This window comes from Lygodium microphyllum, chromosome 9 (assembly GCF_053477565.2).
Source record: "Lygodium microphyllum isolate KBCC chromosome 9, Lygodium_microphyllum_v1.1.10, whole genome shotgun sequence".
NCBI classification, from domain to species: domain Eukaryota; kingdom Viridiplantae; phylum Streptophyta; class Polypodiopsida; order Schizaeales; family Lygodiaceae; genus Lygodium; species Lygodium microphyllum.
This window is the reverse complement of record NC_141143.1, coordinates 70,266,536-70,410,714: the sequence shown is the minus strand read 5'-3', so window position 1 is coordinate 70,410,714 and position 144,179 is coordinate 70,266,536. Positions and strand designations below refer to the sequence as shown.

Genomic DNA, 144,179 nt, shown 5'->3' with positions numbered 1-144,179 from the left:
GCACAAAACGTGCTAAAAGTCTCAGAAATGTAATTTTCTTAAAAATTCTTAGTAAGTTCAATAGCAATGTTCATTTTACTGAAATTATCTTCAAAATCTTCTCTAAACTTGTCAAAAAATTAGCTCGACGACTAAAATGTGATAAGGCATAGCTCTTCCCATACAAAATTGCCATCTCGCGTTTCATATGTCAGGAAGGGCTCTACAACTGATTTAAATAGCTCAATCTTATGCTAAGATTGGTTTTAGTAATTAAATGTATTGATTACTATGCTTCTATGTTCAAGAAACAACAAATTTAAAAGATCTTGACAATTTCAATAGCAAAATCATATTCTACTTGCTTACGGACTTATTTTTCAAATTGTTTTCGAATTTGACCAAAATTTTCACCAAAAAAAGGTGACGTATGAAAACGCAAAAAAGCATATGTCTCCCATACCTAGAAGTCCTAGATCGTGTTTCATAAGTCAAAGGGTTGTATTGTTTAATAGAAAGTCGAGTTGGAAGGTTAGCAGAACTTTGATGAATTATTAAAGTTTAATTTTATAATTTGATAAAATAAGTTATTATCAAAGTGTAAATATATTATTGGCTTGGGATTGAAATTTTTTGAGTAGTAGTTGTTTAAGTGATTGCAAATGACATTATATTAGATTTTGGAGATTTTTTCTAATTTTGAGTTGTTTTTTGTTTTATTTGGAGATGTCAGATGGCTAGAACTAAGGCTACTACAAGAAAGCAGAAAGTTGATCCTAGGGGTCTTGCTTCAGTCCTATAAGCCTTCCAAACTTACAAGGAAATCAAAGCCAAGGAGAGTTTTCACAACACGTTAGATGTCTAAAGGAGATTAGAAGTGTAATGAAGGCTCCAGATAATGCAATTCCAAAACACTGCCTTTTTAGAGGCTTGTTAAGAAAATTTGTGACAAGCATAGGCTTGATTGTTTTAGATGGACAAGGGCAGCTCTCAATTGCATTCAAGAGGCTGCAGAAGTTTTTTTGATTGAGTTTTTTCAATATTCCTATATATGTGCTGCTCATGCACATAGGCTTACACTTATGGACAAAGACATGATAATTCTTAGGACGTTGAGATATAGGTTTTCAAAGGTCCTTGAGCTAGTCCCTCTTTCTGATGCGAAGGCTTTCAATATTTTAAATGTGCCTCCATATAGAAAAAAGAATGGTGATCCAGGTCCTAAGGTTGAATATGTCACACATGAAAAAGACAGAAAACTATATGAGAAAGATGAAAAAGCCATAGAAGAGCAAGAAAATAAATGGAGGGAGTATAAAAGAAAGAAGGAAGAAGAAAAGAAATCAGAGCAGCTCCTATCTTTTGAAGAAGAGCTATCTACCCTTCTTGAAAGGGCTGACCCTAAGCGCTTCAATGTCTATTGCTTTTTACCTGATGATATTAATAAAAGATTTGATATGATGTTTTTTTACTCTGATTGTATTCAAATCCTCAAAAATAAAATGAGAGAAGTAAATGACTCTATTCTTCTTGCTGGGATGAGGTATAATATATCAAAATTTGTTTTTACTCACTATATTTTTCTAGCAATAGGCTTTTATGTTGATTCTTACTATGATATCCATTTCTTTGCTAGGTGTGTAATGCATGAGCTCCCCTTTGATATACAACCAAAAGTTGAGGTTCTTGATCCATCTATCTCATACTATATGAGGAGTGAGCTTGATGCAAGTGCATTTGACCATTGGTTCAATTCGTGACTTTGAAATTTTGGAGCTTCTTCTAATTCCATACAATGAAAAGTAAATAATTTGATATTTTGTTAGATTTTATGAGATCTTGTTTTGCTAGATTATTTAAATATTTTTATTTTTAGTACTCATTGGAGCCTAATTGGAATAGACTATGTGGAGAGGCAATGTTTCCTCATCAATTCTATGAAAGGAAGCCATGGAAATGCCAAGTTGTAAGTTATAGAATCCAAGGTCTCATTGATATTTTGATCATTCTTTTTGTAATTACTCTAAATTTTATTGTCTTTTTGGTACAAAGCTATAAAAAGATTGATTGAAGTGCTAGAGAAAAAGCCTCCCATGCCTTCTGATTTACTTGCAACAAAGCAGTATAAACAAGATGTTGTAAGGTCTTGATTTGAATGGTTGGAACATAAATAGAAAATTCATTTTATAACCTACCATAAACAAGTTTCACAGTTTTACTTTATATTGTTGATTGCAGTGTCCTCATTAGGATGATAGTCACTCTTGTGGTTGGAGAGTATTTGAAAATGCCAAAAGATTGGTTAGGTTTATTTTTCTCAATGAAGATAAACTTATAAAGGTAATGTGAAAGATACTAAACTCTAAGAGTGTATGACAGTTTACAAGGGATTGCTATACAAGTGAGCATGTTTGGTATATAAGAGCAAAGGCCATGAAGTACATAATGGGCAATTGTATGCAACCGACAAGAATGGACAATAGTGGGGGTTTGGATATTGAAGGAGAGGAGGTGCATGTAACTGTAGTGGGTGAAGCTATGCCTTCAATACCCAAGGCAACCAAAGCATCACAGAAAGGCAAAAGGACTCCTAAAAAGAATGTCCCTTCTCCTAAGCCAAGTGCTCAAAAAAAGAAGTAGCTTTGCCTCATTGCTTGTAAGCCCATGTGTGTAAAAGTCATAGAGATGACTGATAAAAATGTGCCACAAAATTTGTACATGTATTTTATATTGATAGTAAAGAGATATTTTCATCAATATCCTTGCATTGTATATTCTTCTCTCTCCTTGTTGATATCTGCAAAAAATATATTGCAAATGTTAAATAATCAAGAAGAAGTGGAATCAAATATACACCTAAGTGGATATAATATGATATAAAAACTTATCATTTGTTATTAAGTTGGAACACAAATGAGCATGGTAGTTCAATATCTTCATTTTGTAAATCCATCCTCACATGATGTAGCGTATATGATGATCTAACCTTTAGGATTGCAATAATGTCCTCATTGAACCAAACATCAAGATCCACTATAGGATCTTTGCTAAAATTATCAGGATTTTGGTCTAAAGCAACTAGACTACCACCAACATAATGCCATCTATTATAATAAAAACAAAGGATGAAATTTTGAGTAGCAATCATATATTTACAAGCTTTAGAGTCTTGATCTATCTTACATATAATTTTTCCTTCTGTCTTAGGGTCCCATCCCTTATCAGAAAATTGTATGACATGATCATATAAATGCACTCAAAGCTTGAAAAAAGGGCAAAGAAAGGGGGGGATATTGATTCCCATTGGTTGAACTATATGGGGACAATATAAGAATGATCATAAAAGAATATTTCATTCTCTGCAAGCTCTGTCTTCTCTCTACATTTGTACATTTCTTCTCCAATCGAACCATGCATCACATCAATAACATCAACAATAGACTCGACCGGTTGCCATTCCTCAAGATCAGAGGGATAGACATCTACAAGACAAACAAACAAATATTATAATGGAAAACCTTAAACCAAGTTCAAGAAAAGAAAGACTTTAAGAATCAAATTCTTAAAATTTAGTTTATATATTGGAAGACTTGAAGTTCCAGGTTCCAAATATGTCTCTTTATGCATAAACACATATTGCACCAATACCTCTTTTATACTATTCTTATTTAGTCCAAGCTTGAAATCTCGAATTCTACCCTTCCAAGTAAAAATGAACGAGCTCTCATATCTTTGCCTTTTTTCAAGTTTTACATGTTGCATGGTGATCCAACTACTTTTCCTAATGATTGTAAGAGTCCATCTTCCATCTTTTTGGAATGAGTTAAACATTGATATGGATGTGATTTGGGAGCTTGGATGCCTTGTTGAAGGTCTAATGTCTGTATCCGTAGCACTAGCACACACACACACACAGCTTGGATGCCTTGTTGAAGGTCGAATGTTTGTATCCATAGCACACACACACACACACACACACACACACACACACACACACACACACACACACACACACAGAGAGAGAGAGAGAGAGAGAGAAGACTAGACTACCACAAAGGAGGGAAAAACATGAGAGGAACAAAAGAAAGGAGGAAAAAAAATACGTGTCAAGATTTTTACTAATTTGAATTTAGAGTAAACCTGTCATTATCATTAATCCAGACATATCATTAAATAAAAGTGGATGGGACTATATATCATTAATGCAAAGAATATCATAATCACGAATATAAGAGGATAAAAATAGAAATTGATCATACAAACTCCTAATATTATATATATATATATATATATATATATATATATATATATATATATATATATATATATATATATATATATATATAACATTTTTTAAAATAGAAGTTCCATTACGGAGGCTTTGCTCCTATTGGTCTAGAGCACTCGGTTTCTATATCTTAAAATGCATTTTTGAGACCTCAAAACTCCCTAATAATAGGATATCATAGTCCACTCCTTTCATGATTATAAAGTCAACTGAGAATTGGACTCTTGCGATTTTCAATAGCCAAATTTTTAGCACCCTGAATGGCTTCACTTTCATTTTGTTAGCTAATGTGACATTGAAGCTAGTAGTCTCGACAGGTGGGTTGCCCCAATTTTGGAGAATTGTGTGGCTCAGTACACTAACTCCCGCCCCTGTGTCTACAATCTCTTTCCTTGTTGTGTCACCTAGGGCTAAGAGTGGTAAAAGCACATGCATCTTGATGCCTTACAAAAAAGCATTAACATGAAAGGACTTAGTCACGGAGTGCAACATCAAACTCGGTATATGTGTCTATGCATCATATTCTTGTAGGTCTGCAGCAACTTACTCTCATGATCCTTCAACCCACAACTTCAAGTCTTGGCATAGGGTCGGATGCTGCCTAAGCAGATCTCCCAAGCTTAGCGTCACAAGGGTGGTCACTAGAGTGGTGAGGAGGTTTTTGGCTACTCGTCTTTCTCCTATTCCGGATTGTCCTGACTAATGGTCGTGACCGATTTGCTGGCCCGTAGCGTTAAGGATTTGCCTAAGTGGTACTACTTGTGGCACAGTCGCATCTCTCGATTTTGGTCGAGGGGGTGAGACTGGCGTGCTTATGATGGAGAGATCCTCGATCTCGTCCTCTAAGATGGGCTCAGCATCTTTCAAGTGTTCTTGGGCCTCCTTTACCCACTCCTTCACCTTCTCGATGGCCTCTAGTTGGCACTTTGGGTTGGGGTAATCCCCAACCTTAGTACTTCCCTTTTTAGCCGTCTTTGGGGTTGATGTCTTTGTGTCTCAGCATCAGTGACTTTCTTTCTAGCACATAGCATTGTGGTACTCTTAGTTTTGAGTGTGACTTTAGATTTGGGTCTCTTCTTCCTTTGCCTATGGCTCTTCTTTCCTATTGAGGCTGTGTTAAGATTGCTAGGACCTGGCAGTGATATGCCAGGCTGCTTCATTTGTGCACAGGTCATGACATGCAATGGGATAGGTGTGCCTCCCCATCGAGATTCTTGACACCGAACAGCCCCAATGGGACGGATGGCACGTTAGCCAAACTTGAGGATGGTTTTTGCTTTGGAGAGTCAACAAAGAGATGAGTGATTTTGCACTCAGGGCACCTTAGGTTAGCCTTGTCTCTATTTTGTTGCTCCCTTTCAAGACAGTGCGATGAGACGTGTCCTGGGTGATCACAAGTCCTGGTTCTTGGGTCTACCCTCCTAGGCCTCTACCTCGTCCCCTACCTAACACTATCACATGTAGTGGTTAATATTCCATAAGGACTTTGTTGCCCTCATTAATGTGTGAGACGTAAGGGTATACGTAAGTCTCTTCCTCATTTGGCTCTTCCACGTAGTGGATTGGAGCGTTGCTCGGTGAATGGGTTACATAGGGACCACACAGTCTAGGTATTCTAGTAGGATTTATGTCTATTCTAGGACTAGCTGGCTTAACGTTGTTTGGCGCTGATACCAATGTAAAAGAGAGAATTCTCACAGCAAACAAAATAACTGGAAAATACAAGAATACACCAAATATGCAAAAGAAAACATAGCCAAGGTGGCTAGGCATGAAAATGTATTGCCATGAATGGCTGAGAATCAAAGATGAATGCCGCAACAAGATACTCACCTCTTGCTATGGTGGACATAGGTACACACCCCTATGATAGGTGGGAGGAAGGATCCCTCACTGATGAAAATCCTGCATATCTGCTCACGAAAAGCCTCACTACTGAGTGCTTTTCCTTCCTCAAGAGATTGGGCGTTGGATGAGATGACGTTCTTCCTCATCCTGTTGTACATGTGTACATTGTACTGTCTTTTCTTTTTCTTTTCACTCCTCATCACTGGGGCATATTCACCTTTAAGTGGGAGGTTGTTTGGAAGTAAAGGCGCCTTTGCCTAGCCGCCAGTGTATTACCACACTGACAGTACCCGCCATTGCACACTACAGGTGGCAAGCACCCGTCACCGTCACTTTATTCGTTATTATTTTAGTGATAGTTTAAATAAAGGAAGGCCCGGTCACACATTGTGACTGTTGGAGTTCCCATTTGTGTCTCTCTCTCTCTTCTTGCTCTTGCTCTCCGCCATAGCTCACTTCCAAGCAAGCTTCGATCCTTCTCACCTTTCACTTTGCATAGATGATCAAATTCTTGACTAATTGGATATCACTCATAGAATTCGAACGCAGTGTTACCACATCAATAATAACAAGGTCTCAAGCGTCCTAACCAGAGAACGTTCCATGTTGCAAGTCTTAGTTTTGTTTCAATATACTTGACCTTGTTATTAGAGAGGGATGTGCATTTCTACACCCTAGACATCCAAGAAATAGCACCTCTAGTAAAGGTAAAGACATGGCCAAAGGTCAACTCCCCATTGTTTGCATGTCCTACATAATTAGAGTCAATGTATCCCACAACTTCTACATCCTGGCCACTATAATATATGCACATAACTATTGTGCCCTTCAAGTACCTCATGATACCCTTGACGGCATCCCAATGCCATTTTCCATGTGTATCCATATAGCATGCCACAACTCCCACTGCAATATCTATGTCAAGATGAGTGGCTATCATGGCATACATCAAACTGCCCATGATGAATGCAGAAGGGATCTTGACCACCTCGGCCTTATACCCATCAATCGTCCTAAGACTAACCTTTACATGAGAAGATAGAGGAGATCCAATAGGCTTAACATCTTGCATATGAAACCACTCAAGTACTTTCTAGATATATTCCTTCTTTGACAAATAAAGGAGTCCCTTAGAGCGATCGTGTGTGATGTGCATCACAAGAATATGTAAGGCATATCCCATGTCCTTCATCTCAAAGCTCTTCTTAAGCTGAGTTTTCAAGGCGTCTAGCTCATCATGAGCTCTCCTAGCAACAATGAGCATATCATCCACATAAAGTACCAAAATCATAAGGTTGCCATCACAAGACTTCTTCGTGTATTAAGATGGACTCTTAGTAGTACGGCTATATCCCTATGAATGCATAAAAGCATCATACTTGTGATACCATTCCCGAGGTGCCTACTTAATTAAGTCCATCAAGACTCTTTTTCAACTTGCACACTAAGTGTTCATTTTCTTTTTTGTCAAATCCCTTAGGCTGATGCATATAGATTTCATTATGCAAGTCCCCATGTTACAAAAACCACCTTTACATCCATCCAATAAGGGTCCGAGCAACCAATAATAGTACCAAGGCTCTTTTTCAACTTGCACACTAAGTGTTCATTTTCTTTTTTGTCAAATCCCTTAGGCTGATGCATATAGATTTCATTATGCAAGTCCCCATTTTACAAAAACCAGCTTTACATCCATCCAATAAGGGTCCGAGCAACCAATAATAGTACCAAGTGTAGGATCACCATGTTGACCATAGGAGAAAAGAATTCATCAATTTAAAACCATATTCTTGATTGAAATCCTCAGATACCAATCTAGTCTTATAAGCAAGCTTGGGGCATCCATGGATACTTTTTAGCTTGTATGCCTACTTGCACGGCAATGCCTTCTTGCCACTAGGCAAAGAAACCAAATCCCATATATGGTTAGTCTGTAAGGAGTCAAACTCTAATTGCATAGCCATGTCCCATGAGTGACTATCATCTATTTGCATCATGAGAGAGAGAGGCTCACATGCATCTTACACTAGAACATAATCCATGGAGGGCATAAAGTGATCAATAAAGCATCTCAAAACAAGCTCTAGTAAAGCATCTCAAAACAGGTTGATCCTACACAGCAGGTGGTGAGGCATGGGCCACTAGAGCATCAGCTATTGCAAGTTGTCTACTAACTGGTTGTACGAGAGTAGAGGCTCCTCCTAAAAGATCACCTTGCATACCTCAACCACCTGCTTAGGTTGATTATGCATATTTTCCTCATGGAGAATGACATCATGGATGTGGATAACCTAGCAAGCTTGTAGATCCCATAGGCGATAGCCCATCTCACTTGCGTCCCCATAACCAAGAAAGATGCATTTCACGAACTTAGGATCCAATTTATTGTGCTTGTCCTTAGGAACATGGCAAAATGCCTCATAACCAAAGACGTGCAAATGAGCATATGATGGAGATTTCCTAATCCATACCTCCTCTACAACCTGGCAATCAATAGTAATGCAAGGGGAATTGTTAATCAAGTGTACAACAATAGTAACTACCTCAACCCAAAAGTTGATTGGCTAAGCATACTCTCTGGACTCTCTCTTGAATTATCATGTTCATGCGTCCAACAATACCATTCTAGGGAGGGGCGTAGGGGGCAATCAACTAACACTTAATACCTTGCTAATCATAAACTGCTCAAAATATTTTGAGATATACTCATCCCCATTATCCGAGCTTATGCATTTCAGACTAGTTTTCAATAAGAGTAAGCCAACGTCGAAAGGTAGACAAGACATCTGATTTTTGCTTAATAGGAAAAGTCCAAACCTTATGTGTGTAATCATCAATGAATGTGACAAAGTATTTTGCACCACCTTGTGACTAATAGGGCATGGGACCACATACATTCGAATGAAAAAGAGCCAAAGGCTCACCCATGCGCTTCATGCCAAACTTCTTATGCTACGTACTACATATCTGGCTACCATATAAACAATGATCACAAGACTTAAAACATGTGTAGTCTAGGGGCAAAAGATACTGCAAACTGGTAAGCATTTTCATTCCTTTCAAAGACATGTATCCAAGGCGATGATGCCAAAGATATACATGTAAAATTATAGCCACATCCAAAACATGGTCAATTAACCCAAATACAAGTAAATGATAGAGGGTACTAGACTTAGCACTACGTTTAATGATAAGATTCCCACATGAAATCTTCTATGAGGAATCGCCAAAAGAGAACATAACCTACATCATCCAAGGTGCCAGTAGAGATAAGGCTCTTCGTGAGAGCCAATACACATGACATGCATCATGAAAAGTGAATATGCTACCTAAACCAAAACATAGCTAGACATCACCAATACCAATGATATCCAATGCCAAGTCATTACCCAAATAGATGGATCCAGTCATACTATGATAGGAGTGAAACCACTCTCTATGAGAGGTTACATGAAAGGAAGCCCCTGAATTTATCAACCAACATTGGGAATATCCTGACAAAGCATCAATCAATTGTGAAGTATCCAAAGAAGAAGCTACCAAGATCATACATCAGGTTGTATCACATTAATCTCATCAATCTTGACACTAGACTTACTAAGCACAATGCTACGATCATAATTCTTGTCTTGTACTTTATTCTTTCTCTTTTTCTTACACTTGTCTTTGTGCATTTTATGGGACTGTGGCCCAATATGACCTACTTTCCCATGATAATGACAAGTAAGACCAGACTTACGGCCATGAGACTTACTGTGAGAGTATCCATGTGTCCTAGACTGAGACCTATTAGAGTCTCTACCACAGTCATTTCCATCATGTCAACCTCTCATAGTCAATGCATGGGACATAAGGGAAGCATCCACATTCTTTTTGTTCACGTCTTCTATCACAAGAGAGCACTCTCAACATCCTGAAATTTCAGCTCATCATTAGCACAAAAAGCCATACAAATAGTGTCCCATGACTGAGGTAGAGTACTAAGCAGAAATAATGTATGCAAAGTGTCCTTGAAGTCAATCTCCTATGAAGCTAAATGGATGATGATGGAGTGAAACTTATTCAAGTGTGCAGACATAGAAGTCACTTTCTTCATGCAGAGGTCCATCAACTATTTCAGCCAATAAATTTGAGATGCAGGACTTTGCTTGTTATCATAAAGATTTTTAATCTGTGTCCAAAGCTCATATGTAATCTGATATCCAATTACAACATTTTAGTGAATCTTCTTAGAGGGTGATAAAATGATTATGGAATTGCATAGCTCATTTAGTTCATTCAAATCCTCAACTACAATGTTTTGGGATTTGGCACCCCTATTTTTGAGTGGTCTAACCTATATTTTTTGCACTAAAACTTGCCATGTCTAGGTCTTACAATAACTGTAATTGATCCCATCCAATTTCTCAATATTGAAGATAGCACTATTATTATGAGAACCACTAGCCATAATGAGACCAAGCAAGTACAAAGAAAGGCAAGACAAACTACTCTAATACCCTCCAAATCAAAGTCCAAATCACTACTTAATCAAGAGATGGACTAGAAATACTGCCAAAGTAATGAGATGTCCACAATCTGTAAGCAAAAGATTATCAAGTCCAAGTAACTGCCCTCAAATAGAATGCATAAAATTGAAATGACATATTTCTATAATAAATTGCAGCAATATGCCAACAACCAACTGTGAGCAACCAATAAGAAAGAAGCAAGAACAATTGGCACTAAAGATTATCACAAATGTAGTGTGTCAAAAACCATACATGCAATAGGCACAAACATCATGCATAGGGTAGGTCTTAAAGGTAAATGACGAGAACTGCCAAATGCATAACCAACTAAGCAAAGCAATACATAACCCAAAAGCACGTAAATGACACTGACAATGTCCTAATAGACATAAGTACTAAGACCAAGCCAAGAGATCAAATCAACCCATGATAGGGTAATTGCATCCAATAAACATCAAGGGAGCATGTACATTTCACAATGAGTCCCACTATCTCATTGTAATAAGTTCAAGCTTAACTACATAAACCAAATGCTCTATAGTACATCCAGGTACCAATGTGGCTTAGTACATAAAGACAAGTAACTCCTACTGAAGCAAAATTCAAATTCCAAATGAGCAAGCAAAGCTCAAAACATCATGTGAATGATATGCGAGTATCCAAGATCCATAGAGCATACATCTAGAACCATTAAACCCAAGTAGTTTGCAAGACTTTGACTAGAATGTCCAAGTAGCATCCAAGGACAAGAATGATAGCCAATGTCAAACCATCCAAGCTCCAATCTCAACTTGGGAGCATGTCACAAACATATCCATGGGCATAAATGACAACCAAAGTGTCTGCACATCCAATGTGTGGTACCTAAGTAGTTTCAAAGAATAATAAGCATAATCTTTATCAAGCAACAGCTTGTTGTCCACTATAAACAGCAAGGATATGACTATCAAAACTAAGTGAATGTGATCTCAATCGAAACCCAAAAGCATTCTAAGACACATGTCAAGCATCCCCAAGTGTCAAGTGAGCATTCGCTCATCAATACCAAGCCTCAAGGGCATCAAGTGACAAGAGGCATATGCTTTTTCCAAATAAATGACATTAAACCCTAATATTAGAACAATGAGATCTTTGAGAAATTGAGCCCTTATGTAAAGAAACTAACTCTTAGATATCAATCTTTTTCAAAAAATCTATTGTTTACTACATAACCCTTTGCACCTTATGAGTGTCATCCCTAGCCATAGCATTAGCATGACAAGAAGTCTCATTGCAATCCATAACCATGACATAGTCTAGAGACGAAGTGTGCCTTTCTAAGATGTGTGGTTGTCCACCATCCCATAGCATTCCCACCTTAGTATTTCCTAGTTGTCCAAGCCTTGCATCATGTGGAATAGTCAATAGATCATGCTCATGTGTTGATTTCCTATCCTCATGAACAACTACTATATGATTCTCAACCATTTTAACAAGCTATGTATACATCTTATCCTCATTAAAAATGATATCATGGCTACATATTACCTTCTTATATTCAAGATCTCATAAGTGATAATCCATTTCTTATGAAACTCTGTATCCAAGAAAAGTACTCTTCTTGGACTTGGGATCAATTTTACTCCACTCATTCCAAGGTACATGCATAAATGCCTCATAGCCAAAGATATGCAAGTGAGCATAACTATGTCTCTTGCCAAAAAATAACTCCTCTAGACTGTTGTCATTGACTGGCTTGCTAGGAGGTCTATTGATCAAATGCACTATTGTCTTTACATTTTGGATCCAAAACTCATTAGTGAGCCTAGCATTAGAGAGCATACTGAAAAACCCTTCTTGAATGGTCATGTTCATCTTAGCCACACCATTTTGAGCATGATTCTCAAGAGCTATCAACTCTCTCTTGACAAGTCATAGCTCTTGTACAAAATTCTATAAGTACATTAGAGATATACTCACCAGCATTATCAATCCTTAATCATTTAAGCTTTTTGCTTGACTAATTCTTTGTAAATACCAAGAACTTTTAAACTACATACAAGACATCACATACAAAACATCATTGTCATCATTTTTGTATACATTTATCTCCTCTATATTTGCCTTACTTTCCTCTTTCTTTTTGCTATCATCCTCATTTACCTTTTTGCCTTTTTTCCTTTTTACTTGTTCTTCCACTTGAAGCAATGCTTTTTTATGTGTACCGTATTGTTTACGAAAGGAAGCATTCCACATGTTTTTTGTTGCATAATGTGCTTCTTGATTGGCCTCTCTCATGAGAGTTCCCACTGGCATTTGGTCTTCCTCTCATTACAAGTACACTAGAGCTCATTGACCTTGCATTATTCTTTCTATCCACCTTCTCATTGAGTAGAGTACCCTTAACATTAGAACTCATAACACCATCTATGGATATGAAGATACTAATAGCAGTCTTGAAAGTGTCCCAATAGGGACCCCTACTTTGGGGTTTGAGGGTTGCGGAAGTGGCTTTATGGGAGGAAGGGGGAGGGAATCAAAGGGGATGTTGCATTGGCCCAACAATAAAGGAAGTTTTTCTTGGTTGACTAGGGAAGGTTCATATTATAGTCAAACAGGCCGCCTAGACCACCTCCTTAGCTATGTAAGGGTGACCCCTCCAAAGCAATCAACAATTTGTCTTTCACCCAACCAAAGTTCTTTCAGCTAGCCTTAAGCTATTTACCTATCATTTGTCTAGATCGCCACTAAGCTTCACAATGGAAGTGCACATGTGGATAGAGCCATGTTTGTATCAACTTGTTTAAAGGAGTTTATGTTCTTCTCTTATTTGATGTGTACACTCTATTTCTTACTCAAATTATGTATGCTACATCATGTAATTTTTTATAGCTCCTTGGTTTTCTTTTGTCTGCACAAAGTGTTTATTTGCACATGAAAAGGTGCATGATAATTGCAAAGGATTGTCCTCAAAGGACCACTTAAAATACCATGAATTTGCATAATTATCACGTTTTAAGGTACGTGCAAAGTTGTGCTTCTTCTTTGTGAAATAAATGCAACTCTGAATGTGGGCCTTTTGATTCCTTGTTAATCATGACAATAGACATGCCCGTAAGTTTTTTTTTCAAGTTTAATAAATGCATGAATATGGTTCTCCATGTGTCTAATCCCTTGTAGTGAGGTAATATAAGTATAGGTTGCTTCTTTACTAGATCAACTTATAATTCCACTTCTAAGTGAGAACCAATAGCCTAATCTAGACCTTCTATCTTCTATGTTTCCAACCCAATCAGCGTCAAGACAAGAGTGCAATATCATTGAAGAGTTAGCTTTGTAAATGAGTACATGGTCTATAGCGCCTATGATGTACCTAAGGACTCTCTTGGCTACCAACTCCAATGTTGTTATTCTAAGGTAGATTAGGCACCCGTGTCAAGATTGTGGGAGAGAAGGAAGGAGTCTCACTTGTAGCTTTCTTGCTTGCACAATGGGGGAAGACACACAAGGGTGGAGGCTGAAAACAGTTTTCCTCTTCTTAGTTGTGTAAGCCAAAAGAACTCAAGTACAAAGAAATAGAAGAACCCTATATATGGGTCTCAAACCAAACTCAACTAACTAAGGTGGCATACTAACTGAGCCACGAACTAGAGTAGATAAGGATAGCTATCATGTAGCTATTATTCATGGGCGGTGTACCAACCGCGTCTGCAACTGACAAGTCGGTGACATAAATATACAACGGTCACCCTGGGGTATCACGAGTGGAGCTCGATATCTCAACACTCCCCCTCGAGCTCAATCCCAATTCCTGCACACCAAGCAGGTCTCTGAACTTGCGCAGCTTCTCTGCGCCCAATGCCTTCGTGAATATGTCAGCTACCTGATCCTCTGTGCTGACATAAACTAGATCAATAAGACCTAGTAAAACCCTCTCTCGCACATAGTGATAATGCACCTCAATGTGCTTTGTTCTAGCATGATAGACTGGGTTATTTGCCAAGTGTATACTACTCATGTTGTCACAATAAATGACAACTGGCCCATCTGTAGACTGATGCATATCATAAAGTAGCTTATGCAACCAAGCTACCTCACATGCAGCCATTGCTGCACCCCTGTACTCAGCCTCTGTGCTCGACAAGGCAACTGTAGGCTGTTTCTTGCTGCTCCAAGTGACTGCAGCACTCCCAAAAGAGAATACATATCCACTGGTAGATCGTCTATCAGAAATACTACCAGCCCAATCAGCATCAGTGTATCCATGCAACTGTATCTGGACCCCAGTCTCATAAAATAGTCCATACTGCAATGTGGACTTCACATACCTAAGTATGCGTCTAGCCGCATCCAAATGTGGTTTCCTTGGAGCCTGCATAAACTGACTTACCAATCCAACAGCATAGCTCAAATCTGGCCTGGTAATAGTCATATAAATCAAGCTTCCTACTATGCGTCTGTACATAGTAGGGTCTTCCAGAAGCTCACCTGCATCTGTGCTCAGCTTCACATTCTGCTCCAAAGGAACTGAAATAGGCTTACAGCCTGTCATCCCATATTTGGACAGCATGTCCAATCCATACTGCCTTTGCAAGAGCTGTATCCCACTTGGTGATCTAATCACCTCAATGCCCAAGAAATAACGCAGCTCTCCCAAATCCTTCATCTCAAACTTCTGCTTCAATAGCATTTTCACATGAAGGATATCTTCATCACTGTCACCTGTCATAATCAAATCATCAACATAAATGACAAGTAGCATAATACCTTTCTCTGTTTTTTCTCACATAAAGTGAGAAATCTGCCTTGGAAATCTGAAAGCCAATAGTGACAAGATACTGTCCTATCTTGTCAGACCATGCTCTAGGTGCTTGCTTTAAGCCATACAAGGCTTTCTTCAACCTGCAAACAAACTCAGGATGAACAGCATGCACATAACCTGGTGGCTGCTCCATATAGACCTCTTCTTGCAAATCACCATGCAAGAAGGCATTCTTTACATCCATCTGATGTAAAGACCATCCCTTTGATGCAGCCATAGCAATGACTGCTCTTACAGTTGCCATCCTTGCAACTGGACTGAATGTTTCTTCATAGTCAATGCCATATGTTTGTGCATACCCCTTGACTACTAATCTTGCCTTGTATCTGTTCACAGAACCATCTGCATTGTGCTTCACCTTATAAACCCACTTACAGCCAATTGCATTCTTACCTTTAGGCAAAGGTACTAACTCCCATGTAGCATTTGCTTCCAAGGCATCCATTTCTTCATCCATGGCTTTCTCCCATTTTTCTTTTCCCATGGCTTGCTCAAAAGATGTGGGTTCTGGTTCCTGTATAACTTTCACCATATATGCATAGTGAATGGCTGTAAATCCATCATATTTCAGCCTATCCACAGGATACCTAACTCTGGTAGACCTGCGCAAAGTAGGTTCACTCCCAGGTGCTCTCAAAACATCCCTGGTCTTCCTTACTCCAGGTGTAACAATAGAAGGAATACCCAACTCATCATCAATGCTCTGTTCTGAGCCACTGGATTCACCATCCACATAAGAGTGACCTGCATTCACATCAAACATGGGCTGATCAACCTTCTCTTTTCCTTTTCGTGATACCTGCATACCACTATCTGCATTGCTTTGAGAAGAATCTCCTGATCTCAATCTGCCTGTCCATGGCGAAGAATGTGAACCAGTGCTAGAGGACGCTCCAGGTCCACTAATGTTTTGTGACTGCTGCTGTGAATTCTGTGCAGCATTACCATTTTGTGCATCTACATCATCAATCACATTTACTGGTTTATACCAGCTACTCATCTCATCAAAAACAACATCTCTGCTCACTGTAAACTTACGAGTAGAAGGGTTATAGCATCTATACCCTTTTTGCTGCAGAGAGTAACCAATAAAGATGCACTTCTCAGCTTTTGGATCCAACTTGGATCTCAACTCATCTGGCACATGTACATAGGCAATGCAACCAAAAATTTTCAAATGAGAAATATCTGGTTTCCTACCAGTATACCTCTCCTCTGGAGTCATTCCATGTATTGCTGCAGTGGGAGTCCTGTTCATTATGTAGACTGCTGTAGCAACTGCTTCAGCCCAATAAAAATCTGGCAAGTCTTTTTCATTGAGCATGGCACGAGATACCTCTCCAATATGCCTGTTTTTCCTTTCTGCAATTCCATTTTGTTGTGGAGTATGACTGCATGAATATTGCTGCTTTATGCCATGCTCCTGCAGGAACCTTGCAAACTCATTTGAGAGATACTCTCCCCCTCCATCTGACCTTAGGCATTTTATCTGCAAGCCTGTTTCTTTTTCAACCATAGCTTTAAGAGTTTTGAAATGCCCAAAAACTTCACTTTTCTTTTTCATAAAATACACCCAAACTTTTCTGCTATAGTCATCAATAAAACTGACAAAATAATGACAGCCTCCAAGAGATGCAGCTTTAGTTGTCCACACATCAGAGTGAATTAATTCCAATGGCTTCTCACTCTCTTGAACATGTCTAGGAAATGGTTTCCTTGCCTGTTTTCCAAACTGACAGGCTTCACATACCTTATGCATTTCTGCAACCTTGAATTTGGGCAATCCTGCAACAATATTTTGGGCCTGCATTGATTTAAGTCGCTGTACATTAACATGACCAATGCGTTTATGCCAGATATCAATATCTGCAACTACACCGGTCCCATGTGCAAACATTGCTGCACTCAATTCAGACATGTCTGCATCCAATGTAAACATTCTGCCCTTCTTCTTTCCTTTTGCTATCAAGCGACCTTTATTTTTCATATCCTCAACAAAGCATCCATGAGGATTAAATCTTACCTGCAAGCCCTGTTCAACCATTTGACCAACTGAAACCAGATTCTTGGTGATATTCGGGACATGAAATACATCGGACAGGTATTTCTTTTTCCCACCCTGCATAGACAAGGGAATTTTTCCAATCTGCACAATAGGATGTGCAGTATCATCACCAGTCTCCACAAATCCTGGTTTTTCCATTTTCCTTGCATCCTCCATCCATTCTGCATGACCTGTCATGTGGTTTGATGCACCTGAGTCAACATACCATACATCATTGCTTTCTTCTGCACTTGTCATAGAATTGTTCATGTGCTGCACCATAAACAAGTGCTCATTTCTGTCATCACCCTGTCTACTAGAAGATGCATAATTCCCTTGTTGCAGTTTTCCATTCATGATGTCATTCTGCTTTTTATAGCAGTCTTTAGCCATATGACCCATTTTACCACAGTAGTAGCATTCAACATTACTGTTTGCATTTTGGCCTCTTTGCCATCCACCACGACCTCTTTGGCTCCCCCTGCCTCTAGAGTTACCACGTCCTCCTCCATAGGACTGGTTTTCTTGAGTCTGTTGCATATTCTGATTTCTGCCACGGCCTCCAAATCGGCCTCCTCTACCTCTGCCTCTACCTCTTCCAGCATTTGAGTAGAAGACAGCTTCTTTTGAAGTTCCTCCTGAAGAAGATGCACCACCATTTCTCTGTTCCTCAGAAATTAGAAGAGCAATCAACTCCTCAAAATCAGGAAATCTTTCACGAACTGAAATGGATGTCCGAAACTGTGCATAATCCTTTCCTAGACCATTCAAGGTCACAGAAACTAAATCATCATCTTCCACTGGCGACCCAATGGAAGCAAGTGCATCTGCAATCTTCTTCACCTTCATGTGGTAGTCATTGATACTCATATTTTCTCTTTGCACATTATGCAACTCTTGCTTGAGCTGCATTTTCCTGGCTTGTGTATTTGTGCTATACATCTTTGACAGAGTATCCCATGCCTCCTTTGGCGTACTTGCATCTTGAATATGCACAATCATAGAGTCTGAAATGCTGATTGACAGCCAATACATAACTTTCCTGGCTCTCTCATGCCATGCTTTGAATGCCTGCATTTGCTGTTGATTGGGAACATCAGGAAGAACTGGTTCTTCTTCATTTCCTGCAACAAATTCCCAATATCCTTTTCCCATAAGGAAATTCGTCATTCTAAACTTCCATGCCTGGAAGTTGTTCTTGTCAAGCTTTTCAGTGACAATCTGTGAAAGAGAATCAGACGCCATTACAGAATACTGCAAGAAATTCTGTCACTGCAAAAAACACAGCTTCACCCTCACAAGGGCAAATCTGCAAAACTGGCGAAAGTGGTATTTGACCACACAGTCACTTCCTAGTGACGATTTTGCATAAACAGGAACCAAGGATGATTCTGAAACTCCCAATGTCTCTGCGCACAAGCATACGATGCAATTTCTACAGTAACTTTTCACCGACCTGTAGAACAGTGGTCGCACAGCATAAAACTGAGCCTTTTCTTGAGTGCGTGCAGAAAACTTCCGTCTGCAAAACAGGCCCCGAAATGGCCTCAAATCAAAAAAACAAGGTCGCCGAGGGCTAAAGCCCTCGCCCGCAGCATATACTGCCCTCTTGCTTCACCGCGAAGGGCGTCTCAACCTGAGACAATGCACTCCTGCAATTTCCGGCTGTGCTACCTGCAGAGATCTGCTCCCAAAACAGGAAATGAAAGCAACACTGCTCCTCTTACCAGACCACCGCGAGCTTGGCTTGCTTTCTTGAGCTCCTTACCACAAACAAGGCTCTGATACCATGTCAAGATTGTGGGAGAGAAGGAAGGAGTCTCACTTGTAGCTTTCTTGCTTGCACAATGGGGGAAGACACACAAGGGTGGAGGCTGAAAACAGTTTTCCTCTTCTTAGTTGTGTAAGCCAAAAGAACTCAAGTACAAAGAAATAGAAGAACCCTATATATGGGTCTCAAACCAAACTCAACTAACTAAGGTGGCATACTAACTGAGCCACGAACTAGAGTAGATAAGGATAGCTATCATGTAGCTATTATTCATGGGCGGTGTACCAACCGCGTCTGCAACTGACAAGTCGGTGACATAAATATACAACGGTCACCCTGGGGTATCACGAGTGGAGCTCGATATCTCAACAACCCGCCCATGTGCAAATAACTAGTATCATTAAACAGATTCATACCATTGACCTTGAAAAGCTTCAAATTGGCTTCCATTGGAATATGGGTTGGTTTGCAAGACTCCATGTTTAACATCTTCAAGATATCATGAGCACTTTTTTTCTAGGGGAGAACTAATTTAACCTAAAAAGTGTTGAAGTTATCCACTATCATTTATATCATACTCAACCTTTAAGAGGCATTAAATGCTTGTAACACTTCCCTTAATGGTGTTTGCAATTGAATATTTCCTTGACCTTGTACTACTTGCAAAGCACCATCTCTACTAATGATTGTTGGATCATGTTAGGTGGGTCTAAGTGATTTGAATCATTCTTCTTGATATTTCATGTGATTCTAGAGTCCATGTACTAATCATCTCTGACTTCATTTTGTATGCGTGGCATGCAAGTCATAACAAGAAACATTTTTTGAGAGGTAAAGCCTTGAGATTGAGGATAAATTGATTTTCTTGTAGTATGATTTGAGTTTTTTATATTAGCCAGTCCATTTATAATTTGAGTTATTCTATTTACTCTCATCTTCTTTTTTGCATTCCCTTCTCTAGTGGCTTGGAATGCCCCAATACTAGCATGCTGCTCCAATCTTCTATGTTTATGGCATCTTCCGCTTTGGTATTGTCATCACTATCTTTTGCAAACCTCATTTTCTCCTGAAATTCTTAGTATGTTGTAGTTTTGAGGTTGCCTTCTTTCTCTTCTACTTCTACCTCTAAAGTTGTATCTTCCTTTTCCTTTATAGATTGTCAGGACTGATTCTTGTTTATTTGCTTTTGGTTTGTCTTCTTGGAATCTCTATTGAATGAGGAGGGCTTCAAGGTCTTCAAGAGAGGATATTTCTTTCTCATGGAAATGGAGCTAGCAAAGTACTTGTATTCCTTCTTGACTCCCTTGAGAATTATCTATGCAAGGTTTTCATGTTTGATAATCTCTCACAATGCCATTAGTCCATCTTGAATATATCTAATATTTAAAATATAATCATGGACAATTTCACTTTTGCTTTAACTAGTATTGTTTAGCTTAGCTTTCAATGCATTACTTTTAACACTCGTCCTCTCTAACATATTTTGATAGGATGTCCCATGCCTCCTTTATGTTTGTTTCATTTATTTCTAATATAGCCACCCATGTTATCACACTGACACTAAACTGAATAAGGCCTTGAGCTTGAGTTGATATTGTATCCCTATCAATTCTTTATTCACTTCCATCGGTTAGTTTAATATATTCACAAGTCATAATCTTCTACATATTTTTATTCATTAAAAGAGAGGACTTTTGAACTTTCATGCATGGTAGTTGATCTTCTTAAGATTCCGTACATCACTAAGGGTATAGCACTCGGAACAATTATGAAATGAAGGATATTGTCAATTGGTTTGAGATATTTCTAAGCTTTCTGTGCACATTCAAGATTCTACACAAATTAGGTTGTAAAAGAGTAGCTCTGATATAATGTTTGAAAAGGGATCACATACTATTTGTCACTACAAATAATCACTACTAATGTAGTAAATCAATTATAAACATAGAATTTTTTTCATGGTCTGATCTTAAATTGATCTCTAGTAATGAACATTTTTTATCTTAAATTAATCGACAAAGTAAAGAAAGCTTACATTATTCACAATAAGACTACAATTCGAAAGCACCTTGTGGATATAGGCTTAACAAGAAGGATAATTGAACCAATCATTAATACTTAACGAATGAGAATCCCACCAGTCACTTTTACCTCACTCAAATTGCTCTCATTGTCTTGTTACTTCAATTAGATACATGGATTTACATAGGACGTGGCAGTAGTAGGTAGCCTACCTTAAATTCTTATGTGCTTAGGATTGATTTGAGATATATTATCCTTTTGGTGAGGAATCAATTGGTGATGAGATTTCATAGAGATGATAATAAACTCATGGACTACAACTTTCTAATTCAACTCAATGTCAAATTTTGCACCATTTGGCATATATTAGCTGACCAAAAGTGGGTAATGTTGTTATTGTTATCATGAATCTAAGACTGAATTCAAGATTAGGTAATGTTGTTATTATTATCCCATATCTAGAACAAAAGTGGGTAATGTTGTTGTTATTATCCCATATCTAGAACAAAAGTGGGTAATGTTGTTGTTATTGTTATCCTAAATCTAAGACTGAATTGAGGATTAGGTAATGTTGTTATTATTATCCCATATGTAGGAGTGAATTCAAGATTGTATATAATCTAGCCATTGATTGGGTTTGATTGATGCTTTTGATAAAGTTACAAAATTTGTGAATTTTATGTCATAAATGGTTTTTATCATCCCATGATGATTAGGCATCCACTTAAGGTCACTTATATATGTAATTACTTGTGCTAGTTTGCAATTGAATGTATGTTAGTTAACACTCGTTTGTATGCTAGTTAGGAGTCACTTGTATGTGAGGTAACATGCATAGTTGTATCATCATTATTCTCTTGTATATTCCTTGAATGCTCCTAGCTACCACTTCTCTCTTCAACTATATCATTGCTACCACCATTCCAATCAAGAAAAGGGGAGAAGAGAAAGAGAAAGGGGAATAAGAGAAGAAGAGGCGAACCCTTTCCCAAGTCTCTCTCTCTCTCTCTCTCTCTCTCTCTCTCTCTCTCTCTCTCTCTCTCTCTCTCTCTCTCTCTCTCTCTCTCTCTCTCTCTCTCTCTCTCTCTCTCTCTCTCTCTCATGGAATTAGGAGAGTAAGGGAGAGCAAGAGGAGGATCTCATGTTGCACTTTTTCAAAATTGATTGTTGTTGTGAGATAGTTTTCAGACTCAATATATGAATAGACATACAATTTTAACCGGTGCCATGGCCTTTTAGTATTTTTAAAATTCTTATTGGTGTTTTTCTACTTCTATCTTAGTCTCTTCTTGCTATTCACAATAGATAGTCCTTCACTTGCCATTTTGAAAATTTTCATTTTTAGTACCTATTATTTTTTGTAACTATTATTTTTAAAAGCTGCATCTTACCTTCTTTTTTTCTTGATTTATAGGTTCCTTCTTAGTTTGCTCGCAATTTTACAACTCTTGCTAAAAAAGTTTCATCTTTAACTATTGTTGTTTTTGTAATGGCTTTTGACCAACTTGTGAAACTCATTAATGAAGACCTCCACCATAAATGATTCAAGGTCCTCGATTCTCCGTTTAAGCCCCAAGTTCCCTATGACAATTGAAAATCTTATCTCCCTTATGCCACTTAGGAACTTCCTCTACCTCAAGGCATGGGGTTGTAGAGCCTTGAAGATGTCAATTTGTTCTTATTTACTTTTGTATTTACCTATATTATTCACATTTGGATGCATATAAACTATATATCACATTTACCTATACTATTCACATTCTATATGTCAATAGTATTCACCTATATTATTCACATTCAAATGCATATAACATATCTATAGGGTATTTGTATGTCTTTCTTCAAATGTAATTATACACATTACCTTTATTGGATTATTATATTAGTACTCACCTATGTTGTATTGCTACATCTGGCTTTTTCCCATTATCCAATATTTCCCACTACTACCTCCCAGTGAATCTATGGCTCCAAAAGAAGGAAATTAACGATGATTGCATGGAAGGTAAGCATGCCTAACAAGACATGAACAAGGCTACAAGCAGAGAGGTAGACGAGCTCAAGAAATTGCAAAGAATCATAAATTTTAGGTCATTTATTAAGTAATCACATGTGAATACTTTTAACTTCAATACATGTGTCATTAGTTATATACCTTAATGTGTATATGTTGATATGACATAGTGGACATCATTAAAAACTATAAATATCTTGGTTTCACATTCATATGAGAAGTTTCAATCACTTCTAATGCATTTGAATAGATAAGCATGTGGCAACATCTCTAATTTGTATAAATTGGCAAAGGCATATCCATACCATCACTCTTGACCTCAACAACAAATGTCCAAACATATAGAGGAACACAACCAATAGAGAGCAACATGACCAAATACTAGAAAATTGCAAACAATTTTTCAATCCATTAGAGTAAAAGCGACATTCACTCCCCAAAGCTTCATAAAAGGATAGAAATCCTTTGGTATTATAGTGATGCTATCCATATATTGGTATTATAGTGATGCTATCCATATATTGAACAATGTTGAGCATCTTATGAAGTCTACAATGAAAATTATCAGCAACCTATCGAAAGCATAAAGATATCCCTAGTGAAGTGAATATGCCACTTGGATGAAAAGAGAGTTTCCCATTAGTGGACCCAAAGTTGAGATTGTCACAAATAATGGTTGGGCTACTAGCCCCTTCATTCAAAAGAACATGATGTAGTACCTTGATGATGATCATCTTTGCTCCTTACTTGGTTCTAACCATTTTGCCCTACAAAGCAAAAGATGTTCAACAAAAGTGAGTAAATTAAAGATAAATGGAAAGAAAGAACTACGATTGTAGAACTCATTTATATACACAACCAATGCATGAAATATTTTGGCACGTAAGCTAATGATTCGAGCATTGGATTGCTACCATGCAGCCCACCGCCATGATTTTTCTTCCCTAGTATGCATCCCTTGTTATTTGATATGGAACCTTCATTCTTAGAGTTGATGAAACTACAATGCTTTATTATTATGCAAGTGTCATCCACATGCTTCTATAGAATATGCTTCAAATACACCAAATTGTGCATAGGCACAACTTTAGAAGCACCTAATGTTAGGTTCTAGTAAGTAAGGAACTCAAATGCATTTTTAAACACCCTCTACAATACATGTTACAAAATGGACCATGGAAAATAGGTATATTAACTTTGAAAGCTCAATCAAAATATATGATTCAAGCATAAACCATCTATTTCTCCAATTGATATGATAATGTTTCCATTGTTAAGATTGCTATTAGCATTTCATAGTGAAATTTTGCCATATTTATCCAAACTTTGGTTTGTCATCGTAGTTCTAAAAGCATATATATATATATATATATATATATATATATATATATATATATATATATATATATATATATATATATATATATATATATATATATATATATATATAGAGAGAGAGAGAGAGAGTTGTATTAATGTCTATAAGAAACTAAGTTGACCTATGAGACAAACATCTAAAACTCAAGCAATTATCATGTTTCCTAAGTAGAATTAAGAATGCACAACTAGAAAAAAATTTCTAGCTAGGAAATAATGATAGATGAAAACTAGATATCAAATACATCTACTAATATGGCATCATTGTGATACAAGAAGTTGCAAAGGTATGCTGACCAAAAACATCCCATGACTTCTCTCATGGACATATCTAGTGTAGATGAGTGTCGAGGCATACATACATATATACATGTGTGTGTGTGTGTGGAGAGAGAGAGAGAGAGAGAGAGAGAGAGAGAGAGAGAGAGAGAGAGAGAGAGAGAGAGAGAGAGAGAGAGGAAAGAAAGAAACAAAGCTTTGTTAACATCCTTTAAGATACCTCATAAGCTACAAGACCAACAACATACATCATCACAAGATACAATCAACTTTTAGTAGCTAAAGCACAACAAACGTAAGATTGCATTACAATCAAAATAGTCAAAAACTAACAAAAAAAACCCTCTTCTTGGGGATCTCTTTTGGCTTATCCTTGAGCCCATCTAGTGTGAGCTCATACATAACCCACAAGTTGGTGCCCTTGAGTTGGTTGTCTTGTCTCTTAAAATTGGTTTTTGTATATCAAGCCCACTAAAAAAAAGGTTGGCTTGATGCTACCCTCATTTGTAGATCCTTCATTTTGGATGCATAAGAAGCCATTCTTCAAGACAACATTGACCTAGGTGTTGAGGCAATTAGTTTTGGTATCTTCCTCTTGGAGCTTAGTGTTTGCAAGCTACTCTTCCATTTCCTCATACCATCCTATGAGAAGGCCTCCCATTCAAGCATGTGACTTTATTTGATTCTAAAGCTCATATTCTTAAATCAAAGTGTGCCATGGAAATTGACATCGTTGGAAAGAATGCATACTCCCATGCACTGCTACAGCCATTAAAGGGAGAGAGATGAGTGAGTGCCTTGTCAATAGAAAATTCCTAATAGACTTAGGGAAGGAGCACTCCCCTCACCCTCACCAAGCTTCAAATCGTTTGGATCCAATAGACAAGGGACAAGGGAGAGAGAGAGAGAGAGAGAGAGAGAGAGAGAGAGAGAGAGAGAGAGAGAGAGAGAGAGAGAAGCTATTCTCATGAGGATTTCCTACATAAAATGGCTTTCACACAAGTAGCAGATTTTCATTTAGAGAAGTCATGTTGACAGGTTTCCAAAAACTTTCCGAATTCGATAAAAGGTGCTCTCTATACACTAAATTTTGCTCATTTTATTGATGCAGATTGAAAAAGGGAGAGGTGATGGTTTCCAGTTGGGAACACTACATGGAGTGTGTTGCGATTGAAAACCCTCAACAAACTAAAACTAACCCCCCACCCCCCACCCCAAAAAAAAAAAAAGACTTACAATAGTTTCCCATTTTTAGTGAAAACTTTGGAAACTATTTCTAGAAAATCCCTCAAGGGAGTAGCTCCATAGAGAAAAGAGATTACACAAAAGAGAATATGAAAAGAGAAAAGAGGAAGAGAAACCTCATTTTTTAGAGAGGCTATGTTTTAAAAAGGAAGATATTTCAAAATAAGAGAAAGAAGTTTTGAAATCCATGGACATGTCTGGTGTTTGAAATCCAAGGCAAATAATGCAATATGCAAGGTACCCTATGGTATTTCTATTGATATATGAAGGCCATATATGGTAGTTGCTAAACTTATCCCTTGCTTTGGGAAGCCAAGGATACACGACCTATGTGGTGAGTTAGAAGACAACTTCATTGTCATCAAACAAAGTATATACATGACTTGCCAATGGGATTTAGATCAACTAGTTTTGAGTGTGGGTGGAGTTTGATATATGCCAGAGTTCAAACCTTGAAATGCACTTTTCCAACAACATATTTAAATAATTTTCACATGTAAAAGTGTATTCATGACTTATGACATAGTCACTCCTTTCTTACAAAAACCTATGAATATATAAAAATAGTGCATTCATGACTTATAAAGTATTCACTCCTTTCTTACAAAAAACCTATGAATATATAAAAATATATATTCACATTTAGAAGGGTATTCATGACTTGCAAAGTAGTGACTTCTCTCAAGGTAGAAATCAAAGTATGACTATGTGATGCACAATTAACCAAATGAGGAGTTCATCACACTATTGACTTTCATGTTAGCAAGGTGATACTGGTTAGTATTACTAGTTTCATAGAGTAAGGTGATCAAGAATTACAACATGCGATACATATACCCACATGGCTAGTTGAGAATCATCATGACCAAAATAACATTTATTTTCAAGCTAAGCACACACATTAGGCTACTATGTGTTAATAGATTATGTTATCAAGGTTTTTCATGGAATATTGGTGTTATCAAGTTTTTCTAAGCAAAATATTCCATGGATGTTTTATTGCAATCTATCATTATTATACTTAGTTCATACAAAAATTATTATTTTGATATTTGTGTGTGTGTGTGTGTGTGTGTGTGTGTGTGAAGAAAGAGAGAGAGAGAGAGAGAGAGAGAGAGAGAGAGAGAGAGAGAGGAATGGTGTATAAGGGTATGGGCTTTGTAGCCATACCATGGCAATGGAACCAGAAACATATCTAGAGAGTAATAGTAACTCTAAATTCTGCTTGGTTTCTACTCTACATGTGATTCCCTATACTCAATGGTGGTGAACCCTCACATGTGTGGCGTCACAAGGTTATAGTCCTAAGATGTGCCTCAATGTTGTATCTTTCAATATCATAAATACAAAGGATTCATTGTTGATATACCTTGTGTGCCTTTCCCCTATGCCATTTTTGTGCTTTATGACAAGTTAAGACTTGAAATCACGTGGAGATCTATAATAAGGGAGACACGTGTGTGATTGCATTGACTTCTTTCTACCATTGTAACATGGTATTGCAGAGAGCCCTTTATTGATCAAACAAGGTAAACATGTGATCGATATTATTATAGATAAATTAATATATTTATAAACTGAGTTTCATACTAAGATTTCTTAGACTAGTTATAATGGCTTTATTAGCTTATTTAAAATGAATTATTGAAAACTGTGATTTAATAAAGGTAAAGTTATATATTCATTTTCTCTCACTATAGCTTTCCATGTAGATGCTTTTATCTAAACATAGAAAAAACTCTTCTAATATTTCAAGTGTACTTATGTCTACCCCCTAATATTTAGTGGAGGCGAGGAAAGGGAGGGACTGTGTATGAATGTGTGTGTGTATGTATGTGTATGTGTGCACACATGCGAGTGATATTAACATCAACACCTCAAAGGCACAAATGACAAAACAACATACCTCAGGTTTCATATACAATCCACTTCAAGCTACCTTTGACACAAATGGAAACCAACTACTAAGCATACAAGAGTTAATAAGTGAAAGACCCTAGGTAACGTAAGGCTTAAGCCTTTTAAGCTTTTATGTGGTGGCTTTGTTACCTCCAAAAACTACCTATTTGCCCTCTTTTCTTAGTGCCTTCTTCTTGGCAAGCACATGATCGTGTTCCCAGTCATGTGGGTGTGAGTTTCTCTGTGACCCACACTTTGTTTCCCTTAAGACATTTCGATTCCATAACTACTTCATCTTAATCTTATGTATCTCCACCAAACTCTATTTTAATTTCCTTGTTTGATGATGTGCCATGGTGTCATCCAATTGAACCCTTGTTTTTGCACTATTGACTCAAGTTTGGTTTCTAATTGGTAAGACTCCAAACATTCTTAGTAGTCTTCATCCTCGAGTTTCTCGTGTTTCTTCATGCCACCCATTAGAGTCCCCCTAGTCATGCATGAGATTCAATTCTCTTTTGTAATCTCGCTCCATTAACTTTTAAAAAATAAGCTCTATCATACCTTATGTATCTTCTTGTTTCCTTCTTTACATTTCACTATATACCTCCTCTTGCACTCCTATTGTCATTTCCTTCACGCATGCATGTGTGGTACAACCCTGTTGTGGAAATGCAAGAAAAGCTACTAATTGTGAAAACAAGAAAGAAGCTTTGGATTGGTTAGGATTGTACAATGACGACAATAAACACACACGAACAGTCGTATTAACCTCCCTTCAAACACCTGAAATATGTATAAGGAAGGAACACATCAAGGTTTCAATTACATTGAGAGAGAGAGAGAGAGAGAGAGAGAGAGAGAGAGAGAGAGAGAGAGAGATTGTATTAGTTGTCCTTCAAGATGTCTCAAAGCCATATGGGACACAACACATCCAAATTTTAGTTACAATATAGCCATTGGCACCCACCCACAAAACAAAACCCAAAATTTAAAAAAAACCAACAACACTACAAGGTGCATTAGCACAAAAAGAACCAAGAGCTAAAGCTATAAAAGTTCCTAAACACATCATGAACCTAAAGCAACTCAATGATTAGGCTTATTAAGCTCCTCTATGATGGCTATCACCTCTATAAATTGCCCATTTGCCTTCATTTCTAGCCACCTTCAACTGGGAAATTTAACTTAATTGTGCTTTGAACTATATTGATGTTAGTTCGTCTATGATCCACACCTTGGTTACTAAAGATCTTGATTGCTTTTTTACAAAAAATTTAACTCGCATGTCTCCACGCATGTCAATTACTTGATCATTTCCTTGGTAATTTTTCCTTGGTACCATCAGATTGAACTGTTGTTCATTCATAATCGGCCTTGATTTGGTCATGCAACTTTGCATCATTCTTAATGTAAGGTCTCACGTGTGTGCGCACACATGGTTCTCAACAACCCTACATCATCATTGATACAAGGTTCACACTCGTGCACACACAAGCAAAGAGAGCTCTTTAACCATGCATCAAGGATGATGCAAGGTCATAAACCCCTCTTGTTGAGCCCAAGTTAAAAGAATAGGTGTTCTTTATAGCCTCAATGTTATTTATTCTAGATGATTTTGTACAAGCTCTTTTTTTAAGTTTTTTACCCTCTCAAAATAAAATTGTCGATTTTTTCAATGGTTTGGAGATCACTGGTTGAGCTTTACCTAAAAGCGATGTAGAATATTCATGTAGGTCTATTATCATCATAGCGTGATTAAAGCATCACTAAAGGCTAGTGTTCTTTATTCATCAAACCCTCCACTTAAGAGGATCCAAAGAACAATCAGCTCACTCTAGCACAGCATCCAAACCCTTTGCTTGTATGGAGGGTAACTTGACAGAGCCCTTCATGACCCCATCACTCTGACCTGCTTGGCTTCCCGCCACCTATCCATGCCTACCAAATTACAGATCAAATCTTGATTACATTGATCAGGATGGTGGCATTTTCCCCCGATTTAAAACTTCATCTTGCAGCATCCTAGAGTTCTCATACTGGCGTATAGAGTGCATCTCATGCAAGCCACCTATCTGCAGCAGTAGCTAACAAGAAATGCCATAAGAGTACCAAGAAGTCCTAACCGATGTGGTTACATGTGTTCAGAAAAGCCCATCCACCTACAAGACCCATTTAGAACCATACCCCACACAGGTCAATTAGTTATCACTAGTCTAGCAAATTGGACACATACAGGTTCAGACTATTGACAGACCCCTCATATTGTACCTCTCAAGTGGATAGAGAGCTTTAACTACACCTCAGGAGAGAAAAGACCTGTTGCTGCTCGCCACTGCACCCAATCGATTTCTGCCATGTCATATTAACTTGTTCAGTCAATAGAGTACCCTGAACCATAGTGACATGGAATGGCCATTTTCTAGCATCCTGTCCCAGTTCCAGCCTATCCTCAAACCACCGTCCCAATCTTGTCCCCTTGTTAGAGCCCCCTCTGATGGTGACAGGGAATGGCAATTCTAGCCCGATCCCCATTCCCATTCCTGTTCCCAAAACCTGTCCCATGTCACTATGCCCTGAACAAACCAACCAGTCTCATTTTTGCTAAAAAACTTGGAGAACTATTGGGATCCTCTAACCATCAGTAAAGCATAATCCCTTCTAGCCAATGCAAAGAAAAGCAGCCTACAAAACTAAAGTATACCTAGCATTTAAATGGATAAACATTTTTTCCAGAAACTACCAAGATCTTCTAATCATCATTACAGCATATGCCCTTATGGAGAATGCTACAAAAGCATCAGAGAGTAGTGAATGATATCACAACGATCAAGATTTCATTTCATACACCTGACATGCTCGACTGTGAGCCCCTGCAAATAGACAAAAGGGACTGACTGATGTACTATCAGTACCTCTTTTTTTCGTCTGGCTGCAAAAATATGTTTCAATCTCCTCTTCTTCATAACCTGCACTCACCCCTATACTCAAATTTCAAAATTCATCTTCCAATCATGCAAGCAACGCATGGCAATCTCAGTATGACTAATATGGCCCCTCTACCCTATGTGAATTTTACACTCCTGAGGTTGAGAACAGCAAGCAAAATCCAAAAGAACCCAGTAGAGGCAATGCCAACACAGCAGTCAACAACCTAGATTGGCATTCTCTCTTTAATGAGAATCAAATACTTCTATCTTAACATTAGCGCAAGCAGAATATTCGCTTACAGACTGCTAGAGCTCGGTCCATGGAAGAAGATAAGCTCCTTCAGGTGCAGGGGAAGCCGTTTTGTTAATGAACACCTCTCTAGGCTCCTCCAAACATACTAAGAATGTTAGAATATGCATCAAGGAGAAGTGGCTGAAGATTGAAACAACATCAATCACATGGTCTACATTGACCTGGATATAATTGAATATGTTGTGGATCTTATTGAGACAACATCAATCATATGCCCGCATTGAACTGCTTATAATTGAATAGACTCTGGGTACTACATGGATTCCAGGTATACTGACCTGCATATAATTGAAGAGATTGTGGATCACAATTAGATGTATGACTGAAATTAAGTATACTGGCAAGAGCAATGCACATCTTCATTCTGCTTCAAACATATTACAAAAGCTACAACAAAACATGCAACAGGAAGTGGCTGAAGCTTGAAATGTGAATCATATTGCCTGCATTGACCTGCATATATTTGAATGGACTGTGGGTCTTACAAGATTCATGGGAGTAAGGAACGTTTGACCTGCATATAATTGAATAGATTGTGGGTCTTACGTTGATTCAAAGTAAGGACCCATAACTATTGATGAAAGTATTTGACCATCGGCTGTAAGGTTCTGTGCATTCCTGGGAACATGCTCGTAAAACAGCTATCTTCACTGATCATTGCAACTTCTGTTGATTATACAGGATGTTGTTCCATCTGTCAAGTGTCCAGAACCTGAGCAAACATTGCAAGCTGGGCAAAAATCTCAGAAATATGCAACATATATCTTCAAAAAATGGTAACTCCAGAAGAATACCATGCTAAATTCACTCCATTTGTAAAGCACGTGCAAATAGTGTTGAAGAAGTTAATGGATTCCAAGAAGGGGCGATTGCAAAATAGAACTCAAATACTTCTAGTGTCCGAAACTGGGCTCATCATCATCATCTCTCTTGGCATGTGCCAGAACTCGTTTGGTTGCTTCACTTCTGCATAAACACTTCCAATAAGTTTGTGAACCCCACGTCTCTATTAAAACATAGAAAATGGGTACATTAAAAAAACAGCTTTGCCCCATGACATCATGAATGGCCTAGTCCAAAGAGATATGCTCTTCTTTGATGGCAGATGCCAAGCATTAAACTATGACAGTTATTTTCCAGGAATCTGTGCACATGCTTAACTGCAAGTTGTGCATACACGCGAGAGAGAGAGAGAGAGAGAGAGAGAGAGAGAGAGGGGGGGGGGGGGGGGGGGGGGAAGCAGGGATGCCCCCTTTCTCCAACCCTATTTGGCCTATACATTGATGGGATTGCTGATTATATCTCTCAAGGAGGAGATAGAGGAGATCCACTAGCTGGCACTTGGATACCCCTCCTACTATCTACAGATGACATTGTATTGATAGCTGACTCTCCACAGGGGCTATAGAAACATTTGGATGCATTGCACTCTTATGCACTAGATAGTGGGCTTTTAGTGAACCTTGGTAAGGTTACGGTGTTTAATACTACACCACAGTGGATCAAGAGATCAACAACTAACTTCACATATGGGCAAGGAGTTGGAGTATGTGGATTCCTATACATACTTGGGAGTCTTGTTTGCAAGTCCCACTTTCTCTATGAGAGAGACAGCACACACTAGACTGACACAAGGATACACAACACTAGGAGGTTTGGAAAGGATGTGCTCACGAGTAAAATTTTAAGAACCCCACACTAAGCTATGGCTATTTGATACACTAGTCACATCCACATTGCTCTATGGAGTGCAAGAATGGGAGCCCAATCTTGATCACAACAGCCAATCAAGTTGCACTTATGATGGATGGAGATCGATGAAGAGACCCCTTTTGTATCCATGATTTCCAAGGCGATCAAATGTAAGGCCTCGGTCCCACATGAGATCATCAAAGCTGTGAGTTAGTGGCCACACCGATTGTAGAAGAGACTAATCAATACATGCATACACAGCTTATGGGATCTACCAAGGCATAGACACACTACGTGAGAATAATTCGAAAGTACAATTCCTAAGGTACTAAGTACCACACCCACTAACGGGTGTTCACACAAGGGAAAAACCCTACTCCGCTCAAGGTAAAAAGCACCCATGGATAAGGAAGAGTTCACAATAGAACTTAGGAGGAACACGATAAGTGTAGCAAACCCCCCTTGAATCAATGATGTGAACATATATAGGGAATAGGCAGATCAATCCCCAAATGGTATCAAGCCTAGAGCCTTGTGAAAGGCTTCAAACTTCTCTCTAGAAAGAAAGAAAGAGCTTTTGTAAACACATCTCCCAAGTTGTGATGTGTAGGGACATAAGCCAAGTCAATCTCCCCTACATGGAGCCTCTCTCTAACATAATGATAATGCACCTCAATATGCTTAGTGCAAGCATGAAAAACTAGATTTCTCACAACTGCCATGGCACTGTGACTATCAGTATAGATATGACACTAGACCTCACACAAAAGAGACCATATCTTTCTTGGCATCAAGCAAGGTAGAAACCAATAAAGCGACAGGTCATTACACTTGCAGTAAAGAAGAAGCAAGAATCATTCAAAATATTGCGCTTTGAGAGTGCAAAAGCAAGAGGGAGACCGCCCACCAGCATTTCCCATATTAATATTTTGTATTTGAAGGGGGTTTAATGAAGCCAACCTACCATCACCATGGATTTTGCAGTCTTTCTTATCATTAAAAGAGAAGACCAATTGGCCTGACACTCAATCTTGCTAGAAAAAACTGTTGTGGAAAAACTTGTCCAAGATATCTCCAACAGGCCTCCAGACTCCACAAAACTACTCCAAACAGTCCCAAAGCCACTCAAAAAGCTCCAGAATAGCAACAGCCAGAAGTAGATGTGTCCACTCTACGTCCATCAGCCATCACCCAACAGCCTACAGCCATCAGCACTCATCACCCAGTCCTGAACAACTCCACCCAGTCTTTTGTCAGCAGTCCCGCCTTGCCCTGAACAGCTCTGCCTTTGGCTGGGAACAGCCTCATCCTGCTACAAACTACTTCGGCCAAAATCAGTTTCGCCAGGTCAGGTCAGCAAGAGCAGGACGACAGAGTCCACACAGCCATGCTTGTGTTTACGGTGATTCTCTGAAGATGAAAATCTGTGTTCTTTACCTTTCTTGCCATTTCCATGTTAAAACAGCTTTCCAAAAGAATAATTAAATTCAATATTATAATTTGATTAGTCAGCCTTCAATCCCAAAATTTGGACTATATCCAAATTTAATAAACTTAACATGACTTTGGCTTGCTTTCTTTCTGATTAATTAATGTGTGCATCAAACGTACACATCAATTGATTCCATTTTTAATAATTAACTTAAATATTGGTGGACCTCCCATATCCAGCACAACTCATGCAATTTCCTAGATCTTCCATCAGAGAGTACCACAGATAAATTATATCCCATGACAACAGGAAGTGGGGGGAGACAAGTTGACACCAAGGAAGAGGAAAAGCAAGAGAAAGAGGAAGAGTAAGAGGCAGGGAGGTGACCTGAGACAAGATGGTATGTCACTTTGTGTTAAGACCCCACAGACTTTGCGACCCCGATCTTGCCAACGCCGCCCTCCTCTTGATACAACAGGAAGCTGTTGGACACCCTTCAGAGAAAATAACTGTTGAGCAGCCTTAAGACTCATGTCTGGATAACACACCACAAGATCATCCTCATTATCTTCATCATCTTCCGAAGTGCCATAATTCCCTGAGCATATTGCTGCGACAAGAGTGGTATTTACCTGAAAATCGTTATCAACAAAAAGAAATTTACACAACTTACCAAAAGTTAGCCTATTTTACAAGAAGAACCCTAGGCTCTATCACCAACATATAGCCACATGTATTTAATGTGATTATCTATATGAAATGGTCAAGTGCGCACATTGGCTTTGTATAAAACTTGCAAAGTAATCTGATTTAAAGGTAATGTTTGGCTCCATACTATCATGCTCTGCTGTAATGTCCATTCTAGTCTGTTGATAAGTTTGCAACCCTTTGTAAGCACATGACCAACATAAGTGCACATATGATGATAGAGAATTGATGGAACATGCTTGCATTAATTACAGTCTACATGTGTGATGGCCGAGTGGTGTGTGCCAAAGTGTGAATGAAAAAATATACTATTCCCTAGTAACCCAATTTTAAATCAACCTTCCTGAAATTGACTTTTAAGGGGATGAATCAAATTGGAAAAACATAAATCATTTTGGCTTTGGCTCATTATTGTTTAATTTTGGGGTTGTAGGAATGCACAGATGACTTGGAGAAGAGGCAGCTTAAGAGAGCACAACACAAAGTGTATTGAGTAGTATCAATAGAGAATATTTACAAGGCTGAGCATACCCTAAGGTGAATAGGGATATATATAAGGCCAGCAGGAAAAAAACTCCTAGAGAGGGGGAAAAGTGCCCCACCAGTCCTAAGTGTGTTCACACACATCTTTTTTTTTTGCAAATAAAGTGTGGCTAATTATATTACTTCAGAAAAAAACCTTGAATACAAAGAAGTGCTCATGCTCAACAAACTAGCTAGAGCTGATGTAGAGTCACAGATATATTAGATGTACAAGCCTCTCAAGGCGCTCTAGGGGGGGATGGGGGACAAGAAGCCATGGAAGGGGGGTGTATTGCCATCTGGGGCTGCCTGCCTGCATCACGAAAAAACGGTCCTGGCCGCCCCAAGTGTGCATGAAATGACAATGGAGCTCTTGACAAGCCCTGGACTCGCCCTGCACCTAGTCCCATCGGCCGCAGAGGGAGTGGATGATGGAGGTCCACAACTCTGCTAAGGTCACCTGTATTGACAGTCTCTCTCCGCCAAAAGCCTCCTGACACTACACCTTCCAGATATGCCATCCAATAAGACTCCCTATGATCTCCCATACCTCAGAGTGGTCTGTTGTGGGCTCCAGTACCTGGCAAATGGTAGAGCTTCCAAACCAACCACTGCACACAACCCTGCCTCAATAATGAATATTGTGTCCTGCATCCCGGCCTCATACAGAAGGTGACGGCCCTAGCTGATTGCCTGCCAGCAGAAAGCTCCCCATGAGATACATCCAAGGTTGGGTGCTATACGGCGAAGGATACAGCATGCTCCTCTCCACACAAGCTACGCTACCTCACACAACCAAAGGCAGTGCTTTGGGGTTTCCAAAGGCTGTTGTGTTCAGCACTTACAACCTCCCTCCTGCATCTGGGCTAACCAACTTCCCACTTCCAAGCCTCCATGTACCACCAGCCATAAGAAATACAATACCCTCCTCGACTTCCAGCTATCCCATAGGCAATGCCAGAAGGTCTGTCGAAAAGTCTCCGTGATGTTGTGCACCGCCCAATGCCTGCTATATGACGGTGCCCAATCCATGTCCTCCTACATCAGTACGTGTCTGCCAATCCTAACAGTGTACTCCAAGAACCTCGGTGGCTTCTTGGCGACCGCAATGGCTAGCCATAGCCACTCGTCCGGATCCCACTCCAACTCATCAAGTGGCCTGCCCTCCCAGATCCAGAGGCACCACTCCTTGAGCTCCTTCTAGAAGACATAAGGGTCCAGCCGCCATGTCTTCCCCTGAAATCCAATCACCTAAATCCTCCTCCATGAAAGAACAACTATCCCTTCATCATGATGCCCTCTATCTCAAGGGCCAGACGCCCCCCCCCCCCCCCTTGCACGGTGAAGGTCCCAGATGGAGCGCTGCCCACTCTACCTGCCACCTATAGGGGGATACCTGTTGGTGAGAACCTAGCCACCCATGCCTCCCCAGGCTCTACCGGCTTTCGTATCGAGGGAGCAAGCCACTCCTGAGGTATTACCACGTCTTATCTCCCTTCTCCTCAACTCCACTCCTCTTTGGCAGCCTGATACTCGCTGCAGCACCTCCTCGTCCACCATCCGGTACACCTCCTGCCATGTCCTGATGGTACGAGCCGGACCGGCCTCCCAACCAGCCCACTGGATGTGGGGGCGCTCGCCAATCTGTGTCCCTTCCCGATCTCTGACCTGGGGGTTCCAGATCACCGGCTGACCGTCTATCTCCTCCTGGCACCCTGGGGGGCTTTGGATTAGGGACTTACGGAAACCCTGTCACACACGGAGCAAGCTACGTAAGAAGAGGGATCCGGGGGGGGGAGGGATCTGGGCTGCCGTGAAGATCCATCTCAGGGATGACCTCCACTCACCGCCAAGCCTCTCTCTACAATCCTGAAGACCCTCCTGTAATAGGACCTTCCAGATCTGGCCTCTTGGTGTGAGGCCGTGGACTACTAGCTTGCCCAAGAGGGCCATACTCTGATACTCTGGGTCTATGATCCCAAGCCCTCCCTCTGACCGATGTCGAATGATGGTCGTCCATGCCACCTTGGCTCGAGAATCCTTGGAACCGTCTGACCCAGACCAAAGAAAGTTCCGTACTAGGCGGTGAAGCTGAACAACACAGGATGATAAGCACCAACACGAGGCGATGTACCAGGCCGTCGCTAGGACTTGGTTAACCACCAAGGCTCGGCGTGCTAGGGAGAGGCGAGCAGTACTCCAATAGGTCAGCTTCCTCCAAGTAGAGTCGAGGGCTGGAAGAAACTACTGGGCGGGAGTGATGTCGAGTCCCACCTGGAACCCTAGGTAACAGACGGTCTACCCTCTGCTCACCCATCGAGAACTGGAAGAAACTGCTAGACGGGAGTGATATCGAGTCCCACTTGGAACCCTAGGTAACGGACAGTCTACCCTCTACTCACCCATCTAAATCCCAGGTGAATGCCCCACTCTATGCTAAAGTCCTAGTCTATAAGGAAACCAACCAACTTTCGCCAGTTGATTTTCGCTCCCGCTGCAGTACAAAACACCTCAAGAGCCAGTCTTACTCTCTCCAACATTAACTCATCGTCCTCTATGTAGAGTGTTGTATCATCTGCATACTCTGAGTCTAACAACTCCGTCTCCTCTCTCACTAGAAGTCGGAGGCCGTGTAACCCGCTCACACGTAACCTAAGAAAGTGAGACATCGCCTCTGCAAAGAGTAAGAACAGGTACAGGGCCAGGGGACAGCCTTGCAGGACCATTCTCTCCAACCGAAACTCCTTCCCACGCCTACCACCTATGAAAACTCTACTAGTAGCCGATCTGTAAAGTGCGGAGACCCCGTGGATCCATGCCTATGGGAAGCCCAATCTCACCATGGTGCCCTCTAGGAAATCCAAAGGATCCATACTTGGAGGAAGCCCAACCTCACCATGGTGCCCTCTAGGAAATTCCAGTCCACCCTGTCATAGGCTTTCTCGAAATCCAGGAGTAATACGGCCAGTCCTTGCCCACTATGCTGAGCCCACTCTGTCACCTCCAAGAAGGTGAATACATTGTCTAAGATGCTCCTATCCTGGACAAAGCTTGTCTGTGTGTCATGAATGATGTCTGGAAGCACAAGGCGTAGTCGCCTACCAATCATCTTTGTCAGTGCCTTATAGGCCACTGACAATAAGGTGATTGGTCTCCACTAGGAAAGCTCGAACCGGTCTCCCTCTTTGGGGAGAAGACTGATGAGGCTGCGAAAGCCTCCCTAGCATCTGTCCTGAAGTGAAAATCTCCTGAAAGGCCATCAATAAGGAGTCCTTCACCACCCCCCAGTAGGTAGTGAAGAAAGCCTTAGAAAGGCCATCCTCTCCCGAGCATTTCTGCCCGTCCTGTGTATGGAAAGCCTCCTCTAGTTCCTTCTCTGTGAAGAGGGCTAGGAGGGAGTGTCCCATCTTCTCTATGACGAGGGATGGGATGATCCCAAACCTGCTGTCTACATCGTTGTCCTCTAGCTAAGGCTATCTCCTGTTGGAAAAGGCGTCTGTGGTAGTCGGTGGTAATCTCCATCACCTCGCCTGGCCTAGAACGAGTCCTCCTATACTGATCCCGAAGGCTGCGTATCTACTCTCCTGAGATGCAGGGTTGGTACACCTGAAAAAACTCCTTGCACATTGTGTCCCCCTTCCGCACCCAGAAGGCTGCTGAGGTGTGGAATGAGAACTCCGAGTGCCTGTCCTCTAGGCTGGCGATGGCTGCTTGTGCGCACACCTCCTGTGCGTGGAGGGTGGGATCCCTTGGTGCCTCCTGTAATAATCTATGCGTGGCTGCAAGGTCTCGCCGGAGTGCTCTCTCCTCCTCCCAGATCTGCTGCCTGGCCTGTAGGGCTGCCTCTTGGTAGATACTGCTCGACTCAGCTAGGGCCTCTGCAATCCGGTGCCTCCTACCCCATTCCCTGGTCCAAATCTGCTCAATCTATCTCTTCACCTCCTCCCTCATGTAGATCGAGTCAGGGATCCGACAAGATCGTGTGTCTAGGGCAGATGCTTGGGGATCAAGTATCAGGAGAACTGAGCAATGATCGGACAATGTGGTGCCGCAACCTGGCCTCCACAAGAGCATCCCCACTCTCCCACATAGAACCTGTCCAACCGCTCCAACAGGACTCCACCTAGCTGCCTATATCCCCAAGAGAAGTCCAGCGACCTCTCCCTCCTGTGGAAGGCAGGGTCTCTAAGCATGGCGTGCTCCTACTACCAGTAGAAAGACCTCCCATGCCTCCTGCTCCTCCCGAGCCATGCCCTAGTAGTTTCTGCCTCTGCTCTATTGGTCCTCTAAAGCCTCCAAGTTGTCGAAGTCTGCTCCAACAATCCAGGAGTCCACCTCTGGGAGTCCTGCCACGATCTCCACCCAAAACCTGTTGCGTGCCCTAACCTCAATAGGGGCATAGACATTAAGGACTCCAAGGCACGAGTCTCCAGTATCCAATCTAATCCATAGAACCCTCCCTACCACTATCGTCCCGTGGTCTCGTACACAGGCGGTGAGACTCGGGCCAATAGAGGTGCATACGCCTCCACTCTTGCCATGGGCACCGATGGAGTGCTCCCAGTAAGTGTGTGAATCGCCTGGAAGTACCTTCCCTACCTGCTAGGCTTGGGCAGGAGTGAGCTTATGCTGCTGTAGAAGTAGGATGTCGATCCGTTTGGCAAGGGCAGGCTGCAACTCCTGCCGAACAATCAACTTCTTGGAACCACGTGCCCCACTATAGTGGAGGCTTTTCACATTTGAGGATGCAAGATGCAAACTCATCGGGACACCTGTGATTGACCGAACAAGCATTTGTTCGATGTAGAAGCTACTGACGAAGAAAAGGAACTATGAGGCATGCATATACGCTTCGCTCCCAGCTTGGATGGTGAGCTCCATTCCCCCATGGTAGCCCTCGAGCAGACCATGGGGGTGATGAATGCGCCTGGTGGTACACAATCAACTTCCTTGAACCACGTGTCCCACTATAGTGGAGGCTATTCACATTCCAGGATGCAAGATGTAAACTCATGGGGAAACCTGTGACTGACTGAACAAGCATCTGTTCGATGTAGAAGTTGCTGACGAAGAAAAGGAACTATGAGGCATGTGTATACGCTTCGCTGCCGGCCTGGATGGTGAGCTCCATTCTCCCATGGTAGCCCTCGGGCAGACCATGGGGGTAATGGATGCACTTGGTGGTACCACCAGGGCATCTATCAACCAAGCTGAGAGACAAGACTCCGTACACTGGTAGAAATGGGCCACCTGTGCCACGGGCCACTCGATCACATCCATCGGCGCTCTCCACTGCAGAGGGGCTCGAAAGATAATGCTCAGATGAGGAACCTCGGCCCCAGCCCACCAGTTAATATCCATCATGCAACCTGACCACTGCTGGGAGAAAAGTGCCAGTCCACCTTCTCCCATCGACTGGGAGATGTGGTCTGCCACCTGGCTCTTCTCCTCCTCTATCTAAGTCATCGTCCAGTCTCTTGTGTGAGAGTTCTGAAGAAAGAAGGCATAGTTTGGTCCATCCGGTGGTGCCAATAGATAGACCTTGCCGCTCCTTAACTTGCATACCACGAAGATTCCCACCTACACGGGTAGCGGGAACTCTTTGCGCTCTGCAACTCTCAGGTAAGACCACGGCCCACTGCGAAAGAACTCATGTGGTAGCAGCTACACCTATCTCGGGAAAGTGTGACGGGCAGCATGGACAGAGGAGCTGGTGGCTCTGTGTGTGTGTATGTGTGTGTGTGTGTGTGTGTGTGTGTGTGTGTGTGTGGTGGGGTGTGTGGGTGCTAGACTACTAGTGAGTGGAGGATGTCGATGTATGGGGGTCCTCACCTCCTGTGGGGAGGGGGGGGATGGGTGAGAGGGGGGGTCGCATGTGCTGGTGGGGATCAAAGGTACTAGTCGGTGGAGGGAATGGTGGAGAGGGGGAGGATCGAGGGGTGGTGGGATGGTCGAAGGCATATGGCAGGTGTGGGAGAGGGCCGGTAGCTCTAAAGGGTGGGGGTTGTGGACTAGGGTCGGGAGGGGGGCCGTGGGGAGGGAGGGGTGAGGGGGTGGGGGATGGGAGCCCTCGGGTGAGGTCATCTGTGATGCCTCTATGGGGGTGGGATGTGTAGACCTGTGATCCTGCCGGGTGGGGCGAGGAGGGGGGGGCCATGTGTTCTACCGAGGGGGTGACACTCGCCCTCCTGCTCCCTGCTACTATGGCTATGTCCGAGGGGCTAGCTACGGCCCCCCCTACCGTCTCTCTCTCTGTCGTCTCTGGACCCGTGTGAAGCCATCCGCGTCCACCAGTGGGCCTATCGGTGACGTTGCCTTGGCTCCAAAGCACATGCACTCTGCTGCCAAATGCCCAAAATCATGCAACACAGGCACTGCCCGGGCTGCCCCATCACAATAACCTGCTCCCTAAAGGAGTGAGAACTGCCTCAATCTCTAAAAATTGTGGTATGTTCTTTGTCTCTTTCATTGCCACCCGTACCTTTGGGACTCTTGCGGCTATTACTGCGTTTGCAAAAGAGGCAGAAAGGACAGTGCCGAAGAGCCATCCAAAGTCTTCCACAAGCTGACGATACTCTATCGCCAGTCCGAGGAAGAGTAGGGTGACCGAGTGTCTAAGGAAATTGTTGTGGAGCGCGAATGCCTCCACTATAAAACCACTGTACCAAGGGACCATATAAATGACCCCCTTCATGGAGGCATAGGGTGAACTGGCCACTAACTCCTGGGTTGCGTCTACCGAGGTGAGTCGTACCATGAAGATCCCTTGCTCCATGAGAATCGCCCCCACGATCTCCGTTGTGCCAATGTACAACGTGGAGTGAAGCCAGTCCCGAAGCTGAGCACTAGACAGGGAGTGTCCTACGACCTGACCAAAGATCGTTGTTTCTTTTAGCTCCGGCTTTGTGGCACGAACTGCTAAGAGTTGTTCCTCAGAGAGGACTACACGCAAGGTGTTTGACTGGGGGGCACTTGTAGAATGCACCGACGTCTGACCAGAGGTTTCCATTGCACGTCCCTTCTAAGAACCTACCAAACACAATGTTGTACTGCCGGAGGAGGGGGTGTTGTTGCTACAAGTAGAGGGAGCAACGGGGGGGGAAGTGTGATGGCAAGGATGGGGGGGTTTTATTTTGCCAACGGAGGAGGCATCGGGCCCCACGATTGATTGCATCAGGCTGGAGCCGCACGGTTGGGGAGCCTAGAGCCATAGGGTGAAGGCCAACACGTGCCTGGGGGTCAAAGTGGCTTCGTTGAATGTGGAGGGGCTGGAGCGTCTGCCTGGGGTGGCGGGGGAGAAGAAACCCAAGGCGAGAGGGAAGGGGCAGCGCGGATGGATGCAGGTGGAGCGGGGGTCACCCTACAAATACGCTGCAAGCGGCCCCCAAAAAGGTTATGTTTCACCCAAAAAGGTTCCACTTTTGGGCAAGTCCCAAGCGAAACACCAACTGAAATGGTTGAATAATATATAAGATAGTTTTATTTATAAACAATAAGTCGCAACTTACATATTTATACCATGTGAATTCTTTCATGTCAACAAATGATGTCTATCCTATATGTAGAGTGTCTAAAAACTCTCAAAAAAGCAAGGAAAAACAATTGCTTTCCATTTAAAAACATTATTTCAGGCAGTCATCACTTGGGCATTTCGCGTTTCAATGAAACGTTTTAGACATTTTGTGTTTCTCTGGCATCAAAACATATTTGTGGTTACAAAGAATGTTGTGGAGAGAGAAAAATTAGACTTCCCTCATGGAGAAATGCCTCAAATCTGTTGTTCCCCTGTCCAAACAACCCTTGGACCTGTCGCCTACAACCACAGAGCTCATAAATGTTGTCACCCCCTACTGGAGTGCTCGCACCTACTTGAGCAAGGCCTCCAAAGACTGCCGCATGTTATCTTGACTGCAATGGCTGCTCAGATTCACCTCCTGATGGCTGGCCATGGATGCTACATCCTCACCTCCTATTGGTTGGCCTTCAAAATGACTTTGTCCGTCCTCTCGAAGCCTCCAACAACGTTCTCCACACTTGCATGTTTGAAAGTATGTTTAGAAGTACATGAAACGTTATCCTTATTCTTTGTGGAATAAACGCAACTCTCGATGCCTTGTTAGTCAGAACAATAGACACGCCCGTAATTTTTTTTAAAGTTCAATAGATGCATCAATAATTTCTGGCATCCTACTGCTCCATTTGATGTTGCAAGACACATTTGGAGGCTGCCTTGCTACTTTTTGCAATCTATCGGAGTACAAAACATTCTCAAGCTCATACTCACTGCCTCCGTCCTCCAAACACGAAAGTTTGCACGTTAGTATTCTTCACTGGTAGTGTGTTTACTACATTGAGCATTGTATTGTGTGATAGACCATTTCTTTGCATAGGCCACCTAAGTGCACCTTTTGCAACTTTCTTAAGGAAGAGGGAGTCGCCTCCCTCTAGGTAGACCCCCCGGAAGACCCTTGTCCTCAACAAAGGGCACACTAAGGACCAAGTCACCTCCAAGGGGAACCACGGTGGGAGTTTTACCCACTAAAAATCCTTATCCAACGGTTTCCCACAGAAGGAGTGCCACACCCTGATTGAAGTCGACTCATAGGTGGTGACCGTCCCTCTGAGTTACCCACTAGACCCCCAAGCTAAGGGTAACTCATTTTGGTGAAGCTAACCATCTAGTGATATCACAAGATCATAGTTGTTTAGCACACAGGGAAACTTTCATAAATGTTATAGGATGCAAGGCATTTGTACAGTGTGAAATAAGAGATGTGATTGGTTTATACTATTACATATTGCTTGCATCCCATTTGGCATAATGAGGATTGGTATGTAAATAAGAAGCTTGAAGAGGGGCTATAAGATTACTTCAATGAGTTAGTTGATGGAGATGTTTCCATCATTATGCGTTTTAAGGATTATCTCCTCGAGTTTCGTAATCACACTCTCATTTGCACGCCCCACTGCAAAGTTGTGTAAGACACAGTTTTCGCTTGTGTCTTAGTGAAAGAAGTATGGAAATTGTGCTCCAACTTTGATAAATAAACAATGAACATAAATAAGTATGCTAAATTTCTTCTTGTTCCTTGTTTTAGGGCTTGAATTTAGTTAACACTTCATATATCCTAAATTATGATGCTATTGGAATTTGGCAAAAAAGGATGGCTATCTATGTTCTCTCACAAGATTGTGGTAGCAGTCATATCAAGAGAGATCGATGCTTAGCTAAAGAGATTGGTATTTTGCCATTGTAACTTGTGCTTGCTTGAGAATTCAACTTATATACTTGAGCCAAAGCAAATAAATGTAGACAAGGTTGATATAGAAAAGATGAAGCACATTCCCACCATTTCAAAAAGGAGATGAGACCTCGACAATATGCTTTATGAGGAGATGTCTACACATGCACATTGGACACGGCCTCTATCACGCTCACCTAATACCTCTACAGCTCCAACGACTTCTCAGCCTAAGGATAATGATGATGATGACGATGCCTCTATGAAGATATGCTAGGGTTTGTGCTAAGAAAACAAAGGATGTACAACCATGACTAAAATATAATAACACAATACACACCAAACCTAAACACAAAACCCGAAACTCATACTCAAAACGCAAAAACACAAACATAGATAAAGAAAAAAGAGGTCATTGAAGTGAATGAATCAATGTTGTAAATGAATGGAAGAGTATACAAAATGCTCAAGGGCAGAGCAAAGAGAGTAGACCTCTACCAGAGACAGAAGCTAAGTGCTATAACAACCAATCCAAGCTAAGATAGTACTAAATATGGTAGGACAACACACCGGTCACCAAAATGCAATAGTCTGGAGATCCCAAGGAGACATTATGGACTCGATGAGGAAGACGACGCTTCATCTTCACCTTTTTCTTGGACAAATACACATTTCATGGTAGATGAGGAGTTCCAAGAATGCTTACACATCAAGTACAGTCTACTCTCCGACTCCTGAAATTCTTGCTCCTAATCCATCCAAATCGGTTTGTGAGGCTAGTCACCTCTCCAATCAAGGAGAACATATGGCATTTGGGACAAGTTGCAATCCATCGTCTTCATCATAGCTAGGCCCAATGCCAAGTCCGTCTAACTCTTTTGAGTTATTTGAATCAAAACACTCCCCTATTATTTCTTGTTGGTATGCACAATTTGGATAATTATAGGTTTAAGTATGTAAATGTAAATCAAGGAGACTCTCGAAGCAAACATACTTCCCAAAGTATATCCAACACTTCTATTTCATTCGAGTATTGTATTGGTAGTTCTTTTTCTCTAATTCCTTTCATTCCTCCATCTTCTAGTCAACACATAGATTTTCTTTATTCTGCTTTCAATAATTTAGGATTGCATCCTACGCCTGCATCAAGCAAGCTAGGATTTGAATCATCTATTTCAATTCCTAGTACCTTTTCTTTTTCATCACCAATGTTGGCTATCCATAGCCACTCTGTACCCTGGTACATTGTTAGCAAGAATTCCATCTTTTAAAATTGTGCCTTACACACACTTGCAAGTAAGCACATCTATCTATCCTAGGATGGCTATGATAGGCATCCCCCTCATTGCCCTCGGACATCCACCCCCCCATCTATTAGCCTCTCAAACGCAAAGGATTTTCTCCGCCTATGGTGCACCATCCCTCACTCCATGGGTCACTCTGGCCCAGGGATTTCCATCCTCTGCCTACCGCATCCCCATCCGTCGGCTACCACGCCCATGCCTAGTCTGCCCACACCCGCTTTTGGATCCACTATGCACACATCTCGCTTGCATAGTAGGCCCTCTAGACTTAATCTCCAAGTGTACTCCACTCTTCCGCCCAACCCAACCTATTCCTTACTCCACACTACCAATCCTATTTCTATGACCAAGAAGGCCTTCACGGAGAAGACTCGTTTTAATGGGTCAAATTTCACCACTTGGTCTAACTTTATACAACAAGTGCTTGAATTCCAAGGTCTTTGGGACCTAGTTATTGACCCAAAGCCTATGCTAGACCCTCGATTGACTCACCCTAATCACATCCATAACGGAGAGCTTGAAATGCCAGAGCCCAAATTTAGTTAATGGAAAAATCGCTTCCTAAGTTCCATTTGCAATCGCAGCACTCTCCCCTTGCATTTGAGCGTTGGAGCCATCTTCTTGACTACTATGCAGCAAGAGATTGAACATGTTGTATCAATCTTAACTTTGAGCTTCAAGAGTTTTCTATTAAGAAAGAGGATGACCTAAAAGTCAAGCTAACCAAATATAGGTGGCTACTTGCTAACTTTACCACTACTGGCTCACTGAAGTCAAATGACAATCAGGTTACATTCATTTTAAACAAGCTGCCCAAAAAATACTTTCACTTTATCCAACACATCATTTCATTGCCCTACTTACTAACCTTCTAATGAGTTTAAATGTCAGTTCTACAAGGTTACATGATGAATAAGTACTTCCCAAATTCTTATTCAAAGAGGGGTCTAATTGCCTCTTCTTCACAAGGGAAAACCAGAGGTGGCAAGAACTCTCAATATGCAAAGACAACTCAAAACAAGGGTGACACCTCCAGTGCAGGTGTAACACTTCCCTGATGCTCTCCATTATAGCTCTAACCCCCTTGATGCCCAGAAGTCTTTGTATTTGTATATGAGCCAACAGCTCAAGAAAGGCAAAGAACTTCCCCACTACAGAAGCTAACTGTGAAGAGAACCTCCCTCAGGATAGAAGAGTCCTCTCTCTAATGGCATTTTAAAAAGAAATTATTGCCAAATATTCACACAACCCAGTTGAAACCTTATTGAATAGTCCTTGCAGCCTGGCACAAGTCATTTCATAAATCATGCATATAAAGATATTGAACAACACAACAAGTCTATTCACTATAAGCTACAGGATGATGTATTAATGATATGCAGTATATTAGCATCCTGCAGATAGTAAGAATATATGTTAAAAATAAACTTGGCAATCATTGGAAGATCATGTTAAATGTCAGCTTGAAAAACTCAGCAAGTCCAACTACCAAACTGAAAGGGAGTACGGCTTAGCTTACTAGCTGGTTCATTAATTTTATATGAAAACTCAAAATTAAATACAAAAGGACCGGATAATTGAGCTACAATGACAATTAGGATCATTTGATGAGGCCATATCAGGAACAAAAGCTGAAAAAGAAAAACCAAAAACAGAGAAAGAGAGAAAAAAAAAGTACATTCAAATCAAGGGCTCTACTGGTTTCACAGATTTTAGAATTTAAAGCTTACATCAAACATTGTTGTATCACCCCAAGAAGTTGCCATTGCTGCCCTGAGAACATTCTTCTGAAGATCAGATAAGGTCATAATACCCTCAAGTAAATCATTTTCATCTACCACAAGAACACAATGCTGCCCAGCATCAATCATTAATTTGACTGCTTCCTTCACTGTTGCTGTAGCATGCACCTTCACAAACTTCTTTGACATGGCTTGTTCAACCTGAAATCGTTCATTCACTAACTCATCATTAACAAAATCCCAAGAACATGGATTTGCTACATCATGACAAAGTGGTAGCATGGATTAAGATAAGTCACTGCAGCACAAACTAGTGTAAAGGCCAAGAATAGCTTCATGATTGAGAAAGAAGTGTGGGGTCATCTCTGGCCAAACTGAATTCAAGTCAGGATCAAACACAGTGGAATATATGTAAAGGACAGGTACAAAGGAGACATCAGACCTTCAACTCTTCAAGAAGTCCTTCTTCCGAGACCATATCAGGGCCCACAGTACCATGGATGGTACACAATTCAACACTCGTTTCATCATTCCTCATAATCCATGCCCGTTGGGCATGTTCAGGATGTGAGCTACTTGGAACTCCTGCATACCCCCGAGGGGACAGAAGAGAGCTTGATGAAGAATTTTGAGAACCAGGTTTCTTTGCAACAGCTGGCACCCATATAGCAAGTCCCACTGCACCCTGTAAACAGAATAGTAAAAACCTGGCTAACATCAGTACAACTAGGCAAACTTGTGGCAAACATTAAAACATTTGTTCAAGCCTGGTATTTTGACATGACTACTGGAAGCTACAAGTCAAAACGCACTCCAGTGTTTTTGTTAACAAGGTTATAAAAAGGGAAATTAGAAGACCAAGAAATAGAAACAAGAAAAGTAGCAGCACAATTAGCAACTTCAATATACTAGTCACATCATCTTTTCTAGTCCCCACAGCCTAGAAGCAAGGCACATGTCAAACAAAGACCCAAAAGAAACTCTCAACAGGATGACTGTAGAATCAGTCTGGACCCTGACCCTTGAACTCATGGTTGCTGCAGTCTGCAATAGCCAGAAAGCATCATAGAGAGCTGGAAACATTGCATACAAAAGTCCCAATAGCAACACCAGAATAACTTGCAACCTCCAGAAGTTCATTGAAAATACATAAAATAAAACAAACAATGCCACATAAAGATGAAGCCTCCACTCATAAATGCAGGAACGTGATGGCACTTTTCTGAGAGCCTTTTATGCGAACTTCATTCATGTGGTGTAGAAGCTTGACAAATAACTCTAAACTTTAGCTTGACAAATAACTACAAACTTTAGATACCCACTCATAGCCCTATGTGTCAGCAGACAAATGACCATGAACAAATTCTTTTGAGAATGGTGTGGGACCCACAGCAAACATCAGCTCTACACACTATGGGAGGATGGGAATAGAAGGAACTCTACACAGCCATACATAAGTATCCAATTCCTAGAAGTATGTGACGTCAGAATTTATTGGTGCAAAACCATGGCATTCATGCATAGAAAGCAAGAGCCCAAAAAGGAGATGCTTTTCAATGTTATAGTAACGTGCCTATCAAGCGCTCCCTTGACAACACGATTTTGGTAGCCCATCAAGAGACAAACCTAGGCAACGCCATCTAGAACTCCCGGAAAAGTGAGGGGAAACAATTGAACAGCAAGGAAGCAAGACACAACATAGTGGAGTAAAACAGAACCAAATGTGAAATGGCCATGATGCCCAAGCTAACCCTCTACAAATATGCAATGCGGCCTGCTCTTGATCCGGATCTTCTTTCTATTTTTGCGGGAATTGTAACGTTCCATTCGTAATAACCCCCCCCCCCCCCCCCCCCGGCCGGCCGCCGCTGAACAGGTGGTGAGGGGAAGTGGGACGTCGATGATGTTGAGGTGGGGAGGAAGGACACGATGATGAAAATGATGGACGAGGGAGGCCACGGGTGTCACCAGGTGGTGATACTTATTACAGATGCTTTTCTTATTTACTGATATAAATATTTTATTTTTCTTTTCTTTTGTTGCTGTTGCTTTTTACCCCCAGAGTTCTCTTGGAATAAGCGGAATCTTTGCATGGCCAGAAGAGGCAGCCATTGGGACAAATTGGACTAATGGTTTGTCTGAGCCTTAGGACCAATTTCATATTGAATGGGCACTGAAGAATAGAATGCCAGTGATTTGGGACTGTGTGCTTAGCCACTAGAGATGGTGCTGGACAACGAGCCTGGCCAAGATAGAAGATGCACATGTGAGAATGCTCACGGAATAAAAGTAGCTGTAACTGAGCCACATTACACTTTCGATGTGGTCGCAATGATAAAAGTTGCACAGAACAACTTAAGGAATGCAGGGGTCACCATTCCTAAAATTTAGGAAGTTACTATTTTTGGACCCCAGAATTTTTTCGCGTCATTGTCTTCGTTTTTACACGAGGATTAATTCTCTGGTCTGTGCCGAGATCAAATTTTGCACCGATCATGGAGAATTTTAGACTGGAAGGTTTAAACGGGAAAATTCTTACATGTATGCCATGTGGCACAAATTCCCAAAAGAGAGGGAGAGAGAGAGAGAGAGAGAAAGAGAGAGAGAGAACATTAAAAAAAACGTAATAGGCATAAGGGGCAGAAGGGAGAATGAAGTTAGGAGGAGCTGAGGGCAGATTGCTGCAAGAAAACCAGTCATGGAGAGTACTTCTACATCTCTGACTCAAGCACGAGGTAGAGCTTGCTCCCTCTGATCACCTCTCTCTCTATCCTCTGAAGAAATGCTTTGCATGATGGATTGATTTCATCAAAGGTACAATTCTGTGTTTTCTCTGCACATGCTGAATCGTAAGAATAGTGAACTCTGCACATGCTGAATGGTAAGAACAGTGAACTCTACTCATGCTGAATAAGAACAGAGAACTTTGCACATGCTGAATCGTAAGAACAGTGAACTCTACACATACTGAATCGTAAGAACAGTGAACTCTGTTCATGCTGAATAAGAACAGTGAACTCTGCACATGCTGAATCATAAGAACAGTGAACTCTGCTCATGCTGAATCATAAGCATGCTGAATCGTAAGAACAGTGAACTCTGCTCATGCTGAACAAGAACAGTGAACTCTGCTCAGGCTGAATCGTAAGAACAGTGAACTCTGCTCATGCTGAATAAGAACAGTGAACTCTGCTCGTGCTGAATAAGAACAGTGAACTCTGCACATGCTGAATCGTAAGAACAGTGAACTTTGCTCATGTTGAACAATAAGAACAGTGTGCTGGACAGTAAGAACAGTGAATTCTGCACATGCTGGACAGTAAGGGATGTTGATCTAGACATGCTGTACTCTTACTATACAGCTGGGATTTACTTAGAAGAGATGAAAACCAACTATTCACAGGTTATGTATTTTGGAACATTACCATTTTTGTAATTTTCTATCTTTTAATTGATAAAGAAATACTGAGAGGGGCGCCGGTCTTCGGGACCAATCTAATGTTGAGCGAGGGAGAGAGGTCTCTGTTTATATGTGTATGTAAAGTCCAGGTGTTAATTGAAGGAACTACCGCTTTATGTGATTCATAGACCGGTTGTGTTACATAAATAAGGTAAATTACGCAGGCACGAGGGATGACCGTCCTTTACACAAACTTAAAAATACTCCACCACATCTCCAAGCGCTGGAGGCCAATTTAACTTTGGGGCCAAAGGCGTATAAATGGTAGCAAACTTTAAAGGAGGCAAATAAAATACCTGAAACTTGGGCTCAATTTGAATCTGTCTTTTTGAAAGAATTCCTTCCTCAAAATGAAATGGAAAGAAATTAGGAAGATTGGGATTATGTCAGACAAAAGGGACCCCTGCTGACATATCTAGAGGAATATCGTGAGATAATCCTCAAATTGGAAGGAATTGATGAATTTCAAAAGACAAGAGGATTCATTAGGGAACTAGATAAGGCCTGTAAAAAGGAAGTAAAAAGGAGTTCGCCTAAGACGCTTGAAGAGGCAATTAAATTTGCATTAATCAATGAAGATAGTACACGTCCAGGTACACTCACTAGTCTCACTGATACGGAGCCCAAGACTAAGGAATTGAAAACCTCAAAATTTGTAGGCAAATTTAAAAGGAAAATGCCATTTTTTAAGGGCAAGAAACAACCTTTTGAAAAGAAACAATATGTAAGGCCAAAGTTAAGTCCAGATGACTTTGATAAGGCCAAAAAAGAAAAGTTGTGTTTCAATTGCCTATCCCCTAACCATGCTGCCTGGAATTGCCCTCAAATGAAAAAGGGGGAAGATAAAGGAAAGGATAAGGACAAGGGCAAGGGAAAAGAAAAACAAATCCATGTAGTGCAAACTCTAGAATAAAAGGGGCATGAAAGGCATAAATCTTTAGAGGTTTTGCACAAGGATGTACAACACAGGTGTTGTATGTCAACTTCTATGTGGCAGTCTACCTTTGGGCCACATGATTTAGTTAAAGTGCATGGATTGATAGCTGGAAAGAGGGTTAGAGTCATGATTGATGACTCCGCTACCCACAATTTCATAAATTATGCACTTGTCAAAAAATTGAAACTTCCCCAACAAAAGAGTGGACATCAATATGTTGTTCGTATGATGCAAGATCAAGATAATAAAATATGGGATACAATGGTATCCAATTTGGAAATTGAGATCCAAGGATATAAAGATAAACTTGATTTCCAAATTATGAATATGGAAAGAGCCGATATTGCTTTAGGGAGGGAGTGGCTATGGGGATTGGAACCATCCTTAAAACGTAGTTATCATCATAATACACTGGAATTTGAAAGGGATGGTAATACTTTTGTGATTCAAGGTGAACATGAAGTATCTGATAATCCTTTGTTGTGTTCCACTGAGGTTCAGAAGCTGATAAAGAAGGAAGCTTGTGAGGTATATATGTTATGGTCTCTTTCTGTACAAAACACTTTTACTTTCTGTAATATAAAGCAACAATTTTCTTATGTTTGTGAGTTGAATGTAAATAATAAATTTAAGTGGTTTGTTAGATGACTTTAAAGATGTGTTTCCTTCTGATTTACCAAGTGGCCTTCCAATAGAGAGGGGTGATATAAATCACCCAATTGACACAAATAAGGATACACACCCTATTTCTAAGCCACCTTATAAGTTAAGTGAAACACAGCACCAAGAAGTTGAAAGACAAATTAAGGATTACCTTGATAAAGGGTTTATACAATCCAGTAATTCACCTTGGGCTTCGCCAATTTTATTAGTAAAGAAAAAAGATGGTTCTATGCGACTTTGTGGAAGATCTTTTTGATCAATTACAGGGGGCAAAATTCTTCACAAAGATAGATTTAAGATCAGGCTATCACCAAGTAAGAATTAAGGCACAAGATGTTCCTAAGACAGCATTTCGTACTAGATACGGACATTATGATTTTCTGGTGATGCCTTTTGGCCTCACTAATGCACCAACTACCTTTATGAAGCTGATGAATAGTGTGTTACGGCCCTATCTAGGACATTTTGTAGTAGTCTTCTTGGATGATATCTTGATCTTTAGTAAATTAAGAGAAGAACATTTGGAACACTTACAATCAGTATTCCAACTGTTAAGAACACATTCCCTTTATGCGAAGAAAACTAAATGTGAATTCTTCACACAAGAGGTCAAATATTTGGGGCATATTATCTCAAAAGAGGGAATCAAGATGGATCCAAAAAAAATAAGGGCAATTATTGAATGGCTATCTCCAAGAAACCTGAAAGAGCTGCAGATCTTCCTAGGTTTATCTGGATTTTATCATAGATTCATTCGAGATTATGCCAAAATAGTTGTTCCAATGACAAACCAACTTAAAGGGAAAGGAAAGAGCTTTAATTGGGGAGCAGACCAAAATGAAAGTTTTCAAAAACTTAAGGTAGCTATTGCTACAGCTCCAGTACTATTAATTGTGGATCCCAATAAACCATTTGTGGTTGAAGCCAATGCCAATGATAAGGTGATAGGCGCAGTCTTATTAACAAGAAGGTCGACCAGTTGCTTTTGAAAGCAAGAAATTAGACCGTGCAAAACAGAATTATTATGTTTATGAGAGGGAGCTGTATGCAATAGTACATGCAATGAAGAAATGGAGGTATTATTTGTACGATGCCAAACTGTTGATCTTGTCGGATCATGAAAGCATTAAGTGGCTTAATGACCAACCGGATCTACAAGGGCGTAAAGCCAGATGGACCGAACTCCTCCAAGAGTTCGACTATGAGATAAGGTATAGAAAAGGAAAGTATAATATAGTAGCTGATGCACTCAGCAGAATGCCCATCATAAATGAATTGAGTTTTACTCAGTTCACTTCCGACTTGCTTGAATCTTTAAAAGGGAAATGCCAGGTTGATCCGGCATATTCCAACATATGGGAAGCAATAAAAAATGGGGATCCAAATGGAAGAGGCTCCACTGAGGAAGGAATATCGGAGGGTGTTCAACAAGGAAATGGAGCATTAGGGGTTACTCAAACCGGATTCAAGTGGAAGAATTTTACCATTAATAATGGTTATTTACTCTACAAGGGTAGGGTATGTGTCCGAAAGATAAAGAAATAAGGCGCTAGATACTCTTTGAGTGTCATGATACCCCTAGCGCAGGACATCCAAGAGTTAATAAGACTTATAGTCTTATTAAAAGGCAGTTCTATTGGCCTGGAATGAATAAGGACGTCCTTCACTATGTGGTCAAATGTAATAAATGCCAGGTTAATAAAGCTGAAAGATTGAAAATGGAAGGACTTTTCCATCCATTAGAGATTCCTTCGGGAAAATGGGAGAGTATCTCCATGGATTTTATTGTTGCATTACCCAGAACATGGAGGGGGCACGACTCTGTGTGGGTGATTGTGGATAGGTTAACCAAAATGGCTAGGTTCATTCCAACTTCAACTGATGTTAAAACATCAGAATTGGCTAGATTGTTCGTAGAGAACATATACCGATTGTATGGCCTTCCGGCAAATATAGTTTTTAATCGGGATAGAAAATTTGATAGTCAATTTTGGCGTGCGGTATTTAGGAAGTCGGATACTAAACTTAACATGAGTACGGCGGACCACCTGCAAACAGATGGGCAAACTGAAAGGGTTAACCAAATCCTTGAAGATATGCTCAGGGCATATGTAAGTAAAAGGCAAACTAATTGGGAAGAGTATCTATCGATAGCAGAGTTTGCATATAATAGTGCCAAGCACTCTTCCACTAGATATAGTCCATTTATGTTAATGTATGGATTTCAGCCCAGAGCTCCTCATGCAGTAGGAATGCATAAGGAAAAGGTTCAGGCAGCCAAGGATTTTTTGGAGGATATGAACAGTATGTTAAAATTTGCTCAAGAAAATATTAAGAAAGCTCAAAATCGAGCTAGAGCTTATGCAGATCCTCACCAAAGAGACATCTCCTTTGAAGAAGGAGAATTGGTCTATCTTAAAGTGCCTGAACAAACTAAAACCATGAAAACGGGACAATGTGCAAAAATTTCACCCAGGTATTGTGGTCCTTTCACAATACTTAAAAAAGTGGGAGAACAGGCTTACAGGCTCCAACTGCCTTCTGGTAGTAATACATCCAGATTTTCATGTAAGTAAGTTAAAGAAGAAGCTGGGTGATTTGGATAATCTAATCCTAAATGATAACATTGAGGAGTTAATAGATGACCAATCTAATCCACATGAACCAGAAAGAATATTAAATGTTCGTAACAGACGAACAAGGAATACTATTTATCAAGAATGTTTGGTCAAATGGAAAGATTGTTCAGAAGAAAGCTCAACATAGGAGCGAGTAAGTATCTTAAGGAAAAGGTTTCCCAATTTACAGTTAGACCTTCCAAGTATCGTTTTCGAGGACGAAACCGATTCTTAAAGGGAAGGAAATGTTACATAAATAAGGTAAATTACGGGAAACAAGCACGAGAGATGACCGTCCGGGGGCCTTGGGCGCCCGAATGGGGTTTAGGGGAGCCTAGAATGAAAGAGAGCCCAAGAATAGTAAGACTCACCAAGAATTGACAACTGGCAATCGGATCACGATGGGAGTTGCCAGCAATTAACTAGGCAAGGTTGGGTGGAGAATCGTATCTCGTGCCTCTGTTTTGAATCGAAGTGTGTGGTATTCCTTTGGCCTCATCACTGAATCGCCCATCATGACTCCAACAGGTTGCATACGGGCCTACTACCTCCCCTCCCTCTCAACCAGTCCGCCATGCTTATGACAAGTGGTGGGTGGGGAAAGACCACCACCACCACACCTCTTCCACACACCTCCCCTCCCAAAGCAAGCATAGGGCATCTTGCTGCCGGTTGTGAGAGAGAGAGAGAGAGAGAGAGAGAGAGAGAGAGAGAGAGGTAACAGAGAGGTTGAGAGAGAACGAGGGAGAATAATCTAAGGAGGATTCTTCTTCTTTTCCCCTTGTTAGAGGGTGACCACACATGTTGTAAAGTCTTGCATCCATCCTATGAAGGTTTCGCATTGAGTAATGGTTAAAGAGTTATCTTGTGCTACCAAACCATGAATTGAGTACAACTCACACAATAATTCAGAGATTACTTTGCATTAGAAGATAGTCTTGCATCGTTACAAATTTGTCTCACATTCTTTAGGGGAAAGGAAGATAAAGTCAATTAAAATTCTGCACAATATCGCTCTTTGATCCCCCCGTGACCTTTATCGCATTGTTTGGAAAAAGATAGAATCGGTTGTTGGTTGATCATCGAACAACACCCTAAATGTTTTTACATCCAGCTAATTGTTGGATTGTAGTTTGGATGATTATTCTAAGTGCTTGTGATTGATGGTAAATGCCTGGCACGGATCTATGATGACAAGTTGCCATGGGAATAAAGGAATGTTTTCATGGACAATGACATTAGGACTAAATGCCTTATTTGTGCTTGATTCTTAATTGGATTAATTAAGGAATGATATTTTACACAGGTGGATCATCTCCAAGGTCACACCGTGTTGCAATCCGAGAAGGGCAATGCTCGACTCACGGGCCAAAGGTCGAGTGGTGAAAAGGCCAACCACGGAAGTCGTGTCTCACTCTTAGGTCGCTTAGGGTCAAGTGGAGCTCTAGACACCCCTTGCCAAGTCCAAACCGAAGTTGAAGACTGTCGTAAGCCCAACCTCTGTGGCGTTGAAAGATGTTATTCTAGATAATGGATGGAAATTATGGTACCATGTGATTTTGACCAGATACTTCTGTTGGACAGAAGGAATACATAATTTCTCCTATATGGGTAGGAGACAAAGATTAACTGGAAAATAAGTTAAGGAACTTGTTTGTCAAAAGAACTATTTGAACTGTTTTCGTGTCGGTGCCACAAATTACACGAACGAACCTTGTTCCTATAAGACTTAATTAAGAAAGTTGACTTTGAATGTCACACATAAATGTGATAGGAGCTAATTAGAAAACTAAAACTACCAAGGGAAGCGGGTGGGCAAAATCCCCAATGGGTCCGTTCTACGGTAGGGTGGTCCCAGAGAACTGGGAGGCTTCTCACAAGGTTTTACTATCATGTGACCTTTAGAAATTGTTAGGTAAGAACCTTGGTTCATGCTGTTTTAGGGGACCGGAATGGAACTATGTTCTACGGGCAGAGAGGTTGAGCGGCACATCCCTCTTATTTCCCATTCTCTTTAAACCAAGTGCGGCATGGATCTGCTTCAGATTGGGTATCTCTGCGTAAAGTAGTATGTCTAGGACCCGACGCTAGAATGCTATCAGGAGACCTTGACCACTTGGGACCCAAGTTTCAAGTCGATCCTAGTGGGTTCGGTCGCGAACGTTCCGTTGCGAGGCAGACTCAAAAAACCCTAGGCGACAAACCCCATGGCATTCCATGGAAGTGTCGGGCGGGGTCGCTTAGACTCATTTCTCGGTGAACCGCTAGACGTGCTTGGACACGGGCACGTTACAAGAATGAAGCATGACCAATTCTGTTACTGCATGTACTCGACAAATATCAAAGAAGTACATCGCCTCAATTGCATGGCTGGAGCTAAAGTCTACGAGAGATGAATATAATGCATCTCATAGCAGTCCAGGGGGAATGGGGCCCCCACCAAGGCTTGCAATCCTGTAGTGTGAAATACAAGCTATGATAATTCAAAATGTGGAGAAACAAGGACCATATCTCCTGTCGAGTGCCCACAAAGAGAGTAGATGACGAATGACCAAAGCTCCACCAAGGTGGTGTACCTTAAAGGGATCCATTTGCTAAAGACTACTTGGCACACCTTCCAAATGTGCCACCCCAAGCTCCTGTACCTCCAATCGTGATGGCAGCCCTCTACAAATGTTAATGCACTACTATCACATCTTCTATCTATAAACTTAGCAAACTCATCTATGTACAATCAAAAAGCTATAGGAGAGTGGGCAGAGATTGTGCCATTAGAATGAGAAATAAACTTTAATGATTTAATTGAACCTCACCTAAGATTTTTAATTAAAATGATCTTAATTCTAGTAGTCCTAGCTCTTGGCATGGTGACTATTACACAAGCAATGAAGCATTTGACACTCAGCATGCAATGGACAAGTGCATGGGTTATGTATTGCAAGGGCAAGGCAAAAGGAACTTGAGACATGTACAATTTCCAAAGAACCATAGAAATTCTGTGATTTTTAAGGTTTAGTGACCATTTCAAGGTTTTGCCTAATAAACAACTTAGTTCAAATGTGCAGTAGACCCAAAGCTTAAGTTTGGCCCAATGAACAGCTTACTTATTAATAATTATTAATCAGCCAAGGATTAGCAAGCTCTTAATCATATCCAAATTTTCATTAAGAAGTGGATGCTTACTCATGTAAAAATTTGATCTTGGCTATTTCAGGCCTCTTTATCTTTCATTTGTGGGTCATAAGTTTGGAGACAACATTCTTTTCTTCTTTGCTATAGAAATTAAATAATTCATATATGAAAAACGAGAGCCAAAGGCATGTATGGAGTCAGGGTAGTAGCAAATTTTATCCTCCTAGCATGGGGATGTAAAGAAATACTCGAACACAGAACACAAATATAATTGCAAACTGATAATAAAACTCCCTTGGGTCAAGGTAACTAAAAGACAATTAACATTGAAGATGAATCAATTTAATAGATACAATGCTGAGATGCTCAATGCAGTAAACACACTATGCAGAGTGAATATAAAACCTCAAGCCCCTGTGCGTTCGAAGGACCAATGCAAAGAGTATGAGCTACACAGAGTGTTGTATTTTGTATGCATCCAAAAACACAACAGACAATCTCCAAATGTGATCAGCAAGCACAAACACAGATCTGTAGCATCTTAATCAAGCTTTAAAAATAGTACTAAGTAGTAGCTCTGAACATTGAATAGCAAGCTGGAGATGATCCAAAAAACCAAGGCAACAAGCAACTAGCTGCAAAACACAACTATCAATTGCCCATAGAGATGACAACAACTACTATAGGCAGCCAACACACACTACAAGCATCCCACTTCAAAGCAACCAAAGCATCCGGCCAATAACCCAAGGACCTACCAAGACTATAGAGGCGATGGTTATCTTACCAAGGGAGCCCAAAGGGTCACCCCGGAGAGGCAAAGGTATTAGATAAAGGGTGCTCATCGCCTGCCCAATGGCCTACAACATACTGCAAAGGTGATAAAACCAACTTGAACTTTTTTTGTTTTTTTGGTTTGCCTTTTTTTTCCACTTTGGTTTGATCCTATTAACTATGTGTACCTTAACAAGAAGTAAAAGGATTGGTCACATCCAACACATCACAAAACAAAAATTAAACCTATCCACCCATATGTGTTACTAAAGAAGAACATATGGAGGATATGTGCAAGATGTTGCTAGAGAGACTACCCTAAGAGACTGCCATGTGAGCTACTATGGTGGGTCCAAGGCGACTACTCTCTCACTAAAAAGAGATAAATATGCACAAATGCATGTTTACCAAAGCAAAATGCTAATACAAATGCATGGGGTAATGCAAAGGGAACTGCCAAATGTCATGCTTAAGCAAAATACTATGCAACAGTTCCGCTTAGACAACGCCCTCACAAGGGAATTGTTCACTTACCCAAGCGCCCTTTTACAATCATGATCATCTAGATTGCGAACAAATGATGATACAATGGTATGAAAAACCAAGACCTTGTAAGCACAAAGAGAAGAACCCCCCCAAAAAACGCACCACAAGATGGTGGAAGGAGAAGCACCCCTTCTCTCCCCAAGATACCAATGTGGATGGTGTTAGAGCTGGACATTTCCTAGACTGGCAGGGGGAGCAGAAGCAGCTTGTGCAGCAAGCGACAGGGGCAGGTTGTGTGCCACATGGCAGACAGCTGCTGTCTGGTCAGCTGCCGACCTGTATATTCTGGCCATTATTTTCAGCCTATAAATAGGTTTTTTATTCAGCAGCCTTCGTCAGTTGTGCCTCACAGATTTTAGACTGCAGACCACGGAGATTGCTCTCGAGGCTGACGGAGACCGAGATCTTCGAGATGGAGACATACACAGATATTCTCTCTGCACCTGTGTATAATTCTGTATCCTTATACAACATTCTTCACTGCAGATTTTCTGTGTTTCACTGTCTCTCTCTCTCTCTCTCTCTCTCTCTCTCTCTCTCTCTCTCTCTCTCTCTATTCACTCTATCTTGGTCATTCGCTTCCACATTGCACTCTCACAAATGGGAGAAAAGACAAGCATACAAAGAAGTGAGATGCATGTCCAACTTAAAGCCCATGAAATGAATGGCCGTGTACCCTAAGTGAATTGTTCTTTCTCAACTAAGAGATGTTGGGAATAAACGCCCTCGTGCCTTTTAAATGTGCTCGGGTGTGAACACACCCTTAGCACTTATACTTTCATATATATATATATATATAAACCTAAAGTGGTACACTCGTCATTGTACCCAAAAATCGTATTCACTCTCTCCACTACTACTCTCTCTCTCTCTCTCTCTCTCTCTCTCTCTCACACACACACTACTGCTAACACCCACTGAGTGTCTTGATCCTCGTGCTTGCCCCTCACTGCAAACAAGTATCAGAGCTGTGACAAGGAGTCCACGCTTCTCGAGATGAAGCAGACGGCAGGTGTTGCAAGAGTCACAAGCAGGCTCATAAGCAAGAGAGGCAGTCAACAAGTACAGAAGAGGCAATCGACTGGTGCAGAAGCATGACACAGACTTGATTGGACTCGTGGACAATCAACGACCAATTGAGCGGGGGAGCAGGCCACTGCAGCTGACGAACGACCAGCTAGTAACTAGTGGGCGAGCAGGATGCGGTGATGAACGACCAAGCGGCAACCACACAATTGTCAGCACGTGACAGAACGGACAAGCGATGAGGCGGCAACCTACACACCAGGTCAACGGACCCGTCATCCAACATTTTTTCTCTTCAAAATCTTTTTTTTTTAAATTCCCCTACCTAGGGTTCACGCGTGGAGGCACAACTTCAACTTTTTGTGCAATCTAAGCCCAGAAATTTGGCGCTTCTCCAGATTGCGCACTGTTCATGCAAAATTTAGGCATCCGTGTCAGAATTTGCAGACATTGTGCGCATTTGAATTGGGAATTTCACCAAAATTATTGAAATTTTGCTCATCTGAGTGAAATTTCTCAACATTGGACCCATAAAATTTGGGGCTTTTACTATATTGGTGAAATTCTGTTCAACTGAGTCAGATTGGCTGACATTGGTGAACATTTGGACATGAGAAATTTGGGGCTTTTGCAAAATCTTGTGAAATTTTGCTAATTTTGCCCGTTTTATGCTTTCGGGAACATGTACTAATGCAATTGGGACAGAATGGTCAGTGAAATTTGGGGGTTTCGCTGAAATTGCCCTATATGGCAAAACTAGCATATTCTATGCATGTCAAAGACAGTGCAAATGTATGGTTAATGCTTTGAGCAGAAAATTTTTGGGGCTTTTGACCATGCAAGTCAAATTTTATGCCCGTGGGTACATGTACAACAGAAATTGCAGCTCAAATTTGTGACTTCTCATGTAATGTGATGTATTTGTCCCTCGAACAGCTGTAATCAGTTGTGGAGTACTATAGCACAAGGTTTGATGCTTCTGAAAATTTATTTGCAGATCTGAAAATTCTGCTTTTACGTGGTTAATTATTGCTGGTTGGTACTTGTATGTACCTTGGTCACTTGTGTGACAGTTTGGGCCTGCATTTGCTGAATTTTCTGATCACATTTGGACTGAAAATCATGGCTGGCAGCAGTGATAGCAGTCATCTCATGCACATTAAGAGGCTTGAAGGAGCACATAACTTTGCAGTCTAGCAAAAACAGTGCTATAATATCCTGTTGCAAAAGAAGCAAGCAAGGCCGATTAAGACCAAAGGGGCAAAGCCCGCAGATATGGAACAGGAAGATTGGGATGAGTCAAATGAGCTTGTACGCTCAACCATTGAGCTATCGATTTTTTATGCCTTGCTGTTTAACATTGAAGGTTTGGATTTTGCCTATGCTATTTGGACTCGACTGGAAGAACTATATGCCCAGAAGACAGCCGCAAGCAAAGTTTACTAGCTGAAAAAGCTTATGGATTTGCGTATGGAGGGTACAGCAATGTCTACTCACTTGAGTAAGTTCAACTCCATTTTCAGTCAGTTGGTTGCCTTGAAGTTCTTGATTGATGAAGAATTTAAGGCTACGTTCTTGCTTTGCACTCTTCCAAAGAGTTGGAATACATTCAGGACGACTATGAGCAATTCTAATGTGATTCTTTTGTATGCTGATGTAGAGAGTGCTCTACTCATGAAAGAAATGAATCGGCATAACAATGCATCCAATAAGTCTTGTAGTGCTTTGCATACTAGGGGCAGATCACAGAAGAAAGGCAAATCTGACAGCAAGGGATGCAGTAAATCACGTGGCAAAGATGTTAAATGCCATCATTGTGGCAAGAAGGGTCACTTTAAACGTGACTACTACAAATGGACAAAAGAGAAAGGAAAGGGCAAGAAAACAGATGATAGCAAGGAAGAGAAGAAAGAGAGTCATCCTAAGAAGAGCAGTGTCAAAATTGAAGAGGTGAATGTAGTCACTCATGACAGTGACAGTGGGAATGACGTACTCTTGGTCTCTTCACCCTTTGGAGCACATGCTTTACTTGCACAGATACAGATGATGGCATGCATACCTGGATTCTTGATTCAGGTGCTTCCTTTCATGTCACCCCTCATCATGAGTGGTTCTCTGCCTATACAAGGGGTCGACATGGTGTTGTCCATCTTGGGGACAACTATGCATGTGACATTGCAGGTATTGGCAGTGTGCAGTTACAGATTCAGCATGGTTCTGTCTTCACACTTCAGCATGTACGGCATGTACCTCAGCTCAAGAAGAGCTTGACTAGCACGGGGCAGCTAGATGATGATGGTTTTCATACCACCTTTGGTGATGGGAAATGGAAGATCTATAAGGGATCTAGAGCTATTTCCAAAGGTTGCAAGAGTGATACTTTGTATCCACTTCATGTATCTAGTGTGCCTGAGTGACATTGCAAGTATTGGCAATGTGCAGTTGCAGATTCAGCATGGTTCTGTCTTCACACTTCAGTATGTACGGCATGTACCTCAGCTCAAGAAGAGCTTGACTAGCACGGGGCAGCTAGATGATGATGGTTTTCATACCACCTTTGGTGATGGGAAACGGAAGATCTATAAGGGATCTAGAGCTATTTCCAAAGGTTGCAAGAGTGATACTTTGTATCCACTTCATGTATCTAGTGTGCGTGACCCCCTTGTTGCCATGACCGAGCAGCCAAGTGTTTCCTTGTGGCATGCCCGGTTGGGACACATGAGTCAAACAGGAATGAAAGTGCTTTCTCGTTTGGGTTACTTGCTTTGTCTTCATTATGCTCATTTTGAGAATTGTGATCATTGTGTTTATGGTAAACATGCACAGACGTCTCATAAAAATTCTCTTTCATTGAAATCTTCTCCTCTAGAGTTAGTACATTCAGATGTATGTCACATACCAAGATTATCTTTAGGGAGAAAGAAATATTTTGTCACCTTTGTCGATGATGCTACATAGGAGGTATGGGTTTACCCTATTCATAGCAAGGATAATGTGCTTAATAAGTTTAAACAATTCTTGGCATTGGCTGAAAATCAGACACGTAAGACACTTAAGTGTCTTCGCTTTGACAATGGTGGGGAATATGTGTCCAAAGCCTTTTTTCAGGCATTTTGTGACAGCAAAGAAATCAAGAGGGAGCTCACTGCCCCCCATAATCCACCCCAAAATGGAGTTGCAAAGCGTATGAATCCGACCATACAAGATAAGGTCCGTACGATGCTGTCTCATGCTACATTACCCATGGTTTTTGGGCAGAGGCTGTTATGACAGCCATACACTTAATTAATCGGTCACCAAACAGATCTTTCGGAGGGAGTTCCCCAAGAAGCGTGGTGGGGCAAGCCACCTTTATATGCTCACCTGAAAGTGTTTGGCTGCGAGGCTTTTGTACACATTTGTAAAGAAAAATGCAGCAAACTTGAGCCAAAGTCCTGTAAATGCATTTTTCTAGGATATAGTGACGAGGGTGAAATGGGGTATAGATTATGGGATCCCGAGAAAAGGAAAGTAATATGCAGCAATGATGTTATCTTCCAAGAAGATTGCATGCATAAACAGGCTGAAAAGACTAAGAAGGTCCGTAGGGTTGTATTCCGGGAAAAAATACCTTTTGGATAGTAAAATGTACCCGTTGTACAGCAACAAATACCTGCTGTAAATGAACCTCTAAATGCATACATAATACTGGAAATGATCAGCCAACTATTGCCCATCATAATGACCCACTACATGTGTGAGAACAGCCAGGACAGCAAGCCGTTAATGCTGATTTCCAGGTTGAAATGCCAAGACAGCAAGCTGAAAATGCTCAACAGCTAGCAAACAATGATCATTGGGTTAGGAGATCTTCTAGGGCTACTAGACAACCTGGTAGATTCATTCCTGGCGCAAACAATGTGGCTGATTATATCATGTTAACAGATTGTATTGAACCGTTTGCTTCAAGGAAGCAATGGACAGACAAGATAGCAAGAAATGGTATAAAGCCATGTTGTCAAAAATAGAATCTCTTGAAAAAAATGGCACTTGGGACTTGGTGCAGTTGCCTAAAGGGCAGAAAACACTTCCATGCAAACGGGTTTACAAGAAGAAGGTCACTTCTGGTTCCTCACCAAAATACAAAGCAAGATTGGTTGCAAAGGGGTACAAGTAGGAAGACGGAATTGACTTTGATGAGATCTTCTCTCCTGTAGTCAAGATGACTACATTGAGAACCATTTTGGGCTTGGTTGCAACTGAAGATATGGAGCTCATACAGATGGATGTAAAGATTGCATTCTTACATGGTGATCTGCATGAAGACATATATATGCAGCAGCCTAAAGGGTTTGTGAAAAAAGGAAAAGAAAAGATGGTATATAAACTCAAAAGGAGTTTGTATGGACTGAAATAAGCACCAAGAGAATGGTATCATAAGTTTGATACATTTATGTAGTCTCAAGGTTTCCATAGAAGTCAAGTGGATCACTCCTTGTACACCAAGAAGGCAGCAAATGGCAGCTTGATTATCTTGATTCTGTATGTTGATGACATGTTGATTAGTGGCAAGGATACTCATGCCTTGGACTCACTGAAGCAAAGTCTTCATGGCAGCTTTGACATGAAGGATCTCAGTGGTGCAAATCACATTCTTAGCATGCGAGTACTCAGAGATAGGTCAAAAGGATTACTCTATCTATTTCAACAGGAATATATCTCCAAGGTTTTGCAGGGTTTAAAAATGAAGGGGGCAAAACAATTGGGGTTTCATTGCCTCCACATGTGAAACTCAGTGCAGAGGACAGCCCTACGTCTGATGATGAGAAGGCTGAAATGGCCAAGATACCATATGCTTCAGCTGTTGGCAGTTTGATGTGTGCTATGGTTGCTACACGTCCTGACATTGCCTTTGCAATTGAAGTGGTTAGCAGATACATAGCAAACCCTGGCAAGAAGCATTGGGAAGCAATGAAAGGTATTATGAGATACCTCAAAGGCACAAAGGAGTTGTGCATCTGCTTTGGAAAGCAGAAGGCATCTGTCGTTGGCTTTACGGATGCAGACTATGCTAGTCATGCAGATTGCAAAAAGTTCACTTCTGGGTATGTGTTTACCTTCACAGGAGGAGCAATCTCTTGGATCTCCACGCTACAAAAGTGTGTTGCATTGTCTACTACAAAGACAGAGTATGTGGCTGCCACTGAGGCATGCAAGGAGGCTTTAAGGCTTTCACGTCTGGTGGGAGAGCTTGGCATTACAAAGTTACCTGTTCTCCATTGTGATAGTCAAAGTGCTATCATGCTTGCATGCAATCCCGTCTTTCATGCAAAGACAAAGCATATACAGGTGAAGTACCACTTCATTAGAGATGTACTTGACAACAAGAGCATTGAGCTTGTTAAAATGCATACAGATGATAATCCTGCAATCCTTCTCACGAAGGGTCTTCCAACACACCGGTTTGCTCATTGCAAACTGATGATGGGAGTTGGATAGATACATGTATTTCAGCTTTGTACATACCTAGACTTAGTTGATTCTTTTCTCCTCTTAAGGCACATTGTCTTAAGGTAGGAGATTGTTGGAAATAAAGGTCCTCATGTCTTTTAAATGTGCTCGGGTGTGAACACACCCTTAGCACTTGTATTTTCATATATATATATATATATATATATATATATATATATATATATAAACCTAAAGTGGTACACTCGTCATTGTACCCAAAAATCGTATTCACTCTCTCCACTACTCTGCTCTCTCTCACTCTCACTCTCACTGCTGCTAACAGCCACTGAGTGTCTCGATCCTCGCGCTCGCCCGTCACTACAAGAGATGATCGATCTTGTCGGTTGAGTACTCCAATTAGAAAGCACCTTGTGAAGAAAGAATGTGAAAAGAGATGAGTTGGGCTTTGATGGATGGTCCCTAGATGAAATACAAGTCAAAGATAATAAGGTATTGTCCTTGACATCAAGACCATAATAATGTCTCATCAAGGTCTCTATGGAAGGAGTAACCTAAAAAGACACCAAAGGACCCAAAGATGAAGGAGTCCAAGCCATTATGAGGTAGATTCATGTTGCTCATGCAAAACAAGATTTCATAATAGACACAAGATACTCTTAGAAGAGCACTTGCTCTAATACCATGTGAAGATATACTAGGTTTGCATAGAGAAAGCACTCCAGAGTGGATGAACACAACTAAAACACAAAGAGCTCAAACAAGAACAGCACAAGGAAAGAACAAGAGAGTAATGAATGAATGATTAAAGAGAACGTATTACATGTGTAGGGAGCTTAGCGAGCAAAGTCTGTCCAATAGTTGATGTCTCTCATGTGAGCAAACTAAGGAGAGTATTGAAAAGTGATGTATTCCATGAACAAATGTTGGGTGCAACAAATCCACCACTAATAATATCTAAGCAATAGATTGGATTTGCGGGTAATGAATGAAAGCACTCAAGGGCCAATCAATGCAATAGATGAACAGGCTGGCGGCAGCCCAAGCAGCTACAGTGACATGCTGGCAGCAAGGGTGGCACCTGCAAAGGTGCCTGGTAGCAACACAAAGGCAAGGTGGACAACCAGTGATGAAGATCGAGAGGTGGCAGCTAAATGAAATGGGCACAAGGGATTGCAAAGTGGTGTGCACACTGAGTCCCTTTTATAGAACACGAGCCAAAAAAAGTTTTATGTCACAAAAACATCTAGAGTGTCACACAAAAAAGAAAAATGTCTTTTTTGAGGCCATTTAATAAGCCAAAAAAAGGCCATAAAGATATAATAATTTACAAGGCAAAACTCAGTAGCTCAAAACTACTCTCTCATACAATGCAATTATCCCCCATATCATCTGTGAGATGATATCAAGCATCTATAGTCTTTGAAGAAGCTGATCATGTGGCATTGTATCAATGAATTGTGGAAACCCAATTAGCATGTAGTCTATGGGCTTGTGCCTGTTAGCGGTCATGTTTGCCATGCACTATCGTCTCCTTCCTATGAGCCTCAGTCTCAAACAGACAGGGACATTAGGAGCTCTAACATGTCTGTCATGTGCTTTGACAGAGAAGGCAGCTCTATTCAAAACATGAATTTCTTTTCTCAATTAACTTAGATATACATTTCTTAGTTTTGCTAGGCACCCATCAGCTTGTGCAGCCTTGCCAAGCTGCAATCTGCCACATGTGCCATGTTGGCCACTTCTAGTGTTGGAAGCGATAGGGACGTAGCTCAAGCAGGAGTGAACAAGTGAGTCTGGCGGCTTGAGAGAGTGTGAGCAGAGTGAAAGTACAAGACGATAAGAGTGTACCAACAATGTGTTGGTACACAAAGAATAAAATGTATTTATACTTAGGGCACGTAAAGGGTGCGTTCACATGTACAATGTGCGTGTACTATACATGGAGGTTACCGGGCCTTTATATCCCAACAACCTCCCATCTACAAGGTTATCTTGTGTTTTAATTTTGGTCAATGTGATTTGACCATCTTCCAGAATCTATCTGATGAAGTGATATCGCACATCTATATGCTTTGTGCGTGAATGATACATGGCATTCTTAGCCAGATACACAGCACTCTGGCTATCACATCCCAAAATTGCAGTACCCATAGACATGCCGAGATCATCTACAAGTCTGCTCAACCATACAGCTTCCTTAGAAGCTTCAATAGCTGATATGTATTCAGCTTCAGTGGTACTCAATGCAACAATATTCTGCAACCTAGAACACCAAGAAACAGCCCCACCAGCAACTATAAAGACATACCCATTGGTGGACCTATTTGTGTCCAAGTCACCTGCCATGTCTGCATCACAATAACCCTGCAAACTAAGTGCATCCTGCCCATAGCAAATACTTTTTCTTTGTGTACCCTTAAGGTATCGAAGAATACACTTGAGAGCCTCCCAATGTGCTTTGCCAAGATTTAACATAAACCTACTAACAACTCCCACTGCATGAGCAATGTCTGGACAAGTAGCAACCATAGCATACATAAGAGAGCCACAAGCTGATGCATAAGAAACTCCCTTCATAGCATTTGCTTCCACGTCATCTTTTGGGCTGTTGGCTTTGCTAAGCTTGAGATAAGGAGGTAAGGGTACCCCAAAAGACTTAGCTTCAGCCATGTTAAATCTGTCCAGTATCTTTCCAATGTACTTTTCTTGAGATAAAAACAGCAATTTCTGCATTCTATCTCTACAAATCCTCATGCCCAAAATATGCTCTACATTTCCCAAATCTTTCATGGAAAAAGCTGATTTCAGCTGATTTTTGAGAGCATCCAAGCTAGTCTTTCTTTTCCCAGCTAGTAACATATCATCCACATACAAAACAAGTATGATGGAGCTGCCATCTATATCCTTTTTCATGTACAAGCAATGATCTGCATGGTTGCATGTAAACTCATGAGATAGCATAAAAGTATCAAACTTTTTGTACCACTACCGTGGTGCTTGCTTCAGCCCATACAGACTGCATTTTAGCTTACACACCATCTGCTCTTTTCCAGGAACTCCAAAGCCCTCGGGCTATTTCATGTAGATGTCCTCATCAATGTCACCATGCAAGAAAGCTGTTTTTACATCCATTTGATACAGATCTAAATCCAAAACAGCAATAAGAGCAAAAAACACACATAAAGTGGTCATCTTCACAACAGGTAAGAAGACTTCTTGGAAGTCAATCCCTTCCTTTTGTGCATAGCCTTTGGCAACTAGCCTTGCCTTGTACTTGGGTTTCCCATCAACTATCTTGACTTTGTACACCCATTTGTTTGGAAGTGGCTTCCTTTCCTTTGGCAATGACACAAGATCCCAAGTATCATTTGCATATAGAGATTTAATCTCTTCCTGCATAGCTAGCTCCCACTTACTGTTGAACTCACATGACTTGGCCTCTTTGTATGTAAGAGGCTCACCCTCATCTATAAGCATCACATAATGCAAGGAGGGGTCAAACCTATGTGGTTGCCTTCTTACGCATATAGACCTGCATACCCAATGATCAACATTTTCAGGAATTGGGTATACATCAGGAGGTATATTATTTTCAGTATTCATTTGCTGCTGTAAACCATTTTCAGCATGCTGTTCATGCTGTACAACACCTTCATTTTCATTTCCAGCACCTGCATTTTCATAATCAGCAAGCCTATCTAGCTATCCATGACCTCCTTGTGCTTCTATTTGCTGTCCATCATCATCTGCCTCAAAAGTAACCGGCTGATCATCAGTTTCAGCCTATGGTATAGTACCTTGAGGCTCATATTTTGTTTCATTAAACACAACATTAGGGCTGCGAATAATTTTCTTGGACTAAGGTAACCACACTCTGTAGCCAAATTCACCCTCATCACCATAGCCCATGAAAATGCCTTTGATGGATTTTGGGTCAAGTTTATTCCTCAGCTCATCCCTAACATGCACAAAAGCATCACAACCAAATATGTGTAAATGGTCATATAAGGCCGATTTGCCAGACCAAACCTCCTCAGGGATGCCATTATTTAAGGACCTGTTTGGAGAGCGGTTGCAAATGTGAACCGCAGTTTTGAGTGCCTCTCCCCAAAATGCATGAGGGAGATTAGCAGTGGACAGCATGCACCGCACTCTTTCACATAAAGTCCTGTTATATCTTTCAGCCACCCCATTTGAAGAAGGGTTGTAAGGGGTTGTAAGCTTCCTCTTAATACCATGCAAGTCACAAAGGGACTTGAATTCAGTCGATGTGAACTCACCCCCATTATCAATTCTCAAGCATTTTAGCTTTCTACCTGTCTGACTGGTCACAAATGCATGAAAAGTTTTAAAAACAGCAAACACTTCACTTTTCTTTTTCAGCAAATACACCCATATCTTCTTGGAACAGTCATCAATAAAGGAGATAAAATATGCAGCACCACCCAACAATTTCATGGGCATACTACATACATCAGAATGCACTAAGTCCAAGACATTGGACTTACGTGAGACACCAGAGTAAAATGAATTTTTTATTTGCTTTCCAAACTGACACTCATTACAAAAATCAAGAGCCTTTTCCATCAACCCTCTTCAGAGAGGTAAGGACATCAAGTCCTTTTTGGCTCATATGGCCTAATCTCTTATGTCATAACTCCAAGTGGCTGCAAATTTCAGCAACTACAAGAAACTTGCCATTCAAGGCTTTATAGTGTAAACAATACAATGTGCCCTTCTTGGTTCCTTTTGCAATCAGCATGGAACCCTTTTTCACTTTCCACAAACCACCACCAAACAGTGTGGTGTAGCCATGCAAGTCAAGCTGACCAACAAACAATAAACTCTTTTTAATGCCAGGCACATATCTGACATCTTTCAACACAAGCTCTTGACCATTGTCTAAAGACAAGTGTACGGTGCCAATCCCATCAATGCTACAAGCATGATTATTTCCAAGGTACACCTTTCCATAACTGCCTACATTCAACATAGCAAAACACTCCAAGCAAGGAGTTACATGGAAAGAGGCACCAGAGTCTACAATCCAAGTCTGAGTAACACCATCTTCAACTAACAAGAGTGCATCAACCGCATCAACCTTGGTAATCTGCATATCCTCCATGTGACATAAAAGGGCATCATAATCAACTGCACATAATACATCAGTCTCTGTATCTGAAAGCTCTTCTATGACCATGCTAGAGGCCACATTGGCCTTCTCTTTGCCTTCAGTTGTCTTCGATGCATCTGTCTTTTCTTCCTCCTCCTTTTTATCTCCTACATTCTTCTTTCTCTCTTGTTCCTTCTTATAATATCTGCAATCAGGTTTCTTGTGGCCCTTCCAACCACAGTGATAGCAAGTAATGTCACTATTATCCTTTCCTTTGCTCTTGCTCCTATTTCTATATCCTGCATTTGCATTTTTCTTTTCAGCCCTGCCTCTTACATTATAAGCTTAGTTGTTGCCTTCTCCACTAGACATACATCTAATTTCTTCATTCAAGATAGAACCCCTCACCCCATCATATGAGAGATTGGGGTTATTGTTGAGTGAAACCACCAAAGTTTCCCAAGAGTCAACCAGTGTCATGATCAAAAAGATCGCCCTCAACTTATCATCAAAGTCCAAGTTTGCATCTTTGAGCTGATTTAGAATACCTGTAAATGCACTCAAGTGCTCAGCTACAGGCTTTGACTCATCTAGTCATATATTCACCAACTTGTGCATTAAATGCACCTGATTAACAGGTGTGGTGATCTCATAAGTAGTTTTCGGCTTCTCCCATATTGCATAACCTGTGTCTAAACTCTTAATGTCTGTCAGAATGTCATCAATGACACCCATCTTTATGTAAGCCACAGCCTTCTTATTCACTCTGGCCCAATCTGCATTAGACATTAGTGTGGGTTTATCTTCCTACAAAGCATCCTTGCAATCCTTCAGGAACAAAATGCCCTACATACGGTCTTTCCAAAGGTCAAATCCATGACCATCAAACCATTTAATCTCCATCAAACTCTTGATGTTTCAATTGGAAGAAATTGCAGCCATTTTATCATGAACACAAGAGTAAATGCACTAATCTGCGGAAGCACAAGCTGAACCACAAAATACTCTGTTGTTTTTCTCAACCAGAAGTAAATTTCTGCTGTTTATACATGAACCAGTCAACGAATGGGCAAAAGATGCAGAAATTTACCAAATTCTACGCAAATCCTAAAAATTTCAAGTCCAAATTTGCATTAATGTCAATCAATCTGACCCAGCTGAGTAAAGCTTTGCCAATACATGAAAAGCCCCAAATTTTTGGAATCCAATGTCAGGAAATTTTACCCAAAAAATGCAAAATTTTGACAAAATTGGCAAAATCCCCAATTTAATTGAGGTCACCGCTCACGACATCTATAATTTTTGACCCAAAAGTCACTGACAAGCATGAATGATGCCAAATCTGGGAAAAGCCTCAAATTTTAGGCTCAATTTTGCACAGAATTGAGACCTATGCCTCCTATGTGTGAACTACCTCTAAGAAGTAAATGGTGATTGAAAAAAAATTATTTTTAACCCAAAAAAAAAACTGACGTGGGTTGTCAAGGGGTCAAGCGGATCGCATAGCTGTTGCGTAGCGTTGGCTCCTGCCTGGTCCCTGCGTGCGTGTCGCGCCCGTTGTTGCCAGCGACTAGCATCAACTCCTGCCTGCTCGCGCTGGTCGCTGCTGGACACGGCACCTGTCGTCTAGTACCTGCCTGCTAAATCGTCGTGCCCGCTGACTCTGCCTACTCCACGCTACGACTACTGCCTGCTGGTCGACACACGCTCAGCACCTCGCCTGATCCTAGTCCACCCTGGTCCTTCACTTCGACCTGCAGTCGCCTAGCTGTCAGGTCTTCTGCCTGCCGTCAGCTGTTGCACGCCTGCTACTGCAAGCCCAGCAATTGTCGCTTGAATCTTGGGAAGGGTGCAGAGTCTTGGCTCTGATACCAGTTGTTGGAAGCGATAGGGACGCAGCTCGAGCAGGAGTGAACGAGTGAGTGACGGCTTGAGAGACAGTGAACAGAGTGAAAGTACGAGATGATAAGAGTGTACCAACAATTTGTTGGTACACAAAGAATAAAATGTATTTATACTTAGGGCACATAAAGGGTGCGTTCACATGTACAATGTGCGTGTACTATACACGGAGGTTACCGGGCCTTTATATCCCAACATCTAGTGCTATGTCAGCATTTATCCGCCCCTATTGGTGCTGGTCGATCAGATTTGGCTGGCTGACTGCTAGATTTAGTGACATTTTTGGCTGATTGTCCAGATTTAGGTGTTTTACCTATATATAGCCATTCCCCACTTTGGGGCAGATCATTCTTTTCCTTCTTCTACAAGTGCGCACTCCAGCTTTAGCATTCTTCTTCATCTCTGGCAACACAGTCTCCAGCCCCACTGCTGTCATCATTTTCCAGCCTGATCCAGTGCCCTCAATGACACTTTGGGCTGCGTGCAGGGACTGATCAGTCAATCATTGTATTCAGCATTCTTTCCAGATTCAGTGCAGATTTCTTCAGCCTACTGTTTTTGCTGCAGAAGCTGCATATTTTTTTGTGTTTTACGGGTGCTTTCAACAAAGGTGGGACATCTACAACTATTTTCTTTGGAGTGTAGCTGATTATTCTCTCCATTCTAGCTCTTCTACAACCAAATGCAATGGATCTTGTGTGTTTACAGATCTCTAGAGACATCGAACATCATCAGTTTTAAGGCTTTGACAACTCAAATGAGGCATCTATTCATACTCCCTCTCAGTAATATTCAAAAGGAAACATTAAATACCACTTTAGAGCAAGGATAAAAGTAGCAAGCATGAATAGAATTGTAGAACTAACAAGTCTCAAGCCTCATGAACCTTGTCAAGTATTCAATACATAAATGGATCGTGGAAACTACTAAAATTCAATCCCAAGTCCTAGAGAATGTTTATGAGTCATGGCTCATGCTAAATGTCCTCACTGTACTCAATCTCCTCATTCTCTTTCTCATCACTCTCATTGATAGAGTTGGAGCTCTCAAGTAAATCCTCATCCATAGCTGCAACGGTACTTATGCTAGTTGCATTACCAATATGAGTTGCTAATCTTATAGCTAAACGTCCATCAGAAGTCCCTCGTAAGTTCGTAAAATGAAGACTATCACGAAGGAACTCGAAAGGTCGTAGCTTGCCATGATTCATGGATCCCAAGTTTCACGTACAAGGCATGATTTCAAGGGGAAAAAACGCCACTTTCAAGCACTTTCACAAGAGAAAAATGTGCTTTCATGATAGGACATTCTTTTTTGGGCCAACACATCAATTTCCAACCACTAATCTTTTGTTAAATGTATAACAAATGCCTTGAAAAGGTAAGAAACGTTTCTTGCCCGTTTAATATGTATCCTACCTTGGGAAATGTGTTTCCATGCTCAAGAGATATGGTTGGAATAGGATCAATTGTACAATCGGATGATTGTTATGAAGCAGGTGTCTCTACAGGTATAGATGTAGATGTTAAACCCGTCCAAGTCTGCTTCCATGTGCAAGCATGTCAATAAGCTTCAGCAATTGCAAGTGCAAGCATGTCAATAAGCTTCAGCAATTGCAAGTGCAAGTACATAATATAAGGAAGGTGATTACCTTAGAGGACATGGCAATAACTCTTCTCTCACAGTTAGCGCCCCAATTTAGTGCATTTATTCCACCTTGATTGCTTTGGGGCAAACAAATACCCTTAAGTGGGACGAGTTGGCTCCAATGGTCATGGATCGAGAGGAACAACTCAAAGGTCAAAACACTCCCACGATAAGACGTTGACAGGACAACCTTCTTAGTAGAAGGGGAGGAAAACAAGAAGAAGAAGAAAGACAACAAGACCAAGGACTCGGGAGCACCTACTCCTCCATCAGCCCGCTTTCTCCATTTGAGGGCGATTAAGGATTCGACCCTGGCAGATACTGATGCAACAATGATGGCCCCACATCTTCATGAGTGGATTGTAGATAGTGGCAATTCTTGCACATGACTCCTCCTATAGATGGTATTGCTTGTATGCATCTGATGCATGGGAAAATTTTCATTAGTGACAATCGTCCAATCCCTATCAAAGGCAAAGATCATATGTAGCTAATTCCACATGAACAAAGTGGTGTTTACACATTGGAGGTTCTCTATGTGCCGCGTTTGGGATATCATCTTCTTTCAATGAGCAAGATTTGTACTCTTGGCCTTATGGTCAAGTTTAATAAGGATTGCTTCCGAGTTCTTGATGGAGATTCTCGACAAGTTCTTTGCATTGGTCACAAGGAGAACGGAGTCTACAAGATGCAAACTTCATCAACCTTTACTTCTCTACTTGTTTCTTCACAGACTCAACCCTAGCTATGACATGCTTGGTTCAACCATCTCAACTACAAGTACCTTAGGAAGGCAACTCGTGGTCACTTTATGGGTGGATTGCCAGAGATTGGAGTGAGCCACGTGCCATGTGTGTCTTGCATTCATAGCAAGTAACATACATATGTGATTCCCAACATGGCTTCGTATAGGGCGAAGAAGCCCTTGGAGCTTATTTCAATGAGCTGATGTAGACCAATTAGAACAGAATCCCTTAAGGGGAGTTTAGAGTTTGTGCTAATTGTTGATAATTTTAGCAAAATGACATCAGTATATTTCTTGGAGTTAAAGTCTGAAGCATTCTCATACTTCAAAGATTCGTTGATCTTCGAGGACAAGAAAGCTTGAAGTCCCTAGGATACGAGCTTTATGCTTGTTTCACAGGAGGTATACACGAGTTGAGAAGTTCGATTCATGGAGTTTCCAACTATAGAGAGAGGTGTTGACCATCCCATCCTTGGAGATTCAAGTTTTAGTTGGACACTTGAGCCACTGCCTATGCCTCTTGAGGCTCCACCATTACTCGTGGATGAGATTAATTCACCACTAGATTCACCCATTGAGTCGGTACCTATGGATACTCCAAAGACTTCAGCATCAGAGGTTGAGCAGCAAGGGGAGTATCAACCTCCTTCTCCTTGGGCACATGATACACTCTATGATTCAGGGATCAAGGGCACTCCTAAGGAGTGGTAAGCATAAGATGGCCCATGGCGATCTCAAAGCAAAAGACGCATTCCACTGAGCTTGATTCTACTAACTATTGTTTGATACCTTGTGCCATACAAGACAGGGAGTACACCTCCATGAAGGTGGCTTTGCAGTCACAACATTGGAAGAAGACTACAAAGTAGGAGGTCAATGCTTTTGAGCAAAATGGCACTTGGGATCTTGTGCCATGGCCTGTTCATAGGAGGGTGATTGGAGTCAAGTGGGCCTTTAAGACCAAGAACCATAGTGATGCCACTTTGGATAAGCACAGGACGCAACTCGTCGCTAAAGAATTTGTGCAATAACCAAGACTAGATTTCCATGATACCTTTGCACCTACAGCTCGAATGGCTACCATTGTTGCCTTAGCCAATCGGTTTATCACTTTGATGTAAAATCTATCTTTCTTAATGGTGATTTGAAGGAGGAGATCTATGTTCAGCAGCCTCTTGGCTTCTTCTCAACCAATGGCAAAGTTTACAACTTGAAGAAGGCCTTTTATGGTCTCAAACACGCTCCATGTGCCTGAAACGAGAAGATAGACACGTTCCTTCAAGGAAAGTTAGAGTATCGATATTTATCTACTAATCCCCAATTGTATGTCCACACCTCAACTAGCGGACACACGTTGTTCATGCTTTATTTGGATGATCTCATTTTGACAGGTGACCATGCCCAAAAGGTCAAGCAGACAAGGGAGGCACTACATGATATGTTCAAGATAATGGATATGGGTCTTCTCCACTTCTTTCTAAGTCATAAGACTTGGCAGACTCCAAGGGCAATTCTCATCTCCCAACAGCAGTATTTGCAAGAGATATTGATGACTTTTGAGATGGAGGGTTATAAAACTCTCTACTCCAATGGATCCCAACCAGAAAGCTATGGCCCATGTAGATTCACCAACGGCAAATGCTACCCGCTATAAGCAATTGATTGGGTCGTTGATATGGCTCCTAAATCCTCAGATTGATTTGTGTTTTCATGTAGATTTTCTTGTATGGATTCGTGAGTCAAATCATATTGATTCAAGAGGGGACCACCGACCTAAGTATTTATTATCCAGCAAGTACAAGAGATTTCACCTTTGGTCTACATGACTAAACGAACTCACCTAGGCTATAGATGTTGACCACAAGTGATCAACAAGGGAATATTGCTTCACTTTGGGTGCTAGTGCTATCTCTTCAAGTAGTAAGAAGCATCCCGCAATTGCCCAATCATATGCAAAGGCAAAGTACAGAGCGGCGTCTTCTACCACCTGTGAGATAGTGTAGCTTTGAAGGTTGTTAAGAGGGCTTGGTTGTCCTTAGACAAGTCCTACTATACCTCATTGCAACAATGAGAGTTACATTGCTTTGGCACGCACCCTGTATTCCACGCTAGGTTGAAGCACATTGAGATATAGTAACATTTCATTCCGAAGAAGATCTTGGATTAGACTATTCATGTAGGGTATTACAAGACGGAGAACAACTTGGAGAATTTGTTTACAAAGGCTCTTCCTTAGACCTTTCTTCGACAACACTCCAGATCCTTGAGCCTTATATTGCATCCAAGATCTAAGAAGAAATGTTAGAGATCCAATCATCCCCTAGACATGCAAAGTAAGTATACTATTGTTCATTTAGTACTCGCTGGCATATTTTTACATTTCCTGGATTGGGTGGGACAATTCCATGAAGTCGCCAATTCATTTCCAGCTATTCCCCGCATTCAAGCAAACCATACAGGTTGTATAGGATGCCACGTGGCATACAAATCATTTTCACAGTATTATTTATTATTATTTTATTGCTACGATCAATTCTTGCAACAATCAGTCATCTTTTATTGGCCAACTTGACCATTTAAATTTTTTTTATTACCTATTTATTTGCAAATCTGCCTTGGTCATTCTCACTTGTCTTTTTAGGTGGAGAGATCATTCGGCAGAGATACACTCAACAGCTCGTTATACATACCTACTTCCTTCGTTTCAACCTTCATTCACTGCAAATTTCTTTTTTTTTTCGTAATCACTGCAAATTTCTATGTTCTATTCTCTCTCTCTCTCTCTCTCTCTCTCTCTCTCTCTCTCTCTCTCTCTCTCCTCTTTGTGTTCATTTTATTTCAATCTCGTCATATGCTTCTGCATTTGCTGCATTTTGACACTGACATGCCTATCATGTGCTTTGACGATGGAGGCAACTCTATTCAGAGCATGGATTTCTCTCTCAGTCAACTTAGATGTGCATTTCTTAGTTTTGCTAGGCACTTATAGGCTTGTGCAGCTTGCCGATCTGCCCACATGCCCCTATCAGTCACTTTCGGTGCCATGTCAACATTTATCAATCCCTGTTGGTGCTAGTCAATCAGATTTGGACAGCCAACTACCACATTTAGTGGCATTTCTAGCTGGTTGGTCAAATTTAGGGCATTTTGCCTATATATATCCATTCTTGAAACCAACCTTCTTCCTTGGAGAGGGTGGTAATTCCCCGATTAAGCACTCAACTACAGCAATCAGCAAATTAATATAACTTGAAATGTACAAATTACCTTAATAATCTTGGACATTGAATACCCTATTGGCCCCAAAACTAGCGCCCCTTTTGGTATTTCTTTAACTTAATTGCTAATGGAATGAGTACAAGCTGAGATTCACAATCTCCTTTGCTGTTCCAAAAAGCCTCTTTGCTGTAGCAACAATCAACAATCAATTTGGGCCAATTTCCCCTTGATTTTTCACCCAAGCCTTGCACAAATGGAACCACCAACTAGCGAAATGCTACCCTAAATTACAATGAATGGGCTAGCATCTAAATTCCCTAACAATTACACAAATTTTAAATGCTGAACTTAGTGTACAATGCCGACACCAATTGGCACGGGTCTCAACGTGGCTATCAAACACTAATTTCTGTAGAAATTTAGGGTTTAGAGGAGAGATCTCTCTGCTGTCCACAAAATTTGATAGCATCTACTCAAAATGGTTGAGAAATGCTGAGATCTCCTAAGAATGGGTTGGAAAAGGTGAGAGAAAGCCAAGATGAGAGAGAAATCTCATTTTCTTCGCAAAAACCCTAAACTCTTACCTGCTGCCTGCTCCAGACTGCATTTAATGCAGTCACCTACTACCAAGCACCGCCAAAATACTGTCACCTGATCAGCAATGCTAATGCCAGCCCTTGGAAGGTGACTCCTTGCTGTCCCCTGCCTATTGAGGCCCCTAGATGGCTGTCTTCTACAGCAAATTGTTGTTCTTTGATCAAAAAATGGACCAACACCTCTCTCTCTCTACCTCTCCTAAGCTGATTAGTCCATCATTGTATTCAGCATTCTTTCCAGATTCAGTGCAGATTTCTATAACATTCTTGCTGTCTTTTTTCTTATCCTTTCACACCATCTTTGTGTTCTTCTTCTATTCCGCACTCTCATAGTGCCTTAGCTTGCTTAGTCAAGCTCCTCAAGGTGAAAATGTGATAAGTCTGCAGATATAGTTGCAAAACCTAGCCAATCTAGCTGCTTCGTCAGCAAGCTCCAGTCCACTTGTTGATCCTATATCTTAGCTAAGATATGCCCAGCCATGATCATCTTGTAATTCCATGGATCCACAGAGTCACAGGATCAGTGAATGGGGTAATGGTGTGCAGGCACGTTCCACATGTGCGGAAAACCCTGTACTAGTTCCATGTTGAAGAGATATGTTAGAAATGGAGCTATAAGGGTAGAAGTGCAAGAGAAATGCTCCCCTCAGGTCCCTAAGTAATGTGCAAATTCCTATGGGTGTAGGTCATTGTGGCTCACAAAGCTGGCTCACAGTTTTTTCTTCCTTTGTTTAAGTTTGAGACTGTGAAGGTCTACATATACCTTGCTAATACTCAAGGTTCACATAAAGATTTGTAAATGGCAACAGGCACTTGCATACATGAACATACATTTCTTTCAGTGTTTTGCCAGATGTCAACCATTAGACTAGTTATATTTTACTTTCCCCCTAGTATTTTGAACTTCCTTAAGCTTTCCATTTAAAACCCAACGCTAACTAATTCACACTAGTTTGAGCCAAAAACGTAATTGTAATCTGCAAGCTCAAAAGAAACCTTCTGGTTTTGTAATAGAACAGGTTTGAAATCTTACCATTAGTGGAAGCAGTATGTGATAATCTTTTGTCAACTCAAAAAGCAGTAAAACAGATGTCAGAGGTACAGAACATACAGACGCTAGAGTGGCTGCCATCCCAACCTGAAAAAACTCTACGTGATTAATTATGTTCTCAAAACATTGGACATCTGCAATCAGAAAGATGCAATGAGCAAGATCACCCACCAAAGCGTAGGCCTGAGGGTGTGCCACTGCAGCATGGCCTGGAATAGCTGCATTAATGGCTCTACCTGCTAAATCTCCAAAAACTGAGCCAACTGCTGATCCTATCATCAAACTTGGAGCATAAATCCCACCTACCAGTCCAGAACCTTTGCACAAAGCTGTTGCCACTACTTTAGCAGTGATCAGCTGAGCTAGCAGCCCTTTTCCAGGCGCAGATGCAGTCTTTCCAGAATGCAAAATCTCTTCAACATTTGTAAAGCCCCAATACAAGATTCCAGGGTACTTTAATGCAATCAATCCCACTCCCAAGCCACCCAAGGCTGGAGTGACAGTTGCAGGAATACCAACTCGTTCTTTGATAAAGCTAAAGACACTAGTGAACCATTCTACCAGCCAAGTGAAGATAACACTGACAACTCCACAGAGCATTCCCAGCATTAAATATAGTGGAAGCTCTGCACAGCATTATCAGAGAAGAGTCGACATTAGTGAGTAAGAAGAAAACAAGAAAGGGCAGTTAATGAGCAAGAGTTTTAAAAAAAGTTATAAGGTCCAAAATTCAAACTTGATCATCATACATTGGCACGTGTTGTGCTATTTTTGATAAGAAAGACCCACCAGCAGCAGACTTTAACTCATAGGGTGGCACAGTAAAGGCAGGCCTTTCTCCCAGGATCCCATTTGAGACTGTAGCAGACAGTACCGATGCTAGAATAATCATTGCAGTGGTTAAAGGGGGTGAGTTCTCGGCATGCAGAGGCCTGAGAACAGTCTCAATTGCAAAGAAACAACCAGAGACGGCAGCATTGAAACCTGTGACATCAAATTAACTATGTTTAAATTGAGCATTAACAGGGACTTGATTCAACTTGATTTGGCTACAATCTGAGAATGCAAGCAGAAACTTATTAATAATCAATAAGTTCGAGTATTTTAGATGTGTCAAATAATGTAAGCTTAAGGACAAAACCAGGGGATTTTTTGATAGGTTTTTTCTGTTTACTCTTCCAGACTTGCCTAGCATGCATGTATTGAGTGCCTCCAATCAGCATCGAGCATGTGACCTTCAAATTTACAGCAATTCACCATACCATTCAACCCCCCTACCTTCATCAGAAACCTAAGGGAAAACTTACACCATACACAGGAATGAGCATGAAAATTTGTATGTACAGAAAACTTCCTGACGCCCCACAGGAACATCTATACTTCGGATGGGTAGCTCCACTGGGAAAATGAGGACAGGCAGCACTGTAGAGTGTTTATGTCAGTCACTGCTGCAGGGTAGAGCTCTGCACTCACAGAATCATTGGGAAAGCTAAATACGAGGTAAAGAAGACAAGGTGTGTGCATTAAAACAGGCTGAGTTGCAGATCAGGCAACTTCTGGATGGATCGGAATTTCCTAACATGTGGCCGCCAGAGGATAGCTGTAGGGTGCATTGTGCAGGAGTGGAGTTCCCAGCAACACAGGAACATGGGGTAAAGTAGTGGCACTTGGCCCATGAGCTGGATATGTGCCAACAGATTTCAGCACTCCAAGTTGTGGATAGGTAGGTAAAGGTGTTGAGAATGGAATGCACCAAAACATGCTCATGTGAAGTAGAATGTAACTTTGAGATATACATTATTGCAATCTTCTACTTCCAGAGCCTCTTCTTTTAGATTTTACATACAGCTACAGGTCAAGGTCCACCGAACAACTAACAGCCTTAACCTGTACGTCAAGAGGAGCAACAAAGAAAGCACATGGCTTATAAAATCAAAGGGCATCAAAATCATAAGGTATCGCGAACCAGCCACTATGCCTGGCTGAGATGAAGAGGTAGGATTACAATCATGCCAAAAGTGGTCTTCTTGGGATATGTTCTCAAAGGGCAACACTCTCCGTCACTTTCCCTCAGCTTGCTCCCACAAGAGATGGTGGCCATTGGACAGCCTCCACTCCTTAAGTGCCCTTAGTTGTATCTCTTTCCTTCATTATTCATTCATTCAGAATTTGTTCATTATTCAGATTCTTCTTCTTTTGTGTTATCGCACTCTCCATCACTTTTCCTCAGCTTGCTCCCACAAGAGATGGTGGCCGTTGGACAGCCTCCACTCCTTAAGTGCCCTTAGTTGTATCTCTTTCCTTCATTATTCATTCATTCAGAATTTGTTTATTATTCAGATTCTTCTTATTTTGTGTTCTCAGTCTAATGTGTTAGCCGTGTTCATACACTCTTAATGTTTTCTTTGCAAACCATAGTGTATCTTCACGTAAAGGCTCAAAGCAAAGAACCGCAATAGAACTACACAAGGGTCCATGGGAACCGAAAGGAGGTGACTGCAGGTAGACTCAAGAGTTTGACGTGGCAAGGGTCCATGGGAACCCAAAGGAGGTGATCAAGCATTTATGCTACTGCAGGTAGACTCTAGAGTTTGACGTGGCAATCAATAGGCAGACAGTGTCATCAATCCTAATGCCAAATGTGAGCAACCAATCAACCTCCACGTAGGGTACTAATTACATCCTTCAACGTCTAGATGGATGCTAAAAGCATTGGTCACATTGGTCACTTTGGTCACAAAGTGATATAGTGACTACGCTAGGGGCATGGGCACCTCAAGGTTGAGTCATATTTATAGGATTGAAGGCCTTGTTGTGCACGTCATTGTGTAATCACCACTGTTGGACTCTTAGCCTATAGCTTGACACATCTATACGCTAGGACAATGAGGGCTGGCGCTTTGGGACACCAACTGTTGGGACGTCGTCATGACCTAGTAACTTGGTAGCTCCCAAGCTCCAGTCTACGGTTCAAAAGGAGAGATTGCAAGATAACGGGAAGGGAGAAGGTGAGCTTGACTTCACAAGAGAAAAGAAGTCGATAAGAAAGGTAGACAGCTATAGAAACTTGCACAGAGAGAGAGAGAGAGAGAGTGTGTGTGTGTGTGTGTGAGATTGTGTGTGTGTGTGTGTGTGTGTGTGTGTGTGTGTGTGTGTGTAGTCTGCTGATCGAGTTGCAAACAAGAGGGTATGGTGGATGACCTATCAATTGGAGGGTAAGTGAAGCGTTGAAGTGGTAGTTGGACATCTCGGCAATCAATGGCAACACTTCTCATAATAGACGGCTAGGGTCATGACATGTCAAAGCAATTGGGGAAAGGTTCTTGCCAAGTTTTAGTGGTGACACTAGGAAATTGGCATTAATTAATTAATTAATTAATGCCAATTCCAAACTATTGAGTGCTCGGGATCACTTGGGTAATAAACTTGTCTAGCCAGTTTAATTGTTGGCCAATCAAAATATTTTTATGAGCCATAAATAATTATTCAATTAATTTTCAGATTCTTCAAAAAATTTAATAAAAATAGATATTGCTGGAAAATGTTTTGGAAGGCCGCCGCTTGACAAAACTTGCCCATGAAAGATTTGAGGTTGGAAGGGGCGGACAGGGTCCCTCTTTGGACCAGGAAGCCCCTTGGCAGGATTGGTTGATTAATGGCCAGTTGCTTTTGGGTTATGCTTCTGCAAATCAAATATATCATTTGCTTATTCGTGATAAGAACTAGCTTGTCCAGAAAGGTAATACCACCTGGGTCTCCAAAAAGGCCAAGCGTAGAAATCTAAGGTAATGGCAAACTGGATTAACAAAATTCATTACCAATGGAAGGTTTTCATTAGAGAGAGAGAGAGACAGACAGACAAACAAGGTCCCTCTTTGGACCAGGAGGCCCCTTGGGAGGGTTGGTTGATTAATGGTCAGCTGCTTTTGGGTTATGCTTCTACAAATCAAATATATCATTTGCTTATTCGTGATAAGAACTAGCTTGTCCAGAAAGGCAATACCACCTGGGGTCTCCAAAAAGGCCAAGCGTGGTGGAAATCTGAGGTAATGACAAATTGGATTAACAAAATATCTTACCAATGGAAGGTTTTCAGTAGATGAATGTTGATCAGTGCGCTTCCTCTTGCCTTGATGCTCTCCAAGCCAAGGATTTCCAATGGTTGCTGATTTTTTTGTTAAGTCAATTGAAAAACCCCACCATCGGTTCCTTACTTGCCGAGTCGCGAGAAAGGTTTGATCACTACTATCAGCCATTTGGTTCCGAGCGGTTGGGCTATCGATGCTTCCAAAGGATTGAGTCCTTGGACATCCCGAGTTTGTGGACCCCTTGCAAGCTTAGATAAAAGTGCTCTTTTCTTTCTTATACTTCTAGGGTTATTGGTATATATGACCAAGACCAATGCATTCAACTTTGATGCTTCATCGAGCGTGCAAAGTCATATTGCCTGCTTGGAAGGGCTTCCTCATTGATAGCTAGACTTGATTGAGTTGAAATATATTCTCCCTAGATAGGATGTGCTTGCTTGGCACACTGCAGTTTCTTCTACCCCCTTTAGTCACCCTACTTTCTTTGTACCTTCACTGTGATATCTCGAATTTTAAACACAATGGCCTAGAGCCATCCTGTATCTTGTAACCATGTAAGGTTGCACTTTTTTTCATAACTAATACAATTATCTTTTATGAAAAAGAGAGAGAGAAAGAGAGAAAGGGTCATTCCAGTCTCGAAGCTAGTGATATGCCCAAAAGAGTGATTTCTTCCATTTTCTCGCAATGCAAGTCTAAATTTTCTCTCTATTCAGCATTCTCTCTCATCCTCCAATCTATTATCATTCTTCCTCAATAATTTCTTGCAAAATCAACCATTGGATCTCTCATTTACAGCAAAAGTTAGGTTTTGACAGCCACCTCGAGAAGCATGCTGAAAAATTTAAGGCCTAGAGACTTGAATTTCAATCACTGGAATTGGGGCAATTTCAAGAGATTCAAGTGGCCATTCAGCCAGCAAACTTTGGGGCTAAATTTGTCACCTAAGGAGCACAATTGAAGGCCAATCCCTAAGCAAACCAGGGGGCAAATTTTTTTGTAGGCTTCCTGGTCATTTATGACTGCAAGAGGCAATTGGAGAGCAAAGGTGATTTAGGGAATCTCATAGTATTCCATTTAGATTGCAATTCAAGATAAAGAAATACCGCAAGGGGTACCAGTTTTGGGACCAACACATTGTCCATTGTCCAAGATTAAGTGATAACATTTGCATTTTCAATTTATGTGAATTTTATGCTTATTGTAATTGTTGATTAGTCGCATTATTACCATACTCTCCAAGATGGAAGGTTGGTTACATGGTGAAAAGAAACAAGAGAGGAGGAAGGTGAAGCACTCAAGATTGCGCGCGCGTATACACACACAATCAATGGAGACTTCAAAACACAGAGAGATAGGGCTGAAATCTTCATCTTCTTTCACACAAAAGAACTAAGTCTACAACATAATAAAAGACTAATATAAAAGTGCCACATTATATATACATATGGTTACTAAGTGTGAAAATGCTAGGAAGGAAGAGGTGGCACAATAAATGTGCCATAACCAAGGATGGACTACGTGGGTGTAGTCTAGCTATAGAATCATTGGCATATCCTCATATCAGTCACCTAACATGCTAGTGAATAATATCGCGCCACATCACCAAGGCACGAAGTGGATGCTAGCTCATGTAAAGCTCAACATCTCAACACTCCCCCTCAAGCCAAGCATGAGCTCATGAACTCCAAGCATAGTCCTAAAGCGTCAAAGCTTTTCAACTCCCAAGGCCTCGGTAAAAATGTCAACAGTTTGATCCTCTGTGCTGACATAAACCAAGTCAATATCACCTGTTAAAACCCGCTCCTGAAGGAAATAATAATGGACCTCTATGTGTTTGGTCCGTGCATGATAGACTGGGTTCCTAGCCAATTGAATACTACTAACGTTATCATAATAGATAATAACCTTCTTATCCACCTACATCCCTAAATCACCAAGTAGCTTGTGTAACCAAGCTACCTTATATGCTGCAATTGCAACATCTCTATACACTGCCTCTGTACTAGACAAGGCAACGTCAGCGGTTTCTTACTGCTCCAAGTAACAGCACCACTACCAAGGAAAAACATAAAACCACTAGTGGATCTCCTATCTAAAATACTACCAACCCAATCTGCATCTATGTAACCATGCAAGTCTAATGATACACCTACACCATAGAATAAGACATAGTTCAATGTGGACTTGACATAGTACAATGAGCACTGCACTACATTCAAATGTGGCTTGTATGGAAGCTGCATAAACTAACTCTCCAAACCAACCGTGTAGCTTAGGTATAGCCTAGTAATCGTCAAATAGATAAGACTGCCCACAATCTTCCGATACATAGTGACATCCTCAATCAAGTCACCCTCATGTGCACCAAGCTTAGTATTAACATCCAAAGGTATAGAGATAGGCTTGCAATCAGCCATACCATACTTCTTCAACATATCCAATGTGTATTGTCTCTGTGACAACTATATACCCTTTGGAGTCCTGATAATCTCTATAGCAAGAAAATAGCACAGCTCTCCTAAATCCTTCATATCAAATTCAGCCTTGGGAAGACCCTTCACATTCTCAATCTCTGTCTCAATATCATCCACAATGATCATGTCATCTACATATATAGTAATAAACACAAGACATGCCTCACTCTCACATACATAGAGTGAGTGATTAGCTTATGTTGTACAAAATCCAATGCTGACAAGATATTCTGCAATCGTATCATACCATGCTCTAAGTTCTTGCTTCAGCCTATACAAGGCCTTACAAAGCCTGCATACATAATCTAGATGATTCTCATTCACATAACCATGTGGCTGCTCCACATAAACTTCCTCTTGCAACTCCCCCTACAAGAAGGCATTCTTAACATCCATTTGATGCATGATCCAACCTTTTCATACAACCACTGCTATGATAACCCTTAGCCACTGGAGCAAAGGTCTCCTCATAATCAAAACCATGAGTCTGCGCATACCCTTTAGCAACCAATCATGGCTTGTAGCCCTCAATAGATCTATCACCTGGATCACTACCAGATACCTTAGCATCCTCTTGTGCCTTCCGCACACCAGGTGTTTTAATAGATGGAATTCCAAACTCCTCATCCAAGCTTTTCTAAAGGCCTTTTGGATCAGCATCAACATGAGAGAAACCTGATAATACATCTGTCATAACAAGTGAGTCCCCAACCTTCTCTTTATCTTTTCTTGGCATCTGTGATGTACTTGGTCAAGTAACTTGTGACAATCTGCTACTCCAAGGTCTATCAACAGAACCATGACTAGGAGACTCTTGTGGTCCACTCAATGTCTATGACTGTTGACCTATTTTCTCCATAGCCACACTCTCATGCTTATCAGCCTCCCTAATTGCAATCTGTACATTACTATAGTAGCTACTCATTTCATCAAAAACAACATCCCTACTAACTGTCAACTCACATGTAATAGGGTTCTAAAATCTATATCCTTTTTACTCAAGAAAATATCCTTTTTTTTTCTTTTCTTTTTTGTTTTGGGATCCCCTTTACTGTGCAAGTCATTAGGAATATACATATAAGCAATACATCCAAATACCTTCAAATGGGACAAATTTTGCTTTCTACTTGTAAACTTCTCTTCTGGTGTCATACCATATACAACAACGTGTGTCATGTTTATAATATATACAGTAGTAGTAACTACTTCAGCCCAATAGTAATGGGCAAGTTTTTTTCTGCATCAATACACGAGCCACCTTTGCAATATGCATGTTTTTCCGTTCAACAACTCCATTTTGTTGTGGAGTATATCTATATGTATATTGCCTCTGTATACCATTTCTCTGCAAAAAATCAAAAAACTCATTGGAGAGATATTCTCCCCCTCCATCCGACCTTAGGCATTTAATACGCAACCCTATCTCCTTCTCAACTAAAGCCTTAAAGCTTTTAAAGTGAGTGAACATCTCACTTTTCTCACACATGAAGTAAACCCATACTTTGCAAGTATGATCATCAATGAAGGAAACATAATAATTCCAAACACTCAAAGTCGCAGTCCTTGTAGAATCACATACATCAGAATGTATCAATTCAAGTAGCTTCTTGCATACATGCTTTTCATGTGGGAACGTATGCCTTGCTTGCTTTCCAAGTTGACATGCTTCACATACTTTGTGCATCCCATCACCTCTACACTAAGGTAAGCCATTCACAATCTGTTTTGACTACATGTCTTCCAGTCATTGCACATTCGCATGACCAATTCTCTTATGCCGATTTTCAATATCAGCCACAACATCTGAACCTTGTACAAACAAGGCAGTATCCATTTTAAACAAATTTACATCAAGAGTAAATAATCTACCAATACGTTTTCCTTTTACAGTCAACCTACAATCACTTTTTAGATCTACATAACAACCATCAAACATAAACCAAACCTCCAATCCCTGTTCTACCATCTAATCAACCAAAATCAAATTTTTTGAAATATTTAATATTTGCAGCATATCAGGCAAGTACTTAGTTTTGCCATATTCCATACTCAAAGGAATATTTGCAACATGAGTAATGGGGTGAGTTGTATCATTCCTTGTCTCCACATAGCCCGGAGACTCTAAATTGCACATCTCTCTAAACCACTCTCCATGAGAAGTCATGTGGCTCTTGAACCTGCATACCATACATCATTCTTTGACGAACCATCAGCACTTATATATAATATTCATAAACTGCTATATAACAAACAATTGTTCACTTCTATCATCATTGTTTCTACTACTAATTGATGCATAGTTACCTTGTTGTTTTTTTCCATTTCTAATTCCATTCTTGTTTTTAAAGCAATCTTTAAAAATATGGCCTTTTTTACCACAATGTTAGCACTCTCTATTATCACCAAAATTTTGCAGCCTATTAAAATCTGCAACTTATCCTCTTTGACTCCCCCTTGCTCAAGATTATTCTCCTCTATTTTATTGTACATCATAACCTTAACCATGACCACCACCTTGGCCTCTGCCACAATCTTTATCTTTGCTAGTAGAGTAAAACACATATTCAAACTTGTTCTTGCTTTGAGAAAAAGAGGAATCCAAGTCAAGCTTCTTCTCCTCAAGAATCAACATAGAAATCAAGTCTGCAAAATCAAGGATATTATCCCTCGTATTCATAGATAACCTGAAGCTCTTGTATTCATCTCCAAGTCTATCTAAGCATGCATATACAACATTATCATCACCAACTACCACATTGATAGATCCAAGAGCTTCTACAATACTCTTGATCTTCAAGGCATAATCATTAATAGACAAGTTTCCTCTTTTCACTTGGTTCAGCTTTGACTTAAGCCGCAATTTTTTGGCCTTTGTGTTTACTTCAAATAGTCTTGCCAAATTCTTTGATGCAATAGCGAGCGTTTCTAATTCTTGCAAATAGCCCATCATGCTATCTATAACACTGATAGACAACTAATATATGACTTTACTCTGTGTCTACTCCCAATCTTTCTTAGCCTTTCACTATTCTGCAATAGCATTTCGTGCAAGAACTTCAAGTGCTACTGCCATGTCTCTTTCAATGTAATTTCAAACACCTTTGCCCTTCAAGACATTTGTCATCCTAAACTTCCATACGAGGTAATTGTTCTTATCGAGCTTTTCACTAACAATATGGTTGAAGTTATCAGACATTTTGACAAAATAGAGAACCTTATCAAAACCTACAATGCAAGCAAGTTGATACCAAATACACCACAACTAAACACAGCCTTTTTCAATAATTGCACAACAATAACTGCAATCTGCAATCTGTATACAAATGCGTTTTGTGTCTACAACCCACCAAATACCTGAAACCTTACAAATTCAAAATATTTAATATATGCACCTCTAAATGGCAAACACAACCAAAATTACAATATACCCAGAAACCATTGTTAAGACTATTTGCAGGTCCAAAACGGAGGTTGAAATGACCTCAGATGCCAAAAATCACAGCAGACAACCCCTAGAGACCTTATCGGCAGTATATACATCATTCTTCTTGCTCACAAAGTTTCATTGCAATCGGAGACTGCAGCCTTGCACCTCAGAAGCCGCCTATGGCTATAACCTAAGGCAAATCGAGCAAGGTGGCAGAGCTTCTTACACGTCGCTTGCTTGCTTGCTTTCATGCTCCTATATCTTCACCTCAACCTTCAATGGAGCTCTATGCAGCCATGAAATGACTCTGGTACCATGAAAAAAAACAAGATAGAAGAGAGATGAAGCACTCAAAAGCGCACACACACACACACAATCAATGGAGACTTGAGAATACAGAGAGATACTGAAATCTTCTTTTTCTTTCACACAAAAGAACTAAGTCTACAACATGATAAAAGGCTAATATGAAAGTACCACAACATATGTACACATGGTTACTAAGTATGAACATGTTAGGAAGGAAATGGTGGCACAATAAATGTGCCATAACCAAGGATGGACTACGTGGGTACAGTCTAGATGTAGAATCACTATTGTATCCTCATGTTGGTCACCTAACACGCAGTGAATAATATCATGCCACATCAAGCACGTAGTGGATTCCAGCTCATGTAAAGCTCAACATCTCAATACATGGTTCCATCGCCAATATACCATCAATTCCCTTGACTTAGTATCCCAAGGCACTTGATTGAAGATCAGACACTTTGCTTTAATGCTGAAATTGTATTCAGCTGAGTATTACAGCAAGAATGTCTTCAAATAATGAGATGGGATCAAGCAAGGATGATGTCTCTCAATCTAAAAAATTTACAAAGTATTGAAAGAAATGCAATGCTTGATTTTGGACAAGGCACGCAACATGGGCAACAAGCTAATAATGTTGGTTTAGACCAAAATGCGAGACCTTCTAGGCCTTTAGAAACTAATGACTTGCAAGAGGGATGGGAATTTGATAACTAGTTTATACAATTGGCAAAAGATCCTCAATTTATGCACTTTTTATACCCCTTAAAAAGAGGGCAGCAAAGGCAATGAGAGAAAATCATCGTCAAAGAGATTTGGGATAGCAAGATGCACCGAAGGAAGAGCCAATACAATAGCATGATGTTCCAAATGTGGGTAGTGAACATAAGCAAATTATGCCAGTGGGGCAATTGATGCATACGCAAGGCCAACTTGCAAGTGCAAATTTTATGCATTTTCGATAGCAAGGCATGCATGCTAATGTGGGTTACCCAAGGTACTTTGGTGGTGGTTCAGTTTTCCAAGAAATGGCTGGTAATGCTTCAGCTATGGGAATGCAAGGACCAAATGTATTTGGTATGCAGCCACCTATGCATGGTATGCAAGGCCCAATGTATCCGGGTATGGCAAGTAGAGTGGAAAAACTCAATATATAGCAATATTGGTATGATGATGGGGCACAAAGTGGCAAGTTTGATAATGCATATATGCAACCCATCGTGTTTGGGAGTCATGGTATTAATGTTGGTCGTGCAAATGCTCCATATAGTGTTGGTCATAAGGAAAAATGTAGATAGTAATACATACAAGGGATGGGGAAATCTTGGTACGGCTACTAGTATGCAAATTCCCATGCACAATCAATTAACTTAGAATTGCAGCCACAATTAGTTAACTTGGTATGCAACCACCTATACATGGTATGCAAGGCCCAATGTATTTGAGTATGGCAACAAGTGGAATGAAAATACTCAATGTATAGCAATATTGGCATGATGTTGGGGCACAAAGTGACAAGTTTAATAATGTGTGTATGCAACCCACTCTGTTTGGGACTCATGGTGTTAATGTTAGTCATGCAAATGCTCCATATAGTGTTGGTCCTAAGGAAAAATATAGCCAATAACACATGCAATGGATGGGAAAATGTATCTTGGTATAGCTGCTAGTATACAAATTCCCATGCACAATTAGTTAACTTGGAATTGCAGCAATGTGAAAGTATAAAGCATCACAATACTTAAGAGGGAAAAAGGCCTAAAACATAGTGCAAATTTTGGGGCATAAAGAGTTAGAGGTAAAGTAACCATCAGCTTCTTGGTGAAGTCTTAGTGTTGTTTCACCTATTGATGGATGCTAAGTAGATGGAAGAGAGTGACTTAGCAGACCACTCTCAATTGTTGCAACTTTACCTCAAGGATTTTCACTTAAAGCTGACTTTGGATTGGGCTCAATCAGGTTCAGCAAAGCAAGGGTCCAGAGCATTGCCTAATGCTCAAAGGGGAGGTAGCACTTCCACTTCTCAATGATAGACAACTATTTTGTATAATGAATCTCAGATCTATTCACCATACATCCAACGTATTGTGCTAACAGTATGTCTACCATGAGATCACTATTTAATGTACTAGTCATTGCAATTTGATATACATATGGTATGGTTTTTCACCTACAGCTCTGAAACTCTATGTTATGACAGAGAGCGCGAGCATTGAGACACACAATGCTTTCTCACAGCACAGAGAGAAAGAGAGAGAGTACAGAGTAGAGAGTGAGCACGATACACTAGGTATTCGGTACAATGATGAGTGTACCTCTTTAAGTTTTAGATAGATATATATGAAAGTACAAATGTACTAAGGGTGTGTTCACACTTGAGCACATATAAAAGGCACAACGGTCCTTTATTCCCAACAACCTCCCACCTAAAGGCAATGTGCCTTAAGAGGAGAAAAGAATCAGTTAAGCCTAGGTATGTACAAAGCTGAAATACACATATCTATCCAACTCCCATCATCCATCGGCAATGAGCAAACCGCTCTGCTAGAAGACCCTTCGTGAGAAGATCTGTAGGATTATCATCTGTATACACTTTGACAAGCTCAATGCTCTTGCTGTCAAGTACATCTCTAATGAAGTGATACTTCACCTGTATGTGCTTTGTCTTTGCATGAAAGACGGGATTCCGTGCTAGCATGATAGCACTCTGACTATCACAATGGAACACGTAAATTTGTAATTCCAAGCTCTCCCGCCAGACGTAAAAGCCATAAAGCCTCCTTGTATGTCTCAATGGCAACCACATACTCTGCCTTCATAGTAGACAATGCAACATACTTTTGTAGCTTGGAGATCCAAGAGACTGCTTCTCCTGTGAAGGTAAACACATACCCAGAAGTGGACTTTCTGCAATCCGCATGACCAGCATAGTCTACATCCGTAAAGCCAACGACAGATGCCTTCTGCTTTCCAAAGCAGATGCACAAATCCTTTGTGCCTTTGAGGTATCTCATAATACCTTTCACTGCTTCCCAATGCTTTTTACCAGGGTTTGCCATGTATCTACTAACCACTTCCACTGCAAAGGCAATGTTAGGACGTGTAGCAGCCATAGCACACATCAAGTTGCCAACAACTGAAGCATATGGTATCTTGGCCATTTCAGCCTTCTCATCATCAAAAATAGGGCTGTCCTTTGCACTGAGTTTCACATATGGAGGCAATGAAACCCCAATTGTTTTACCTCCCTCCATATTGAAATGCTGCAAAACCTTGGAGATATACTTCCTGTTGAGATAGATAGAGTAATCCTTTTGACCTATCTCTAAGTATTTGCATGCCAAGAATGTGATTTGCATAACCAAAATCCTTCATGTCAAAGCTGCCATGAAGACTTTGCTCAATGAGTCCAAAGCATGAGTATCCCTGCCAACAATCAACATGTCATCAACATATAGAACCAAGATAATCAGGCTGCCATCTACTGGCTTCTTGGTGTACAAGCAGTGATCCACTTGACTTCTATGAAAACCTTAAGACTGCATAAATGTATCAAACTTATGATACCATTCTCTTAGTGCTTGTTTTAGCCCATACAAACTCCTTTTGAGTTTACATGCCATCTTCTCTTTCCCTTTTGCCACGAACCCTTCAGGCTACCACATATATATATCTTCATGCAGATCACCATGTAAGAATGCAGTCTTTACATCCATCTGTATGAGCTCCATATCTTCAGCTACAACCAAGCCCAAAATGATTCTCAATGTAGTCATATTGACTACAGAAGAGAAGATCTCATCAAAGTCAATTCCATGTTCCTGCTTGTACCCCTTCACAACCAATTGTGCTTTGTATTTTGGCGAGGAACTAGAATTGACCTTCTTCTTGTAAATCCATTTGCATGGAAGGGTTTTCTGCCCTTTAGGCAATTGCACCAAGTCCCAAGTGTCATTTTTTTCAAGAGATTCCATCTCTGACAACATGGCTTTATACCATTTCCTGTTGTCATGTCTATCCATTGCTTCCTTGAAGCAAGACGGTTCACCACAGTCTGTCAATATGACATAATCAGCCACATTGTTTGCACCAGGAACAAATCTATCAGGTTGTCTAGTAGCCCTAGACGATCTCCTAACCCAATGTTCATTATTTGTTGGCTGTTGAGAGTGCAAATTTCCATTTCCAACTTGTTGTCCTAGCATTTCAGCCTGCAAATCAGCATTAACAGATTGTTGTCCTGGCTGTTCTTGCATATCCAGTGGCTCATCATTATGGGCAATGGTTAGCTTATCATTTCCAACATTATTTTCTGCATTTGCAGGTTCATTTACAACAGGTATTTGCTGCTGTACAATGGGCATATTTTGGTGTCCAAAAGGTATTTCTTCCAAGAATACGACCCTACGGACTTCCTTTGTTCTTTCGGGCTATTTGTGCATGTGATTTTCCCGGAAGATAGCATCATTGCTGCATATTACTTTTCTTTTCTTAGGATCCCATAATCTATACCCCATTTCACCTTCATCGCCATATCCTAGGAAATATATTTATAGGACTTTGACTCAAGTTTGTTGTGTTTTTCCTTACGTATGTGAACAAATGCTTCGCAACCAAACACTTTTAAGCGTGCATATGAAGGTGGCTTTGCCCTACCATGCTTCTTGGGGAACTCCCCCTCCCCAAAGACCTGTTTGGTGACCGATTAATCACATGTACGGCTGTCATAATAGCCTCTGCCCAAAAACCATAGGGTAATGCAACATGAGACAGCATCGTACGGACCTTATCCTGTATGGTCCGATTCATACGCTCTGCAACTCCATTTTGGGGTGGATTATGAGGAGCAGTGAACTCCCTCTTTATCCCTTTGTTTTCACAAAATGCCTGAAAGGCCTTGGATGCATATTCCCCACCATTGTCAAAGTGAAGACACTTAAGTGTCTTATCAATCTAATTTTCAACCAATGCCAAGAATTTTTGAAACTTGTCAAGCACTTCGTCCTTGCTACGACTAGGGTAAACCTATATCTTCCGTGTAGCATCATCAACAAAGGTGACAAAAAATCTCTTTCCCCCTAAAGATAACCTTGGCATTTGACATACATCAGAATGTACTAACTCTAGAGGAGAAGATTTCAGCGAAGAGACTTTTTATGAGACGTCTGTGCATGTTTACCATAAACACAATGATCACAATTCTCAAAATCAGCATAATGAAGACAAAGCAAGTAACCCAAACGAGAAAGCACTTTCATTCCTGTTTGACTCATGTGTCCCAACCGGGCATGCCACAAGGAAACACTTGGCTGCTCGGTCATGGCAACAAGAGGGTCACGCACACTAGATACATGGAGTGGATACAAAGTATCACTCTTGCAACCTTTGGAAATAGCTCTAGATCCCTTATAGATCTTCCATTTCCCATCACCAAAGGTGGTATGAAAACCATCATCATCTAGCTGCCCCATGCTAGTCAAGCTCTTCTTTAGCTGAGGTACATGCCGTACATGCTGAAGTGTGAAGACAGAACCATGCTGAATCTACAACTGCACACTACCAATACCTGCAATGTCACATGCATAGTTGTCCCCAAGATGGACAACACCATATCGACCCCTTGTATAGGCAGAGAACCACTCATGATGAGGGGTGACATGAAAGGAAGCACCTGAATCAAGAATCCAGGTATGCATGCCATCATCTGTATCTGTGCAAGTAAAGCATGTGCTCCAAAGGGTGAAGAGACCAAGAGTACGTCATTCCCACTGTCACTGTCATGAGTGACTACATTCACCTCTTCAATTTTGACACTGCTCTTCTTAGGATGACTCTCTTTCTTCTCTTCCTTGCTATCATCTGTTTTCTTGCCCTTTCCTTTCTCTTTTGTCCATTTGTAGCAGTCACGTTTAAAGTGACCCTTCTTGCCACAATGATGGTATTCAACATCTTTGCCACGTGATTTACTGCATCCCTTGCTGTCAGATTTGCCTTTCTGTTGTGATCTGCCCCTAGTATGCAAAGCACTACAAGACTTATTGGATGCATTGTTATGCCGATTCATTTATTCCATGAGTAGAGCACTCTCTACATCAGCATACAAAAGAATCACATTAGAATTGCTCATAGTCGTCCTGAATATATTCCAACTCTTTGGAAGAGTGCAAAGCAAGAACGTAGCCTTAAATTCTTCATCAATAAAGAACTTCAAGGCAACAAGCTGGCTGAAAATGTAGTTAAACTCACTCACGTGAGTAGACATTGTTGTACCCTCCTCCATACGCAAATCCATAAGGTTTTTCAGCTAGTAAACTTTGCTTGCTGCACTCTTCTGGGCATATAGTTCTTCCAGTTGAGTCCAAATAGCATAGGCAAAATCCAAACCTTCAATGTTAAACAGCAAGGCATCAAAAATTGATAGCTCAATGGTTGAGCGTACAAGCTCATTTAACTCATCCCAATCTTCATGTTCCATATCTACGGGCTTTGCCTCTTTGGTCCTAATCGGCCTTGCTTGCTTCTTCTGCAACAGGATATTATAGCATGAGATGACTGCTGTCACTGCTGCCAGCCATGATTTTCAGTCCAAATGTGATCAAAAAATTCAGCAAATGCAAGCCCAAACTGTCACACAAGTGACCAAGGTACAAACAAGTATCAACCAGCAATAAATAACCACGTAAAAGCAGAAATTTCAGATTTGCAAATAAATTTTTAGAAGCACCAAACCTTGTGCTACAACACTCCACAACTGATTACAGCTGTTCCAAGGACAAGTACATCACATTACATGAGAAGTCCCAAATGTTAGCTGCAATTTCTGTTGTACATGTACCCACAGGCATAAAATTTGACACGCACGGTCAAAAGCCCCAAAATTTTTGTGCTCAAAGCATCAACCGTACATCTGCACTGTCTCTGGCATGCATAGAATATGCCACTTTTGCCAAAATAGAGCAGTTTCAGCAAAACCCCCAAATTTTCCTAGTGTTAGACATCCAAATTGCATGGAAACATAAAATGACCAGATTGCGCACAAATTTCACCCAAACAGCAAAAGCCCCAAATTGCACGAGGTCGAATGTGCATCAATGTCGAGAAATTGGGTAAAGTTCAGCCCAATTCTCGCATATACATGAAAAGCCCCAAATGTCAGAGGCAAAATGTCACAAATTCCTGCAATTTCTGAGACAAATATCCACTATTGTGTCTTGCTCACATCAAATCTGGACAAATCCCCAAATTTTTCGAGTCCCATGTGCACAAATTTTAGTGAAATAGAAAAGAAATTACTAAAATGTGAAAATCCCCAAAATTCCCGAGCAAATGTGCACCGATTTTGGAATTTCCGAGTCAAATTGTCCAGCTCTGCATTAAAGTCCCCAAATCCGGAAAAAGCCCAAATTTTTCAAGAGCAAATGTGCATAGATTTGTATTATGTGCTTATACACGTGAACATCCGGTAGGGAAAAGGAAGGAAACCTCCTTTTTTCTTTTCTTTTAGATTACAGGGGAAAAAAAAAAACAAACATTGACGACGACCCGCCTAGCCACACCCTCACGTGTGACCTATCGAACAGGTCACGGCCTTCCCGTCAGAGCGCCCGATGAAGCCCATCCTGTCGCCGTGCATCAACTGCTTGACCCATCCGCCTGGCAGTCAGTTACCTGACCCACCTGTCAACCTGTAGCATGCCCTACGACACCTACAACTCCTGCTCGCCTCCTATGATACTTCCTGCTCTCTTGCGACACCTGCAACTTCCTCCTCGCCTACAACACCCGCAACTTCCTCCTCGCCTGCGACACTTCCTACTCTGATACCAGTTCGTTATGGCAGAGAGCGCGAGGATCGAGACACGCAATGCTTTCTCACAGCACACACAGAGAGAGAGAGAGAGAGAGAGAGAGAGAGAGAGTGTGTGTGTGTGTGTGTGTGTGTGTGTGTGTGTGCGTGCAAAGTAGAGAGTGAGCATGACACTGGGTATTCGGTACAATGACGAGTGTACCTCTTTAGGTTTTAGATAGATATATACGAAAGTACAAATGTGCTAAGGGTGTGTTCACACCCATGCACATATAAAAGGCACGATGGCCCTTCATTCCCAACACTCTACGTGTGTATGTGTGCATCAGCATACATCAATCTGCATCAGTGTATAATGATTAGGGATTGATTATCAATTGCTAGTTTTCAGTGAATGATCATCAATTCTAAGTGGTATTCAGCCAGTTTTGTGGACAGCAGCATTTTTTATGAATGTCATTGATAGTTTAGCTATGGTTTATGCTCAATTTAGGCTTTGTTATGGTTGTTAGGAAAAAACACTTGAGATATGCTTATGAGAAATGCATTCTATGGGTTTTTGGTAGATATTTTGGATTCTTTATGAGTCTTGTGTTTTATTTATGCTGGCTGGAAATTTTCAGCAAGTTTCGTCTTTAGCATGTGAATTTTATGCTTGCTATAATTGGTGATTAATCAAGTTATTACCACCCTCTTCAAGAAGGAAGGCTGGTTGCACATATCTTCCTTCTTCATTTCAGTGTTCATTCACTGCAGATTTTTGTGTTCTCTACTATCTCTTTTTCTCTCCTTCTTCTCTCCGTATTCATTTTCTTTTAGTCCAGTCATAGACTTCTATATTCGTTGCACTCTGACATGGCATCAAACTCATGTTGAAGGGCTAATTGATCGTGGGAAGACCTGAAACAGAGATTTCAAAGTGAAAAAGTTTGCGTTTTCACTGTTCGAGGGCAAGGGAGAGGGCTGCGCATCAACACAAGGTTGAGATGAACGAGTGAAGCATAGGAAAGGAGCAAAGTTTATGTTGTTTGCAGGTTTTTGTTGTTCGTGAAAAAGAAAAGGCTGAATAGGTGGGGGAAGCCTCCATAGCACATTGCAGCAGTCTCAAGGAGGTTGTGGCATGTGATGATCCTCCTTTTGCTCGGAAGGACATAGTGTACATCAATGAGCATAACACTTCAATAGCTGATGCACAACAATCTCTGTGGCCCACAAGGGAGATGTGGTACAAAGAGTGTTGTTGGGTGGCAGACGCAAATACTCCCATGGTGTAGGGAGCAAAGGTTGAAGTCAACAGTCTTTGGTGGCATGACCATTCTTGCCGCAATAATAGCACCCAGTGGATTGTCCGTTAGGAGAAGCCATAGCACCAAAGTGTCAATTGTAAAAGAGGAGGGTGGGAGGAGAAGAAGAGAAGGGTATCTCCAAATGATGCAGCGGAAATAAAGGGAGAAATAAGAAGATGATGCCAAACCCACAAACTATCTTTGCCTTCTCCGATGCAAAGAATCTTTGCGGCACTCTGAGCACTTCTACTCTGATACCATGTCAAGAAATTGTTAGCTTGCCTGTTTTAGCCAAGTCAATCTATCATCTCTTGGTTGTGAGCTCCTATCAAAGTCTGACAAAGACATGGGAACTCTCGCATTTTAGTGTGCATTTCTTCTATTTTAGGCACATTTCTTGTGCATTTCCTGAATCTATCTATTGGTTTACACCCCCTACCAGGGTCTGTCTATACCGCACGACTGCCCATGATGTTGTATCACCATTTCCCCCATTTTACTGAGCATTTAGACTGCATTTATTGCAGCTGTAGTCATTTTAGTACAAGTCACCCATATTTTTGGCCTATTTCGACAATTGGCCAGATTTGGTGCTATATATAGCAACCACTTCTCACTTGGCCTAGACATTTTTCTACAAGTTGTGCACACTTCGTCTCCAACACTCACTGACTTTGGTGCTGCCATCTTCATTAGCTTGATCTAGTGCCCTCACTCACGCTATGGACTGCATGCACGGACTGATCAGTCCCCCCTTTGTATTCAGCATTCAATTTCAATCAGTGCAAATTTCTTCCTTCTTCTGCGCTCTCTCTCTCTCTCTGTGTGCCAGCTCGAGCCGAAGACAGAAAAACACTACATATGCAGGTGCCCAGCATACTACGAGATCCAGGGACACTTCCACTACCTGTTCAGAGAAGGATTCGGGCCACTCTCCAGAGTGATGGATTTCAAGGACCAGAGACGCCTTGGGCTCTTCCTGCTCGAAATACGGTGCCACAGAGACCATCTCCTCCTGACCTCGGAGCAGAGACAAGGAGCTGCCCAACGCCTGCTCAGAATTCTACCGAGAGCCAACTACCATCCCCACCCTTGAGCCCCCACCAGCCCCACTGACCTCTCGGCCGCGGGGGACCACCCTAGCCATAGCAACGGCAAGAAGCATAAGCCCGACGCAAACGCCCAACCCGCCCCCACCCCCGCAGGAGGCACATGTTGAGGATACAAGGGATACTACGCCATCACTGGAGGGCCCTACCCCGCCGATTCAGCCTCTCGATGTTAGATAGACCCATGCGGAACATTTTAGGATGACCAAGCTCCATGAGCATCCACACCATACTTGGAACACATATGAATTGTACCCAACCTATATACCATTTTGTACCTACCCAATTAGTTTATCATAGCATTAGATGGTAGCTTTACTAGGACCTGGAAAGTTTCCCAAACATTTTGTATGTAACGTTTTGGTCTCATAGGCCAACTTGGCCTTTCGTAGACGTTAATATAACTCTCTCTCTCTCTCTCTCTCTCTCTCTCTCTCTCTCTCTCTCTCTCTCTCTCTCTCTCTCTCTCTCTGTGGCATGACCTGGGCGTGCGTGACACTAGCGTGCGTCACTCTAGCGTGACACTGGCGCGACGTGACGGGCGTCACTCTGGCGTGACACAGGGGTGCGTGACGGGACAGGCCTGGAGTGACTCTAGCGTGACACTGCGATCGCTGACGAGGATGTTGTGATGGGATTGCTTGAGCTATCGTGATCGCTGACGAAATGCTGACGAAATACTAACGGGGATGCTGACATGACTGGTGCGAGTGACAAGAGCTAACGTGACTATCACGTCCGTCCTACAAGAGGTGGCAATCTGGTGGGAGCAACAACAGTGATAGTAGTCTGGCGGAATTCGCATAAGTGCTGACCCGAAGGAGCTGCTCTCCAAGTGACTGTAAACAGTGTGAAGGCATTTGGGCTCGTACAAGATTACTTGGCTTGCAAAAATTTAGTGAGGGGTTCCCCTAATTTGTAGAAATCACAGAATTTGCTCTGATTTTAACAATACAAAGTACAAGCTGAGTGGCTTTGCACACAGTGTGTGAGAGATGGATAATGTAGACAAATGCAAGCATCAAACCGTGGAAAATGAATATCTGGGAGACAAATCTAATCAAGAACTAACACAACCGTCCATGGAAGCAATGTTCAACACCCCTTCTAAGAACACACGCTACAAGACGTATGGCCGTAGGGTCCATGATTAGACCGTCTCCCCAGCATCTAACAGGCATGGAAAGACCTCACGCACCATGAATGAAAAGAAATACGAAGAAATTCATCTCATGATTCGCTCTGAACTACGAAGTATGAGACAAGAATTGGAGAAAGAAATACGAGAGCACGTCAAAGCCGAACTCATAGTAAATCACAGGGCAGAATTGCAAGACATGTAGAGAAAGATTAAGAATGACTTACAAGCACAAATGTTCTCCGAAATGCATACGCTGAAAACTGAAATGTTGAAAGTGGTAGATGCCTACAAATCTGAAATCTTAGAACTAGGGAAAGAATTGAATACATTTAAGAAAAAAGAAATGAATGTGCAAGAAGAACTACAAAAAGAGAAAGAGGCTTTGAAGGCATGTGAAAGGGAGGCTCACTCATGGGCAGAAGTGGCAAAGACAACACAGAAGCAAATAGAAGAAGCCAGCCCATGGATTGAGGTAGTAAAAAAGAATAAGGGAACATCCGTGAACAAGATTGAAGTAATGAATGCTACCTTGGAAGAAGAGGCTAGGAGACGGGCTAGGGTTTTACACGTACGGGTAGTAGGATGGGAGGAGAAGAGCAGCCCACAGGAAGATGCTAAGACATTTGCTGACAAAATTGGGGCTTTAGACGTACCTATCGTTAGTGCTTGGAGAGTGGAGAAAGAGGACTCTAAGTCTAAGGCTCTAATTCTTCGCTTTGGGGACATAGAGAAAAAAAAAGGCCTTCCTCTCCAAGAGGAGAGCCCTCAAGGGTGAGAAGATCTATTTGGATGAGGACCTTACCCCAGCACAAATAGCGCATCGCAGAGAACACATGCCCAAGGTATTCGAGGCTCGCAAAGAGGGAAAGTGGGCTGTTTTTAGGGATGAACGAGTCATCATCATGACAAAAGGACTTCATGACGGTACAAGGCCTATGAGACACTTCAAATGTCAATATGGAATTGTAATGGAGCCCTACGCTTGGATGTTGGTTACTTTGAAGATAGCTTCCGAAACATAGATATAGCAATGTACACAAAAACACACCAATGTAAAGGTAGTCAACTACCAGACGTGCGGGGACACAAGTGGGAAAGTGCATTTCGCCCAGCAGCTAGAAAACCAGGAAGCACTAGGGGTTCTGGAGGTATGGCCATACTATACCGGGAAGACCTCAAAGGGATAGTGCAAGTAATGAAAAGAGATGATGATGCACGATACTTATGGATTAGGATACATGCAGGAAGACCATGGCATATATTCATCGCAATATGCTACTTCCCTCCTACAAATTCTACCTATGCCACACAAGATGGACCTCCCTTTGACGTAATCTATGAGGATATCATGAGATATGCTAGCATTGGGGACATATTATTAGTAGGAGATTTCAATGCACTCACTAGAGATAGACAGAGTGACTTTTATATGCATGATAATACCATGTTCAAAGAGATCGACATAGATGAAATAGGCCTACGCAAGAGAGCCCAGGATAAAGAAGTGAGTACCTATGGGACACACCTATTGCCTTTGGGAAGTACACAGACTAGCCATCTTTAATGGTCTGCCACAATGGCCAGGATCTGACAATTTGACATGCTAGAATCACAAAGGAGGGGCAAGTATAGTGGACTACTTGATGGGCTCACCAGCATTGATACCAAACATCCAAAACTTTAAGATATCTAATAGACCAATTGGCATAGCAGCAAATCATGCTATTTTGACATTCATGCTCTCTTGTGTATATATGAAACATGAAACACCATGCCTCCCTAGACATCCCAAATACTACTTTACAGAAGACACCTCACATATCTACAGTGGTTCTCTGTAGACCAGTTTACATACATTGGACTTGAGTAGATCGTTGGAAGAATGTACAAGGGATTTAGCAGAGGCCATACATGGATCAACCATGTACGCATTCCCACACACCTTGCCCCAATGTAGACCCACATGATATACTACTCCCCAAAATAGTTGGTATGATGATGAGTGTAGAGTCACCCGAGCTCGCTTACAGAAAGAATGGAGCTAGGCACTCAAACACATCGCCAAGCAAAGGTATTCTTCAAACGCCTTGTGCGGAAGAAGAAATGAGACTACTTAGCGAAAGCAAAAGCAGAGATATATCACCTATTTTTGGGGCGAGATAGCAAGAGTGCATGGAAGATGTTTCATGAAAGAAAGTCCCCCATACAGATTGCATCACCAGATACTTGGCTTGACTATGGGAGACAGTTGTATGACCTGCCAGGACAGCCACCTATGCAGCCCCCACAAGCTTGTAGGCCAACACAGTGGTCTTTCTTCACATGGAAAATGGTTAAGGATGCAATTTATAGATTACAAAATGGGAGGGCACGGAATGAGGATGGACTGGTAGCAGAACATTCCTCACATGCTTGTGGCATATTAGCACCCATATCAACACATATGTTCAATAGAGTAGTATGTGAAGGTTTTCCTATGAGTTGGTCAGACAATACTATAATCCCGCTATTTAAAAGTGGTGATCCCCTGATTCCTAGCAACTACAGGACTATCATGATCGGTCATACTTTGGCCAAGATATATGGATCTATATTGGAGCATGAACTCAGTGAGTGGGCTGAAATGCAAGGCAAGAGAGCACAAGGACAGGCAGGTTTCAAACGAGGATATACCACGCTAGACCATATTCTCACACTTAGAGCCATTATTGAGCAGGGTCAAGCGCGAGACAAGAGGATCTATTGTTGCTTTGTAGACTTTCGCAAAGCTTTTGATACAGTGCCTCGTACACGCATCATGCAGATATTGCAGGACATTGGAGTACCAGAGGGTATACGATGGGGTGTCTATGCATTATATGAGGTAGTGACAGGTCATGTACAAGCACCTGGGGGGCTATCAGAGAGGATTGACAGTACCATAGGAGTGAAACAAGGATGTCCACTTTCACCCACATTGTTTGGTCTATACATTGATGAAGTGTCTGATTACATAGACCGAGGAGAAGGAGCTGGAGCCAACCTAGTAGGGGTGCTAATGCCAATATTACTGTATGCAGATGATATTGTTCTCATTTCAGATTCACCGGAGGGATTGCAATGCCCTCTAGACACTTTGCATATCTTCTATAGAGATAAAGACCTCACAGTGAACCTTGGGAAGACCAAAACCATGGTTTTCAATACTTCAACAGCATGGGTAACTAGATCTATGTACCAGTTCACATTTGGGGAAGACATATTGGAGCATGTGAGGGAACATGTCTATTTGGGAGTCACCTTCTCTGGCCCACGTTTTTCATTGAGAGGGGCATCAGAGGCACGTCTTGCACGTGGATACGCAGCACTAGGGGCACTCGAGAGTCAATGTGCTCACATATAGTTCCAAGAGCCCCGCACCAAACTCTAGTTGTTTGACACCCTAGTCACACCTACATTACTATATGGAGCAAAGGTATGGGGTTGTAGCTTGTACCACAGATGTCTTAGCCCACTCATTGATCAGATTGGAGTAGAGAGGGATTATTATGATGGTTGGGATAGCATGGAAAGGCCATTGATCATGATGATAGCACGCATGATTAGGAGTAAGCCCTCCACCCCACATCACATTGTCAGAGCAGAGCTAGGGGCAACACCTATAGTTACAGAGGCACTCTTCAAGGCAATGACCTTTTGGCACAGACTATGGGAACTTCCACGCCATAGATACTCTAGATTGGCACTAACCTCATCTAGACAACTAGCAGTAGGAGGCGAGAAGAAATGCTGGTTTTCACAGATGGCTATTTGGATGAACCTACATGGTTTGGATATTGACCATCTTACCACCTTTGGATTATAGCATTGACTACCCTACACTTTCTCTCAGCCGATCAGAGCTAAACTAGGTGATCAGAGCTGATATCTTGAGGATTGAGACAGCAAGGACATGGATCCATCCACCACTCCCTCTAGGATCGAGGATGGAGTTCTACAGGAATCATTTATTGTGTCTCTCTGATGATGGTTTCACTATTTGGCCAGCATATATGGACACCCATCTCTCCCATAGCATACGGGTTGCTATCGGACAGATTCGCACCTCCTCACATAGGCTTCAGATGGAGACAAGCAGATGGGCAAATACCCTAGCAAAGGATAGGACTTGCCAGCTCTGTGGTCGAGAGCCTGAGATAGAGGAGCACTACATATGCAGATGCACAATATACTATGACATACGAGGACGATACCACTACCTCTTCCGTGACAAATTTGGACCTCTTCGTTGCGTCATGGAGTATGAGGACCAGAGATGCCTGGGTCTTTTTCTCCTGGAGCTCAAGAGGCGCCGAACTGCACTACTGCGAGACAGGAGGCCAGCTCATCCAGAAGGACACACACAAAGAGCAGTGACAAACTTTTTCTACACAGCCGACCCTAGTGACACTACCAGCCTAGCAGAGACAGAGCCACCCCGCTAGACACCTTACAGGCCACGCCGTGGAGTCACATTGGATAGAGCCATTTCCCTTCATTGAGCACGACGACCCCGTCTACTAGGACCACGTCCGAGGAGGCCACACCACAACTAGAATAGAGCCATTGTTACAAGACACCGAAGACTCACCACCAAGCATATCAGTGAAGCAGCTAGGGACCGCATCATAGCTGAGATCATATGCCGTTGAGATCAGCTTAGCCCATACTCTCCACCACACTTTTGTACATGGCTCTATCAGATCTGGTTCTCCTTTCCTTTCCTTTTCTTTTCTATCGATGAAACAGCACTACACATGGTTCAACCCTAGTACAGTCCCATCGTATAGTTATTTTCAGTATTGTTTCAAAGGCCACCCACTTATTTGTAATGTTACCTTTACCTTACTGATGAGATGACATTAGACATGGATATACTCTGGATTTTGTCTCATAGGCCACATTGGCCTTATGTAGACGTTAATATCTCTCTCTCTCTCTCTCTCTCTCTCTCTCTCTCTCTCTCTCTCTCTCCATGTTCCTTCTTCTGTTGCGCACTCTCACATGGTATCATCACCTAAAGTATGACACAATTGAGTCCCCCCCTCGCAGAGGAGACCACCATCCATTAAATGCAAGCATCTACCCTTGCATTTGCTGCAAATGCAACCTTTGCTTCCCCAAGCAACATCACCTAGATTGAAGTAACCTCTTCTGGAGGGAGGTGACATCATCTTCCACCTAGGCAACAGCTTTTCTCATCAAGTGACAATCTTCTAACCTCGAAACACAAGATTGTTGCTCCAATTGACCAATTTTTGGCCAAGGCAACAAGTCTTTGACTATAGGTGACAGTCTCTAGTAGCAAGCGACACTATATTCCCCCCAAGCAGCACATCTACATGCTGACTGTAGCTGATTTCCTCCTGTTTCCATGCTGTTGACAACCAAATGCATCTTTTCTGGGTGATTGCAAATTATTGAAGATGTCTTATGACCAGTTTGACAACTTTGACAACCCAAAGGATGAGGCCTCTCATCATTCCCCTAAGAGACAAAGAGATTATCAAGCTAGTCCTTGCAAAGATCGAGAAGAATGGAGGTCACCAAGCCCATTCGTACGGCAGCCTTCTCCTCTTCCCTCCCTCCATGTTTCCCACAAGACTCAACACATGATCTTAAGATGCCCTCGATGGCACTTTTTGTGCAAGTGTCCGTGCTTCCTTCTTTGCCCAAGGAGGTCTGCTTGGATGGTTCCAACTATTCTTTGTGGTCATGTAAGGTGGAGTGTATTCTCGACACCTTTGACCTTTGGGAGCTTATTTCTCATCATGTACCCCATCCCATGAAAGATCCTGCCATCAGATCAACAATGGAACGTGTTGCCTTCTGGGATCAGCTCAACTCTCAAGCTAGATCCTTTCTTTTGATGAGCTTACAGGATTACATCCTACTGCATGTTTGTAGATTAAAGACTGTTGCAAAGGTTTGGAAGAAGCTTTGCTCACCGCACATCCCTTGAGAAGAAACTTCGAATGCTTAGTGTCGATGATTCTCCTTCCATGGACCACGTCAACAAATTGGAGGATATGAGAGATGATCTTGCATCTCTTGAATGGACTATATCTTCCAAGGATATGGCCATGATTTTACTGACTCAACTGCCATCTCCAAAGTTCAAAAATTCTACACCAGTATTCTTACTTCAAGGACTCCAGATACGTTTCCTTGGGAGAATCTTGTCCCCCTAGTCTCGGAGCATGATGAGCGGCTCAGAGATATAGATACCTGTGGGTCCAACTCCATGAAGTCCTTTACCACAGGTTTGGGGGGAGGAAAGAGGAAGGGGAAGTCCTATGCTAAGAAATAGGAGGGCAAGAAGAATGATACCAAGGATTCCAAGAAATAGCCTAAGTGCCCCCATTGTGGCAAGGGCACTCATCCTAAGGAGTATTGGCGGAAGTACCTCCATTTGAAGCCCAAGGAGGGATCCAAGGATTTGAAGGCCACACCCGTACCACTACGTCCATCTTCGTACACTAGTTTGAGGTGGAGGATATGGCACTTGCTTCTTCTTCTAAGGAGAAGCCTTAGCTCATGGATAGTGGGGCCTCTTCCCACATGATTTACCACCAGGATTGGCTTTGGGGCATGAGATCACGAGGGGGATCTGTCACCATTGGTGACAACTCTTCTGTCCCCATGCGAGGAGTGGGGACCATTCCCCTATTACCCAATTGGCATAGCTCTTCGGCCAAGGTTCTCTATGTACTAGATTTGGGTTTTAACCTCTTGTCTGTTTATGGTCTTACACAACTAGGTACCCAAGTCATCTTTACCCAAGATGCAATCACAATGGACGATGCATCTCGCGCAAAGGCCTAGAGTCAAAATGATGATGCCAACTATGGAGGATAGCCACTAAGTAGAGGAAAGCTATTGTTGAATCAAGCAAGAGCTGCCACCAAAACGCAAGCTAGAGCTAATGTAGAAAGGGCACCTAGTGACAAGTGGGTGGAAGAAGAGCCAACCACGAACTGTAATGTCCTCAAGGCAAGGGTGTGAACAGTAGTGGAGAGGCTAGAGAGAGAATGCTGGAAGGAAAGAGTGTGGGGGTTGAATGAATGGGTGGAGTCAAAGCCGTATATATAGGCATAGACTGTCTAGAGCATTGCCCACTAAAGTCTCTCATGTGGCACCCCGACTCTCTCAAGAAGCACCTAGAAAGGCTTTTTGGGATTGTAAATGGAGACCAAAAATAGAATTCAAGAAGGAAAATGATATTGCATGAGACGGTTTTTCAACAAATAGCTCTTTCTTCAAATCAAAAGCTCGATGGGAAGAATCACCACATTTGGTGGGTAATGAATCATGATACTTGCGATCTTGGAGTCCTACGATTTGGTAGAGCTCATGATTGAGGCCATAGACCATCGTACAACCCATGATGTTTTTAAGATTTCTGCTAATGAGAAAGCTAAGTTGGCGAAGATGGATACACATTGAAATAAACCGAATGCCTATATCTGATCATTCCTATTTCTCTCTTGTACTCCAGCCATGATAGCTCACATCAAGCATTTAACCATTGCTCACGAGATATAGCTGGAATTGGATCAGTTGTGTAATCGGATGACCCTGATGAAGTGGGTCTCTCTCGAGATACAAACACAGATGTTGAACCTATCCAAGTCCACTTCCATACAAAAACATTTCAATAAGCTTAGGCAGTTGTTTTGCAGATGTAGGTCCAAAACATAGGGAAGGTGATTACCTCAAAGGACATGGCAATAACCCTTCTTTCTTAGTATCGCCCTAATATAGTACATTCTACTCCGCCTTGATTGCTTCAAGACAAATAGATATGCCTAATTGGGAGGATTTGGTTCCGATAATCCTGGATCAAAAGAAACAACTCAAAGGATAGAACACCCCCAAGACCTAGGTGTTGACAAATCAACCTTTACAATAGAAGGGGAAGAAGAACAAGAAGAACAAGAAGGATGAAAAGACCAAGCAAGATAAAGCCAAGGAGTCTACTTATCACATTTGTGGCAAGACTTGTCATTGGAAGAAGGATTGCCCTGCCAAGGACAAGGACACCAAGAAGGAGAAAACCACCTCGAGCGGTGGTTGCTCCTTCATCGGCTGCCTTTCTCCATTTGGAGGTGAATGAGAATGCTCCTTCAGCAGCCTTTAATGCAACAATGATGGCCCCACAACCTCATGATTGGATTGTGGACAATGGCGCTTCCTGCCACGTGACTTCCTCTAGACAGTATTGCCCATATGCATCCAATGCACAGGTAAATTCTCATTGGCAATAGCTCTTCGGTCCCTATCAAAGGCAAAGGTGATATGCAGTTGATTCCAAATGCATAAGGTGGTGTTCACACATCAAAGGTTCTTTATGTGTTGGATTTACATTATTATCTTTTTTCAATGAGCAAGATTTGTGCACTTGGCCTTCTCGTCAATTTGATAAGGACTAATTACGAGTTCTTAATGGAAATTCTCAGCACGTTCTTAGTGCAGGTCATGAGGAGAATGGAATCTACAAGATGCAAACTTCATCAATCTTTACTTCTCTTCTTCTCTCTTTACAGACTTAGATTGAGAAAGGCAGCTCATGATCAGTTTGTGCATGGATTGCCAAAGATTAGGGTGAACCACCCACCATGTGTGTCTCGCATTCATGGCAAACAGCATAGAGATGTGATTTCCAACAAGCCTATGCATAGGGCTAAGGAGACCTTCGAGCTTGTTTCGGCGGACTTATGTGGACCGATGTAAGGATGGAGTCCCTTAAGAGGAGTTCATACATTATGCTCATTGTTGATGATTTTAGCACAATGACATGGGCATACTTCTTGGAGCTGAAGTCTGAAGTATTCTCACACTTCAAGGATTAGTTAATCTTCAAGAAGAAGAGGTCTAGCAGAAAACTCAAGACCCTACCTTCCAACAAAGGAGGGGAGTTTGTCTCCAACGAGCTACGCAGGTTTTGTGTTGGAAACAAAGGGCCACCATGCCTTTTATATGTGCACGGGTGTGAATGCACCCTTAGTACTTGTACTTTACATATATCTATCTGTAAAACCTAAAAGAGGTACAACTCTATTGTACCACACATCGTGCATCTCTCTCACACTCTACTCTCTACAATTGCTCATGTTTTTCTCTCTCTCTACCGTTCCCATCACTCACCATCACATCTCCACTGCACATCAGACTCTTCAAACTGGTATTAGAGCATTGGTCATCGCAAGCGCACCTTTCGGAGTTCACTCAAGCTATGTCAATTCATCCCACATGTAGAGAGCAACAAGTCACCTTTAGTTCCGATCAGTCTGCAAGTCACACAGGACACACAAAGCTGTCCGGCAGTCGGGTGATAGGGCTTACACTTGTTGAATTTTGAGTCATTTTTTGGCTGTAAATCATGGCTGGCAACAATGATAACAGCAATCTTTTGCATATTAAGAAGCTTGAGGGCACACAACTTTGCTATATGGCAGAAGCAATACTATAATGTATTGGTGCAGAAGAAACAAGTGAAGCCTATAAAGACAGGGATGAATTAGATGAGCTTGCATGCTCTACCAAAGAACTTTCAGTGTCTAACACTTTGCTATTTAACATAAAGAAATTGAAATCTACTTATGATATATGGCAAAAACTTGAGGAGTTATATACTCAAAAAAGTGTAGCGAGCAAGGTTTATTGGTTGAAAAAACTTAATGGACCTTCATATGAAGAAAGGTATAGCTATGTCTATACATTTGAATGAGTTTAACTCTATTTTCAGCCAGTTGATTGCTTTGGAGTTCAACATTGATAAAGGAGTTCAAGGCAACCTTTTTGCTATGCACTTTTCCTGAAAGTTGGGACACTTTTAGGACAGCAATGAGTAACTCCAATGCCATGCTGTTATATTCAGATGTGGAGTGCTCTTCACTCATGGAAGAGCTAAATAGGCAAATTATTTCAGCAAGCAAGTCTTCCAATGCACTACATACTGGAGGCAAATCTCAGCAGAAGGGTAAGTCTAAAAACAAAGAACACGTCTCATGGAAAAAATGTAGAGTACCATCATTGTGAGAGGAAAGAGCACTTCAAGGAGATTGCTTTAAGTGGAAGAAACAAAAGAACAAGGGCAAAAGCACTGATGATATCAAAGATAAGAAAAAGGACAGCCAACGTGCAAAGAAGAGCAATGTAAAGATAGAGGAAGTCAATATAGTCAATCATGAAAGTGACGATGGCAGTGGTGTACTTTTGCTTCTTCTTTTAGTGCACAAACATTAATTGCAAATTCTGATGATGACATGCATACTTGGATTCTTGATTCACATGCCCCATTCCATGTGATGCCATGCCATGAGTGGTTTTTTTTACTACAGTGGTAGTAGACATGGTGTTGTCAACTTGGGGGACAACTATGCATTTAACATTGTAGGCATTGGCAGTATGCCGTTAGCCATTCAATATGGTTCAATTCACCTTGCATAATGTGAGGCATATACCCCAACTCAAGAAGAGCTTGATAGGCACAGGGCGACTAGATAATGAAGGCTATCACACCACTTTTGGGGATGACGAATGGAAGATATGTAAGGGATCTAGGATTGTTGCTAAAGGCTCTAAGAGTGACACTCTATATCCATTACATGTATCTAGTGTGCGTGACCATGTTGTCGCCATAACGAAGCAACCAAGTGTGTCTTTGTGGCATGGCCGATTGGGACACATGAGTCAAAATGGAATGAAAGTGCGTTCTCATTTGGATAATTTGCCGTGTTTAAGGTATGCTGATTTTGATCATTATGATCATTGCATATTTGGTAAGCATGCTCAAACATCACATAAAAAGTCTCTTTCATTAAAATCTTCACCCTTATAGTTGGTACATTCAGATGTATGTGAGATGCCAAGGCTATCTCTAGGAAGAAAGAAATATTTTATCACATTTGTTGATGATACCACACGCAAAGTATGGGCTTATCCGATCCGATCATAAAGACAAGGCATTAGTAAGTTTAAAACGTTCCTCGCACTTGCTAAAAATATGACCAACAAGACATTAAAGCGTCTTCCCTCGAACAATGGCGGGGAATGTGTGTCAAAAGCCTTCCAGGCCTTTTGTGACAGCAAAGGGATAAAGAGGGAGCTCATTGCCCCTTATAATCCACCCTAAAACCATATTGCAGAGTGTATGAATAGGACTATTCAAAAGAATGTTTGTACCATGCTGTCTCATGCTGCATTACCCCATGGATTTTAAACAAAGGCTATTATGACAGCCATACACTTGACAAATCGGTCACCGAACAAGTCTTTAGGAGGAAGAGTCCCTCAAGAAGTGTGGTCAAGCAAGCCACCTTCATATGCACACTTGAGAGTGTTTGGCTGCGAGGCATTTGTACACATATGCAAGGAACAATGCAAAAAATTGGAGCCGACGTCCTGTAAATGCATTATCCTAGGATATGGTAACAAGGGTGAAATGGGTTATAGATTACGAGATCCCAACAAAAGGAAATTGTATACATCAATGATGTTATCTTCCGGGAAGATCACATGCATAAAAAGCCCGAAAAGACTAAGGAAGTCAAAAGGGTTGTGTTTTGAGAAGAGATACATGTAGAATAACAAAGGGTGCCCGCTATACAGCAACAAATACCTACTGTAAATGACCCTATAATGTAGGGAATGATGTGAAATTGATCAGCAAGAAGTTTCCCATGATATAACACAGCTTCAATAAGAAAATATGCCATTAGAACAGCCAAAATAGGCAAGACAGCAATCTGAACCATTTGAACAGCAAGCTGTTAATGCAATTTTGCAGGTTGAACAACCAGTAAACACTGATCATTGAGTCCTAGGTCGACTAGAAATACCAAACAACTAGATAAGTTTGTTCTTGGTGCAAATTACGTTGTTGATTATGTCATGTTGACAAATTGTGGTGAACCGTCCTACTTCAAGGAAGCAATGGACAGTGGGGACAGCAAGAAATGGCATAAAGCTATGTTGTCAAAGATCGAATCTCTCAAAAAGAATAGTACTTGGGATTTGGTGCATTTTCCCAAGGGACAGAAAGTCCTACCATGCAAATGGGTTTACAAGATCCTCGCCAAAGTACAAAGCATGACTTGTTGCAAAGGGGTATGAGCAAGAACATGGGATTGATTTTGACAATATCTTTTCTCCTATAGTCAAGATAACTACTTTGCAAACCACATTGGGCTTGGTTGCATGTGAGGATATGAGCCTCATACAAATGGATGTAAAGACTGCTTTCTTACATGGTGATCTGCATGAGGATATATACATGCAACAGCCAGAAGGTTTTGCGGCCAAGGGGCAAGAAAGATGGTATGTAAACTCAACAAAAGCTTGTATAGGCTGAAATAGACACTGCATGAATGGTATCATAAGTTTGATGCATTCATGCAATCTTAGAATTCAAAAGGAGTCAAGTGAATCACCGCTTATATACCAAAAAGGCAACATATGGCAGCCTTATTATGTTGGTTTTGTATATGGATAACATGTTGATTGGTGGTAGGGATGTTCTTGCTTTGGACACATTGAAGCAGAACCTACACCGCAATTTTGACATGGACCTTGGTGAGGCAAATTACATTCTTGGCATGTTTATACTCAAGGACAGATCAAAAGGTCTTCTTTACTTATCATAACTTTGTATTTCAATATGAAGGGGGGGAAAGCAATTGGCGTACCATTACCTCCATATGTGAAACTCAATGCAGAGGACAACCCTATACCTAATGATGAAAAGGCTAAAATGGCCAAGATTATGTATGCTTCAGTTGTGGGTAGCTTGATGTATGCTATGGTTACTACATGTCCTGATAGAGCATTTGCGGTGGGAGTGGTTAGTAAGTACATGGCACATTCTAGTAGAAAGCATTGGAAAGCAGTGAAAGATATCATGAGATATCTTATGGGCTCTGTGCATCTACTTTGGAAAGCAAAAGGCATTTGTCATTGGCTTTACAAATGCAAACTATGATGGTCATGTTGACTGCAAAAAGTCTACTTCAGGGTATGTATTCACCTTCACAAGGGAAGCAATGTCCTAGATTTCCAAGCTACAGAAGTGTGTTGCATTGTCTACTACAAAGACAAAGTATGTGGCTGCCACTAAGGCTGCGTTTTGGGCCTTCAAGTGCAGAATTTACCTTTTCATCGCGTCCAGCAGGTGAAGGAGTGAGATGAGCGGACATGAGCTCGAGCAAGCTATATTCTCACAATCAGAGGGGGTTGCTTTTTGTGTTTTGTGCATGCGTTGTAGGCAAAGATGTCTTCTAAGGCCGAGACAGAGTTTCAGGCGATCATGGACACCTTCTTACCGGCTCTTCCATCAGATCAAAAGCTCAATGGCGAGAATTACCGCATCTAGCGGGTCATGATGCTTCTTGAATCCTATGATTTGGCCGAGCTTGTTACGGGTGGCGTCTTCTACTACATGTAAGACAATGTGGCTTCACAAGCTCCTGGAGGACCTTGGTTGTCCACCGACAGGACCTATTGTTCTACAGTGTGATAATGAATGAGAGTTGCATTGCCTTGGCCAGGAATCCTATGTTTCATACTCGCACGAAGCATATTGAGATCCAATACCATTTCATTCAGGAGAAGATTTTGGATGAGACCATTTTCCTAGTCTATTGCAAGACACAAGACAATCTTGCAGATTTATTTACCAAGGCGCTTCCCTAGGTTTTACTTCAACAATACTCCAAATCCCTTAGCCTTCTGCCATGTCCATGTTGTGCTAAGAAATGCACTTAGCTACTTAAACAGCCCCAGAACATGCTTATTTTAGGCTTATTTTAGTCAAAACCCTAAAACGGGGAGCGGATCGAGAAAGTTACGTGGGAGAGGATCTAGGACCCTAATTTTCTATTAATTGGCAGCCAGCCCTCCACTCTTTTACAATCTCATTTTTGCAGGTTTCAGGTGTTACCAACTTGCTACCCACACCCCGGTCACAGAGGACATCTCAGCCCTTGCTGTCCATCACTGTTCCCTACAGTTTGGCGCCTGTTTACAGCCCTCCACACACTGATTGCTGCTGTTTCTACCTGGCAACTGACTATTGTTCATCTGCACTACTGTCGTACAGCCTGCCATGCCAGCAAACTGCTGCATTTGCAGGCTCCAGCTGCCGCCCTAACAGTTTTCTCTCTTATATGCAGTCATTGCAGTCTCTCTCTCCTACAGGCTGTCCTGCCTGCGTTTTCAATCTCTCTCTCTCCTGCAGGCTTCGTTTTTAGTCTTTCTCTCCTGCAAGCTCCGTTTTTAGTCTTTCTCTCTCCTGTAGGCTGTCCTACCTGCGTTTTCAGTCTTTTTCTCTCTTGTAGGCTCCGTTTTTAGTCTTTCTCTCTCCTCACTGTTGTCTGCATTAGATCCAACTTCTTACTGCTACATTTGCTGGTGTTCGACATCCGAAGGCTGCCTTGCTGCGATTCGGGATCCGTTCGGAGTACGACACACTCTCCAGCTCATTACCCCTGCCCTGATCCTAGAGATACAGGAGTTCGAGGTTCAGTATTCATTCACTGCATAGTGTGTTTGCTGCATGAGCATCGTATTATTAGTAGTCATATCATTTCATTTATTCACTGTGTTCATTGTCTCTGAGTTACTCTGACCCTAACCCTAACTATGTTCTTTTTATCAGTCTGTGCTTTGTCGTACGGTTTTTGTTTATGTTTCTGTGTTAGGGTATTTTTCTTTACATGGTATCAGAGCCTGGTACTCTCTAAGAAACCTAGGCCTTTCATCTGAAAGCTCTTCGTAAGAAGCAAAAACAACAGTAGGTTCAAATGACTTCGAACACATCAACACCGATTCAGTCTCCAGATTAGCCTATGCCAAGAACCGAGCAAGAATAGGCCGATCAGCTTGCTCCACAAAGTTCCAACATGGTAGGAGAAACATCTGAGTACATGGAAGAAAAGATAGGCAAGCTGACCTCTGAGGAATATAAACTGATCATAGCCTATCAACAAAAGAAGATTGAGGAGCTCGACCGAAGGATTGCCCTTCAAGAAAAGCTTCTAAATGAAGGTATGCATGGATTTCACTTTTTAGATATTGCGCGTAAGTCTGATGATGTTGCGGGGCCGTCGAGACCTCCATCAGGGATGGGCCCCCCTCTTGGAGAGCAAGATCCGGAGTATGTTCCATTTTTTCAGACTCTTCCGTCCTCTCCGGTGCAAGGTACTTTTGATTCGTCTTTTGTGCTTTCTTCTTTTACCTCTTCTGTTTTGCAATATACTCGTAGAGATCGTGTGAAAGAAAGAGTCCAATCTATTGACTCGAAAAAGGTCCTCTAGAGGATCAATTCTTGTATGTTAACACACGTCGCGGGGATTATAAAAAAAAGCTAGGTAACTCTTCTTCTGTCCTTCCTTCTTTTCCGTCTATTTCACATAATCAGAATGAATTTGGTATTCCTTTCACTTCATTACATGGTGTATCATCATCTTCACAGTTTCATTTTCAGTCTTTAAATAATAAAAATGAACAAAAAGAATATGCACCTCATACACCTCACTTTCAAAACCTGCCCATCCCACCATATTCTTCCGCTGCTTCACCACTTCCATTTACACCATTTACATTTCCATTTCAGACACCTCATGTCACACCGCACATCACACCCAGGGGTTATGGAAACATAGGCACATCCTTTAGGACCTCATCCTTCCCTTAGCTGGGTGGTGTTCCACCTACCTCATACACACTTTCGAGATCATTGCAGCCTGGGTATCCCACTCAGTCTCTCCCGAGTGTGGATCAATTGCCTCCACAGTTTGCCTCCATGGCATTGCCTAGTGGACCTTCTGGTCATAATGCTGTATCCCAGCCTTACTTTGGACAAGGCTACTGTGTCCCAGTGCCTCCGCATCAATGAACACTCATTGGACACTCACAGCCTACTTTTGTCTACCCACCTCTTCTCCCTCCTTACTCTTATCAGACACTCTCACCTCCACCATCTTTTCCACCATCATCTTACTCCATCCACCCGACACCTCATGGTCCTAGCTCATCTCCTGCCAAGAATGCATTTAATGACAAGACTCGTTTTAACGGGTCAAACTTTACTACTTGGTCGAATTTGATGAGACATGTCCTTGATTCACAGAATCTATGGGATCTAGTGCAAGGGTTGGAACCCCAACCCGATCCCATATTTGTTCCATACGAGGTTGTCCGCTCATGGAAGGCTAGAAATGCCTCCGCTATTGTCGAGCTGATGCAGGGCTTATTGCCTGAGTTTTATTCTCAGCTTCAGCATTTTGACTTAGCGTCTGAGCAATGGGCACACTTGACTGACCGCTATGCGGCTCGAGATAGGACCCATCGTATTAATCTTGACCATCAGCTTCAACTCTTCAAAATCGCTGACCGGGATGACTTGAAAGTCAAGTTGGCTGAGTATCAGCGTCTCCTCGCTGAATTCTCCACTATGGGAACTCCCAAGTCCTCTGACGAACAGGTCACATTGTTCCTAAATAAACTCCCCGAGAAATACTTCAATTTTGTGGAAGGAATAGTTTCAAAGCCTACCATGCCTACATTCTATAAATTTGAGTGTCAGCTGTTGCGTTACGTACAGTTGTTCAATCAGTTTTATATGAATTCCTCTTTAGAGGGGGCTCTTCTTGCTCATTCTCAGAAAGGGCAACAAGGGAATCGCAAACCAAACCAAACCTCCGCTCAAAATCAAAATCAAACTCAAAAGCTAAATCAATCTGGGGATTCTCAAGGAAACTCCCAGTCACAACTCAAACCTGGGTGGCAGAATGTACCTAAAAAGAATTGGTATTGTCAACATTGTCAAAAGGCTAGCCATTTTTACGAGTGTCGATCAAAGGCACAAGGCACGGCACCAAAACCTAAGTCTCAAACCCCCGCCCCTCAGTCGGGCAACCCCCAACAGGGGAGGCAGGGTGATGGCAAGGGGCAGTTTAAAGGTCAGTCTCACACTGCCACCGCATAGTCATCTCAATCGACAACGTTTTCAACTCCAAAGGGCTTGTCTGACTGGTCTGCAGAGGCCCATATCGTCTCCATAGAGACATTAGATGCGAGTCTCGTCCACATCTGTGAGTTGCCTCCCGACAAGGTTACTGCAGAGGCCCACTCGTCACAGCCGAGCACTTCAGCTCCAGTTTGGATTGTGGACAGTGAAGCTACACATCACATGACTCCTATAGAGGACATTTTTCGTACCCGAGCCCCTGCAATCGCGCGGGTCTGTGTAGGAAACAACTCCTCAGTCAAGATTCAGGCTCAAGGTTGCGTCAGTTTTGCCACTGACAAGGGTCTGGATCTGGCTTCGCTGGACAATGTATATCATATCCCTCAGCTTGGGGTGAACTTGTTATCTATTCAGCAGCTTTGCCGGTTGGGGCGAGCAGCTTTCTTTACAGCGACCACAGTCGAGGTCCTTGACTCTCAAACTGGTTTAGTGGTTGCTCGCGGTGAGGCACAGCCTAATGGCCTATACCACATGACACACTTTCTCAACGAGCCGACCACCGAAGGCTCCGTATTCCATAGCTTCCACGCCTTAGCCACATCTCAGGAGCCTACGCACAATGAGCGTCTTTGGCATTTTTGCTTAGGGCATCTTGGTTATGACTCACTTTATGAGTTGTCACGCCGTGAGTTGGTCAAGGGCCTTTGAAGCTAGCTCAAGCTGTCTGTAAAGCCTGTCAGCTCGGCACCGTACCCCATTTCCTCAACAATCTACACATAGAGTTGAGGGGCCTCTTAGATTGATTCACGTTGATCTTTGAGGGCCGATATCCACTACCGCTTTGAACGTCGCGTTGTACTTCTTTTTGATAGTGGATGATCATTCTCGATACATGTGGGTGTACTTCCTCAAGCATAAGTCAGATGCTTTCACATATTTTTCTGCTTAGGTACTATTGGTTCATAACCAAACTGGTCGTCTTGTTGGGTGCATGAGGAGTGATAGCAGTGGTGAGTTTCTCTCCCATGAGTTTTCCGAGTTTCTACAGAAGCATGGCATTTCTCGCCAGCTCACCTCTACCAACTCCCCCTCTCAGAATGGAGTCATAGAGCATAGGAACCGCACAATCATCGAAATGGCACGCTCTATGAGTTTCGCAGCAGAGCTTCCTGAGCGCCTTTGGGTCGAGGCTGTTAACACTTCAGTGTACATCCTCAACCGGTGCCCGACTGCGGCTCTTCCTCAAAAGACCCCGTATGAGGCATTTTTTGGCTCTCGGCCTGTTATTTCCCATTTCAGAGTCTTCGGGTGTCGTGCGTACACACACGCCTGATGACAAGATAGGAAAGCTTACTCTCCGAGCTGATCTCCTTATTTTTGTGGGATATTCCTCTGAAGCGAAAGCCTATCATTTGTTCAATCCTCCGACAAACAAGGTGATCGTTAGGCGGGATGTCGTCTTTGACGAGAGGGATATTGTGCAATCTTTTGCACCGGATTCTGATCCGCTTCCTTCTTCCACATCATCAGAGATCGTGCCTACTAAGCTTAGTCTACTTCTCGCTCCCGACATTCCCGCAATTTCTTCACCTCCCAGGTCCCCCTTCGTGAGACCCGTTACCTCACTAGTACCAGTAGACCATACGGGATTCGGGAATCCTACCACGGGATTCCACTTCGGAGGGACCTAGAAGATTTGCCCGGCTTGCTCCTCAGGCATCATTTGCATCGCTGTTTACAATTGATTATATAGTGCATTCTAAGCCGAAAACCTGGCAAGAGACTTTTCAGCACCCTCAATGGCGAGAGGCCATGGAAAGGGAGCTAGAGAGTATTGACCGAAATGAGACTTGGACATTGGTGGATCGTTTGAGCCACAAGAAAGCCATCAGGACAAAGTGGATTTCTTAGACAAAGCTAAAAGCTAATGGGACTTTAGACAAGCATAAGGCTCTTGTAGTGCAAGGGTTTCGACAGAAGCACGGCATTGATTATGAAGAGACCTTTGCCCCTATTGCACGGTTGATTTCCTTTCGGTTGCTACTATTAACCCTCAAACGAATGAAGGTGGAAAATCCGGAAAAGCTAAAGCAGAAGACAAAGGCCAAGGTAAAGTGAAACGGAAGACAAAGACGCACAAGAAGAAAAGTCCTAAATAAGGGAGAAAGGCACGCAAGGAAAAGCGCAAGTCAATACTTTTGTAAAAGAGCGCAAGCGCATCATGGTTTAATTCAAGGAGCGTCGGGCTCTCACCCGTGCAATTTGTAAATGTAGACGAGCAGTGAAAAGAAAGCTAGGAAGATAGAAGGACAATGGGAAAAAGGGCCTAGGCCACGGCCGGCCATGTAAAAAGGGAATAAGGGGATGACCGCCCAAAAGGGATTTAGGGTTTTATATATAAAGTTGAAAAGTGAATGAGAAGCTCATTCTTGTGTGTGGCCAAAAGTGGCTCTCCTCTCCTTCTTCTTCTTCTTCTTCTTCTTGCTTGCTTGAGCTTGTGCATGAGAGGGAGTGTGAGAGTGTGAGGAAGTGAGTGTGTGAGGGTGAGGGATCGGGAAGGAGAAGCTCTCCATCTTCTCCTCTCTTCTTCTCTTCTCTTCTCTTCTCTTGTCTTGCTCGCGGCAATGGAGCTTAGAGCGTGGAGCTTGAGGATGGAGCTTGCTTGAAGCTTGCACTTGGATCGTGGAGCTACTGGAGTGCGCGAGAGAGGAGGTAACTCGATCGGCATGGAGGTAAGCTCACTGCACCCGTAGATATGGAGGGCGCGTCGGCTATGTGAGAGGTAGCCATTAGTGCTCGGCTTGCAACGCTTGAACAATAAGTGGTCCGTGGGTCTTGGCGGTTGAGCAAAAGCTCCCACAACTACTCGCGCTCCCCGCTCACCACGGTTGGCCGATACATCAAATGGATGTCAAGAGTGCCTTCCTGAACGGATACTTAAAGGAGGAAGTCTATGTGGAGTAACTACCGGGCTTTCCCTCAGGGAACCCTAGGGATACGGTATTCCACTTGCGGAAAGCTCTTTATGGGCTAAAGCAAGCGCCGCGGTCTTGGTTCCATAGAATGGATGAGTTCTTACAGACTCATGGATACCATTCTATCCCTTATGACCCGAACTTATATGTTCGATTCACTCCAGAGAGGGTTAGCTATATCCTGCTATATGTTGATGACTTACTCATCACAGGTTCAGATTCTGTTGCCATAGCAGAAATTAAGGCTAAGCTTAAAGCTACATTTGAAATGACAAACCTTAGTTTGTTGTCTTATTTTTTGGGAATGGAGGTAGTTCGTTCCGGACGATATATTTTTCTGTCACAGTAGAAGTACGCACTTCAACTTGTGGAACAATACACTTCAGATCAAACACGGCCAGTGGCCACGCCTATTGATCCTACTATCCACTTGTCGAAGGATACCCTAGGACAGCCCTTCAATGCATACACCTATCGTTCTGTTGTAGGAAAACTTCTTTGGTTAACTCACACTAGGCCAGATTTAGCTTACTCAGTTAGCATACTCAGTCAATATTTCACAGCACCTAGGATGTCACATTGGATTTCATGTCTTCGTGTGTTGCGTTATTTGCGATGTACTTTTTCTTATGGTTTGACATATGGTTCTGGTTTATGTTTGCAGGGGTACACTGATTCTGATTGGGCAGGAGATCCTGACACTCAGCGTTCCCATGGCGGCTACCTCTTTACCTTGGGCACGGCTTCAATTTCTTGGTCCAGCCGTATGCAAGAGACGGTGGCAGCTTCCACGACCGAGGCTGAGTACCGGGCTCTCTTCGATGGCACGACTGAGGCCATCTATCTGAGGAGTTTACTGGCGGTGCTTTATTTTCCATGTGACTCTCCCACAGTTGTCTATTGCGACAACCAGAGTGCCATTGCCATTGCCCTTGCAGGCAATCTGATCATCACACCACGGACACAGCATATGGGAGTCCACTTCCACTTTTCTAGAGAGCAGGTTGAGCTAGGCACTATTCGCCTAGAGTTTGTGCCTTCATCAGATAATTTTGCAGATATCTTAACCAAAGCGGTCAACCAGCCGGTTCTTCAGTATCTACTACCCAGGATCGGCTTGGGTACACCCTCCCCTACTTCTTCAGCTTGACGGGGGATGCTTCCCTCTTGCTTTTCCTTCCATTTTGAGAGAAAGCGGCTCCTACTCTTGATCGTGACAATGATGATTCTTACAATTTTTTAGACATTACATTTACTTATTCTTTTGTATTGTATTATGGGCATTTGTAACTTCATCCGCACTATCAGGATGACTTGATTGTAAAAGGGCACTTGGATAAGTGAACACTTCCCCTGCGAGGGCACTATCCCAATGGCACCGTTGAATAGCATATTGCATGAGCATGACATCTTGCATCTCCCTTTGCATTACCCTATGCATTGGCATTATGTTCATGTCAACATGCATCTGTGCGCATTTATCCCTTTTCGGTCTTTTGAAATGGTCGTCTCTAGGATCCACCATGTTCGTAACATAACACATGGCAGTTCTCCTAAAGGCAAATTCCCTACCCTTGCTTGCTTGCTTGCTTTGCTTGTCTTGCTAAGCCTACCATTTTTTTTGCCTCTCACATATTCAACACATGATTGGCACATACACTCAATTTTATCATCCTTAGGCACTTATCCTCATCAATGCGAGGGATTGGCTTGCTAGTTTTGTGAATAACCTGGGTTTATAACTCTCTTTATCTTTTCCTATCTGTCACTTAATCGGCCGCTGCCCCTATATTACTTATATATTTTCAAAACACTTTTCAAAAAAAAACAAAAAACAAAAAAACAAAAAAAACAAAACAAACAAGTCCATTATTGATTCCATCCGCCTTTGTAGGCCTTGGTAGGCCCTTGGGCAGCCGACGAGCGACAAGCACCCTTGGTCCGATGCCCTGACCTCTTTGGGGTGATCACTTGGACTCCCTTGGTAAGATATCCATCGCCTCTGTAGTCTTGGTAGGCCACTGGGCAGTCAACGTGCACCTTTTGTCCAATGCCCTGGCTGCTTTGGAGTGGGACGCCTTGAGGTAAATCAAAATTTAGGCTGGCCTACTTTTCTCGCCCTATTTTGGGCCTGAGAGGGGATATTGTGCTAAGAAATGCACTTAGCCACTTAAACAGTCCCAAAACATGCTTATTTTAGGCTTATTTTAGCCAAAACCCTAAAACAAGAAGCGGATCGAGAAAGTTAAGTGGGAGAGGATCTAGAACCCTAATTTTCTATAAATTGGCAGCTAGTCCTCCACTCTTTTACAATATCATTTTTGCAGGTTTCAGGTGTTACCAGCTTGCTGCCCACACCCTGGTCACGAGAAACATCTCAGCCCTTGCTGTCCATCACTGTTCCCTACAGTCTGGCGCCTGTTTCCAGCCCTCCACACGCTAATTGCTGCTGTTTCTGCCTAGCAACTGACTGTTGTTCATCTACACTGCTGTCGTACAGCCTGCCACGCCAGCAAACTACTGCATTTACAGACTCCAGCTACCGCCCTGACAGTTTTCTCTCTCCTGTCTACAATCGTTGCAGTCTTTCTCTCTCCTACACGCTGTCATGCCTACGTTTTCAGTCTTTCTCTCTCCTGCAGGCTCCATTTTTAGTCTTTCTCTCTCTTGCAGGCTGTCATGCCTGTGTTTTTAGTCTTTCGCTCTCCTCACTGCTGTCTGCATCAGATCCAGCTTCTCACTGCTGCGTTTGCTAGTGTTCGACATCCGAAGGCTGCCTTGCTGCGATTCGGGATCCGTTCGGAGTACGACAAACTCTCCAACTCATTACCCCTGCCCTGATCCTAGAGATACAAGAGTTCGAGGTTCAGTATTCATTCACTGCATAGTGTGTTTGCTGCATGAGCATCGTATTATTAGTAGTCATATCATTTCATTTATTCACTGTGTTCATTGTCTCTGAGTTACTCTAACCCTAACCCTAACTGTGTTCTTTTTATCAGTCTCTGCTTTGTCGTACGGTTTCTGTTTAAGTTTCTGTGTTAGGGTATTTTTCTTTACAGTCCAGGATTTGAGAGGGGGTGTTAGAGCTGGATAGCTAGTCATTCCTTGGACATGCAGGAGCACCAAGAAGAGCAGGAGAAGTTGGTGCAGATGACATGTGGCAAGTTGGAAAGGAACAGGTTACACATGGCAGCATGTTGGACCGGCTGGTCAGCCTGGTCTTTTTAACTATTTCCTGCAAGCCTATTTACTGGCCCTGATTTCAGCAGTTTTTCATAGTTGTTCTCACAGATTTCAGACTGCAGACTGTGGAGACTACCCTCGGGGCTGACGGAGACTATGATCTTTGAGGTGGAGACATACGCAAACATTCTCTCTGCACCCATGTATATTTCTGCATCCTTATACAGCATTCTTCATTGCACATTTTCTATGTTTCACTGTTTGTTTCTCTCTCTCTCTCTCTCTCTCTCTGTGTGTGTTCACTCCTTGTCTTGGTCATTCAGTTCCACATCGCTTCACTATGACATTCTTAACCCTCTTGGCAGCGCATGCCCATCTTTTTGGGATTTTTGAACAGTTTGTTGTTGTTATTTCTCTCCTTAGGCTACAAAGAAAGCAAGTATAGCATGTGTGGAGGTCAAAGGGACGGCCTCCTTCACTCAACTTGGGGAATCAACTAAGCAGCTCCATGACTCCATAATCAATACTGCTGCTGATTTTGATATAAAATTTCAACCCAAAAAAGTTTTTAGAGCAAAGTGGGCTAGGATCCTCTCTTGTCCTCTAAGATCTCAAACCTTAAACAATTTGGACAACCTTGTACAAAAAGTGATTTTCTCGCAATTCTATCGAGAGAGATCCCTCTATTAGTGAGAGGAACAATGTGAGATTGCAAGGGGACTATGCAAAGCAATTGTCAAATCAAATGCTCCATGACCTTGGGCTTAAATGTTGACTATCAGTTATGGGGTTTGGTAGACTAAAGCATTCAGGTGGATTTTTGGAAAGTCCAATTCAAGTGGATTTTCGGAAAGTCCAAAGTTGGTTGGAGACCAACATCAAAGGTGACAAGTCATCGAGCACCTAAGGATCAATTGTGTTGCAATATAATGCTAGAAACTCAATCATTCATAAACATTCACCAATCATTTAAAGCAACACCAAAAGGAGAACTAGGCTTTAGGGCCAACAAGTGTCATGTGTAGTACAAGAGCACTCTAGCTCCACTACTACATGGACTTAATTTGCTAAATTTACTATTATGTTGACTTATGCGCTTGCTAAACTATAGCTAATCTTGTTGGCAAGCAACCAAATGAAGATGCTACACAACTATGTCGTGCATCATGCAAAGTTGTGGACCAATATGCTTTAGTCTTCTCTGATGCCAATGCTCATGCCAACTACATATTTCTCCAAAATTGGCGACCAAATTTGGCATCAGAGATGATGAAATGGATCCCATGGCTAAGACTAGCTTGGCTTGTCCTAGACATGCAAAATTGGTCACCCCTTTATAGGTAAACTTCATATTCATTTGCAGTCATGTGGACAAGAAGGATTTTCTAATCATGCTATTAGAGAGCTGCAACGTATTACTTGGTATTTTATAGTGTCATAGAGCACATGCTATGATCATTGTATTTAACAAGAAAATTGCTCTCACTCACTAAGGAAGGCAGCATCTTCTTGATGTAAAGTTGAAGGAAGAGTCAAATCCTCTTGTGTCTATTTCAACAATTCTTCAAAAACAAAAAAACATCTTTTTGTATACTTGGTTTTGATACTAAGTCTAAAGTTCCAATGCTAAATAATGAGTGGATAAAAAATTTCAATGAATTTCATGCATATGGATTTCCCCAATGAGATATCCATTTAAAAACCAACTTCATGTCCTACAAAATTTGCCAACCCTTACATGCACTTCGTAGATGCTTCTAATTGCATTGGAATGGTGTACGAGAAATGTTTCTTCATAACCTACGCTTCTTTTAAGACATAGACTAATTTCAACATGCAAGCAGCTTTGTGCATTCACACTTCGGAAAAGTCTCCCAATGTTTTTCCTTTTAGACAAGCTTCATATTTAATCAGCAGCCACCTCTTGATTTGTCACAATTTATGGGCTTTGTGGTCTCACAAGTGTTAGTAGTTGATCAAATGTTTTCAGTCACTCCATTAAGGTGAAATGTTTGTCTCAGCCATGGTACTTCCTTCGACTTCTCATGGTTTATTCATAGAGGGACACAAGGGCGGCAACAATGGTACACATGGCAAGGTTCCTATTTGTTGTCTTCCATGTTCCCCTAGAGGAGAGTTATGTGGCCTAGGAACACCACGTGATATCATCTAGCAACATTTTGGAATCCATGTCCACTATTCGCCAAGCATTTTGCCATGGCTGCATCTCTACTTGGGATTCTAGCCTTGGCAGAGGTCATGTTCACTTTTACATCTAGCTAGTGTGATGGACCCTCCACTATAGTGAATGGTCATGCATATTGGTACTTTTGCTTCTTGTACATGCTCGATTGAGCTTGTCAACAAGTCTCGTGTGTGAGATCTTGATAAGGTCCTTTCTATCATTGGCACATTGGTGGTATACATCACTTCATTGACAATTGGATTCATGGTGCAACTTACCGACTTGTACCTTATGGAGTGCATTCAAATTGTTCATTGTGCATCATTGTTTCCTTTCTTCCTCATGGGTGGTGTTACAGGTTATCTAGACACCTCAAATGTCTTCATATCACTTGGATCAAAATGTCATTTTCTTAGCCACTATTGGTCCATCTCATTGAAAACACCTTTGGTGTTAGAGTAGTTGTCCTTGCAAGTCGATGGGATGCTACCATTGTGGCTCTCTCTTCACTCTTCTAATGGCTGTTGTGTCTTCTGATGCTGCAAACTAGTAAGCTCCATTCTCTCTAGCTGAAAATTTGTGTACGTTTATGTTTTATCTCTAATTAGTTATCATGTTTGCGTCGCTTTCGCCTTGCATCATCTTGACACTATTGACAGTCATTGGCTCGATGCTTTCATAATCAAAGGTAGAACAGCTAGTTGGTGAATCAGTAAGACAATTGACATGAAACAGATTGATACTCCTCCACAGATTTAATGCAAAACAGTCTTCATGTGGGCGGTACTGGAAAGGGATGCAGAAAAACGCAGTTTCAAGCAAGTAATCTGCTTATTCAGTAGCGGTAAACTAACCATAAGATACTTTGAAACGCTTAAAAGATATGCAGTAGTTAGAAACTTCTACAAACACTTTTTGAGGAGCTGCTAAGAGGAGACAGTCATAACCTCAATCTTCTTAAGTGTCATGCCAACCATAAGACATTGAATGTACCTGAAGAGATGCCAGCTGCTGCACCAGCAGCAACAAGTGCTATCTTCCTGTGTCTGTTGCTGTTTGTTATTTGTGAATAACCAAGGGCACAAGACTTTCCTATATCCACACTTGGGCCTTCAGGCCCTAACGAACAGCCAGTTCCCAATGTTACAGCAGCCTGAACAGCTTTGATTGTTGGGCACAACGCAGAAAGAAGATCGAACCTTCTTCTTTCACCAGACCTTGAAGCTTTTATCTGGTCAATAATTGCTAATATTGCATGCATAACTCCCACAATGACCCCTCCTGTCACAGGAACAAGCATGATCCGATGCCATGTATCAGCAAGACTCTGTAAGCGAAGCCAAGCTGCCCCTTCATGGGGCGTCCCAGCCCATGCCCAATCATGAATCACTTTTTCCTGTATTTTCAAAATCTTACTTAGTCATAGCTGAATGATTGAAAGGACAAGGCTTCACAACATGTCATTTAGCTTGTACCTTCAGTAATTAGCCTAAATCTTTTCAAATGCCAAAGTATAATGTATTAAAATGTTCCAACATTTTTATGTTAACCAATGCACACAAGTGGTCCTTTCACAACCTTAAAAACAAAAACTAGAATAGTTCAAATTATTAAAAAGCTTACGCAATGAAATCATGCCTGCAATAGAAACATCCACAAACTGTTTTCACCTTTCATGTGTCCACCATCTAGACAATGCCTGTGGAGAAGTAGCAGAAAGGGCGACAAGTAACACCAGGGAAATTAATAGCTGCACAACTGGAAGCCTAGCTGCAGAAGGCATTTGCTCAACATAATAATCTAAATATTTGCAAATGCTGGTTTACACAATTTATGTCCTAGAACACGCTCCAACTTACCACACAAGCTATTGTAGCAGTCTGACACCCTAGCAGTATCCATAATACTTAGCTAATAGTTGTCCTGACTGCCATATCCTGTTGCTGGTAAAACCACTCATAACCAATTGTTTCATGCATGTGTCTGCATGGCTATTGTGCATTGCCATGATTACCATTGTCATCCCACATCCTGTTGTTTCATCAGACTTCTTCATTCTCCGGGCAACTACCATACTATTCATACTATCTAGAAACTCTAGCCACTGCCATTGAAGTCAATTCCATGCTTGTCGAACAACTCCCATAACTCAAAACAATACTGGCTATGTTTTGCCTGTGCCCATCTCAACACCACCAACACTTGGCCATTAAATTTTCACAAAACCTAAATTTCTGGTGCCAAACAACCCTACAAGTCCTATATTATGGATCTAGTGATGAGCATTGACCGTAGAAGCAGAAAACGCCCCTTTGCAAGACCCGAAATGCCGAAACGTGTGAAAGCAGCCCCGAAATGTGTTTCCCTGTCTGAAACGTTTCCCCTTAGGGGAAACTGCTGTCACGTGGTGTTTCCCCTTATGGAAACGTTTCATGTTGCCCTGTTTTCCGACAGGTCCAAAACGTTTTTGTTACAACGTTTGAAACAATTAATTCTAACGTGAATAATGACATTTAAAGTCATTATGTTCACGATAATATTTGCATAAATAATCAACATGAATAATGGCGTTTAAGGTTAATCGTTTTCTTTAGTCGTGTTCACGTCTCTTTAATTGTTTTCTGTTCCGAAAGCTTTAATCGTCATGTCTAATGTTTAATGTTTTGTAGCGTTGTCTTTAAAACTAATAATGTTAAATAGTATTTAAGATTTAATGTTTAATGTTTTGTAGCGTTGTCTTTAAAACTAATAAGGTTAAATAGTATTTAAGATTTAATGTTTAATAGTTAAAAATGTTGGCCGCTTCTATCCGTTTTTCTGTTTTTCTCTCGGTTGCTGTTGGAGAAACATGTCATGCACCAGGTCCACAAGCGAGCATTATTCCAAGATCGTTTCAGGCCAGCACGGACTAGAGCATGGACAGTTCATTTGTGGATGTGGAGTCGTATGTTTCTCTCTCTCTCTCTCAATCCACTTCCTAATAGACTTCAGTTTTGAGCATAACAGAGCTCAGACTTGTCACCTGTGACTACCACTAACAACTCTCTCTTTTTTTTTCATGAAGATAATTGAATTAAATGGCAATATTTACATCAGACCATCAGGTCAGCTAAGAAAAACAGAACAAACACAAATCAAGCCAAAAGGCCTTTAAGACCAGAACACACAAATATCACACAAAAAGGATAGCCAGAGTGGAGTGAACAATATCCAACCAAGGAGCAGCAATGTCAAGAAAAACCAGGTCAGCTAAAACCATAGAGGAGATCTGCCATAACAATGAACCACAAACACGGGCCACATGACCATGGATACCCGAGGCAATATCAAAAATGAAGGCATTCCGAGTACGCCAAATATGCCACAAAGCTGTCCAATGAAGGAAATGGAAAAGGCAGGAATGATTTGATTGCAAGGCAGACATAGAAAGCATCCTTCCCATAATCCACAAACGAGCTGATATCTGCTGCTGAGTCATTGAGAACCACATGTTGAGAAACCCTTCACATGCAGTTTGCATTCTACATTTTGCCTTTAGGGTTTCGCATTTTGCGTTTAGGGTTTCACAGTGGACAGCCCCAAAAAGGGGCTAGGCGCCCATAGTGGGGCGCCACCCTAAATAGCCGGCGCCCTCCCTTCGAGCGCCACCCTAGACAATCTCTTGCCTATTTATAGGCTGCCTCTGTCACTCATTCTTCACAGTTGATTCATTCAATCTGTCACCTCTTCTCTCCAACCTCTCCACTGCCCTCACACCCCTTCAAGAGGACATTGTGGTTCGTGGTTTGTGGCTCTGTTCATCATCTTGTGCTACGGCACCCTTGTTCCCTTGTGTCACATTCACTCCATGATTCAGAACTTCATCATTCCATTCATCAGAGTTTCTTCTCTCTTCTCTTCTCTTCTCTTCTCCATGTTTGTTGAGTTCACTCCGTGTTCCTCCCCGCAATCCCCTACTGTCTCACTGGTACGCCATCTTTTGACATGGTATCAAAGATGGATCTGCTCAAACAATGACAAAGATCCTCCACTCCAATAAAGGCAAAGATTGGTGGCGGGTTCAGCATCGACTTCTCTTCTTTTTCTACTGCATCAACATCCTAATTGGTGGTTGCTCCTTCCTGCGTTTGCTATTTTCCAGCCTACGTTTAGGGCTGTTACTGCCGCCTCCACCTCCCCGATACTGGCAACTCAGCCAGACTGATGGTGGCTGTTCTCTACTAATGGCAGCTCCTCCCTGCTGCTTGCTTGTTCTCTACAACCTGGCTGCTATTTTTCTCTTTCCTCAGCATGTCGCAGTACATTTTCTCTCTCCTTGACCTATTGCAGTAGATTTTCTCTCTCCTCCTTGCTGTTGCTTTTTTCTCTCTCCTCAGCCTATCATAGCAAATTTTCTCTCTCCACTGCTTGTGTTTGCTATTTTCTCTCTCATGCAGCCTACGTTTTGTCTCTCTCTCCTCACCTGCATTTTTAGTCTTCCTCTCTCCTCACCTACGTTTTTAGTCTTTCTCTCTCCCGCACTATCATCTGCATCAAATCCAGCCTTTCTTGGCTGCATTTGCCCACAAAGATCCTCCTCATCAGAGAAGACAAACCGGTGGCAGGTTCGGCATCAACATTTGATTTCTCTATCATTTCTACTACGCATTGGGAGATATCCTTTTTCTCCCTCCCACCCTTCCTTCTCCAGTTTGCCACACCGGTACCATGGCGTCTCCACCGACAGATTGCCCTTCTACTAGGTGCTACTACTGCAGCACACACAGTCATCCCACTGAAGATTGCCAACTTCGACCTTTGCTCCCCACCCCCCCAAAGTATATGCGTCTCCCACCCGGCACTACCATTGCCACCTCTCCTTTCTGGGCCATAGAGATCATTCTGCATCGGCTATCAGAGTACTATGCTCAAGGCAATAAGACGCATTCGATGCGTACTAAGTCCTTTTGAGCACATGGAGGATCGATTGGCGCTATGACCTCTTGGAGATCGTCGCAATGCTAGCATCAATCTTCTCCTACCTATTTCCGTGTACAATGGCTACCACGGCCCGCGATTCTGCAGTTTGCTCCATCGAGAGACAGTGATTGTTTGATGCCGTCTCCTTGTCAATCCGCTCCTTCGAGGGACAGTGGTTGCTCAACTTCTTTCTTTTCTTCGACTTCCTGGTCTGCTCCATTAAGAAGTAGCGATTGTTGCCCAGCTTAGTCTAAGCCCCACCCTTCACCCTCACCTACTCAGGTTGGAGAGGCCATCTCTGGGAGTTTTTCACTACCCTAGATACCTTCTTCAGCGCGACTGACGGCACTTCCTTCATCCTTAGACATTTCAGAGTCCGTGATCCATGAGTTTTTGGATTTCCTATCTACCTTAGAGGGGGATGATCTTTCTTTGCCCTCCGAGGGGGCATATACATCTATTGCAACTTCAAAGGGGGCTCCTATTCCTCCAGTTTCAAAGGAGATCCCCACCCACCGCTTCGCACACCTTGGCGGAGGCCTTTTACCACCTTCTTCTACCCTTGGATGGGGTGGCTTCCTTCTCATGGTCATCTCACCTATTGATACCCAAGATCTCGAGGATCTACCTAGATCGAGGGGCCTTGGAGATTCAGCCACGACTTGGTGATGAGGCCTTTGTATTTTTTCTTACATGGATACACAGAGCTAGTGGCTTCTCTCCTGAGATTGAGTTTCAGGTTCTCCAGTTCACTCTGTCTATTGTTCTTTACTGCAGGTTACCTTTCAGGTGGAAATCTTGGATCATAGTGATCCTCTACATCTTCTTCCTCCTCTTCTTCTTGCCTTAGTCACTTGGTCAGCACGGAGCCAACTCCTAAGATCGAGTATGGGCATATTCTTATGGTTCTCGATACCACACAAAGTCCAACATTCCTCCTATGCATTGCATGTTTTCATCATCTTTGTACTAGGGAGCTTGGACAAGTGAACAATCTCCCCAAGAGGGACATTGTCTAAGTGGCACCTGCTGCATGAGCATTCTTCAGCACGTAGCATTCCATCTCCACCTCACTCTTCTCTTCTTCCCCTTTTTGGGCCTGAGAGGGGGTGTTGAGAAACCCTTCACATGCAATTTGTGTTATGCGTTTTGCGTTTAGGGTTTTGCGTTTTTCTTTTAGGGTTTCACAGTGGACAGTCCCAAAAAAGGATGGGCGCCCACAATGGAGCACCACCCTAGACAGCCGACACTCTCCCTCCAAGCGCCACCCTAGACAGTCTCTTGCCTATTTATAAGCTGTCTCTATCACTCATTCTTCACGGCTGATTCATTCAATTCGTCACCCATAGAGAGAAGAAACACCTTTTCCGGCACATAGAAATAGATTAATGCGTTCCGAGAGGTCTGAGCCCAAGAAACGTTGGCAGAACATTCCAACCCGTTCCTTGTCCCATTCCCTCTCATTCCGGGCCGCTCCCTGTTTGGAAAAGCAGCGGACTTTTCTTTTTAAATCGTTGGACCAACGTCTGTTTAGGGTCGCGACTCGTTGGCCCGAGGTCGCCCGATTCTCGCCTCTCTTGCTTGCCTCGCCTACCTTACCCAACTACCCCGCCTGCTCCTACATGCCTACTCCCGCCTGCTCCTGTATGCCTACTCCCGCCTCTCCTGCTTAGCTTGACTCCCGCCCGCGAGATCAAGTGAGGAATCTCGTGTAAAGCACCAACCAAAGTATTTGTCTACTCAGTATTGATTTTTGTTTAGTGGGATCATTATCTCCCCCAAATTTGGGGCATTTTGGATCAGTTGTTGGAAATTGCCCCAAAATTCATTGCCCCAAATTTGGGAGCTGAAAATGCACCAAATTTTGGGGCATTTTCAGCAAGGGAATGCAAGCTAGAATGCCCCAAATTTGTGGCATTTTGAATTAGTCATTGCCCCAAATTTGAGAGCTGAAAATATGCCAAATTTTGGGGCATTTTCAACAAGGGAATGCAGGCTAGAATACCCCAAATTTGTGGTATTTTCAGTAAAAGGAATGCAAGCTGAAGTAGCACCAAAGTTCAGGCATTTTTGGCAAACATTTAACACATGCATGTTGAAATTTTGGCTGCAAATTTCTGCAATTTCATTACTGATTATTTGTCACTTTTATATAGATGGCAACATTGACATCTATGGGATCTTCATCATCCTCAACAAGTACTTTGTCAACAACTGAACAAAGTCAAAGCACTACTTGGTCATGGTGGGATGAGGTAGATGCAAGGGTACCATTGAGAGGTGGAGGGGCTCACCCTTGGAAATGCAAACTTTACTCTTATGCTTGCACTAGTGGGGTTGAAAAAGTGAGAGCCCATCTTCTACATGAGGGGAAAGAGGTGCGTTTTTGCACCAATGTATCAATTGAGAAAAGGCAGGAGTTACTTAACCGCTGTCGGAGCATTTGGGGTCGAAAGTCTACCTCGGAGGTAAGAGACAGTAAAGTGAAAGGAGATTCAGGGAGAGCAATTGATGAAAGAGAAGAAATAGATGTAGAAAAATACTCATAAAGGTGAAGCCTATCAATTTATTTCTGCATCTTGAGAAGATAAATCTCTTGTAAACAAAACAAACGTGCATAAAACAATAGCTTCCTCTCTACTACTCAAACCGCTAATCTTATACTTCTGTTGGCTCCAAAAGGGGGATAAAATACCAACGCACCTTGTCAGAATACTCCCTGATCACTCCTCCTCCTCCTAATTCGGAGTGCCGTTTGCTATCTGTAAATTGCGATCGCGCGTCGCGCGATTTCACCAATCCTTCTTTTTGCATAAAATCCCCCAAAAATGGTTGAAAGCCACTTGCTTTTTTTTACATGTCATCCTATTCTAGAAGTTGTCTATAGCTTTTGGATATTTACTAGAAAAAATATCTATAATATCAAAAATAGGCTAAATCTATCCAAAAATCTAGTATTTTTGAACCATCCACACTATGGACACTGACACTAATGACTAATATGGCATTGACTCTCTAAATCAATAAGAAAGCCGAATGACAATACACTCTAGAATTTTTCACATTGTGCACGTGTAGCGACACGACATCCACCCCCTCTTAACCTGCACATCCTTCGACATGTACCAAAGTCTTATGGATCAATGTCTTCATCTTCTACCTCTTCTTCCATATTCTCGTGTTCATGCTCAGTATCCAACTCCTTTAACTCATGTGCTGAAGTCTCCCTACGTTTAAAGAGCTTGATACGTTTTCCAGCCACTGGAATCCTTAGAGACGTCCCATCCATCTCATTTAATGCATAAGTAGCATTGTCAAAAACAAACCTTACCACATATGGATCAAACCAGCGCTTTGTCATCTTCCGACTGATACTATGCTGATTTTCCAAGCTGTTGTTATAAACCAGCACCAAGTACCCTTCTTGTATAGCTCATGGTCGAAGTCTGTGTCGCTTGTCAAACCTCTTCTTGTTCTTGATCCTTGTAGTCTTTAGCTTTTTCATGGCTGCCTCAATGTCTTCAGGCCTTCTTTCTAACTGTCTAATGTGTAGGACCAGCAACTCTTCTCTATTCAAACCCTCTTCCCATGGTAGAACACTCCAAGTACCAATAGTCTCCTCAATAGGCATGATTGGTTGTCGTCCATACATTAATTCAGCAGGCATATACCCTATAACTGCACTATAAGTGGTCCTATCAGCCCATAAAGCAAAGGGTAACATTCTTGGCCACTCTTTCATTCTACCCTTGCATGACTTTGCTAATGCCTTAATGATAGGCTGATGACCTCTTTCACTTTTGCCATTTGCTTTAGGATTGTAAGTTGAAGTTAAAGCCAACTTGATACCCAATCGTGAAAATAAGTCACGAGCCTCATCCGCATCCAATTCTCCTCTATCTGCAACAACTTTACCAACACAACCATACCTACAAAAGACTTCCTCCAATAAGAACCTGGAAACTGCTTAAGTAGTCTTTATACTAAGAGCTCGGCCTTCCACTTGATTTGTCAAGTCTTCTTGTGCAAGTACAAGATATCTCATATTCCATAAACTTGTAGGCATAGTAACCAAATCAACTACCCATTTGTAATGCATAGACAATGGATAAGTCGTTTGCAACCCATCCCTATGCTTTACTGTGGAATACATCTGACAAAAAGCTGCATGATTCCACATAATGCTCCACATCTTTATACATGTTTTGCCACCAATACTTCTCTTTGATCTTGGCAAATGTACCCCAAACTCCTCTATGTCCAACCCATAAGCTTTCATGAAACTCCTACATCACTTATTGTTGAGAAGCCCTATCTCCCAACACATGTACTAGAGCTCCTCTATGGTGACAAATTGCTCAATTTGGGCTGGGCCCACCTATACACCATCCACATATGATACATTGTGGAAAAAGCTCCTTGAAGATGTGGTCTCAAGCATTAAAGAGACCATACAACCAATAAAGCGAAAGTAGAGCTCATACAGTGCATTGCTACTAGGCAATGGATGGACAGATGTGCACTATCATTCTTTTAGTAGCAATGGATGGACAGATGTGCACTATCATTCTTTAGAAGGGGTGCTTGCAGCTTGTCGCCACAAAGCACTCTACATCAAGTCCACAAAATGTGGTCCACAACAAAAGACAGCTCGTCTTACTCAAGCTTTGAAGTGAGGCTATGGAGTATACGGGTCCACAAAATATTGTGTAATTTGTATCAAATGGAGAGAAGAGGCCACTAATAGAGCAACAAGTGGCTTGTTGAAAAGCAAGTACCCTAGCATCACATGGAGTCCATGCATGGCACATTGCCTCAACAATTTATTGAAGGACATTGGTTCTTTGCCATGGGTAAAAAGCATTATCACTACAAGTAAAGAAATAGTAACATTTATCACTCGTCACCGTTTCTCATTGGCATTATACAAGAAGTTTGCGGAATTATTATAGCATGCAAAGACCAGATTTGCATACAACTTTCTAATGCTTCGTCATTTACGCAACATGAGACCAACATTGAAGCAGATGGTGGCTAGTCCAAAATGGGAGGGTTGGCCTACTTCTCGCACAGCTGTAGCACAATTGTGCTATACCACCATCACTCTAGGATTATTGGCCCGAGGTAAAGCATTTGCTTCTTCTTTGCTTACTCGTTGTGAAGTTGTTGCTTCATGTGGATAGTGATGTTTCCTACATTGGGAAGATATACGAGGCAATGGATCGGATGTTAGAAAACATCCCATCCACTGAAACTGATAAAGCTAGACTACAAGAGATTGAAGAACTTGCAGTGAGTAGGTGGAATTGGTATTACTCTCCACTACATTGCACAGCTTATGCGCTAGATCTTGAGTTTCAACACAAGGGAAGAGTTCTTCAAGCAAATGTTGAGATGGTGCAAGGTTGGAATTCAACTAAAAGTTGATTCCTACTCTGAAGGAACATAGATTCTTGAAAGATCAACTTGTGAACTTTCACAATAAGGAGGGAATATTTGGGTGGCCTGATGCTCAACATGATAGGTAACCTCATCTATGTTTTTAAAGTCTTTATGTACGCATCATTTAGTACGATAATTTGAATCAATAGTGGATAATTTTGATCGTTATTGCATTTATCTTGTAGATTTCATGTTGGTGTTGTGACTTGGTGGGAGGACTATGAAGCAGACTCACCTCAGCTTCAAAACTTGGCTATCAAAATTCTTAGTCAAGTTTGCTCATCATCAGCATTAGAGAGGCTTTGGAGCACTTTTAGTCACATCCATACAAAGAAAAGGAATCACCTGGGGCTACAAAGAGCAGATGATATCGTTTTTGTCAATGCAAACCTATGTTTACTAACAAAAAAGAAGTCAAAGTATTCTCGAGATGTATACATAGGCTTCCATAAAAGTAAGCAGGATTCTTGGTCTAGGCGAGATGTAAAACTCTTCGTTCTTTGCAATTGTTCTTTCTTTGCACTCATTCATATATGCACCACAAAGCTCCTTTGAGCTTACACCTTTTGTAGAACTCTTTTAAAACTTGGAAATTAGAAAGCTTTGATTTTGAGTATGAAACCTGTATTCTAAGTTTAAGCTTCTAAGCTCTAAGCCCGCCCCTCCCCCCCCCCCCCCCCCCCGATGACATGGCGTTTCCATTTCCCCCTCCTCGAAATTTGACATTTCCGTTTCCATTTCAGTTTCCGTGTTTCCCCATTTTCCTCAACTATAGCATTGACTAATGTCCAATCAAATGGCCTAATACAATGTCCAAAGGTATATACAAGTATTGATGTTCAAAAGTACATAATTCATTAACGTCCTAAAGCATAGCTTAACAGACCTAAACAACCGTGTTTTTGTAAATCCTACATGCAGCTATTCAAGCTGCTATTCTTCATCATATCATCTTCAAATGTCTTTCATCTTGACAAGGACCAACCTACTACATTCTCATATGTTCTAATACTAATCTATACAACCTAAATGATCCTTCATCCTAAGCAGGTGTATGAAGCTGTATACACTGGAACGTGGCAGATACTTACCACATAGCTTTACGGCCAGTCTTTTCTGAAAATGATATTCACTATGCAAACCAGAACAAAGCAGGCTAAAACCATATTGCATAGGAACAAACTAGACCAACAATAAAACTGCTTATCCTGATCATATACCATAAAATTAACAACCTTCCCATGCATTAGTTTGAACAAACAATGATGAAAGTACATGTTCTGACAACTGGGACAGAAGCCTGTCAAAAACATTACCCCTTTATTGAACGCCACAACAAACAGACCAGTGGTAAGGCCCAGAAGACATCCTATCAACAATAAGGCCCACTCTGGTTGAACACTGTCTGCAACTCTCTCTCTCACTTGAGACATGGATGGGCGTCGCAAAGATGATGTCAATTTTCTGATTGATTTCCTTCTATCAAGTTCTCTAGGCTCCTTCAATCGCCCCCTTTGTGCTTCCAAATCAGAGTCTGAACCTGATGACCCTGATCGTAACAGTGACCTGTGGTCGCCAGCATCTTGTTGGATTCTCATTTGCACATGCCCCACTAAGGATGTCTAACAGGTACGTTAAGGCCAGATATGGCACCTTACTGAGCTAAATCAAAATCCGTCCAAGCAGAAAATGTATATGAGCCTCTGTATCCGTACAAGAAGAACATATAGATGGCCTTTCCGTTTTGGTTTGCTTTTACAAATCCTGCCGAGCGTTCAGCCTACATAGAAAAGTCTCGCAGAGTGTGGAGTGCGAGTGTGCACTCCTGCAGCAAATTTCCTGATACATTTGAAAGCATCGCTACTGTAATGTGATCGTTACAGATCTTGAATTTTGGTCCTGTACAGACTATCAGAAGTGAGCTTTCTGAAGTGATCTCATGGAAATGCTCTCAACCTGAGACGAAGCGGAAGCCTGTGCAAGTCCAATATCAAAATCCGCGAACCAATGGACCCGTGGTATCTCGCCAGATCAAGCCGGATGCAGACAACGGCACTTGAATTGATCGCTGGAGCTCGTAAACAAAGACCGGTGCCCGGATGAACGACCTAGGGTTCCGACTCCAACCAGCCGATTAGGCGGCAACCTGAAGCAATGGAAGCTTTTCGCTGGCTCAGAGTTGCGATGCTGCAAGCTTGCTTCGGGGCAGGGAGACGGCAACGACAAGCAACCATCCTCCGGGACAATTTATATCTCCCGTTTATTCCGAGAAATCATCTATCTTGACTATTTCTTATTTTAACATATATCAAGCCTGCGAGCAAACCCCACGCAACCTTACGTGGCACACATCCCAAGAGTGCTAGAGCAAAGAATACGATTGTCTTTGAAAAATTAAAATTAGATTAATTATTTCAATGCTTTCTTCATTCAAAATGGAGTGCATTATAGCACCGCGTATTGTCATGAGTTCATTTGAGGTCAATAGGTTGGGTGCGTGCTCAATCAATGGATTATGGTCCCTCTTCTCTTCTCCTCTCAATGGGTGGACCATTGAATGCTTGACTCTCTTTCTTCTGCACAGTGCATATCTCCTTTCCCATTTTTACTTCATCAAGTCATCAAACTACTCCTAGAAAGCCTAAACTACTCTTGCCAAGCTTGGAGCTTGATCACCTTTATGCCCTACAAGACCTCATCGATGGTGTGTAGCTGCTTATCTTGGGTAGCTATCAATTGGTGTTGGTAGTGTTGTGTGGAGTTGATGAGCAAGGAGCAGTTCAGCAAGGCGCCCACCAGCACAACTCCAATGTAGTTGCCACGCAAACTCCCATAGCCAGTACATGTCCATTGAGATATAGTTTGCTACCTCACCCGTCATGTGCCGTCACCACCCCTTCTCAACAGGAACAGCTCCTTCTGGCACATCACCACCACAATCATCCTACATCTTTGGGCACAATATCATCATAGTATAGCACCAATGCCAATGCACCACATTCTCCATCCACTTCACCACTAGCAGGCTTTTTACTTCATCAAGATGTCAAACTACTCCTGAAAAGCATGAACTACTCTTGCCAAGCTTGGAGCTTTATCACCTTCATACCCTGCAAGTCCTCATTGATAGCATGTAGCCCTCATCATGGGTAGCCATCAATTGGTGCTAGCAGTGTTGTATGGAGAAAATGAGCAAGGTGCCCACCAGCACAACCCTAGTGTAGCTGCCACACAAACTCCCATAGCAAGTACATGTCAACTTAGATGTAGTTTGCTACCTTGCCTCCATCATGTGTTGTCACCGCCCCTTATCAATAGGCATAGCTCATTCTACCATATCGCCACCACAATTGTCAATTACATCTTTGGGCACAGTATCATCATATCGTAGTGCCAATGCCAGTACACTACATTCTCCATCCTCTTCAAGATTTTTACTTCATCAAGACATCAAACTACTCCTAGAAAGCCTGAACTACTCTTGCTAAGCTTGGAGCTTGATCACCTTCATGCCCTACAAGACCTCAATGGTGGCAAGTAGTCACTCATCATGGGTAGCTACTGGCGCTAGCGATGCTACATGGAGCTGACAAGCAAGGAGCGAATGATGAGTAGGGTGCCCACCAACACATCTCTAGTGTAGCCACCACACTAACTCACATAGCCAATGCATATCCACTAAGATATAGTCGACTACCTTGCCTCATCAGGTGCTATCATCGCCCCTTCTCAACAAGCACAACTCCTTCTAGTATATCACCACCACAATCGTTGATTGTATCTTTGGGCACAATATCATCATAGCATAGCAATAATGCCAATGCACCACATTCTCAATCTACCTCACCATCAGCAAGCTTTTTACTTCATCAAGACATCAAACTACTCTTAGAAAGCTTGAACTACTTTTGCTAAGATCGGAGTTTGATCACCTTCATGCCCTACAAGACCTCGCTGGTGGCATGTAGTTGCTCATCATGGGTAGCTTTCAATTGGTGCTCGTAGTGCTACACGGAACTAATGAGTAGGGTGGTTAGTAGCATTGCCCCCATTGTAGCTGCTACATGAACTCGCATAGCTAGTACATGTCCACTAAGATGTAGTTTGCTATCTCATTGCCATCATCACCCCTTCACCACCACAATCATCAACTGTATCTTTGTGCACAGTATCATCATATCGTAGCACCTATGCTAATGCACCACATTCTCCATCTGTTTCGCTAGTAGCATGCTTACTACTATAGCACCATCCCCTCAATCTCTAACATGCTCTATTGCAGCCTTGAGTTCACATCTACCATAATCGCTACTCCATTTGCAAATGTTTTGTCAAAGGCATTGAGTGCAGCAGCACCTGAAAGGTGAGAAGGATCAAAGCTTGCTTGGAAGAGCTATGGCAGGAGAGAGAGAGAGAGAGAGAGAGAGACCAAATGGGAACTCCAACAGTCACAATGTGTGATCGGGCCTTCCTTTATTCAAACTATCACTGAAATAATAAAGAATAAAGTGAGGATGATGAGTGCCCGCCACCTGCAATGTACAGTGGTGGGTATTGTCAATGTAGTAATACACGAGCGGCTAGGTGGAGGTGCCTTTACCCCCAACAACCTCCCACTTAAAGGCAAATATGCCCGAGTGAGGAGTGAAAATAAAAAAGAAAAGACGTTACAATGTACACATGTACAATAGGATGAGGAAAAACATCATCTCATCCAACACCCATCAATATCCTGAGAAAGGCAAAGCGCTTAGTAGTGAGGCTTTTTGTGAGTAGATCTGCAAGATTTTCATCAGTGGAGATCTTGACAAGCTCAACAAACTTGTCCTCCACGACCCACGTACGAAGTGATACATCACCTCGATGTGTTTCATCTTCGGAAGACTAGATTCTTGGCTAGCTAAATAGCACTCATAGAATCCGAATGCAGCGTAGGTAAGTGTAGGTATAGTATCAATCCCAAGGTCATGAACCAAACGACCCAACCATATGGTCTCCTTGCAAGCCTCAGTAGCTATAACATACTCAGTCTCAGTGGTAGAGAGAGTTGTACATTTCTGAACCCTAGATATCCGAGATATATTAAGACCTGAGGGCTCAAGACCAAACTTTCATATGCATAGTAGGAGAAAGTACCATCACTTAATTCCTATAAAGCATTGTACTTGCACTCTTTTTCAAATGTAATGATAGTACTCTTTCCTTTTCCAGTAAAGTATCTTGTCACTATCAATACACAAGATTGTGTTTATGAGTCCAAGTCTCAATCTTGGAACCTAATTCACTTGTGTGACAATTTGTCTTTGTCAGGGTCAATGTCTTCATTACTTTCTTCTTCCTCTTTCAACCTCCATAGCTTTCGCATCTGCCATGCTCTAGATCCCACATATTTTAACATGGTATCAGAGCACAACTGAGAATGACTTAGCTCATTTTAGTCACTCTTCACCTCTAGTCCATCTCTACTTAGCTCAGTCTTAGCCTATGAACTCACTTTCCATCTCCACCTTCAAGCTTGCCTTCATGGCTGCCATAGCCAACAGCACCCTGTCAGATTGAAGCTTTCATATCTCTCTCCACAGGTTAAATCCCTCTAAGCTTCCTTCTGGAGAAGTGTCTTTCTGCTTCCAGAGCTCCTCCTTGGCATCTCAATCACTGACATTGGGCAAGTATAGCTTCAGCATTATGATTCTTCACAGTTGTTGCCTTGTGTGTCTGCCATAGCCTGCAGGACCTACCTGACTTGGAGGGATGAGATCCCTTCAACCAAGGCACATCTCTTAGAGTTTCCTTCTAATAAGATCTTTCCCAAGTCAAAGTGCTCCATCCTATCACAAAAATCATCGAGATTGATGCACGATGAGACCAGGATTGTCATTTTTACAAGTCACTATTTAAATCTACGCCTGACCAGGTTGTGCTACTGCTGCATGCTCTATAGGGCGCAATCCCAGCCAT

General features: G+C 41.8%; 1 protein-coding gene and 2 pseudogenes across 6 annotated transcripts; 2 read left to right on the top strand and 1 right to left on the bottom strand.

Annotated features, from left to right (window-relative positions):
- Nucleotides 1–23,833: 23,833 nt before the first annotated feature.
- On the bottom strand, nucleotides 23,834–140,482 carry CLC-F (chloride channel F). 6 transcript variants are annotated; one of them, XR_015691851.1, is made up of 10 exons: nucleotides 139,538–140,482; nucleotides 128,814–129,216; nucleotides 81,633–81,827; nucleotides 81,015–81,469; nucleotides 80,826–80,930; nucleotides 48,406–48,648; nucleotides 47,952–48,164; nucleotides 34,833–35,077; nucleotides 31,868–32,287; nucleotides 23,834–24,045 (listed from the first exon to the last, which is right to left on the bottom strand). XR_015691851.1 is itself a non-coding variant. In XM_087684697.1 (9 exons), the coding sequence occupies exons 1-9, from the start codon at nucleotides 139,817–139,819 to the stop codon at nucleotides 32,215–32,217; spliced, it is 2,214 nt and encodes a 737-aa protein (XP_087540823.1). In that variant the 5' UTR covers nucleotides 139,820–140,482; the 3' UTR covers nucleotides 31,616–32,214. The 6 variants fall into 6 exon arrangements, 1 of the variants encoding a protein (XP_087540823.1); XR_015691850.1 differs by lacking the exon at nucleotides 23,834–24,045 and adding an exon at nucleotides 31,284–31,599; XR_015691853.1 differs by lacking the exon at nucleotides 23,834–24,045 and having other exon boundaries at nucleotides 31,616–32,051; nucleotides 32,116–32,287.
- LOC148031160 (uncharacterized) lies at nucleotides 102,546–103,509 on the top strand (annotated as a pseudogene).
- Nucleotides 105,648–109,669, top strand: LOC148031159 (uncharacterized; annotated as a pseudogene).
- Nucleotides 140,483–144,179: the final 3,697 nt, after the last annotated feature.

Excerpts from the sequence above, each read along its gene's own strand:
- CLC-F (XM_087684697.1), bottom strand. The coding sequence starts at position 139,819 with ATGAGAATCCAACAAGATGCTGGCGACCACAGGTCACTGTTACGATCA. Across the intron at positions 81,828-128,813 it reads AGCAGCTGGCATCTCTTCAG|GTTTCAATGCTGCCGTCTCT; the intron begins GTACATTCAATG and ends TTGATGTCACAG. Across the intron at positions 32,288-34,832 it reads GACATACCATCTTGTCTCAG|AAGTGAAGCAACCAAACGAG; the intron begins GTCACCTCCCTG and ends GTGTTTATGCAG.